This window comes from Podarcis gaigeae, assembly GCF_964106915.1.
Source record: "Podarcis gaigeae genome assembly, chromosome: 14".
NCBI lineage: Eukaryota > Metazoa > Chordata > Lepidosauria > Squamata > Lacertidae > Podarcis > Podarcis gaigeae.
In genome coordinates this window covers 15242111-15369315 of record NC_139690.1, presented here as the reverse complement: position 1 = coordinate 15369315, position 127205 = coordinate 15242111, and the positions used below count along the sequence as shown (strand labels likewise).

Below are 127205 nucleotides of genomic sequence, written 5' to 3'. Positions count from 1 at the left end.
TTTTCTTCCACTCCTTATAAAGAGCTTGCGATCTGCTTTTTTAACTCACTTGCAAATTCCCTACTGAGTTCATTCATTCTGGGAAGGAAGGAGGCAGCCGGCCAACCCGAAATTTCAAATTGCTTTGTGTTGTTGATAACCGGTTTATTTTGGTTCTTTGTCAAGGTCAGCGGCAGCTCTTGCGGCTCGCTTTATGTATCAATTTGCCATCTTTCCCCTCAGTGAAAGAAAATGAATCCAGCCGTGATGGGGCTGCAGGATTGGCGTGCGGAGCAAGACTCTCTCGCAAACATCCCTGACTGATTTCAGGCTGCAATCCTGCATATCTTTAAGGCCTATTTTTCATCTGCTTAAAATACTTGTCTCCATGTTCTCTTTCTCCTCATTTACTTCCAACTTTTCATATATATATTTTAGCCACCCCCTCCCCACTCAAAAATGCATTTGCTATATGGTAAAGAGTGTGGGTAATCATATGTATTAGTAAAAACAACATACCAAAAATGCATTGTGTTATGGGAAAATGTTTTGCAGAGAAATGCACGTTACGGGAAACTGAAATAAAAAATGGTATATTAGCAGGAATTTACACTGAAATTGTGGTGGATTTTCATTAGGACTTTTAAAGGAAAAAATTGCTTTATTTTCCAATGCTGATGATTTAATCTGAATTTGCACTTCACATAGTTACTGTTTTTCTTTTTCTGATCTGTACGTTCTCTAGACTTCTCTAGAATCGCAAGCCAATGCTGAATTCATGAGAACTGAATGGAAGACTGGAAAAATGAGACATTCTCCCATGTTTTCTGTTGTATGTTGGATAGTTATTTTGGCCCTGGGACCACGTGGTGAAGGGCTGGCTATCAATGTGAAATATAAAGTAAAACTGATTTTCATAAAGCCATTCTACTACTCTAACCACGGGACGCGGGTGGCGCTGTGGGTTAAACCACAGAGCCTAGGACTTGCCGATCAGAAGGTTGGCAGTTCGAATGCCCGCGACGGGGTGAGCTCCTGTTGCTCGGTCCCTGCACCTGACAACCTAGCAGTTCAAAAGCACGTCAAAGTGCAAGTAGATAAATAGGTACCACTCCAGCGGGAAGGCGTTTCCGTGCGCTTCTTTGGTTTGCCAGAAGCGGCTTAGTCATGCTGGCCACATGACCCGGAAACTATACGCCGGCTCCCTCGGCCAGTAAAGCGAGATGAGCGCTGCAACCCCAGAGTTGGCCACGACTGGACCTAATGGTCAGGGGTCCCTTTACCTTTACCTTACTCTAACCACAACGGCACACAGACTCTTCAGTGTAAAGAGCCATTGTGGCGAAGTGGTTCGACTAGAAGTGAAGAGATCTGGTTTCGAATCCCTTCTCAACCATGAAGCATACCCCTTTACTTTTATTGAGTGATTGCCACCAGGACTGTACAGTGACTTTGGCCTAAGCCTGAACTGAATCAGGCCAAAGGAGAGTGATCTGGGCCTTGGGCCAAGTTGGGTTGAGACAAAGCCCCAGATCAGCCTGGATTAGATCAGGTTGCCCAGAGTGGCCTGAGGCTGTCAGTCCCTTCCCAGCAAGGAACGCACTTGGGAAGCAGACGCCAGCAGGATTGAATCCTCCACTCTACTAGGATTAATTGACGAGGAAATCCACCCAAAAGATGTAAACTTATTTATGTACGCCACAACGGCAGCAAGAATCCTCCTGGCCCAAAGATGGAAACAGCAAGAGTTCCCCACCCTAGACAACTGGCAGATAAAGATGGTAGAGTACGTGGAACTGGCGAAGTTGACGGAGAAAATTAGGAATAATAATAATAATAATAATAAATTTTATTTATATCCCGCCCTCCCCAGCCGAAGCCGGGCTCAGGGCGGCTAACAACAATAAAACAGTACAAAAGTACAGCACAAACAACACTCTAAAATCATTCATTATAAAATTGATTCAAATCAAGCCACTGGCAACCATTGTGCCAGAGCTCCACGAAGATTGCCGAGGAAGGGAGTCAGGCTGTGCCCTGGCCAAAGGCCTGGTGGAACAGCTCTGTCTTGCATGCGAAAGATTTCAAAGGGACTGGAGCAAATTTATAAGTTATTTGAAAGAAACTTGTAAACACCTGGAAACGTTTCTAGCATTAACGTGAAATGTTTTGTAATGTGGGGAGAAGGAGCTAATTTACAAATGAGAGGGTGATTGTTAAATAATTATATATGGTAAAGAAGTGATTATAGAAATGTGATAAATATGTTAAAATAATAGGAAAGTCAGAAAGAGTGATGGAAGGAAGTTGATGAAATGAAACATGGAAAACTCAATAAAAATCATGATTTTAAAAAAAGGATTGAATTGTCCACTCACCAGCTGGAAGGTTCAGTGCTCATGCTTCAGTGTGCCTCTTTTCTTTGCAATCACCTTCGCTGCAGGGAAAACCCATGCAAAGCGGCATTCTCGGGATCGAGCCCTCAAGGAGGGGATGAAGACCCCTATAAAAGCCTTTATCCTGTCCCCACACTGGTTCGGGGTTGGATCTGGGGCAGGTACTTCCCACGCTGGCCATGATCAGGAAGGGGTTGCACTGTGCACAGCCCAGGTTGCCCCTTATTCTGGGGTGGCAAGTAGGAAGAAAAAAAAAGTAAAGGTGAAGGACCCCTGGACGGTTAAGTCCAGTCAAAGGCAACTATGGGGTTGAGGAACTCATCTCACTTTCAGGCTGAGGGAGCCGGTGTTTGTCCACAAACAGCTTTCTGGGACATGTGGCCAGCATGACTAAACTGCTTCTGGTGCAATGGGACACTGCGACGGAAACCACAGAGCACAGCAACAGCATTTACCTTCCCACATGCACTGGCGTGATTTCGAACTGCTAGGTTGGCAGGAGCTGGGACAGAGCAACGGGAGCTCACCCTGTCGCAGGGATTCGAACCGCCAACCTTCTGATCGGCAAGCCCAAGAGGCTCAGTGGTTTAGACTACAGTGCCACCCGTGTCCCTTTATGTGGGGGAAAAAATCACATAGGGAAACATTGGGACCCGGGTAGCACTGTGTGTTAAACCACAGAGCCTAGGACTTGCTGATTAGAAAGTCTGCGTTTCGAATCCCCACGTCGGGGTGAGCTCCCGTTGCTCGGTCCCTGCTCCTGCCAAGCCAGCAGTTCAAAAGCATGTCAAAGTGCAAGTAGATAAATAGGTACCACTCTGGCGGGAAGGTAAACGGCGTTTCCGTGCCCTGCTCTGGTTCGCCAGAAGTGGCTTAGTCATGCTGGCTACATGACCCAGAAGCTGTACGCCACCTCCCTCGGCCAGTAAAGCGAGATGAGCACTGCAACCCCAGAGTTGGTCACGACTGGACCTAATGGTCAGGGGTCCCTTTACCTTTTTAGAGGGACATTAATGTGAATGGGAGGAAACCCCTTCCACCACTATGCAGACTCTCCAAGTGTCCCTATTTCCCAGGAACTTTGAGTATATGCATATACAAAAGTTTGTATTCCCTCTGTCTCCCTGCAGGAAATTTATATAGGACCTTTACATAGGTGGTTTACTTTCTGTTATCAGTAAGGAGCTCAGCGTTCCCAGGAGCTGGTCAACAGACTTACAAGAACAGGTTAATCTACAATGCTAATGCCGTCAGCAAACAGAGAAGCAAGATCTGAATATTTTCCTCCAGATAAGCCTCAAGGTATGCATCAGGGGTAGTGTGGGAAAAGATGGTGTGTGTGTGTCTGTGGAACATAGGAAGCTGCCTGAGGCACATTCGCACCAGACCTCTGAAGCAGTAGGATACCACTTTAAACTGTCATGGCTTCCCCCAAAGAATTATGGGAGCTGTAGTTTGTTACAGGGGCAATGAATTGCCAGGAGACCTTCCTATTGGCTCCCACAGCTGAAGTTTGCAAAGTACATACCCTCCGAAATTTCTCTGATGAAAATAGAGGCATCCTATTCCATAATCGGGGACGCGGGTGGTGCTGTGGGTTAAACCACAGAGTCTAGGACTTGCCGATCAGAAGGTCGGCGGTTTGAATCCCCGCGACGGGGTGAGCTCCCGTTGCTCGGTCCCTGCTCCTGCCAACCTAGCAGTTCGAAAGCACATCAAAGTGCAAGTAGATAAATAGGTACTGCTCCAGCGGGAAGGTAAACGGTGTTTCCGTGCGCTGCTCTGGTTCGCCAGAAGCAGCTTAGTCATGCTGGGCACATGACACGGAAGCTGTGCCAATAAAGCGAGATGAGCACCGCAATCCCAGAGTCGGCCACGACTGGACCTAGTGGTCAGGGGTCCCTTTACCTTTACCTTATTCCATAATCATCATCATTATTTTATTATTTGTACCTCGCCCATCTGATTGGGTTGCCCCAGCCACTCTGGGCAGCTTCCAACATATAAAAAAACATAACTAAACATTAAACATTAAAAAAAAAACATTCCCTATACCAGGCTGCCTTCAAATGTCTTCTGAAGGTTGTCTAGGTTGCTCATCTCATTGGCTCAGGGGTCTCATAACTCCATACCCTCCAACATTTCTTTGATGAAAATAGGGACATCCTAAGGAAAAGCAAGATCAAATCAGAAACCAGGACGTCTTCTGTAAATTTGGGGCTGTCCCTGGAAAATAGGGAAACTTGGAGGGTCTGAAAGTGGTTTAATAGTCAATCTCTTTTCCTATGGAACTATTCCATTTTTTTAATTGGATGGTTTTTATTGCTTAGTTGATAGTGCTTTAAAATGAGCTCTAGAAGTCTGAATTTTATGCATGGTTACTTAAGTCCCAGCTTCCATGGTCCCTGGCCTTTAGGCACACTTGCTAGGGCTGAGGGGAGTTATAGTTTAGCAACATTAAACTACAGTGGTACCTCGGGTTAAGTACTTAATTTGTTCCGGAGGTCTGTTCTTAACCTGAAACTGTTCTTAACCTGAAGCACCACTTTAGCTGCTGCGTCGCCGGAGCACGATTTCTGTTCTCATCCTGAAGCAAAGTTCTTAACCTGAAGCACTATTTCTGGGTTAGCGGAGTCTATACTGAAGCGTATGTAACCTGAAGTACCACTGTAATGCCTAACTCCTGCTATAGTGAATTCAACAAACAACGGCATTTGGACTAGACCCAGCGGGAGTACCCACTTGGCCCTGCGACTGTGGGTGCCTGGGGCCGTGGGTGCCACACAGCATGCACGGCCGTGGCACCGAAATTTGTGGGTGCCTGGCCCTTTCATGGGGAATTTTGTGGGTGCTTGGGCAGCCAGGACCCTGGAGAGTTGGCACCTGTGGAACTCTGTGAAGGTTGAAATCCTACAAGACACTTACTTGGGAGTAAGGTTTACACTACTCTTTTGGACTTACATCTAAGTAAAGGTACGCAGGATTACTTCAGGCTGTTATGATTGCAAAAGTCAGCTAAGAAATAAAATCTAACCAATAAAACTACTTTCTCAAGCGGATTCCTAGACAATTAGCTGCTGTCACAGCACCCTCTAGCGTTGCAGTATCCCAATTTTTTTTGCTTTTTTATTTTTTACTGCCTCAAGAAAGAAGATTCCACCTAAACATTAGGAAGAACTTCCTGACAGTAAGAGCTGTTCGACAGTGGAATTTGCTGCCAAGGAGTGTGGTGGAGTCTCCTTCTTTGGATGTCTTTAAGCAGAGGCTTGACAACCATATGTCAGGAGTGCTCTGATGGTGTTTCCTGCTTGCAAGGGGGTTGGACTCGATGGCCCTTGTGGTCTCTTCCAACTCTATGATTCTATGATTCTATCAAGCCATTCGACAACAATGTGAAGCATTCTAGAGACAGATGCAGATAACGGCTAGACTTGAGAGCAAGAGTGTGCTCTGTGGTGGGAGCATCCCTCATGCCTGTTTTCCCACAGGCAGCTCTTCAAAAACAAGACAGGAAATGTTGCTTTCTTTCTTTTCTTTTTTTGCAAGCATTCGTTTCAAGCATTTGCAGAAGTCTCTGAGGTTTTGCACGTATTAAAAGGAAATGCTTGGAAAGTACAACTATCATTTGGCCTCAGATTAGAGTGTCTGTGCATCTCTGGACCTGAGGAATATAAACGAAATGAATGTGTACAAACCAGATTACTATTTTTAAGCAGATATCCCTCGGCAAGAATCCTAAGCTTTCAAGCAGGTAGTCCTCAGCAAGACAATTTATTGCCTTCTTCCTTACTTTCTTCTAATGGGGGGTGTGGCAACCACACAGAGCCCCCGGACGTTTCACCATCTATTGATCCCTGTGCCGCCGCTTTATTTCTCGCTGCCACCACCCAGGCCCTACCTGGGACGATACTCAGTCCAGTCAAGGTTAAACTGGAACATAAATTTCTGTTTGTTTATTGTAGTTTAACAAGCGTGTGGTTTCATAAACTGTGTGGGGCAATGACAACCATGGGGTACCTATTCCAGACCTATAACTTTCGCTACCTGCTCTCACTCACTAAACCACCTCTCAGATATTTACAGTGGTACCTTGGGTTAAGTACTTAATTCGTTCCGGAGGTCTGTTCTTAACCTGAAACTGTTCTTAACCTGAAGCACCACTTTAGTTAATGGGGCCTCCCGCTGCCGCTGCACCGCCGCCATGCGATTTCTGTTCTCATCCTGAAGCAAAGTTCTTAACCCGAGGTACTATTTCTGGGTTAGTGGAGTCTGTAACCTGAAGCGTAAGTAACCCAAGGCACCACTGTACTTGTCTTCCTAGCTCCTAACTGTTCCTGACTCAGCTTATTTCACTACACTAACTCAACCTACCCATAGACTCTATCCCAATTCACTCCCACCCTAACCAGCCACCCAACAAATTCTTCCCTTCACCCCTCCCAGAGCTGGTTTTATAGTCCCTCTGACTCCACCCCCCTGGGTTCTGATTGGGTAACCTGTTTAACTGTTCCACCTCCAGCACTCTCATATGTTAACATCACATGGTGAGGGTATTTTATTGAGTATTCATCCTGCTTTTTTGCAGAAAGGCTACATAATGTTGACTAACGAGTTAGCACTCCATCTCATTTGTTTGTGGGGAGCTTAGAAAACACTGGATTCAAGGAAACGCTTTCCCATCACTTTCTGTTATGTACTGAGATGAATAGGATCCAAAAGGCAGCAGTCTGATTGGTCCTAGAACAATAGGATTCAGAATGCAGCAGTCTGATTGGTCCTAGAACAATGCAGCAGTATGATTGGTCCACAGGAGCCACCCAATCCAGCTTCAGGTGGAAGTGAATCCACAACCTGATTGGCCTACAGGAGAATCCCGGAATTAGCCAATCACATGCAGCCCATTGTGTAAATAATGTATATAAAGCAGATATTGGGGAAACATTCATTCCTTCTCACCACTATGAGCTGAATAAAGAGCATAAAATCCACTCTTGACTCCGAGTATATTTCACTTTCCTTAACGCAAAAGGTTTGTTGTTTTGGAGAAGGGTTTGTGTGGTGCAATCAGCCTTGCAATCAACGGTAATTGTGCAACGGTAATTGTGCCGGTATGTGACTGAATCCAGCAAAAAATAATAAATAATTGGCAATCTGGAAATGCCCTTGTGTAAAAGAAGCTACTCTGAATGGTTTGATCGTTTCTTCTTCCTTGTAATTTGTTTTCCTTTGTTTTCTGAACAAAAAGCTTAACACAGTAATAAAAAAAGGTCACATCCAATCGTGGTTTAGTAGTTTCTTCCTCATTGCTAGTTCTGGTTGGAAATAAATTTCAGCGCAGGGACACCTGCCAAAGGCAGAAACCAGGTTACTCCTGCCCAAGGTTGTTGAACTACAATTCCCATCAGCCCCAGCCAGTGTGGCCAAGGTGGGAGGTGTAGTCCAATGTTATAAGAATTTTAAGGTCTCAAATATAGAATAAATATTCATAAATGCGAACCATTTGTCTGAAATAGTATGGGAGAGCAATCCTGAAGCCATTTTGACTCTCCCAGCGACCTCAAATATTCCTCTGCAGTAAGGGGGGCAAATGGGGAAAGCCTTCCCATAGTCTTTTTGCTTGCAAATCCTGTCTTAAGGGCATATTTTTGTATGAATAGGGTGAGCATGTGACCTGGATTTAGGAACTAAAGTATTAACCATCACAAAAGATTGGCCAGGTAAAGCAATCAGGTATCCTGGCAGGCAGGATTTCTGCTGTAGACCGCCTCCTTCTGTGATGTATGTATGGTTTTTTTGGAGGAGGGGGTCTTGGGCTACAGGGTGGGCAATTTCAAAAGTCTATATAAGGGCTTGTGCACCATTGTTCAGGGTCCTCCTCCCTCCACAGCTGTCAACGTTTCCCTTTTCTAAAGGGAAATTCCCTTATTCCGAATAGGATTCCTCGCAAGAAAAGGGAAAAGTTGACAGCTATGCCTCCCTCCTGTGTGTGGCGAGTGGGGACCCTGATGAAACAGTTAATAGAGATCAGGCTTACCAGCTGCTTTGCTTCTCAATATACTCTAAAGGTAAAGGGTAAAGGGACCCCTGACCGTTAGGTCCAGTCGTGGCTGACTCTGGGGTTGCGGCGCTCATCTCGCTTTATTGGCCGAGGGAGCCGGCGTACAGCTTCCAGGTCAAGTGGCCAGCATGACTAAGCTGCTTCTGGCGAACCAGAGCAGCGCACAGAAATGCCGTTTACCTTCCCGCCGGAGCGGTGCCTATTTATCTACTTGGAACTCCCTGCCTCTTGAGACCAAGCAGGTGCTTTCACTGTACTCTTGTCAGCACCTGCTAAAAAATCCCTGTTTAGAGAAGCCTGCCCACGTGCTTAGAAAGTTAAGGTAATTCTAATCTGTTTTAGTATTTTGACTTCTGTATGTTGTTAAGTATGGTTGAAAAAAAATTGTTTTATCTTTTACAGTAGTACCTCAGGTTACATACGCTTCAGGTTACATACGCTTCAGGTTACAGACTCCACTAACCCAGAAATAGTGCTTCAGGTTAAGAACTTTGCTTCAGGTTGAGAACAGAAATCGTGCTCTGGAGGCGCGGCAGCAGCAGGAGGCCCCATTAGCTAAAGTGGTGCTTCAGGTTAAGAACAGTTTCAGGTTAAGAACGGACCTCCGGAATGAATTAAGTACTTAACCCAAGGTACCACTGTATGCGTAAACTGCCTAGAGGTGTTTTTACCACCAAGCAATGTATAAATTTTATGAAATCAATAAATGTATCTGCAGGCTTAAAGCTGACTGAACAGTAAAGATAATAATAATAATACAGTGGTACTTCTGGTTACATACTTAATTCGTTCCAGAGGTCTGTTCTTAACCTGAAACTGTTCTTAACCTGAAGCACCACTTTAGCTAATGGGGCCTCCTGCTGCCGCCGTGCGATTTCTGTTCTCATCCTGAAACAAAGTTCTTAACCCGAGGTACTATTTCTGGGTTAGCGGAGTCTGTAACCTGAAGCGTATGTAACCTGAGGTACCACTGTAATAATAATAAATTATTATTTATACCCCGCCCGTCTGGCTGGGTTTCCCCAGCCACTCTGGGCGGCTTCCAACAGAACACTAAAATACAATAACCTATTGAAAATGGGTTTTGTGGGTTGTGGGAGGCAGACAGAGAGCAGATGTATTTAAAGCACATTCAATGCACATGACTCCCCACATCCAAGAACTCTGGAACTATCATTTCTCCGTCACAGAACTACGCTTCCCAACACCCTTATGCTATCATTCCCAATATTTTGGGGGTGAAGTAATGTGTTTTAAATGTGTGTTGAATGTGCTTTAAATGTTTAGTGTGAATGTCTGAAGACAAACACACACACACACACACACACACAGGATTTGGGTTTTCTGGGGTGAGTGGGGGTCAGGGTGTAGCCATTCTTGTCCAAGGCAGAAAATCAACCCTCAAAACGAGAAACACCAACAGTTCACAAATGCAAACATGTTTTATCGGCATAAAAATACATATTGAGGAAATCAGTATTGAAAACTTAATTTACAGCACTGGTGGGTATCCTTAAAATTCCCATGATCTGGCATTTCTGCTAAGGATTATTAACAATAATAACAACAATAAAAAGCTTTTCGTTTATCTAAACAAGCTCACGAAATCAAATGTGCTGGCACACATGGGAACTTTAAAAACAAACAAACCAGAAGTGATGTTCATCGAGAGAAGATACATTGAAATAAGAACTACTTCCTAAACCAGGGCACTAGATACAAAGTCCAGAGCTTTAGAAAGCACTATGCGGATGTGATTGTGTAGGAAGGTGACCATGCCCCATCTCCTGACTCATCTGCAAACCCATCCACTGGAGTAAGGAGCTATGTGCATGACTTCCCTGCCATTACCACCACCTCATGAAAACGGTGGCCAACTAGAGACCTAAGGGGAGCCTGCAAACAGGACCTCAACTCAAGAGCCCTCTCCCTTCCAGTGAAGAAGAAGAAGAAGAGTTTGGATTTGATATCCCGCTTTATCACTACCCTAAGGAGTCTCAAAGCGGCTAACATTCTCCTTTGCCTTCCTCCCATACAACTAACACTCTGTGAGGTGAGTGGGGCTGAGAGACTTCAGAGAAGTGTGACTGGCCCAAGGTCACCTAGCAGCTGCATGTGGAGGAGCGGAGACGCGAACCCGGTTCACCAGATTACGAGTCCACCACTCTTAACCACTGCACCACACTGGCTCTCAGTGGTTTCCAGCAGCTGGCATTCGGAAGCAGCAGAAGTAAAACATAGCCTTACTTGTTTATTCTTTTATGTTTATTTGTTTGTCTATTCTTTTAAAGCCATCCACATTGGTAGCCATCACTGCCCTGTGGAATGCCCCCCCCCATCAGATGTCAAAGAAATAAACAACTATTGGACTTTTAGAAGACATCTGAAGGCAGCCCTGTTTAGGGATTTTTTAAATATTTGATGAATCATTGTATTTTAATATTCTGCTGGAAGCCGCCCAGAGTGGCTGGGGAAACCCAGCCAGATGGGTGGGGTATAAATAAATTATTATTATTATTATTATTATTATTATTATTATTATTAATTATCATCATCATCATCATTCTTGAGGGCTTTTATTTTGTCTGCCTTGAATCTTCCAACATTCAGCTTCATTTAAAGCCCCCAAGTTCTAGCTGGGGAAAAAAATTATCTACCCATTTTCTCTGCATCGTGCAAAAGTCTGTATTATATTAAGTAGAATCATAGAAGTGTAGAGGTGGAAGGGACCCTGAGGATCATCTAGTCCAACCCCCTGCAATGCAGGAATATGCAGCTGGTCCATAAAGGGATCGAACCTGCAACCTTGGCGTTATCAGCACCATGCTCTAACAACCGAGTCATCTAGGGAGCATGCGTTCAGGAAAAGCATGAGGTTCAGTGTTATATATGAGGGCCTGACCTCCTAAGGTGGACTTTTAGGAATCTCCCATTTCAAAGGGCAGAGGTTGTGCCAACTTTAAGGATGGAGAGATCAATCTTTTTCTGGTCTGGCAAATTTTGCAAATACTGTATACATTCATAACTTTGTGTCACACAGTTTCCTGCATATTCTTTCGGTGTATATTTCTTGACAAGGTACGCACTTGGTTTTGCGTTCACCCATCAAAGAAACTCAAGCTATGGCGTGCTGCGAACACGTAACAATGCTGGTACATGCTGCTGGAAAAAAGCTCGCTCTCTTGTGGTTTGTTTGGAAAGAAGCAGACTTTGAGGATCAATTTTGCACCGAACTGTAAGCCATAGGCACAATGTTTTGCTTCCTGTATGCGCAGGAAAGGGAGAGTGAGTTAGGCACAGTTCTGACAGCGTGCTGGAGGAGACTCTTGAGAGTCCCATGGACTGCAAGAAGATCAAACCTCTCCATACTGAAGGAAATCAACCCTGAGTGCTCACTGGAAGGACAGATTGTGAAGCTGAGGCTACAGTACTTTGGCCACCTCATGAGAAGAGAAGACTCCCTGGAGAAGACCCTGATGTTGGGAAAGATGGAGGGCACAAGGAGAAGGGGACGGCAGAGGACGAGATGGTTGGATAGTGTTTTCGAGGTTACCAGCATGAGTTTGACCAAACTGCGGAAGGCAGTGGAGGACAGAGGTGCCTGGCGTTCTCTGGTCCATGGGGTCACGAAGAGTCGGACACGACTAAACGACTAAACAACAACAACAACAACTGACAGCGTACATCAGGAGACATGCATGTCATAGTTTGGCGTATGTGTGAAGCGGGCCGCTGCTTCCAGAAGTGTATCGCAAAGAACAGAGAAGGGAGGAAAATAGAAGGATAGCACTAGGCCAATCTGTGTAGCAAACCAGGAACCCCCAAATCAGGCTTGTTTGCTTAAAAATGCAGACCAAATTCAATTCACGAGGATCCCTAGCCTTTGTGTGATGGATTGCAAGCACATAGGTTCCCTGCTCCAATGAATGGGTGTCAAGCTGGTCCACAGAGGGCATCATATGATTCCTACATGATTAATAAATTCAGTTACAGCCGCATCAGCGTGGGGCTTAACCTTTTCAAAACAACAACAACACAAGTCAAACTAACCTAAATAGCTTATACAAAATCAGTAAAAACCAAGGTCCATATAAGATCTGTGTATTTAAATATTTTGCCTTAAATTTTATGAAGTGTGATGTGCATCCACAAACACACTCAAACTAGAAAAGATACTGGAAAGATTTCTGTTAAAACTCAGGTCTAACCTTTCTAGCTGCCTTTTTGAAAAGAGGTAGATGTAGAGCAGTTTCAACCAGTTGACCTCTATGAGGCTGAAAAGTACTGTTGAAGTTTGTGCATCCTGGAAGTGAATGTAAGAAGGGACTTCACGGGGAGGTGGAAGTCTTTCAAAAAGCCAGCCAGAAGACCTGTACTGCTGATGAGGAGTTGCAACTTTGGCCTAGATGAGCTAAGGGCCATTTCACACATTACAGCGTTTGAGGGCGCACCCAAGTTGTTTCAAAGGCTACAGAACCTATACAGGAAAGGTTAGATTCAGAGTAACGACACACACAATGTAACAGGCTGTATGTAACTGTGTAACTTCTATTTCAAAAAACAATTCAACGTATCATATCACAATATGTAATTCCATAGACCAACTTAACATATGAGCAGAACATGTTCTGAGAGATTAAAGTCCAGCGGATTAATCAGGATCTTATGTTGCTAACATAAGAACTGAATAGACTGTATCTCCTGATCAATCCACTGGACTTTAATCTCTCAGAATATGTTACACTCATATGATAAATTGGTCTATGGAATTACATATTGTGATACGATACGTTGAATTGTTGTTGTTTTTTTGAAATAGAATTTACACAGTTACATACAGCCTGTTACGTCGTGTGTGTCGTTACCAGTATTGTATTCACGTAACAAAAGTTTCAGCAGTGCTTTGTAGATTCAGAGTAAGTCAGATGCACTGAGGTCCTATGGAAATAAGGTCAGCAGCAGGTCACTTCCATAGAATTGTAGAAATGGAAGGGACTGAAACTGCAACCTTGGCAATATCAGCACCATGCTCTAACCAACAGAGTGTTCTACTGATTTCAGTTGGGACCCAACAGCAACCAACAGTCTGGATCTAAGCAAGAGTAGCAGGAGCCTTTTGAAAATGTAGGCATCTTCTAAAAAGGGAATTTTTAAAAAAAGATAGTGGATTTAGTGATTTAAGGCTGCAATCCTGTGCATCTAGAAATGAGCCACGTCCAGCACAGTGGAGCTTACTTCTGAACAAATATATGCATGAAGGGAAAAACAAAATAAACGGAACATACAGGCACATCTTGGGCTTGCCTCTGTGTAATGTGTGAATAGGCTCTTAGGGCACAATGTTCCTGTTACCTCCGTTGGGGTGGGTGGGGAGGTGGGCACCATCCCAAGTATTGCAGTCCATGCACTCGCACCCTTTTTAAGCAGAAAGATGAAACCGATCTCCTCTTCTTCATTTGCCTATGCCTAGCTCATGCAAACTTAACCGCGTGCAGCTTCACAAAGCTGCACCCTTCCTAATCAAAGTAAGACTTCAGGGTACCACGACGGCGGATGTCGCAGGTCCAGCAGTGGAAGCCTCCTCCCAAGGAATTGGCATGGCGGATGTTCACTTTGACTGTCGAAATGCCTGCAGGAGAAAAGAAAGCGAAGCAAGACCCTTTGGTGAAGGCTGACTCAGATTTACACACAGGGTTATGAGGAGCTGTGCAAGCATTTCTGGTACTATGGCCAGATCCTACTTCATTTACAACACAGTCAGGGACGCGGGAGGCTCTGTGGTCTAAACCACTGAGCCTCTTGGGCTTGCCAACCGGAAGGTTGGCAGTTCGAATCCCTGTGATGGGATGAGCTCCCGTTGCTCTGTCCCAGCTCCTGCCAACCTAGCAGTTCGAAAGCACACCAGTGCAAGTAGATAGATAGGTAGCGCTGCAGCGGGAAGGTAAACGGGATTTCTGTGCGCTCTGGCTTCTGTCACAGTGTCCTGTTGTGCCAGAAGTGGTTTAGTCCTGCTGGCCACATGACACGGAAAGCTGTCTGTGGACAAACGCCGGCTCCCTCAGCCTGAAAGCGAGATGAGCGCCGCATCCCCATAGTCGTCTTTGACTGGACGTAACCGTCCGGGGTCCTTTACCTTTTTCACCTAGACCCACTGAATTCAATAGTTTATGAACTAATTATTATGACCAGTGTCATAATCCCCCAGTGAATGCAGCAAAATGAGATTGGGAGGAAAGGTGGGGTAGAAATTTCATTAACAAAATAATGTGTGTCAGAGCTAGGATTGCCCAGAGCAAGGAATTAACTCATTATTGTCAAAAGTAGACATTACATTAGGGGAAGGCATGACCCGGAAAGCTGTCTGTGGACAAACGCCAGCTCCCTCGGCCTGAAAGCGAGATGAGTGCCACAACCCCATAGTCGCCTTTGACTGGACTTAACCGTCCAGGGGTCCTTTACCTTTTTTTTTATCTTTATAACACAGCACAGTGTCATAGAGTGTTTGGGGCATATTTCAAGGAGATTTGGGCTTGAACCCCCCTCTCCCAACAGTGGGGATCCCCCTGTGAGGCCATTTTGGCCAAGCTACCCCCAAATGGCTCAGTCAATTTCAGTTCTCTCATATTTCTTATTTTTCCAGGCTTAAATCTGGTTCTTCATATCTCTGCATCTTTCCCAGCTGGCATGGCCCAGGGGTGATGGGTTTTGAAGTTCAGCAACATCTGGAGGGTCAAAAGTCCCCCACACCTGCCTTAAGAGTTGCCAGAGAGTAGGGATGGGAAAATTTGTGACCTCACGGTTGGATCCCAACTCCCATAAGCTCCAAACAGCATGACCAAGGATGATAGGACCTGCATAGAGGAGCCACAGGTTTTCCTGTTTCTGGCCTAGAGAGGCCCTGGGGCAGAGCCATATTCATCACCTTCTCCGTCATGTGACTGCAGCCCTGACAATTAGCTGCTCCTTTAAGCTTCACTTACACACTACATTAGGGACGCGGGTGGCGCTGTGGGTTAAACCACAGAGCCTAGGACTTGGCCGAGTGGGCAAGTTCAAATCCCCATGACGGGGTGAGCTCCCGTTGCTTGGTCCCTGCTCCTGCCAAACTAGCAGTTCGAAAGCACGTCAAAGTGCAAAGTAGATAAATAGGTATCGCTCTGGCAGGAAGGTAAACGGCGTTTCCATGCACTGCTCTGGTTTGCCAGAAGCAGCTTAGTCATGCTGGCCACATGACTTCGAAGCTGTCCACTGGCTCCCTCAGCCAATAAAGCGAGATGAGTGCCGCAACCCCAGAGTTGACCACGACTGGACCTAATGGGCAGGGGTCCCTTTACCTTTACCTTTACACACTACATTGCATGGGATATTTAAGTTGCAATCAAACCAACAATGCATGCTTGCTAGACAGGCACATGATAGGAGCTGAAGCTCACAGAGTTTTCCTGTAAGTTTGCTAGACAGAACTCTTGAGAGCCACTTGCAATGTGCCCTGACAGAGGGAAGGCATAGCCACATATAATCTCCTCACCTGGCTGGGCACTTTCTCTTTGCTCTTTCGCCTCATTCCAGCAATGTATAACATATGCTAAGTCTGAGCCACACCGACTCCATTTTGAACTAGACTAAAGTGTGTATTTGTAACTGGATTACTATTTTAAGCCTGCCTGAACAAAGCTGCTGTTACTCTGCAATTCTTCAACAGGGAATACTGAATGAGTAAATGTCATTTTTTACTTTTTATAAGACTGTTTTACTTTTTTTTTTTGTACAATAGGTGATTATTGTTTTCAGGGGGGAGAATATGGGAAATACCAGGAGAATCCAGTCTTCCTTAAAGCATCCTGGATAACTTAAATTAAAAGGCTAAAACTAACCTATCCAAGCTTCCCTTTTAAGCTGCAAAGGGATGCATTCTGCTGAACTCACAAGCGTGAGGAAGGAAGGAAGGATAATATCTAATAAATATAACCTTTCCTGGTGTCTATACACATCCCTAAACATTTTGACCCACCGAGACTTTCAAACAGCTTGTGGATTGGAGTTTCGTTGGCATCGACCATCACACGTTTTTCATCCAGCATCAGGACATTCATAGAGAGCCACTTAGAGGACATCCACAGCGGGTGGTCTGGATGCAAATATAAACAGGAAATAATATTTAGCACTCCCATTGGGTGGATGAAGTCTGGGACTTCTGCTTTGCACAACTGGTCTTCAAAATTGGGAATAAGCTAAACATACCATCAGGGATCAGGGGCAATGGAGGGTGAACCACCGTCCAGCCTGCGTTCTTGAAGAGATCGATCTGAAAGAGATAGAGATTCAAATTGGGAGATTTTTTTTTAACCATTGTGGGATTTATTCCCAATGCAAACAAGCATCCACAGAAGAGGGTGTGTCTTGCGGGATCGCAGAAGGAGAGGAAAGGGTTAAGAATAATAGCAAAAAATAGCGGGAAAGTTGGATGATTATAAAAAATATGTTCAAAGATACAATAATAGTTTTGACTCTGTGCTAGCATTCGAGTGATAAAGGAACTAAAAGGAGGTGGGCTACAATTAAGGATTTATTATGTTTTCAGAATGTATTAGAAAAATTATATAGAAAGGTTTATTGTTTTGTGTACATTCAAATGTAAGATAAAACATATGCAAAGGGACTTGACAGGAAGTCAAAGCTGAAGAAAAGATTTTGGAAGATAAAAGGGGAAAAAATATTTACTTTTATTATTATCATTTTCTGTGCGGGTGTGGGTGTGTGGGTGTCTGCACATATGTGTGTTGTTGTATGCAGTGTTTGGGAGGAAATAAGACGGTAAAAAATAACAAACTAATTATCGATGTATGTAATTTTTATTTCTTAATTATATTTAGTGGTAGTATGGCTGTATTGTTTTTTGTAACATAAAACCATTCAATAAAAATTATTATTTAATTTTTTTGTAAAAAAAAATAGAGTTGGAAGGGACACCATTGATAATCTGGTAGTCCAGCCCGTTACAATTCAGGAATGTGCACCCATATAGGGATCAAACCCATGACCTTGCTTCCTACAATCCTTATTATGATCGCCATTGCTGCTCTTGGCATTTGCATGTTAAAATGCATGCACGCTAAAATGAAAATATGCACTCAGCATCAAATCTAGTTGGTCCCAAGGTCTTTATGGGAAAATGTAGTATTGTTTGCAGAAGTTGCATTGCTTAGTTTTCATCACAAGAGGGCTCTCTACTTGCACATCAAAGAAAGACACCGAGCATCCTTTTTTTTCATGGCAGTTCATTCCATTTTCAATCTTTCCCCAAACTGCTAAGTTCCACATTATATTTGAGCTTTCACACATCATAAAAGCCTCTTCTGTAACTATAGTGAAATAAAGTTCAAGTTTAGCAGTCAAGTCCATGTTATTTGCTTCCAGAAAAGAATCCATTTGCAAATAATATGGAAGCACGTGCTTCTATATAGCACAATAGCTCCAGAGGTGGCTTTTACATTGTGTGAAAGCTGAAAAATAACGTGGAAATTATCAGTTAGGGAAACATTTTGTGAAAATGGAATAAACTGCCGTGTGAATGCAATCTCAGTGTGGAGCTAAATGTATTGTGCTGACACTGGCGTCTAATATTTTCCAATTGCTCAAATATTCTTAAAATGTTTGATATTGTACTTTGTACTTCACAACTGACATGCAATCAGTGCAGGCTTACACATGCAGACCTCTAAAAATTTAGACAGGGAGAGTCTAAATTTTAAAACCACCCCCAAATCCGGTCATGTTACCTTACTCCCATCTTTACTAAGGAAGGTTGCCACAGAAGCCATGACTGTTTAAAGCGGTGTTGTACTGCTTTAAATTATAGTGCAGATAGCACCCTAGAAAACACTCCACATCCTCCTTTGGCCACCCACTGCAAATGAAGATCAAGAGCTATCCTGGATCAGACCCAATGTCCATCTTTTCCACTATTCTCCTTCCCACAGAGGCCCGTCAGATGATTCTAGCACCCCCACCAGACAAGATATTTTAAAAGAGAGCAACACACTAATTTCTTCTCCTCTAGCACTCATGCCAGCTTTTGTAGGCCATTCCTCTCATGTAGATAAACACATTCTCCATACGCTACATGCAGGGCCAGATTTAGGTTTGATGAGGCCCTAAGCTACTGAAAGTAATGGGGCCCTTTATATGTCTAGCTGTCCTTTGTCAACAACAAATTGCTGCTTTTTTTTCAGTTGAATATATGCTAGATGGTAAATTATGGACCTAATAGGTATCTAAAGCCATTTGTACATAACAAAATATGTGTTTTATCAAAGCAATTGTTGAATTGAAATACAATTAAGAAGTATATTGATAGTGAAATACAATTAAGAAGTATATTGAAAGTGAAATACAATTAAGAAGAAGTATATTAATAGTGGAATAATTATTAAGCTCTAAATTAAAACGATATTTTATTCATAACAAACTTAATAACGCAAACACATTGGCATTTGGCAATAACAAAAGTTCCTTTAGAAACACAGTTTACAAAGACTCATAATCTAGTCTCTAGAAACTTGCTATAACATGAAATAATAATAGCAAACCAGTGATATTTTAGGGAGCAGGCTAGCAGGCGGAACCCATTACTTACATCATAGGAGCCTACACAACACAAAACACGGTTGCTGTATGTAGGTTTTATATTATTTGTTTTTTATCTTTTATTTTGGAAATGTATATCCAGTTTTCTTTTCCTTTATTTTTTTTTGGGGGGGGGGCTCAAGAGAGTGGGGCCCTAAGCTATAGCTTGTTTAGGTTATACGTAAATCCGGCACTGGCTACATGCATCTTTCTGTCCAAGGAAGCTCCAGGGTAACAAACAGAGCAATAGTTCTGCTACCTTAAGCAATCTACTGCAGTGGTAAAGGTAAAGGTAAAGACCATTAGGTCCCAGTCGTGGCCGACTCTGGGGTAGCGGCGTTCATCTCGCTTTATTGGGTGAGGGAGCCGGAGTACAGCTTCCGGGTCATGTGGCCAGCATGACCAAGCCGCTTCTGGCGAACCAGAGCAGCGCACGGAAATGCCGTTTACCTTCCCGCTGGAGCGGTACCTATTTATCTACTTGCACTTTGACGTGCTTTCAAACTGCTAGGTTGGCAGGAGCAGGGACTGAGCAACAGGAGATCACACTGTCACGGGAATTCGAACCGCCAACCTTCTGATCGGCAAGTCCTAGGCTCTGTGGTTTAACCCACAGTGCCACCCGTGTCCCTCACTACAGTGGTACCTCGGGTTAAGAACTTAATTCGTTCCAGAGGTCCATTCTTAACCTGAAACTGTTCTTAACCTGAAGCACCACTTTAGCTAATGGGGCCTCCCGTTGCCGCCACGCCACCACTGTGCGATTTCTGTTCTCATCCTGAAGCAAAGTTCTTAACTCGAGGTACTGTTTCTGGGTTAGTGGAGTCTGTAACCTGAAGCGTCTGTAACCCGAGGTACCACTGTACAGTCCTTTTTTTAGATGGAGCACAAACTGATCAAGTGTCCAAGGAAGAGCCCACACAAATTTAAGAGCTGTAAAAAGGAATCACAACCTTTGCACGCAATTGCCCAAGGTCAGCTGCAAAAACAAGGGCTTAAATAATGTTTGGCTTAGTTAACAATTGCTGATGAGAAACCTAGCGACTTGTTCAAAGGGTTCAGAAAAGTCTGGGCTTGCGAGCTTCCCAAAAGCACCTGTGGGCCTACACTGGTCTAGACTGGCCGTTGGGTCTGTTTAAACAGGACTCTTCCGTTCTTCTGGCAGGACTCTACCACTTTAAGAAACATCCTCTGAACAGGATGTTTGAATATTCTCCTGCATCAAACTCCCTGCACATAATCAGCTAGCACCTCAGGGAGGGGGCCTAGAAGTACACCAGAAATTGCTCCCTCAGGAAACAGTGATGGCTACCAATTTGGATGGCTTCAAAAGAGGGTTAGACAAATTCATGGAGGAGAAAGCTATCAAGGGCTACGATCCACAAAGGCTATGTTCTGCCTCCATGGTCAGAGGATGTGATGCTTCTGAATACCAGTTGCTGGAAGCTGCCGAGGGGGAGGGTGCTCTTGTGCTTGGGGGTCCTGCTTTCCCATGGGTTGACCCCTGTGAGAAAAGGATACTGGACTAGATCACTGCCGTGCAATATACGTAGGGCTGCCTCTGAAGATTGTTCGGAAACCTCAGCTGGTGCAGAATTCAGCAGCCAGGTGGCTCACCGGACCAGCAAGACGGTTTGAGCATATTACACCAATCCTGGTCCGACTGCACTGGCTACCAATTAGTTTCCGGGCCCAATTCAAAGGGCTGTTTTTGAACTATAAAGCCTTAAACGGCTCAGGACCGCAATACCTCAAGGACCGCCTCTTTCCATATGAACCTACCTGGACTTTGAAATCATCTTATACCTCTTGAATCCACATTGTTAGAGGCTATTTTGTGTCTTTATAAAGGCATCTGAATTAGTCTTTTGTTTTAATTAAACAGATCCTTGTGGTGTATTTATCTTTCAGAAAAGCTTGTGCACAGCACAAAATTAGTGCAAAATTGTTTTGTCAATGCATACATTGGAACAATACTTACTTCAAGATCATGCTGTTCTGAACATATTTTTCTGCAGCCTATTTTTAATGCTAATTACAGATATTTAAGAAAGTAACTAATTTTGTAAAGTATCTAAAACTATTAGACATGAAATGAAATGGTCTATCAAAATACAGGAATGCCCCCCCCCCCCCCGGTATATTAGGCTACTAAATGGTCTTCTGAGGCCCTCCTTCGTGTGCCTCCTCCTTAAGAGGTCCAGAGGGTGGCAACACGAGAACAGGGCCTTCTCTGCAGTGGCTCCCCATCTGTGGAATGCTCTCCCAAGGAAATTCGCCTGGCGCCTTCATTGGACACCTTTAGGCACCAGGCAAAAACGTTCCTTTTTAACCAGGACTTGATTGACATCCTATGCCCTTTTAAAATGGGCAGGGGGGCGTTATTGGGTTGCTGTTTTTATTTTGATTACATATTTTGTGGTTTTATGTTTTGATTTCGTTCTGTGAACCGCCCTGAGACCCCCAGGTATAGGGAAGTATATAAATTCAATAAATAATAATAATAATAGCAATAATAGATGGGTCTTTGGCCAGATCTTACAGGGCTGCTCTTATATATTTGCCCCCAGTTTGTCTGAAGATCCCTTACCTCATTGCACGGACGGTCTGGGTTGGAAAGCACAAGACCCGGTCCGATGATGTTGAATGTGGCATCGATGTGCATGGGATTGGGGTCTTTGAAAGAGATGGTGTGCACTCTGTATTCCGGCGCAAGGTGTCTCCGCATCCACTCAATACCCATGTAGTTAGTAACCTTGAGAGCAAGATTTAGACTTTTAGTTGTTTCAGAAGAAATATCTGCAACAACAGTAAGCCATATATCAGGCCCGTCTAACACCCAAGAGACTTCGATCTACTCCCAGTATTTAAAAAAAATGGCAGTGATCTACCTTTTTTGGGGGGGAAGGATTGACAAGAGTTGTTGAGCTTTTTTAAAGGGGGAATGACATAAATCACTCATCTAAACTCTGCCGCTAATAAAGGCACGCTGCATTAACTCTGATCATCGTACTCCCAAAGTGCAAAACTCCGCCAACTTGGCACAATGGAGGGACAGAGAGAGGCAGATATTTAAATTGAACATCAATAGAGCATTGTGTGGGGGGGTGTATTCATAATTGTCTGCATAGGCGTAGTGGAATAGAAAAGTTTTCAGCAGGCATTTCAAAGTTGGCATAAAAGTTGGTACTAACCAACAAATAAATCTAACTAAAAAATGGATAATGGATGTGATTTTGTTGTTGGACTACACAGAAATGGCAAAGCAGACAGTGAAATTAAGAGATCAAAATGGTGAACTTTTCATAGAAGAATGGACTATTTTTTAAAATATTATTGTCAAATGAAATTGAAGGCAGGATTCTAGCTAAAAGCAGAGGAAGAAAAAGTGATAAAATAATTGCAACAGAGAAACTTGTATAATAGATAAAGATATAATGCAGTAGAGACGGTCTGAGTAAAAAGACTGCAGAAATGAGAGTGGGAAGTCAATTTATGAAACAGTGTAACTATTTGATAAGAAGATTATGGTGCAAATGTTTGAAAAAAATAATAAAAAATTATACTGCAAAAAAAAGGAACCGATCTGCTCACCTGACTTCTTTGCACAAAGATGTCTCTTCCGGCTCGTATGAAATCTGCAGCGTCAAAGCACGGCTCGAATTCAGTTGTGACAAATTTGCCCTGCGCAGCCAGCTTGTGCCTGTCTTCCACAGTGCGAATGGGGTAATCCTGGTTTCAGAAAGACAAAACACACACAGGCCTTCGCTAGGACTGTTCCCACTACTCAGGTCAATCACATGGCGCCATTTCTCAACCTCTGATCTGCCTAAGCCAGGCTTCCTCAAACTCGGCCCTCCAGATGTTTTGGGCCTACAACTCCCATGATCCCTAGCTAGCAGGACCAGTGGTCAGGGATGATGGGAATTGTAGTCTCAAAACATCTGGAAGGCTGAGGTTGAGGAAGCCTGGCCTAAGCTTTTCCAGGGCTGATAGTTCTAGCAGGGAGGGTTGCCAATGCAGACATGCTGTGGCCAAATGCTGAGTTCTGGGGTGAGGAACACGGATCGTCCTGCAGATATTATTGTTGGCATTGAGCTCCCATCAGCCCCTGCCAACTGTTAGGATTTTTATCTATCCAAGCGAGTGGTACTATGATTTGTATACATCATGTGAGTGTCTGAGTGAGCATGAGAAAGTAAGTCTGTGTTATCTCTTCCTTCTGAGTACAGTGGTACCTCGGGTTAAGTACATAATTCGTTCCGGAGGTCCGTACTTAACCTGAAACTGTTCTTAACCTGAAGCACCACTTTAGCCAATGGGGGACGCTGTTGCCGCCGTGCCACTGGAGCACGATTTCTGTTCTTATCCTGAAGCAAAATTCTTAACCTGAAGCACTATTTCTGGGTTAGCGGAGTCTGTAACCTGAAGCGTATGTAACCTGAAGCGTATGTAACCTAAGGTACCACTGTACTATTGGAAGTTGGTTTCACTTCTGTGTGTGTTGCAGCTCTGTATAGTGGTACCTTGGGTTACATATGCTTCAGGTTACAGACGCTTCAGGTGACAGACTCCGCTAACCCAGAAATAGTACCTCGGGTTAAGAACTTTGCTTCAGGATGAGAACAGAAATCGTGCTCCGGCAAAATGGCGGCAGCGGGAGGCCCCATTAGCTAAAGTGGTGCTTCAGGTTAAGAACAGTTTCAGGTTAAGAATGGAACTCCGGAACAAATTAAATACTTAACACGAGGTACCACTGTACTGGTGTTCAGAGAGCACAGATGTACTGATGGAGTCTCTGTATATAAAAGGTAAAGGGACCCCTGACCATTAGGTCCAGTCTCTGGGGTTGTGGCGCTCATCTCGCTTTACTGGCCAAGGGAGCCAGCGTACAGTTTCCAGGTCATGTGGCCAGCATGACTAAGCCGCTTCTGGCGAACCAGAGCAGTGCACGGAAATGCCGTTTTTACCTTCTACTTGCACTTTGACTTGCTTTTGAACTGCTAGGTTGGCAGGAGCAGGGACTGAGCAACGGGAGCTCACCCCGTCACGGGAATTTGAACCGCTGACCTTCTGATCAGCAAGTCCTAGGCTCTGTGGTTTAACCCACAGCGCCATGCACCTCCCTCTGTATATAAGACTGTAAATAAAGTAGTTTTGGAACTACGATTGAGTCTTTCTTCTGCTATGATATACCAGAAGACTGGTGTGCTCTTTTGAGGAGAGAAGAGTCGCTTGTTAGCAGCCACTCTGGACTGAGGAAAATTTATAGCCAGAGAGAGCCACCGGGGAATGCTCTGGAGACTTGGGGAAGTTTGCAGCCATCCCAGGGCGTTTTCCCAACACCAACATGGCCAATCAATGGTCAAGGATGATGGGAGTTGTACTCCAATAACACTAGGAAGGTACCCTTGCTCCTGCCACCATAGTTGCTTCCTTGAAAGCCAAAAGGATAATAATAGGTAAAGGTAAAGGGACCCCTGACCATTAGTTCCAGTTGTGACCGACTCTGGGGTTGCAGCGCTCACCTCGCTTTATTGGCCGAGGGAGCCGGCGTACAGCTTCCGGGTCATGTGGCCAGCATGATTGACGAACCAGAGCAGCACACGGAAACGCCGTTTACCTTCTCGCCGGAGCGGTACCTATTTATCTACTTGCACTTTGACATGCTTTTCAACTGCTAGGTTGGCAGGAGCAGGGACCGAACAACAGGAATTCACCCCGTTGCGGGGATTCGAACTGCCGACCTTCTGATCAGAAAGTCCTAGGCTCTGTGGTTTAACCCACAGCGCCACCCGTGTAATACCTGGTCATAAAGTTCATCCGCCATGGTGGGCTTTGGTGCTGTGGTCCATTTTGATCCGCGGCGGAAGTACTCTTTGATGATGGGCCGGTACGCTCTGTATTCAAAGAAACGGGCGCGCCAAGCCATCGGCGCTTCAATGATCTCGTTCCCAATGACCAGCAGAATGTCTCTTGGCATAGCTGCGTACATACCTACCAAAAGAACAAAGTGTTTGATCTGGGGATCCAATCAACAGTGGCACAAATCCTGCACACTGGATCCCATTCAAGGTTCGATTTTGCTAGGTAACAACCCAGTGGAAGAGGGAGTAACGCTTGCACACATCAAGCGAAAAAACAAACAAACCACAGGCTACTGAACGTAACCGAAACAAATCAACTTGATTCCCAGCGTCAGTTTTCCAAAATGTGTTATGACCCAACCTTCTTTTGGGGACATGGCTGCGTTTCTGCCACTCTAACCAGAGTGCCAAGCCTTTATCAAAAAGCAGCAAAACGGTGTGCTCAAGTTCAAGCAGTTTGTACGGGGCAGACAAACATTTCAGCGTGTCATCCATTTTAATCCATCATGGCTGCTCCTCTGTGTGCCTAAAGCGCATCACAACTGCATAACAGTGATGTCTATGTAGGCCTAGCAAGATCTAGATCAGGGGCCGACAACCTAAGACCCATGGGCCACAAGTAGCCTACAGGGGTCGTTTTACTGGCCCACGAGCCGCCCCCAAACTGAGCCACCCGCTCGGCGAGTCCCCGCATGCTGCATTAAACTGGCGCAGCGCGTTGTGGGGACACAGATGCTGAAAATCATGGACACACACCCTCACACCCGCCATCGGGCCCACGGAGGGGTCTCCATGGCAGTGAACTGACACAGGCAAGGTAAGCGTTATGTACTGAATTGAATAGGATCCAGAATGCAGCAGTCTGATTGGTCCTAGAACAATAGGATCCAGAATGCAGCAGTCTGATTGGTCCTAGAACAATAGGATCCAGAATGCAGCAGTCTGATTGGTCCTAGAACAATAGGATCCAGAATGCAGCAGTCTGATTGGTCTACAGGAGCCACCCAATCCAACTCCAGGTGGAAGTGAATCCGCAACCTGATTGGCCTACAGGAGAATCCCGGAATTAGCCAATCACGTGGGGCCCATTGTGTAAATAATGTATATAAAGCAGACATTCTGGGGGAACTTCCATTCCTCCTCACCACTATGAGCTGAATAAGGAGAATGAAATCCACTCTCCACTCCGAGTATATTTCAGTAAGCCTTGCCAACCCCTGATCTAGATTAACAGAAGGGACTGTACTGTTTTACTGTAAACAACATGCATCCCCTGTGAAACTATAGATAGCAATACACTAAGTTGCTTAACGGCAGGCTACTGTTGTCCTTTATGAATTGTCATGAGGACTTTAAAGTTTTTTTGTGTTTTTTTAAAGAGGAAACAAATCTCATCAATAACGAATAAACAATACTTTATAAACTAATGAGGAGACGGAGACATGGTTCACATCCAAAATGTACATTTTAAGCACATTTTTACCACTTTTCACAGTCATGGCTTCCTCCAGAGAATCCTGCAGCTTACCCATCACAGAGCTACAATTCCCGGCACCCTTAAACTACATTTCCCAGGATTCCCATGGGCTTTATATGTACGGCTTGGATGTGGGCATGCTCTAAATCGATTCTACACATTCCAAGTCACTGAGCAATTACCGGTGGACTCAAAGTCAGGCGTTTTATATTTGGTTGACCAGTCTAGTGGCTCTGGCCTTCTCACAATCACTCCTTCCATTTTCAGAATATTGCACATCTCTTCAATTTCAGCAATTGCTTTCTTCACATGATCCTGGGGGAAACTCTGGCCTCCATACTTCTGATAGAACCCCCAGTACTTCTCGTACGTATTTGCCTGGTAATCAATAAAGAAAAAGCAGACATGAACCAGCAGCATATTAACATTGCAAAAAATCACTGTGTATTCATCTGCTAACAGTTAAACAACAGTATGTCAGTCTCATAGGACATGTATTTTCAGGTGATTGCATTTTCTGTAATTCTAAGTTTTTAAAACTATTTTTGAATAGTATTACTGAGGCATCTGATGAAGGCCTGTGTTTTAAAGATATATTTGCATCTGATCAAGGCCTGTATTTTAAAATGAGCTTAAAGATTTGCAAATGTTTCATGCCAGGCAGAAAAGCAGCTGGCTAAGTACTTTGGCAGTTGTTTATCCTCCTGGACAAGGGCCCCCCTAATTTATAGCAGTAGCAGGAGACAGGTTTCTCAAGGTTGTAAAAGGGAAATACAGGCTGGGAGCAAAGGTTACACTGACCCTACATATTACAGAATGCAATCAAGATGCAAAAACACTAAGAGTTGGTAAATAGTAAGATTTATTGTTTAACAGAAAATAATACCATGAGCCATCTGTTTTAGCCATTTGTTTTGGAATGCAGGGGCAACAGGGGCAAAAGGTGATCTGGTAATTAAGGTGCCTTATCGAGGCAAATGTAAGATATATGGCTACTTGTCTGCCATTTATGGATAGAAGGAAATATAGCTCTTTGTCTCCCATAAAAGGTAATAGGAAATGGGTGTATCTTTTATGATTGGTTCTAGCAAACAGCCAATAGGAATTTCAACCAGGCTGATTGGACAGAGGCAGCCAAAGGAGGAGCAAGGGGGCTGGGCTGAGGAAATATAAGTGCTGGTCATCAGGGCTGGAGGGCAGGCAGAGCTTTGGTAACCATATACCACTGTGCCTATCATTTATTTGTCTGACAAATAAATTATTATTTTAATTTCTCTATTGCTGCGTTGAATATTTCATTCCAGCTAAGCGTTAACCACAAGCAGGGTGCTACATTACATCTGCTCAACAACCACAGCTAATTTTTTCCCTTCCCACTCTTATTTCAAAGCGATTTTTGTCTTTGTATCAGAAAGGCACCTGGCTAATTTGGTTGCCAATAAATATTGCTGCAAACATTTCTGAGATCATGGTCTTCCCAATGAGTGGCTCTTGTCTAGGCTTGTTAATTGTCTTACTTGAAATGTTGTGAGGATCCTATGCCCTTTTGAAATGTGCTTTTTGGGGGTGGGGGTTATTGGGTTGTTGTTTTTATTTTGATTATGTATTTTGTGGTTTTATATTTGGATTTTATTCTGTGAATTGCCCTGAGACCTCCGGGTATAGGGCGGTAAATAATTTCAAATACAGTGGTACCTCAAGTTAAGAACTTAATTTGTTCTGGAGGTCCATTCATAACCTGAAACTGTTCTTAACCTGAGGTACCACTTTAGCTAATGGGGCCTCCCGTTGCTGCTGCACCGCCACCACACAATTTCTGTTCTCATCCTGAAGCAAAGTTCTTAACCTGAGGTACTATTTCTGGGTTAGCGGAGTCTGTAACCTGAAGCATATGTAATCTGAGGCATCTGTAACCCGAGGTACCACTGTAATAATAATAATAATAATAATAATAATAATAATAATAATAATGTATTTTAAATTGTCATAACCAAGCCATGTGAGGTAATAAATTAAAATTATTGCTATTCACATGGCACCTGAATCACATGGCACCACTGCAACTGCAAGCAGGAGAAATTCCACTGAGATAAACAAGAGCGATTGCCGGACAGTTTTTCATAGTAGTTAGAGTCCTGGGCTTAGACTAGAAAGACCTGAGTTCAAATCCCCATTCAGCACAAAGTTAACTGGGCAACCTTGTGTCAGCCTTTCCCCCCTCTATTATTTATATGCCACCACTCTGGGCTTCTTCTAGCAAAATATAAAAACAAAAGGAACATTATTACACTGGCAATTTCTACACCTGTTTCCATCAAAATTGTTCAACACCCTAGTTAAGACTTGTAGGAATTGGGTGCAGTGACTGCCATTAAGTCAGCTGCCTGAGGGAAGGGGGTGCCTGACCCGAACGTTCTTTTTTGAGCCTGCTTTCTTCCTCCTCCCTCCAGTTCCTTTTTCTTCACGTGTCATGACTTTTTAGACAGTGAGCCTCAAGTCAGAATCCACCTTAGTACTTGATTTATGTAAGCTGCTCTGACGGTCATTTTTCCTTCAAAGGCAGGGTATAAAATGCCTGAAATAAACTTCCGGTTTCAGGGCTGTGGCCGCGAGAAGTACCCATACAGTGGTACTTCTGGTTACGTACTTAATTCGTTCCAGAGGTCCGTTCTTAACCTGAAACTGATTTTAACCTGAAGCACCACTTTAGCTAATGGGGCCTCCCACTGCCGCTGCGCCGCCGGAGCACGATTTCTGTTCACATCCTGAAGCAAAGTTCTCAACCCGAGATACTATTTCTGGGTTAGCGAAGTCTGTAACCTGAAGCGTATGTAACCTGAGGTACCACTGTACAATACATCTGTCACCTTCCTCTTATGTACATGCAGAAAAAAAAACCATAGTGGTACCTCGGGTTACATACGCTTCAGGTTACATACGCTTCAGGTTACAGACTCCGCTAACAGGTTAAGAACTCTGCTTCAGGTTACAGACTCTGCTTCAGGTTAAGAACTTTGCTTCAGGATGAGAACAGAAATTGTGCTCTGGCGGCGCAGCCGCAGCAGGAGGCCTCATTAGCTAAAGTGGTGCTTCAGATTAAGAACAGTTTCAGGTTAAGAACAGACCTCCAGAACAAATTAAGTACTTAACACGAGGTAACGCTGTAGTGGAATGAGTGTTGCAGCCAGCCGCCTTCTACAGAACGCAAGCAAAGCTTTGCACATATGCGATTCATTATATGTGAATGCCACGTATTAAGGCTTTGAAGAAGTCAATGAATAAGTGAATGTGGCTTTTAAAAAATAAATAAATACTGCCCCCTGCCCCTCCACCGGCTGCTAAAAAAAGAGGTCAGCAGAGCAGCGAGCTCAGCCAACAGTGAACATCTGTCACTGTATTTAAGTTTCAGTAGGGAAATGTTAAGAAGGCCTTTAGACAGCTAGAAGATGAATTGCTGCAGCGGCGGCCAAATGTACAGTACACAGCCCGAGTTTTTCTGCCAGCAGGACTCAGTCCTGGAGACTCAGAAATGGCCTGGAATGAAACCTGTAACATAAACACGACCTTCAGAGACTGCCAGCTCAGCAACTCGGAACCTACATGTCGAACCGCTCATTGCAGGCTGTGATAAATGCACTTTTAAAAAATAATAAAAAAGCACCCTTTTACAAATAAAATATATAAAAGTGGTTTGCTACTGTGGCGTTTGCCTATTAGGTGGATCATAAGGAAAGGGTTCAATGAGTGTGAAGTGATTGGTCAGTGGGAACCCAAGGGGAGGAGCTAGAGTTGGAGTTGTTGGAAAGTCAGTTGGGAGTTGGAGAAGGAAGAGGGAGGATAAGTCTGTGGGTTGGTCGAGTTGTGTTGTGAGAGAGTGAGAAGAACTGTTAGGTGGAGTCAGACAGATAGTTGGGATAATCAATTTGAAGTTGTTAGGAACATATAGGTCAGTAAAAAAAACTAAGATTAAGAAACTGCCAATAAAAATTAACTGAAACCATAAACTTGTTCATGCCTATAAAATAAACTTGGTTATTTGTTAATGTTAACAACTGTCTGGACTCAGTGTGTACCCGAGAGAAACGGGTTGGTGGCAGCGGGAAAGCAATCACAGTGGTGGCACAGGGATCAATAGACCGTCAAACATCCGGGGACCCTGTGTGATCGCCACAGCTACCCTCTCAACTCTGTTGGGAAACTGTGTCGCAAACTTCCCTTGGTATCATTCCAGGGGCCTGGAGACTCTTATCAGAAGCCACACAATTATGAGATTATAGGGGTCTGCTTGGAAACACCGTTTCCTGATACAGTGGTACCTCGGGTTACATTCACTTCAGGTTACAGGCTCCGCTAACCCAGAAATAGTACCTCGGGTTAAGAATTTTGCTTCAGGATGAGAACAGAAATCGTGCTCTGGCGGCGCGGTGACAGCAGGAGGCCCCATTAGCTAAAGTGGTGCTTCAGGTTAAGAACAGTTTCCCTAGGGTTGCCAGACATCTGGGGAAATCTGGATGTGTCCTCATTTCGGGTGCCAACATGCCCATCCGGGCAGATTTTTACATTTTAAAGGAAATGTCTGGGTTGGGGGGCATGTTTATGTTTGGGAGGGCCCTGTACCCCAGAAGCAGAAGCGTCGCAGTGGAGCGAGGCTGTCGCAGCAAAGATCAGGTCATGCCAAGTATTGGGCTCGGGCTGTTCTGCACGCCACAGGCACTGCCAACCCGAGCTGGGAAACAGGCACAGGGGCGTGGCAGCAAGGGCCCCACGCCCGTGCACCTCTTTCCCCATCTCAAGTTGGCAACATCTCAGGCTGCCCTCTTTTTGCTCTTCAATATATGGCAACCCTGGGTAGCGCTGTGGGTTAAACTACAGAGCCTAGGACTTGCCGATCAGAAGGTCAGCGGTTCGAATCCCCTCGAAGGGGTGAGCTCCCGTTGCTCGGTCCCTGCTCCTGCCAACCTAGCAGTTCCAAAGCACGTCAAAGTGCAAGTAGATAAATAAGTACCGCTCCGGCGGGAAGGTAAACGGTGTTTCCGTGCGCTGTTCTGGTTTCGCCAGAAGCGGCTTAGTCATGCTGACCACATGACCCAGAAGCTGTATGCCGGCTCCCTCGGCCAATAAAGCGAGATGAGCGCCGCAACCCCAGAGTCGGCCACGACTGGACCTAATGGTCAGGGGTCCCTTTACTTTTTATATGGCAACCCTATGCACCCCACCCCACCCCTGAAAATTGACCTGTGAAGCAGCTCCGTCTCTTAGAGGTTTCTTGCTTCACTTGCTAAACCGCATCGCTTCCATGTGCCTGTCAAGCCACTCAAATATTATCAGTGTATTTACTTCTATACCTGCAGGCGATAGTGTTCTTTGCAGCCAGATTAATCTGGCAGCATGCAAATGTCAAACAAGGTCTGGAAAACTAATGCTGGGCTGACAGCACAGCTGAATGAATGTTGACTCTAAAGTAATTCTCATTGTGCTCCGTAATCCTTCCTCCTCAGCAAGCGTGTTTAGGGTTTGCTCTCTAAATAAACTGTGAAAGTAAGTGCAGAAGCATGATATAATAAAATCAATATGGGCTTGTCAACCAGCAACCTAAGTGCCGGATCTGATGGCCCCATCACTGCACGTCCCTGCTTTGACTCTAAAGCAGTTTTCCATGTTTCCTCCGTGTGTCAGCCAAAGCTAATGGAAATTGCACTCCGAAATACAGTGGTACCTTGCCAGACGAAATTAATTCGTTCCGCGAGTTTTTTCTTCTTGCGAGTTTTTTGTCTTGCGAAGCACGGTTTCCCATAGGAATGCATTGAAAATCAATCAATGCGTTCCTATGGAAACCACCTTCAGACCAGGTCCGGGGACAGTCTGTCCCCCGACCTCTTCTGAAGGCTGGGGGGGGGGGACAAGGGCTTTTCTTCCCACCGCCAGCCTTCAGAAGGCTGTTCTGAAGGCTGGCGGTGGGAAGAAAAGCCCTTCTCCCCACCTCCCGCCCCGCAAGCTCCGGGGACAGGAGTGCTTTGCTGCCGCCCGCCAGCATTTTAAAAGCCCCCGGGACAACGGAGACTTCTCCGCTGTCCCGGGGCGATTTTAAAATGCTGCCGCCCGACAGCATTTTAAGATCGCCCCGGGACAGCGGAGAAGTCTCCGCTGTCCCGGGAAGGCAGGCGGGGGTGGAGCAAAGACTTTTGCCCCCTGCCGGCCTTCAGAAGAGGTCCAGGACCTTTCTGAAGGGCGGCGGTGGGCGAAAGTCTTTGCTCCTGACCGCCAGCATTTTAAAAGAGGTCCCCAGAGATTTCCCTATGGCCTTTCTTTTTGCAAAGCAAGCCCATAGGGAAATTCGTCTGGCGAAGCACCTCGAAAAACGGAAAACTCTTTCTTCTTGCGAGTTTTCCGTCTTGCGAAGCATTCGTCTGGCGAGGTACCACTGTATCTGAAGGAAACCAGCTTGATGAAGGCTGCTCTTACTACTGCAGGCTACTGACTACTACAGACACTGAGCACTTAGGAGAGATTTTGTGGGGTAAAATAAAGTTTCAGCCCCACACTTTTACAGCTGCTGCATAGAGTAGGTAGCCCACCCCACCCCCAGCTCCACTACAAGAATACAGTGGTACCTCGGGTTAATTCGTTCCGGAGTTCCGTTCTTAACCTGAAACTGTTCTTAACCTGAAGCACCACTTTAGCTAATGGGGCCTCCCGCTGCTGCCGTGCCGCCGGAGCACGATGTCTGTTCTCATCCTGAAAAGGATATACTAAGAGCTCTGGGCAAAAGTTTCAATACAAGGAATAATTCCTACTCAAGAGTTGAAAAGAAAAACGTGTATATTCTGCTAAGAATAACAGTTTTAAACTAATAGTAAATTTAAACACAACGTATAAGTGCGACAGTTTTAAAATAATAGTAAATTTAAACACAACGTTTAAGTGCAGGAATAATGTAGTTTCAAATATGCAGTGATATAGTATAAAGGTACATAAAATACCAGTACACAACAATTGTTTTATACAAGTCTCAATGGCAGTCAAAAAGAGTCCATATTATATAAAATCAGAATAAATATAATATGGACTCTTTTTGACTGCCATTTATACGTTGTGTTTAAATTTACTATTAGTTTAAAACTGTTATTCTTAGCAGAATATACACGTTTTTCTTTTCAACTCTCGAGTAGGAATTATTCCTTGTATTGAAACTTTTGGCCAGAGCTCTTGGTATATCCTTTTCAGTGTTCTCATCCTGAAGCAAAGTTCTTAACCCGAGGTACTATTTCTGGGTTAGCGGAGTCTGTAACCTGAAGTGTATGTAACCTGAGGTACCACTGTACAGAACTTGGCCACCCTTTACTTACAGGGTTATCCGGAGGTTTAGAGTATGTTGCCAACAATATGCTGATGACACAAATCTCTATTTCTCCTTTACATCTGCAGGCGTGGCAGTGGAGGTGCTGGACGGGTGTCTTGCCTCGGAAATGGAAACGAGAGCCAACAAACTGAAGCTCAATCCAGATAAGATGGAGACCCTGCGAGTGGCAGTTCCCCAGACTGGATGGCTGGGAGATTGCCAGCTCTTGATGGCATTACACTCCCTCTGAAGGAGCGGGTATGCAGCTTGGGGGTACTTCTGAATCCCTTACTGTCACTTGAGGCTCAGGTGGCCTCAGTGGCGCTGAGTACCTTCTATTAGCTTTGGCTGGTGGCCCAGCTGCACCCCTACTGTATCTGCAAAGGGATAGCCTAACTGCTGTTGTTTATGCTCTAGGTTAGATTACGGCAACGTGTTGTACATAGGGCTGCCTCTGAAGACTGTTCAGAAACTTCAGCTGGTGCAGACTTTGGCAGCCAAGCTGCTCACTGGGGCAAAACAGTTTTACAGTCAGTATTACACTGACTAAACCAGCTGCCAATTAGTTTCCAGGCCCAATTCAAAGTGCTGGTTTTGACCTATAAAGCCTTAAACACCTCAGGACTCTATGAATGATACACAGGCTTCAACTCTAGATGCAGACTGTCTGTCTGAGCTTGCAATTCCCTCCTTGTAAGAGCTACAAAACTGGAAGCAAGCCATTTTTTTTCTTGCAATAACTTTTATTTACAAGTTGATTGGGGATAGCAGGCAGGGACCCAGACAGAAAGAATCCCACAATTGCTATTAAAAGTCTTCGGTACTCATAACAAAACAGACATTGTAAAAGCCTGTTATTGCAAAACCTCTCCAGCGTTTGCAAAAGTGGGAAGCTGCAAAGAGCATACATAAAGTCCTGCGACGCAGACAGCAAATGGTTTACCTTGACCTCCACAGAGAAAGGAGGAACGCAGGCATTTTCGGCTCTCCCCACAATGACTTCCTCCAGCGGGTCCCATTCGTTGTATGAGCAAACAGGGCAATCTTCGGGGACAGGGACAGGGTCAGGGGCCTTGTTATTTTCATCAGCAACAGCACAGGTCGCCTGGGAGGCTGCAGCTGCGTGGGTGCTCTGGAAAGTTCGCTGCACCCATCCTGTGAATACGCGTCCAAGCTTTAATGAAAAAACAAAAAAGGGGGGGAGGTCACTTGATTAATTTAGATTGTTTAAATATCATTCTGCTAAGCGAGGAGCCAAGGGGCTAGTCAGTTCAGATCTCGACAGTTCAGTGGTACCTCAGGTTAATACTTAATTCATTCCGGAGGTCCGTTCTTAACCTGAAGCACCACTTTAGCGAATGGGGCCTCCCGCTGCTGCTGTGCTGCCAGAGCACGATTTCTGTTCTCATCCTAAAGCAAAGTTCTTAGCCCAAGGTACTATTTCTGGGTTAGCGGAGTCTGTAACCTGAAGCGTATGTAACCTGAGGTACCACTGTACACACACACACATCCAAGAAGCTCCATCCTCACAGTGGCCAAGACAACAATTCTCTTCTAGGGAAGAAAGGTTCCCCATTTCATTTGCCTCGAGTATTTGAATGGCAAGATTCTTTTGAATGGCAAGTAAATTTTAGCGCCTCACCCACTTGCAAGCAGATTCATGCATGACCTGTGCAAATGAACTCCTCGTGTGTGAGATTGTTTGCACCAGCAATGTGCAGAATCGTGATTTCTTAGCCCTTCGTGCTAATTGCACAAAAATTGGAAGACTAATGCTGAACAGCGCAATTTATTTTCCTGTGCTTGAAGAGAACTCTCAAGCCTCAAAAGCACAAAGACCCAGTTCAGGAAACCCAGCTCAGGAAAAAGAAATGAGCTCAAGCACTGCTGCCTTCTTGTGCTCATAAAAAGTTCCCAAGAAACTTTTTGTTTTTCTGAAAATGCAGTAAGTGAAATCAGGTGCAGGGACAAAAGTGTGCACAAGTCCTGTCCCCGACACCCCAGACCAGAAGCATGGGACCTGATTTGGGTTTGCTTTGGGGCCCCGCAAACCCTCTCAGCAGCTCCATAGGAGGGGCTGTGTTGCATGCAAGATCTGTGCAGCGTCTATTTGCAGAGGGAGAGTAAGCTCGAGGAAAGGGAGCAACTGTGCCGACTGCCCTATATCACCAGAAAACATTCGGTGGAGCGGGGCCAGCAGTTGGCGCTTCATGAACAGCAAGCAGTAAGAATTTCAGCACTGGGAGTGAGCAGTCAACAAAAGCTGCTACTATAAACGTATCCAAACCAGGACATGACACAACACACCTCACCGGCGAGAGGGATCTTTACAAAAGATGGTCTGCTACAGAGCCACGGCTCTCCCCATACTTCCAACATACGCTCCAACATTTCTCCGATGAAAATAGAGACGTCCTATTTTGTTATTATTATTATTATTATTATTTTACTCTTTTTACCCCACCCATTTGACTGGGCTGCCCCAGACACTCTGGGCAGCTTCCAATATATATAAAAACATAACTAAACATTTTAAAACTTCCCTATACAGGGCTGCCTTCAGATTCTGTGGAGTTGGATAACTCATTTCTCTGATGAAAATAGGGATGTCCTAAGGAAAAGTGGGACATTCCGGGATCAAATCAGAAACCTGTAAATCTGGGACTATCCCTGGATATTTGAGACTGTCCCTGGAAAAGAGGGACACCATGATAATAAATAATAATAATAATAATAATAATAATAATAATAATAATAATAATAATTTATTTATACCCCACCCATCTGGCTGGGTTTCCCCAGCCACTCTGGGCGGCTCCCAACAAAAGATTAAAAATGCATTAAAACATCAGTCATTAAAAACTTCCCTTGACTGTCTTCACACACATCAGCAACACATCTTGCAGAATTTTCCACCCCTTATATTTCATCTGCACAATCAGAATAAATTTCAGGAACCAAAAAGTCACATTGAAAAATATGACTTTTGAGCCGTCTGGCCCAGAAATGGCAACTAGGCGTTCCGTTTTGGCAACACTAACCCTGGTTTAAGGAGCCATTTGGTGCCTAGATTATACATCTGAGTTTCTAACACTGCCTGTGTAGAGTGGGGTGCAGCTGGGAAGGGCCAGATAGGAGGCTTGGAGGGCCACATTGCAGGGGCTTAGCTTCCTACCCAGAATGTAGAATATAAGGGAGAGATGATTGACTCCAGCACTCCAGTGCCGTGTGTACACAGTGGAAGGCACTTTTCTGAAGCATGGGGCATTGACCTCCATGCAAGGCACAACATATAGGGATATAGGCTTGGCTTGCTCCCCTCCCCCAAAAAACAAAAAACTGCTCTGGCATAACGGGATCAGGCTTGAGGGCAATTTCTCCCTGCTCTGCAAAGCTGAGCATTCCAAGCCACTAAAAAGAAGCTGGTTGCAGTTGTTCCACACCAGCTGTTGGGAAAGGCTAGACAGCAAAGCTGCGGATGAGCAAATATGCCCTATCCTGTTGCAGACTGTTAATGATCAACATTCCCCGACCCAATATGGGAGGGGTATGCATGCCTGCTGGCTCAGCAAAAGAGAGGGAACGGCGGGAGCAAAATACCGTATTTTTCGCTCTATAACACGCACCTGACCATAACACGCACATCGTTTTTAGAGGAGGAAAACAAGGGAAAAAACATTCTGAATGAAACAGTGGATGTATCATTTTTGTGCTTCATGCTGTGGCCACAGACATGTGATCTGATGGTGAATTTGGGCTGACCCAATGCAAAACTCCTGAGAATCCCTGTGCATCCATGGTTTGTAACCACGTTTTTGCACCATTGCAGCCCCAGGCAACAGTGGGTGCGTGATTTTTGGGGGGCAGGCTGTAGCCATGGACATGCTATGTGCTCTGATGGTGAATTTGGGCTGACCCAATGCAAAGACCCTGAGGATCCATGTGGATCCATGGTTTGTAACCACGTTTTTGCACCATTGCAGCCCCAGGCAACAGTGGGTATGTGATTTGGGGGGGGGGCAGGCTGTAGCCATGGACATGCTATGTGATCTGATGGTGAATTTGGGGTGACCCAATGCCAAAATCCTGAGAATTCCTGTGGATCCATGCTTTTTAACCACATTTTTGCACCATTGCAACCCCAGGCAACAGTGGGTGCGTGATTTTGGGGGGGCAGGCTGTAGCCATGGACATGCTATGTGATCTGATGGTGAATTTGGGGTGACCCAATGCCAAAATCCTGAGAATTCCTGTGGATCCATGCTTTTTAACCACATTTTTGCACCATTGCAGCCCCAGGCAACAGTGGGTGCGTGATTTTTTTGGTGCAGGCTGTAGCCATGGACATGCTATGTGATCTGATGGTGAATTTGGGGTGACCCAATGCAAAGATCCTGAGGATCCATGCTTTGTAACCACATTTTAAGTGGGGAGCGAAGGAAAAACAAAGAAGGGACATTAGAGGGGTGTGCAGAGAAGCAGCTGGCTAAGAATGCAGGAGAGGGATTTAACGGGAGGGAGGAAAGAAAGGCAAAAGTTTCCCCCCACCCAAGCCAGCCATCTCTCTCTCTCTCTCTCTCTCTCTCTCTCCCCCCTCTCTCTCCCTTCCCCCCTCTCTCTCCCTCTCCCCCAGCAGCACCGGAGCTTGCCTGGAGGGGGGGGCTTTCCCTGCTCTTTGTTCCGTTTCAGCAAACACAGCAACGAAACAGAGGAGGGTGGGCAGTAAGACCCTGAGGCAGAATGCAGGAAAGCAGCCGCTTCCTCCTTTCAGGTTTCGCTTCTCCGTGCAGCGTGCAGCGCCGCGATTTGATTTTTGCATGATTTTTCGGCTCCAGGGACCACACATTCGCTCTATAACACGCACAGACATTTCCCCTTCCTTTTTAGAAGAAAAAATCTGCGTGTTATAGAAGGAAAAATACGGTAACCCTTCCCTACGTGAGGCGTGGGATGCAGGTGGCGCTGTGGGTTAAACCACAGAGCCTAGGACTTGCCGATCAGGCTGTTCGAATCCCCACGACGGGGTGAGCTCCCGTTGCTCGGTCCCTGCTCCTGCCAACCTAGCAGTTCGAAAGAACGTCAAAGTGCAAGTACATAAATAGGTACCGCTCCGGCGGGAAGGTAAACGGCGGTTCTGTGCGCTGCTCTGGGTTGCCAAAAGCGGGTTAGTCATGCTGCACACATGTCCCGGAAGCTGTACGCCGGCTCCCTCGGCCAATAAAGCGAGACGAGCGCTGCAACCCCAGAGTCGGCCACAAGTGGACCTAATAGTCAGGGGTCCCTTTACCTTTATGTGAGGCATGCTGGCAGATGCAAAGGGGAGCCACACAATTGCCGTCGCCCCGCCCAAGACAGGTCAAATCTTGGCTCTAACACAAGGAGACATCAGTGGCATCTACAGTAAGTAAGGTAAAGGGTAAAGGGACCCCTGACCATTAGGTCCAGTTGTGGCCATTTACCTTTACCAGAGCAGTACCTATTTATCTACCATATTTTTCGTCCTATAAGGCGCACCGGCTCATAGGACGCACCTCGTTTTTTTTGGGGGGGGGAATGAATAAAAAAAAATTATTTCCCCCCCAGCCGCGGCTGCCACCCCAAGCCTTGCACACGCCTGCCCGAAGCACGGGGCACCCTCCGGAGAGCTCCGCGTGCTTCGGGCTGCAGCCCCAAGCCTCGCGCGCCGGACGGGACCTCCCGCCAGGCGCACAAGGCTTGCGGACACTCGCCAGGGCTGCAGGCTGCTGCCCGCAAGCCTTGTGAGCCCGCAGGAACTCCTGCTGGGCTTGCAAGGCTTGTGGATAGCTTCCTGAAGCCTGGAGAGTGAGAGGGGTCGGTGCGCACCGATGCCTCTCGTTCTCCAGGCTTCAGCGAAAGCCTGCATTCGCCCCATAGGACGCACACACATTTCCCCTTCATTTTTGGAGGGGGAAAAGTGCGTCCTATGGGGCAAAAAATACGGTACTTGCACTTTGACATGCTTTCTGCTAGGTTGGCAGGAGCAGGGACCGAGCAATGGGAGCTCACCCCATCGCAGGGATTCGAACCGCTACAGTAAGTAAAAAGGTAAAGGTAAAGGTACCCCTGCCCGTACGGGCCAGTCTTGACAGATTCTGGGGTTGTGCGCCCATCTCACTCAAGAGGCCAGGGGCCAGCGCTGTCCGAAGACACTTCCGGGTCACGTGGCCAGCGTGACATCGCTGCTCTGGCGAGCCAGAGCTGCACACGGAAACGCCGTTTACCTTCCCGCTGGTAAGCGGTCCCTATTTATCTACTTGCACCCGGAGGTGCTTTCGAACTGCTAGGTTGGCAGGCGCTGGGACCGAGCAGCGGGAGCGCACCCCGCCGCAGGGATTCGAACCGCCGACCTTTCGATCGGCAAGTCCTAGGCGCTGAGGCTTTAACCCACAGCGCCACCTGCGTCCCGTACAGTAAGTAGCCTGCTGCAAATCTGGGCTTTGGGTATAAGGGCTAAAGCAATCCTAAGAGTGTATCTGCTTGGAGATAAATGGGCAGAGTCCTCTCCCTGGGCCAGAGAAAGGATCCTATAAATAAATATTTTTTTAAAGAAGTGCACACACCAGATGTGGCCAATATGCTAGCTGTAATTGTACTTTAAGGAACATACGAACTCTGCTAGATCATACCAACATCCTCTCTGGTCTTGCATTCTGCAGCCAGCCAGGCGTTAGGAGGGATGTGGGTGGCGCTGTGGTCTAAACCACTGAGCCTCTTGGGCTTGCCGATCGGAAGGTCGGTGGTTTGAATCCCCGAGATGGGGTGAGCTCCTGTTGCTGTGTCCCAGCTCCTGCCAACCTAGCAGTTTGAAAGCATGCCAGTTCAAGTAGATAAATAGGTGCCACTGCAGTGGGAAGGTAAATGGCGTTTCCATGCAGTCTGGTTTCTGTCCAGGTGTTCCGTTGCGCCAGAAGCAGTTTGGTTCTGCTGGCCACATGACCCGGAAAGCTGTCTGTGGACAAATGCCGGCTCCCTCAGCCTGAAAGCAAGATGAGCGCCGCAACCCCATAGTTGCCTTTGACTGGGCTTTTTAGGAGGGGCTGCAGCCCAGTGTAAGTAGCATCTCCCTTGAATGCAGAACATTCCAGGTTCATTCCCGAACATCTCCATGTAGGGCTGGGAGAGAAGCCAATCTGGAATGCTGGAAGGCTGTTGCTAGTTAAGAACGGTCCTCCAGAACAAATTAAGTTCTTAACCCGAGGTACCACTGTATGAGGCAGCTCAGTACAGTGGTACCTCAGGTTACATACGCTTCAGGTTACAGACTCCACTAACCCAGAAATATTACCTCGGGTTAAGAACTTTGCTTCAGGATGAGAACAGAAATCGTGCTCTGGTGGCACGGCGGCAGCAGGAGGGCCCATTAGCTAAAGTGGTGCTTCAGGTTAAGAACAGTTTCAGGTTAAGAACGGACCTCTGGAATGAATTAAGTACTTAACCCAAGGTACCACTGTATAATAATAATAATAAATTTCATTTATATCCCGCTCTCCCCAGCCGAAGCCGGGCTCAGGGCGGCTAACAACACTAAAACAGTGCAACATTATATAAGGCAGCAGGACAGGAGCGCAACAGCGGCCTCCCTAAATATATGTTCCAGCAAGTGGTATTCAGATGCATATCGCCTCTGCTTTCCGCAGGAAATACATAGCCAGCTTCACAACTAGCAGACATGGACAGTTTGGGGCAGGAGAGAGAGGAATCTCTTACAGCTGTCAACACAACTGCTATGTGTCAATCTGAGAAGAATGGCGCACCTTGAACTTTGACACCTCCCTGGTAAGACAAGTCGTGTTGGAGGCTAACTTCTTACCTGGTTGAGAAGGAATGCTCTGAGAGAGTCCACCATGCTAAAGTGCACATTCCAGGACTTGAAGTTAAATCCTGTTGACAAGGCAGCACCTTCCTTCAGTTAACTCGCTCACAACAGATGACAGTGGTACCTTGGTTCTCGAACTTAATCCATTCTGGGAGTCCGTTCAACACCTGAAACCATTCGAAAACCAAGGCGCGGCTTCTGATTGGCTGCAGGAGCTTCCTGCACTCAAGTGGAAGCCGCATTGGCTGTTTGGCTTCCAAGAAACGTTCACAAACTGGAACACTTACTTCCGGGTTTGCAGTGTTCGGGAGCCAAGTTGTTCGACAACTAAGCCGTTCAGGAACCAAAGGTACCACTCTACACACAAAAGTGCAGAAAGAGACAGTTGAGCGTATTCACATCATGTACCTACTGGGCATTCTTAGTCAAATCGGATTTACAAAATAACACCCATCGTTGCTTTGCTTATTTGAAAAGATCCATACCTGCCTTTCCACTAACTGGGCCCAAAGCAGCTTTACCAAGACGGCCACCTGCCATGTATGTTCTAGTTGAGATTCCTGCTCTGCAAGGGGTTGGACTAGATGACATTTGGGGTCACTTCCAGCTCTAAGGGACGCGGGTGGTGCTGTGGGTTAAACCACAGAGCCTAGGACTTGCCAATCAGAATGTCGGCGGTTCGAATCCCCATGACGGGGTGAGCTCCCGTTGCTCGGTCCCTGCTCCTGCCAACCTAGCAGTTCGAAAGCACATCAAAATGCAAGTAGATAAATAGGTACCACTCCGGCGGGAAGGTAAATGGCGTTTCCATGTGCTACTCTGGTTCACCAGAAGCAGCTTAGTCATGCTGGCCACATGACCCGGAAGCTGTACGACGGCTCCCTCGGCCAATAAAGCGAGATGAGCGCCGCAACCCCAGAGTCGGTCATGACTGGACCTAATAGTCAGGGGCCCCTTTACCTTTACCAGCTCTACAATTCTATGATTCTACATGACAGGGGCCTAGGAAGCAACAGAGGAACACAGCAAGCTGTCAGGCCATTGGGTCTGCCTCGCTCAGCAATGTCTATGTTGATTGGCAGTAGCCAATTGAGGGTTTCAAACAAGATTCTCTCCCAGCTCTAGCTGGTGATGCAGGGGATTGAATCTGTGTGCAAAGCAGATTCTGTACCACTGAGTTGCAGCCAGGAAGAAAGGAACCTTTACTGTATATTATATATATTCAGGGTGGCTTCCCAATCTTTCCCTCTCCGTTTCAGCACCCTCTGTGTCACACCCACCATTTCACAGCTCCATTCGATATTTTAATCCTCCCTCCTCCATATTTCAATCAAGACAGACCACACCACCACTGAAATAAAGGTTTGCTTTCTAGGGTCCAACAACACACGCACTTCATTAGCAAATTACTGTTTAGCAATGCAGGTTTTGCCACAAGGAAGCGATATGGAAAGGGGTTGATCAAGCACAGATTTAGGGGGGTGCGAACAGTTCGATTGCACCAGGCATGGGGACCTGGGGGGGGTGCCGCAACTATGATGTAGAATGGGGGGGCACTGAATTTTGCCGCTGAAGTTTAAGACCCCAAGGTCCACTGCTGGGTTGATAATACCGGGATTATGTTGCTTTGGTTAAGGATATGCAAGATGCTTGTTTGCAGTAATTGCATGAGAGACCTAGCAATCTAGAGAAAGGTAAGTTTTCTCCCCAATTTATCAGTACAATTTATCAGTACGGGTTACATACGCTTCAGGTTACATACGCTTCAGGTTACATACGCTTCAGGTTACACACTCCACTAACCCAGAAATAGTGCTTCAGGTTAAGAACTTTGCTTCAGGATAAGAACAGAAATCGGGCTCCAGTGGCGTGGCGGCAGCAGGAGGCCCCATTAGCTAAAGTGGTGCTTCAGGTTAAGCACAGTTTCAGGTTAAGAACGGACCTCCGGAACGAATTAAGTACTTAACCTGAGGTACCACTGTACACATTTTCCCCTCTCACCTCCTGCATGCATGGTAATGGGAATGCTCTTGTCACAAATTTGTGTATTTGGATACAGCACATGGTCATACTTTCATACTGGAATCATTCATCCATCCAACCAACCAACCAACCAACCAACCAACCACAAAAAGTATTACTTCCTCAGATTCAGCCAGGAAGCATATAACTAAGCCTGTATGAGGACCACTCCCTTCCACCACTTTGACCATTTTTAAAGCTTACAGTCCCCGACACTGTGAAATGGTACAGTGGTGCCTCGCAAGACGAAATTAATTCGTTCCGCGAGTTGCTTCGTCTTGCGATTTTTTCGTTTTGCGGAGCGCGGATTCCCTCGGTATTAACGGCTTTAAGAAAAAGGAAGCAAACCCGCAAGACGTTTTTGTCTTGCAAAGCAAGCCCATAGGGAAAATCGTCTTGCGAAGCAACTCCAGAAACGAAAAACCCTTTCGTCTTGCGCGTTTTTCGTCTAGCGAGGCATTCGTCTTGCGAGGTACCACTGTACATATATGCACACAAAAAGTATGCATTATTTTGTAAAAGTAGCATACAGGATGTTGTTCAGCTAGTACCGAACCCCATGCCCAATCAGCCACTTTAAAACACACCTGCAGCCCCTCTGTGTCTCTCACCTGCCCTGCATATGCAATCCAGACATATCACAACTCCACAGAATCTGAAGCTCCGACTCTTGCACTTATGATTATTGCAAGGCTTGCAGTGTGGAGCAGAGACTAGCTTGGTTAAGGTTAGTGCAATGTGATCATTAGCTCAAGAGGAAGAAATTAGGCAATCTTCACAAGCTGTTTTTTCTTTTATGCACACATAAGCATCAGGTTAAAAAAAATATTTTATACCCTACAAAGGGCCAGAGATGAGTCAATTAATAGCTGGAAGCAATTTGGACAATGGGATGGGGGAGGGGAAGAGTTTCAAGTGAATTTGGATTTGGTTCCCAAACTTGTAAGCAACATTTTAATTTAAACCATTCACACCCACACCCCAAATTATGGAATGTTGGAGAAGTTGAGTTATGGAAATAGTTCTATAAAAATGGAAGCATTTCCCTTATTTTTTTAAGGCATTTTAACCTGCAAGTTAAATATATTGTCTTAAAAAATTCATATTCAGCAAGGGTAGCTCTCCAATGCAAATTTCAAAAACAAGAATGTGCTTGCGTTGGAAATTCCAAACATCCAATCCTGACTTTTTGCCAGATTCCACTTTTCTCTCAAGACACTCACACTCCTTCCAGTCCCTAGAAAGAAGAATTAAGAGAAGCTGTTAAATCATAGCCCGGCCCCATTCCGAATAGGAGAAGAAGATAAGAGCGTCTCCAAGCCTCAGCGAAGTCACGCTCTTACTCCGTAAGCCCTGCTCTGATGAGCAAGCAGCGTCCAGCGGCGAGAGGAATGCACTCTGCACATGCACAGATTCCCTTTCACCCAATCATGTCCTTCTTCCTCTCAAATTAAGTTCTGGTTTAAAATACTGTTTAGGAGGCTTGCCTTGCCTAGAAAGTAGTCGAATGTTAATTTTTTTAACACCGTCCCAAGGGAGAGAAACCTTTTCATTGCAAATTCTAGCACGTTTTCTTGACGCAAAGTGAGACGGGGTTGTTTTTTTAAAGTAAAAAATATTTAAAAATATACTTTTGTTAATGTTGCACCCATAAAAATAGAGCGCACGGCCTCGATCCTTGGCGGACTGTTCTTTCCATCCCTTGCCCAGAGCGAGCCATCCGAGCGCCCAGGATCGCGCGCACCGGGGTCTCCGCACCTACCCTGGACCCGATGTAATGCACGGCTTCGGCCCCCCGGCTCCCTCCTCGCAAGCACCGGACGCGCAGCATCCCTCTCTCTCCGCGGCTCTGGCGACAGGAATGATCCCTCTCTCGTCCCCTCCGGGGAACACACAGCACGCCTACCCTAAACTAGCAGCGAAAAGCGAGAGGCAGTGGGACGGCCGCGACCCTTTATAGCAGCTGCCGCCTCGCGATTGGCTGGCCCAAAGCGATGGGGCGGAGGGAGGCGGTGGGCGAGAGCCCCAAATTAGCAGGCGGCGTCCGGCCAAGGCGCCTCCGTTGCCTTTTATAGCCTCCAGGGGCGCCTCTCTGGCAGGGATGAATGGGGAAGGGGGCTGGTTAAAGACGACCATTCAGATCCGCCCCTCACCCTTCTCTAAGAAAGCCACGGGGGTGTGGGGTGTGGGGAGATCTCTTGTTTTCCGTGGCTGGATTTGTCCAGTGCCAGATTTACCTATAAATTAAACAGCTATAGCTTAGGGCCCCACTCTCTTAAAAGGTAAAGGGACCCCTGACCATTAGGTCCAGGGAGCCTGCGAACAGCTTCTGGGTCATGTGGCCAACATGACTAAGCCGCTTCTGGCGAACCAGAGCAGCGCACGGAAATGCTGTTTACCTTCTCACCAGAGTGGTACCTATTTGTCTACTTGCACTTTGACGTGCTTTCGAACTGCTAGGTTGGCAGGAGCAGGGACCGAGCAATGGGAGCTCACCCCGTCACGAGGATTCAAACTGCCGACCTTCTGATCGGCAAGCCCTAGGCTCTGTGGTTTAACCCACACCACCACCTGTGTCCCTTGGGGGCCCCCCAAAAAAATTAAGAATAAAACCCTGGATGTATATTTCCAAAATATAAGATAAAATAAAACCTACATACAGCAAGTGTATGGACCTATTAGGTCCATAAATTACCATATAGCATATATTTAACACAAAAAACAGCAACAATTTGTTGTTGACAAAGGACAGCTGGACATATAAAGGGCCCCATTACCTTCAGTAGCTTAGGGCCTCATCAAACCTAAATCTGGCCCTGGTTGCACCTTGCAGCAAAAGGAAGTGGTAGAGTCCCTGCTGTGGACTGCACCACTTCTGACTCAATGTGGAGGGTGCAATTCTCTGGAATGTTTCACCACTTAAAAATGGATGAGGGAGCCTGCTGTCCTGTGCCTGGGAATATAAGCCCCTTTAATAGGATGTGTAGCCAGTGCTAGGCCTGCAAAAACTAGACCCGTTGGAGTTAAGAGAAATGGCAGCCTTAGCTTCATTAATTTCTGTGGGTCTGCTGTAAATAGGGTTAGCATTGGATAAAACCTATCATGGCACTTCGTTCTGAGTAAACATTCATAGGTCACATTGACACAATAAAGTGCTGTGGTACAAATAACAGAAGCCAAGTCCGCAACTGGAGTGGTGCTTCTGCGCAAGCGCAGAGTTCGATAAAGTGCTTCTGCGCATGTGTGAAGCAAGCAGAATGCTTCTGCACATGCGCAAAGCGCCCGGTGAAACCGCGTTCACAAGCCGAAAAGACGCAACATGAACCTAACGCAACATGAGGTATGACTGTATATTTATCACGCCAGTTTAAACAGTCATGGCTTCCCCCAAAGAATTTTGGGAACTGTTGTTTGGTTAAGGGTGCTGAGAGTTCTTAGGGGACCACTATTCTCCTCCCAGAACTACAGTTCCCAAAGTTTCCTGTGAAGAAGGATTGGTTGCTAAGAGAGCTATTTTGTGCCCTAGGCAAGGCTGCTTGCACCCACCCCTCCTCAGCCCCTGAAAAATGCTAACTTCCCTTTTGAAAAGCAACATACTTGAAGAGAAAAAAAGAAAAGCAAAAAACTTGAAATTCCTACATTTATTTTAAATTGCAAGAATGTGAAACACAGCAATATTTGATGATCTTTCTCAAATACAAAAGAAAATGTTTTAGCACACAAATCACTTTGAATACTCTTCTCCATTGTGATGTTAAAATTCAAGTCTCTTAAAAGTTTCAATTTCAGGCACATCTAAACCTTACTTCTCCTTTTCAAATGTTCAAATTTTGCCAGCAGTTCCTTTTCAAATGTTCAGATTTTGTCAGCAATTTCTTGAGGTCTTCTTCTTCAAGTGCTGATACTTGAGTATGTTCAACTTATATACTTGCCATGCCAACTCTTTTGCAACATCGCTGATTGTATGTAAGTTTTTATAAGCTTGAGCTTTGAGAAACTGCATTCCCCCTTGCCACCGACACTGGAAGTGTGAGAAGAAACCTTAGAGCAACAAGAACATTAGGCACATTATACATGAGTTTTTGCTATAGTATGAAGAGAAGTATTCGTTGTGAAGCGTAGACTTGGGAAGTCTTTGAGCTATTGCTTTAAGTTTACAGCATAGACCTTCAGCATCAATAGCTTCGATTCTTCCAAATTCTTGCAGGCCTTATGTACCTCTTAAGTAGATTTTATGTTGATATAGTATTTATCACAAAGGAAGCCAGATACAGAATTACAGTGGTACCTTGGTTCTTAATCCATTCTGGAAGTCCCTTCCAAAACCAAGTGTTCCAAAACCAAGGTGCGCTTTCCCATAGAAAGTAATGCAAAATGGATTAATCCGTTCCAGACTTTTAAAAACAACCCCTAAAACAGCAATTTAACATGAATTTTACTATCTAATGAGACCATTGATCCATAAAATGAAAGCAATAAACAATGTACCGTACTGCAGTCACACAATCAAGCAATCAATAGCTGAACAGGGTTCCACACAGTCACAAAAACAAAAAAAGCCGCAAAAACAAAAATGCAAAATAAATAGCGAAAACATACAGACCTCAGCGTAACACTCTAAACAGAAGTGTGGCACTCAAAACAAAAGCGCAGCACTCAAATTGGAAGTGTAACATTCAAAACAGAGCATGTTCGGCTTCCAAAAAAAAAAATTCACAAACCGGAACACTTACTTCCAGGGTTGTAGTGTTTGGGTTCCAAGTTGTTTGACTACCAAGGCGTTTGAGAACAAAGGTACCACTGTATATTGTTGTACCTGTTGGAATCTCTCTTCAGCTAAGACCCAGTTCTTAGTGTCAGAAAGTCCTTCCTGATGCTTAGTTACATTTCCTGTAACTTGAATCCATTGGTCTGAGTCCTACCCTCTGGAGCAGGAGAAAACAAGCTTGCTCCATCTTCCATGTGACAACCTTTTAGATATTTAAAGATGACTGTCATATCTCCTCTCAGAGTGCTTTGGCTCCTAGGCCAAACCAGTGGAGCTTCCTGTGGGCGTGCTACAAGTGAGCCATAGCCCCTCGCCCCTTTTGCACCTTGCCCCGGGCCCTGGCGACCTATGCTATGCCACTGGCTCCCACAGTTCTTTGGGAGAAGCCATAACTGTTTCAAGTGGGATCATAGCACTTTAAATGCATGATGTGAATGTGGGCATAGATTGCTTGTTAGTAGGTTCCTTGCAGTTAGAAAACTCCATGGCTGGCGGAAGCAATGTTTCTGATTACCAGCTGTTGGGAACCACAGAATGGGGAGGTTCTCTTGGTAGCCTTCTGGCTAAGCACCCCTCTTCTAAGGAAATGAGTACTGCTCTGGCTGTCCCTGACTCTTGCATGTTTAGAGCATGGTTCCTATGAGAGAGAGAGAGTGGGGTTTTCCTTTCCAAATTGATGGCAGCATATTCCTGGATTGAGAACGGTTCTGTGGCTGTAGGCACACCCCTTACGTGTGCAAAAATGCATATATTGGGGGAAAGCGTGCATAAAAATGCATATATTCATGGAAACCCCCCCCCCCACAAAAGTGCATTATATTAGAGGACTTTGGTTTCCAAAAATGTATACATCAGGAGAAATTGCATACAAAAATGTGTCTATTGGGGGGAAATTCACACAATTATGTGGATGAATTTTAAGGCGGACTTTTTAAAAATCACAAACTGTTGTGCAAATGTGAGAAAACAGGACTTAAGATTGGAAAAAATGAGAAATGGGGAGAAACAAAAATTGACAAACTTGACCACCCCTAATCTAGGGCCATGCCTGAAATGATGATTCAGGAACGCATGATATCCTTTTCCAGATCAGATAGTTCCAAAAGTTTAAACATTGCCCCCACCCCCGGGAAATTGCTTTCCTCTTGATCTGCCATGAACCTTTGGAATGTTTACTGTGCATTTTTGCACAATGAGTGAACTTTAACATTTAATAAGGGTGGCATGCAGCAGGAATCTGTCACTGAACAGTACGTACAGTAGAAAGCAGTGCTCCTTTGTGAACTTATACAGTCGTACCTTGGCTGTCGAACTTCCAAAAATGTTCGAAAACCAAGGCGCTGCTTCTGATTGGCTGCAGGGGCTTCCTGCACTCAATCGGAAGCCGCGTTGGACATTTGGCTTCCAAAGAACATTTGCAAACTGGAACACCCACTTCTGGGTTTGCAACGGACAAGTGCCAAGGTGTTCAACAAACAAGGTACGACTGTAATCATTTTGCAAACACGTAAGCTTTCATATAATTATCCCTGTCTGGAATGCATGCATTTACTTTCCCTCTGACCTTATTATTATTATTATTATTATTATTATTATTATTATTATTATTAATTATTTATACCCCGCCCATCTGGCTGGGTTTCCCCAGCCACTCTGGGCGGCTTCCAATCGAGTGTTAAAAATAATACAGCATTAAATATTAAAAACTTCCTTAAACAGGGCTGCCTTCAGATGTCTTTTAAAGATGAGATAGCTGCTTATTTCCTTCACATCTGACAGGAGTGTGTTCCACAGGGCTGGTGCCACTACCAAGAAGGCCGTCTGTCTGGTTCCCTGTAACCTCACTTCTTGCAATGAGGGAACCACCAGAAGGCCCTCGGCGCTGGACCTCAGTGTTCGGGCTGAACGATGGGGGTGCTAATGTATATATTTTTCACAGTCCCAAACCCTGCATATACACATATGAGCATTACACCTGTCAGTTCAGGATAACGCTTCATGCATCTGATGTAGTGGACTCCAGTCCATTAGAGCTTATGCTAAGGATCCCCAAACTTTTAAGGCCTGGTGGCATATTTGGGATTGTAAGAAACCATTGCAGGCACAGGTACTGTCAGTGAGTTGATACCACATTTGAGAAATTGGTCAGTTGCCTGCCCTGGCTGGGGTTGAACTCCTCCTGAAAGAGCAAGTACAGTAGTACCTCGGGTTAAGAACTTAATTCGTTCTGGAGGTCCGTTCTTAACCTGAAACTGTTCTAACCTGAAACCTGAGAGCCAGTGTGGTGTAGTGGTTAAGAGCAGTTGTCTCGTAATCTGGTGAACCGGGTTCACTTCCCTGCTCCTCCACATGCAGCTGCTGGGTGACCTTGGGCTAGTCACACTTCTCTGAAGTCTCTCAGCCCCACTCACCTCCAGAGTGTTTGTTGTGGGGGAGGAAGGGAAAGGAGAATGTCCTTCGGGTAGTGATAAAGCGGGATATCAAATCCAAACACCTCTTCTTCTTCTTCTTCTTCTTCTTCTTCTTCTTCTTCTTCTTCTTCACAACCTGAGGTACCACTTTAGCTAATGGGGCCTCCTGTTGCTGCCGCACAGATGCGCAATTTCTGTTCTCATCCTGAAGCAAAGTTCTTGACCCAAGGTACTATTTCTGGGTTAGTAGAGTCTGTAACCTGAAGCGTCTGTAACCTGAAGCGTCTGTAACCCAAGGTAATGCTGTATATAGTCTCTGGGTGCTTCTGAACCCAGCTGGAGTTAAAAGTAGACTCAATGTCCAAAAGTGCTTCTTTACCAGCTGCGACTGGTATAACAGCTATGACTGTTCTCGGACCAGGAAAGTTTGCCCTCAGTAGCTCAGGCCTGAGTGACTTAAAGACTGGCTTACTGCAATGCACTCTATGTGGGACCTCCCTTGAGCACACTGGAGAGCCAGTGTGGTGTAGTGGTTAAGAGCGGTAGTCTCGTAATCTGGAGAACCGGGTTCGCATCTCTGCTCCTCCATATGCAGCTGCTGGGTGACCTTGGGCTAGTCACACTTCACACCTCTCAGCCTCACTCAGCTCAGAGTGTTTGTTGTGGGGGAGGAAGGGGAAAGGAGAATGTTAGCTGCTTTGAGACTCCTTCAGGTAGTGATAAAGCGGGGTATCAAATCCAAACTCTTCTTCTTCTTCTAAGAGAGGAAGAGTGACTGGCTGAAGTTCACCTCTCAATCTTCATGGCTCAGAAGGAATTTCAGCCAGATCTCCCAAGTTCTCGCCCACCCTATTCATTGGGTCCCACTGTCTCTCTGATTGCTCTGCCTCCAGGAAAGAAAGAAAAGGCATTAATAAAATAAATGAGCATTCTGTCCAGCACAGGGTTTATGTTTATTTTACATACCCAATTAAAGCAAGAGCCTCCATGGGTGAAAACACACTTGTGAGATTTATGTCTTGTACAGAAATGCACATTTATGTCAAGTCTAAATAAAATTCCCCCCCCCAGTGGAATATTATGGCCCCAATTCAATGGTGCACTCAGACATCTGCTAAGACTGGGTTAATAGAATTCAATTGAGAGAATCCTCTATTTTTTATTACTGAAACTGGCATCAGTTGAAAAGAAATTTTAAATAAAGGATTTGGACCATTAAGATTCCTAAAAATTCTAGGCCATTCAACTCAGATAGCCCCAGCTTAGGTAATTAATTATTGGCTCAAGGTTAACTCTAAAGGTCCCCCTCTATGCCATCAGCTGGTTTTGAAACTTTGGTTCACCTCTAAGCAACTTGACTGATTAGGAAAACTCTGACTCTGCATATGTCTGGGGGCTGTGTGCATTTGCACCAAGAAAAGCTGAACTCTACAAGTCATATGAAGCATGGACTTGCTTACTTGTCATCATATAATTTATATTTTACTGCATTACTTCATTTCAAAAAGATATGTATAATGTTCATCATTTATTCTGACTTTGCAAGTCATGGCAAGGGGCAAACAGGTTTTCAGGGCCAGCAGAATCACCGTGCTAAATAACACATTTAAATTCAAGCAATTCTGTACTCTAGTGCAACTGTCCTGAGCATACGGCTAGGGACAAGGGATAAACTCAGATTGGTTTGCATCTTATTGGGAACCACCTAATTCATATGTGTTTAACCAATACATGAAGGGATACACAATTATCTTTTGAAATTTGCACTTCTCTATTTCTCCAGCCAACAATGGGTACAAAAATGCATACATCGGATGAAAATGTGCAGAAAGATATAGACATTGCAGAAAAATATATACCCCGAAGTAACTTTCAAAGATAGTTATTAGGAGAAATTGCTTGCAGAAATGTGTTTATTATTCAAAACGAATTTAATAATATGCACGTTAGGAGAAATTTGCATAAAATGCTGGTGAATTTTCACAAGGAGCTTTTTAAAAAATCACATATTTCTACAGAAATGTGGAAAACTGAGTTTAAGAGTGGAAAAATGAGAAATGGAAATTGGTAGGTTCATCCATCCCTACCTGCAGACCCTGAAGAGTTGTAAGCATGATCTAATATCATTTCCCCTGTCAGAGCTGAGCTATAGACAAGCTGTCCCAGATGACCCTGGACATGGGGACCAGGTGTCAGGGACCGTGCTGAGGAGGGGTGCTCTGAGGAGGAATGGTGGGAGCCTCCCCCTCCCCCTGCTCTTGATCAGGATCCTGAAACTTCCCAGGAGCAGGAGGATAGTATAGATTTGGAACAGTGGTTTGCAGAGGGACATAGTTCAGAAGGCAGAAGCTGGGAAATACTGGATGGGGAACAGCTACCCTCTTTCCCCGAAAATAAGACAGTGTCTTATATTAATTTTTGCTCCCAAAGAAGCGCTAGGTCTTATTTTCGGGGGATGTCTTACTTTCGGGAAAACAGGGTATTCCGGGGAGGCCTTATGTTCGGGGGAGGCCTTATTATCGGGGAGGTCTTATTTTGGGGGGGATGCCTCATATTACAGCGAGAGGCAAAACTAGAAGTAGGTCTTATTTTCGGGGGATGTAGGAGAATAAGCACCAGGAGGGAGAGAGTTAACAGATTCACTGTCAAGATTCCCAAAAATCAAGAAGAGCTGGTGAGGTGGCAGCACAGAAAGCACAGTGGTTACAAGATGAGGTTACAAGATGCGGTAGTGATGGGGGTGACTAGGGAGGAAGTGGGTGGAACCGTTAATTGGGAGCACCGCCATTCCTAGAAAATGGATTCTTTGTTCTCTTGCTGTTATCATTAAAGTTTCTAACTGGTTAAGAAGACTCCTTTCCTTTTGTTCTGCTTATCTACTGCCACAGGCGGAGGAAGCCAATTTCCTGAAGCCTGACACCAGGAGATAAGAGTTCAAAGCCAAGGAACAAGCTAGGAGTGAGACCTGAGGAATCAGAGCCAAGGGTTAAGCAGGAATCAATGGCCAGCACCAAGGACCAATCCAGAATTCAGGACTAATGAGCAAACAAAAAAATGGGACCATGTGGTCAGACACAAACATAACGAGAGCATGCCCCAGAGCTCAATAAGATCCTGTTGTTCAGTCAAAGCTAGACACAGACAAGGAGTCCATTTAAAGTCCTTTTCTGTCCAGAAGGATCAGAACTGTCAGCCTGAGCAGATGAGCTGTTCTAGGACCTAAGGACGCTTAACTGCCTTGGCCAGTTCCCCCTAAGCTGGTGCCCTCCAAACCTTTGCTGGTTGGGTCTGATGGGAGATGTGGCCCAAACATTTAGAGAGCACCAGGTTTGGGGAAGACTAAGCAGATGCGTCAATTTGCAGATCATCAAGTGAGGTAGCAGCAATGCTGGCCCAAGGCCTTTGGCGCCTGAGGCAAGATCTGCCACTCATGCTTGCCACCCCCAATCCAGACCCACACCTCAGTGGGGTGGGAGGAGTGTGCCACCTGGGTTGTCTCCTTGATGCGCCAGTCATGCGAGGGCAGCTTCAGGGCTGCAGGGCAGACCACATGGAACACCTTTCTAGCCACTTTCGACCCCTCAGAATTTGCTGCCTGAGGCAGCCGCCTCACTCTGCTTCATGGTGGAACCAGCGCTGGGTAGCAGCACAGAAAATCTGTGTTAAGTTGTGGGTGAACATATCAGACGACACAGCAATTCTTCAAACAGCTCTTGTTTATTCACAGGCCAGAACAGAACTGAACTGAAGGGTTCAGCCAGTCTGCTTATATAGAGCTCCACTACAATGCAACTGTAACAAATTTCTGTAACTATCCAATCACTGAACGTCACTTTCAATCCCTTATTTGCATATGTGGACCTGAGTGAAAACTATCTACAGTATCTCCCTGCTGGCCCAGGGTGAGAACTTCAGTACATAACAATCTGAATGACCCCTCAGTTTGAGTCCTGATGAACCCACGCTTTCAGAACAGCAGCAATCTGGGTACAGAAAGTCACGCTTTGATTCAGAAATTGTATGAGAAGTTGAACACATGGCAACCAAAATGAAAGAAAATGTGGAAGTCTCCGAAGCATAAAAGCGACCCACACGTTAGCAAAATTTTAAGAGCTGGTGGTACAGAAAATTGTTATGGGCCACTTGGCTGCGGCTATAAAGGTCTGTATAGTTAAAGCTATGGTTTTCCCAGTAGTGATGTATGGAAGTGAGAGCTGGACCATAAAGAAGGCTGATCGATGAAGAATTGATGCTTTTGAATTATGGTGCTGGAGGAGACTCTTGAGAGTCCCATGGACTGCAAGAAGATCAAACCTATCCATCCTTAAGGAAATCAGTCCTGAGTGCCCACTGGAAGGACAGATCATGAAGCTCAGGCTCCAATACTTTGGCCACCTCATGAGAAGAGAAGACTCCCTGGAAAAGACCTTGATGTTGGGAAAGATAGAGGGCACAAGGAGAAGGGGACGACAGAGGATGAGATGGTTGGATACTGTTCTCGGAGCTGCCAGCATGGGTTTGACCAAACTGCGGGAGGCAGTGGAAGACAGGAGGGCCTGGTGTGCTCTGGTCCATGGGGTCACGAAGAATTGGACACGACTAAACAACAACAACAATAGAGTGGTACCTCGTTTTTTTAGCTTCTCAGAAACCGAACGTTTCGGAACCCGAACGCCGAAAACCCTGAAGTAAATTCTTCCGTTTTTGAACACACCTTGGAAGTCGAAAGTCTTCCACTCCATTTCTTTTTTTCAATCTTCTCCATTGACTTTGCTGACCACCCTTTGCACCTTGCTTGTCGAATGTTTTGGAAGTCAAACGGTCTTCCGAAACGGATTTTGTTTGACAACCAAGTTGCCACTGTATTTTCTTTTTTAGAATAAAACAGATAATCAGTATTTTATCTCTCACTATTTAAATTTAGACTTGACCGGCTGCAATTTACTCACACGTAAAAGAATCAATCTTTGTTGTTGTTTTTCCTTTTCCTTTTTTGCAGCTGCTGCAGGAACTGTAAAAATCCCCATGCCAAGTATTGAGTCCTCATTTCCAATAATACAAATCCTCTTTCCAAGACATAAGCTTGGCCATTAACTCTCTTGGTGGCCGTTGGCCAGCTGTTATCTCTCAGTCTCGGTTCATTTCAGGCCAACCTTAGATTTAAAAAAAAATAAAAAAATGGCCACCTGAATGAAAAACGCCTGTTTGCTTAGCTCCTGCAACTCACCAGTATAACAAGCCTTCTTGCCAGTAGACAAATTGAACATCAGTTTTCACAAATGGACCACCTGCCAGGCAGTCAGCAGTGGAATAAGAGGACCCTGCCCACCTGCAGCTAGATGACCCCCATAGCTACTGTTTTAGAAGGTTCCTAACACAGTGGTACCTTGGTTCTCAAACTTAATCCGTTTCGGAAGTCCGTTCCAAATCCAAAGCATTCCAAAACCAAGGTGGGCTTTCCCATAGGAAGTAATGCAAAATGGATTAATCCGTTCCAGACTTTTGAAAACAACTCCTAAAACAGCAGTTTAACATGAATTTTGCTATCTAACCAGACCATTGATCCATAAAATGAAAGCAATAAACAATGTACTGCAGTCACACAAACAATCGATCAGTAGATGAACCGGGTTCCACACAGTCACAAAAACAAAAGAGCTGCAAAAAACAGAAACACAAAATAAATAGCAAAAACAGACAGACCTCCGCATAACACTCAAAACGGAAGTGTGGCACTCAAATTGGAGGCGTAACTCTAAAAACGGAGCACGTTCGGCTTCCAAAAAAAGTTTACAAACCAGAACACTTACTTCCAGGTTTGCAGTGTTCGGGTTCCAAGTTGTTTGAGTACTAAGGCGTTTGAGAACCAAGGTACCAATGTACTCAGAGGGGAGCTAGGGTAGAGTTCATAGATAACATTAAGTGCCTGCCCCCAATAATTCCAGAGGGAAAAGATTAGCCTATAAAGCTAATGTCTGTTCTAAAGAATCATGTGAACCCCAAGTCACATCGACACCATGCATTTAAAGCTCATGGCTTCCTCCAAAGCATTCTGGGAACTGTAGTTTATGTCTCAAAGCTACAATTCCTAGCCCCCTTAATAAACTACAGTTCCCATTATTATTCGGTGGAAGTCATATGTGTTAAATGTACTTCAGATGTGTACATGTGACATTTATCCTAGAAATCAGAGTGGGACGGGGGATGCAATCAAGAGTGGACATATTAAAAGTTGATAAAATTATGGCATGGACTGGAGAAAGTAGATTGTAAAATTCTGGCACAACACTACAAGTTGAGGCCATCCAATGAAATCAAGGGAAAGTATATTCTGGAAAGGGAAAAAATCACATTTGTAACAACAACCAAAAGGTTGGCTCTTGAGGTTATCTGCCCAGCTAGATTCCCTTATGGCCCCGCAAGTGAGCCACAGATCACTGAGCACACAAAACACTTTACAGTGCTAGGATAAATGCTGTCAGCGCAACATACCTAACTTGTGTGATGATGAACCAGTCTAACTAATATCCTTCCCTGAAATTGTTGAGCAATAGAGCTCAAAATTCAATTTCTTCCACTCCACTGACCACCAGCTTTTGTTAGTTATTTAATGTTTTGAGAATGGGACACGGGTGGCACAGTGGGTTAAACCACAGAGCCTAGGACTTGCCAATCAGGAGGTCGGCGGTTCGAATCCCCACGACGGGGAGAGTTCCCGTTGTCCGGTCCCAGCTCCTGCCCACCTAGCAGTTCAAAAGCACGTCAAAGTGCAAGTAGATACCGGTAAATAGGTACTGCTCTGGTGGGAAGGTAAACAGCATTTCTGTGTGCTGCTCTGGTTCGCCAGAAGCGGCTTAGTCATGCTGGCCACATGACCCGAAAGCTGTATGCTGGCTCCCTCGGCCAATAAAGCAAGATGTGCGCCGCCACCCCAGATTCGGTCATGACTGGACCTAATGGTCAGGGGTCCCTTTACCTTTACCTTATGTTTTGAGAACACCCAGAAGAAGAATCCGCTTTGAAGAACTTAGAAGAGTATAATTTTTCATAGTGACGGATCTAAAGAAGGGGGAGCTTGGAGGACCTCAATGAAAGTCACAAGCCCCACCCCTGACTCTTCCCACCTTTAGCTAAATCTTGTTCTATATAAGGTAAAGGGACCCCTGACTGTTAAGTCCAGTCGCGGATGACTCTGGGGTTGCGGCGCTCATCTCGCTTTAGCTGCATTTAAACAGCTGCGCGGCAGTGCTCTGACCCCAGTAGGTTCCTGCTTGCATCAGATCTCCCCATAGCTGTCAATGCTTCCCTTTTATTAAGGGAAATTCCCTTATTCTGAATAGGATTCCTCACAGGAAAAGGGAAAAGTTGACAGCTATGGATCTCCCGCCCTCCCTCCCCTTTAGGTCAGCTGCCTCTGCATATTGACCTTGCTATGGACTTCGGTTGGTTGCCTTGTCACAACTTTTTTTGGTATTAGCGGTTAGGCATTGGAATATGTGTGTTGGAGGATTGGGTATGGCCATCATCTACCCCTCCTCTTTTGGGTATTCCGTTAAAGGAATCCGGCAGTCGTGGATCCTGTCCGATACCCTGCTGGTGGCTAGGGCCATGGCACAACCCCCGGTGACTTCATGGGGAAGCTTCTAGTTGTATTTGCATCAACAAACTCCTCCTACTGGTTGTTAACCCCTGAAATGACTCCCCGCTGAGCGGGGTAGAGTCATGTATTACTGTTTTATCCAATGCCTAAGCCAATACCACACACATGCTATAACCAATAAAGTTGTGGCTGCCTTGCCGTGGCGAAGGGGCTTGAATAACTCAGAGAAGCTATGAGCTATGCCATGCAGGGCCACCCAAAATGGACAGGTCAAAGTCGACAGTTTTGACCAAACGCGATCCACCTGGAGCAGGAACTGGGGTTCACATGATTCTTTAGAAAGACAATATGGAAGTGAGAGCTGGACCATAAAGAAGGCTGATCGCTGAAGAATTGATGCTTTTGAATTGTGCTGGAGGAGACTCTTGAGAGTCCCATGGCCTGCAAGAAGATCAAACGTATCCATTCTTAAGGAAATCAGCCCTGAGTGCTTACTGGAAGCTGAGGCTCCAATACTTTGGCCATCTCATGAGAAGAGAAGACTCCCTGGAAAAGACCCTGATGTTGGGAAAGATTGAGGGCATAAGGAGAAGGGGACAACAGAGGACGATATGGTTGGACAGTGTTCTCGAAGCTACCAGCATGAGTTTGACCAAACTGCGGGAAGCAGTGGAAGACAGGAGTGCCTGGTGTGCTCTTGTCCATGGGGTCACGAAGAATTGGACATGACTAAACAACAACAACAACAGTTTTTGCCCGTTAACCTAAAATAATGTGTCTTTGTGTCTTATTTTAATCCCATGCGGGTGGCGGGTCCTCGACTCACAATATCTGGAAGCTGCCACATTCACTACTCCTAGACTAGAGTGAGTGACAGCAGCTCTTTGCGCTTCCAGCTTTTCCGAGTCCTCCCAGGGACTGAACTTACATACAAATCTTGTGCTCTGTTACTGAGCTACATTCCTGTCTTCCAAATGGGGCACACTTACTTCTATGTCAATACACTCCAGTCCATGCCGTCAGTGGTTCTAATACGTGACATCTTACACTCTGCTATTTTGAAAGGGAGTACAGTGCTGAGTAGTAAAAGGCACGGATGTTTCGGGAAGCTGCTCTCTGGGATATATTTCATTCATACCAACATTCCTTCGAGAGCTTGCTGCTCACAGCATGGGTGGAGGAGAAGCCTGCCAGCTGCGGTTTCCAGTGGCCTAGATTGTAAGAAAAATATTCTCAAGTCACAAACGCTAAGCAGAACAGCTCTGGGGGAGACTCGCAATAGCACACTTTTTTTGCATGCTCTTTGCAGGAAAGACACTGCAGGCAGCTCAGCATTTCCAGTTTGCCACGTAGTTTTTAAAAAAGTATTTTTTTAAAAAAATAAAGATTTTTTTTTTTATATCTCATTCACGTTGAACCCAAAGTAGTCTTAGAGCTGAAAATTGCAGAGGGGTTGCTAACAGCATAGCATCATGTGTGCACTCGGGATTTAATGGGGAACGTGTAATATTCCCTGAAAAAATAAAAGGGTCTTTGGTGTTCTTGCATCTATGTGCATTGGGACTTGTGTACATGGTGCAAGATGCTATTGTTCTGTATCCAGCGCTCTCTGTCTGTTTGTCTGGGGCTGCTTGCACTAGCAGATGGGTGAGTTTTAACGTCACACAACAGCATAGCTGTCAACGTTTCCCTCCCCCCCCCAATTCTTTTTTTTATAAACTTTTTTTATTCAAAATTAAAACAAAACATATTATCCAGAAACATATCATCCTTATTCCCTCCTCACATTTTTCCTCCCCCCCACCCTCCCACACAAAACCCACCCAAGCCCACCCCCCAGCTTCCCTCAGTTCCAGTCTTTGATTTCTCTAAGAATGCTGTTTTCTACATGTTTCCCCTTTTTTTTGAGGGAAATTCCCTTATTCTGAATAGGATTCCTCGCAAGAAAAGTTGACAGCTATGCAACAGAGGGATCCAGCGCTACAGTTGTGCTAGTAGAAACTCATCAGGCAACAAATCGGCCCATCTCTTGTGCAGCAAAGCAACCAGCAACCTCCTTATGCATTCTCTTGCACAACAATTTGGGCAGAAAGATAAAGAAGCCTGTGAAAGGAAAGCAGGAGCGGCTTTGAAGTTGCCCATCAAAGGTCAACAGCAGCCGGGCAGCAGAATAAGCAGGGACCCAGGTCACCTAGTCATAATTTCCCCGGCTATGAGGTCAGGACGTACTTCACTCCTATCTAAATTATGCTAATTATTTCTAAATTTGAATATATACATATATGAATTGGTGCATGCATATTTTATGCAGATGTGAGTTCCCTTTTCGTTATCTTCTTTGGCAAAGTATTTCCTCTTTTTGGAAATAAACAAAATCAGGCTTAGTTACAGCATTCTGCTTCTAGGCAGCTTACTTCTCGCGGCTTCAGAACATGCTACGTTCGTTACTCAGAGTTACGGTATATGTATGACATTAATGACATATATGCAATATAGTGCAATAAAAAATATCCAGTTAGGCACCATGTACTTCTGGATGACCCAGACATGTATGTACGTATGTATGCATGTACATACATACATACATACATGTATGTATGTATAGCCAAAGCTAGCTCTTTAAATATTATGTCCCACCCGTGGAAGCCATGACTGTTTAAGGTGGCATTATACTGTTGCAGACATCACCTTGCTGACAAAGGTCCGTATAGTCAAAGCTATGGTTTTCCCAGTAGTGATGTATGGAAGTGAGAGCTGGACCATAAAGAAGGCTGTTCACTGATGAATTGATGCTTTTGAATTATGGTGATGGAGGATACTCTTGAGAGTCCCATGGACTGCAAGAAGATCCAACCTATCCATTCTGAAGGAAATCTGCTTTCGGCAACAGTGTTTTGCAGACTGCAATTGTTTCGCTGATGATTTGTTAATTATTCTATATGATTTACACTGTGTTTGTAATGTTCTGTTATTTTCTATCATGTTAGCCTTGTATTGGGAAGTTTTTAATGTTTGGTGTTTTAGTATGTTCTGATATATGCTGTGAGCTGCTCAGAGTGGCTGGGGAAACCCAGCCAGATGGGCGGGGTATAAATAACAAAATTGTTGTTGTTGTTTATTTGTAAACCGCTTTTGGATTCATTTGAATGAAAAGCAGCATAGAAATACAGTGGATGCTCAGGTTGCAAATGTGATCTGTGTAGGATGCACAGTCGCAACCCCCATGTCCGCAACCTGAAGTGGTGCGTCTGCGCACACGTGGGTTGTGATTCGGTGCTTCTGCACATGCGCAAAGCCGATTTAGCACTTCTGCGCATTTGTGACCGGCGAAGCCCGGAAGTAACCTGAAGCATCTGTAAGCCGAGGTATGGCTGTACAGTGGTGCCTCGCAAGACGAAATTAATCCGTTCCGTGAGTCTCTTCGTCTAGCGGTTTTTTCGTCTTGCGAAGCAAGCCCATTGACAGCTTAACGGATTAGCGCTATTAGCGGTTTAGCGGCTTTTAGCGGCTTTTAGCGGCTTTTAGCGGCTTATCAGCTTAGCGGATCAGCTGATAAGCGGCTTAGCTGCTTAGAAAAGGGGGGGAAGGGGGGGAAACCCGCAGGTACTCGCAAGACATTTTCGTCTTGCGAAGCAAGCCCATAGGGAAATTCGTTTTGCGAAGCGCCTCCAAAACAGAAAACCCTTTCGTCTAGCGGGTTTTCCATCTTGCGAGGCGTTCGTCTTGCGGGGCACTACTGTATAAAGAATCAAATCGAATTATGGTTATTCTTAATTTTCAATAATAAAAATGCAATGATTACTTGTTGTGTTTCATATATTTATAATAAAATCACAATTACTAATTGATAATAAATGTTAGTAATTTTTTTTAATAAGTTGATCAGGTCTGGCAGCTGAATCTTATTTCAACACTACTGTCAGGGCAATATTCTCCCGAAGGCAGAAGCCTAAAGGGCCACAGGACATCTCACTGCCATTCCTAGCACAGTCAAACCTCTGTTCCCAAACACCTCCGTTATTGTACGTTTCGGCTCCCCAATGCTGAAAACCCGGAAGTAAATGCTCCGGTTTTGGAACGTTTTTCGGAACCCGAACACCTGACATGGCTTCTGCTTGAGTGCAAGAAGCTCTTGCAACCAATCAGAAGCCGCACCTCGGTTGTCAAACGTTTCGGAAGTCGAACGGTCTTCCAGAATGGACTACGTGCAACAACTGAGGTTTGACTGTACCACTCAAGGCAGCTGCCTCACAACCTAATGGCAGGTCTTAGCCCCGTCTCTCTCTAACTCTCAGTCCTTTTGCAGCCTGTCCACACTGTGGGTACCATTAGCCAATGGGAATGACTGTTGGCCTGGTCTGAAGACTGCCACATCCCTGTAGCAATCTCCTCCGAAAAAGGGAGAATGTGGGCAGGAATCTAGCCCAAGTTCAAATCATGAGGCAGGCATGTATGTTTCACATGACAGCAGGGAAATACTATCGTGAGGTTGAGGAGGGGGAAAGAGATCGAAACGGCAGCAGCCTCTAGAGTTTCTGCAACAGATATGCTGCATTCGAAGCCACTTTCTTCTAGGAAGACCTCTGCGTGGCTATAAATCACCTGAAATCCAATGCATGTTAAAAATAACGTGAATGTCTTTAGCCTTCTGTGGTCTCCAAGACATACAATATGGCAAGGACCCCCACAACCGAGCCAATTATGGAGCAGGAAAAAGTAAGACATCGAGGTTAGAGAATACCTAGGCACAAACTTTAACAAGCGGTAGGAAAAATCACTACACACTCCTCATAACCCTGAGCGGTAAGAAGTCCAGCGGCAGCCTGGCAAGGTTTTATTCCCTTTTCCCTTAAACATACGGTGCCTTCTGAAGTACGGTACTTAATGGGTTGTCGTTTTATCAACGTAGACATTTGTAAAAAGTTTGTTTATGACATTGTGCTATTTTGCAAAGCATGTGCTTGTATTTTCATAAAAACAACTTTTTTAAAGCCCCACCTTCCCATTCTAAAACAGAAGCCTCAAAGCATTTTGCACGTTTAATCAAAGTAATAAAAATATATTATTACTTGTCAGCTTAATCATACTGTTATGAGTTTGGGTTGGGGGGGGGGTAATAGGCTGTATGCAGAGATTCTTCTAACCCCTAGATCAAGCAAGTGTTAAAAATAGCACAGTAATGTTATCAGCAACTGTCTTAGCCCTATGCCTTATGCTTGCTTTTCTGTTAATGTATTTACAAATTAGTTCTTTTGAAACCTTTAATAAAAAACAAAAAACAATCTCAAAACAGTGAGCAATTAATAAAACCTCTAACTGCTTCCTGATTTCTTTTTCCAAAGTTTTGCTCTGGGAGGCAATAATGAAGTGTGTGTTGAGTAAACAGAGGAAATAGATTTCTGTTTGGTGTGTTGTTGTTCTAATATTTACTATGAGGGTTTTCTGCTTGTAGAGTTGTTCGATTACAGTGTTGCCTAAAGAGGACTGATGCACTGTAGTCCACGTTCGCTCCCTAGTGGCAAACGAAGGGAGCAATCCAAACCCAATATCTACCAGATCTAGCGAGTTGGAATCCAGCAGGACTCCAGCATAGCCCGTCTATTTCTGGCACAGCCGGGCTACACCAGTGTAAGCTCTACATCCCAGCTCAGCAGGAGAATATGCCATAGCAACTGCCTCATCCCAGCTCAGCCAGGGCTGAGCCAAGACTAAGCTTTTGCCTCCACAAGCCCTGAAGGGGTGTTCCAGGTTGGGAGCACGATGAGGCAGGGGAAACTTACACTGGATTCTAACTCAGTTCTGCTCAGTCACATGAACTGACAACTCAGGGGAACATGTGCCAGCAAAAAGGGTGATGTCAATCCATTCTGTTTTAAAGGCTTGTTTTCTTTCTGCCTAAGTTTGGAATGGGATGCGGGTGGCGCTGTGAGTTAAACCACAGAGCCTAGGACTTGCTGATCAGAAGGTCGGCGGTTCGAATCCCCGCGACAGGGTGAGCTCCTGTTGCTCGGTCCCTGCTCCTGCCAACCTAGCAGTTCGAAAGCACATCAAACTGCAAGTAGATAAATAGGTACCGCTCTGGTGGGAAGGTAAACGGCGTTTCTGTGCGCTTCTTTGGTTTGCCAGAAGCGGCTTAGTCATGCTGGCCACATGACTGGAAGCTGTACGCCGGCTCCCTCGGCCAATAAAGCGAGATGAGCGCCGCAACCCCAAAGTCGGTCTTTACCTTTTAAGTTTGGAATAATATCAGTTTAACATGAACGAGCATAAATTGCACAGGCTTTCTATATTTAGGGTTGCTCTGCTGTCTCAAGTGTGTCCATTTTTTGTACATTTCCTACTGCAATTATGGTATGCTACCTTGTTGCAAGACTGTCCTTTGTTGCAAGGATTGGACACCCTATTGCACATCCCTGCGCTGAAAGTTTCAATTTTATAAACAACAGAGCATGTGCTTCCACGGTGCCTATATTACAGAGTCATTCGTACTACCTTCATCTTACCATTACTGCATACTCATACCCAGGGTGCACAGGACAATTCTATACCTTCTTGCTGCTTTCAGATACCAACCATGCTACAACATACCGTACATGGTTGCCAGATTCTGCACGGTAGCACTCAAAATTTGTCGGACGATGACCTGTGTCACAAACTAGATTTTATGACCACATATCAGAGTGCTCTGTAGACTGGAAGCTATATATACTAACCGCTTATGCTCTGCCACTCCCATCTAATGTTCCTGACTCTTCGCTTAGACTTTCCTTGCCTCCTTTTGATTTTTATAGACTTTAAATACTTTTTAGTTTTTCAAATCGTTTTTCAGATTTTAAATGACTGTACCCACCGCACCCCTTCCTTATGCTGGTCTATGACCATAACAAAGATTTGATTTGATGATTTTGATTTTATCAACTGAAGACCAGACATAAGAAGCATTAATCCCATTAACACTTCTGCAAATCCCTTTGTTCTGATTTTAGGTTGCAATCCTATGCATAGGTTCTTGGGTGCAATTCCCATTGAACTCAGTAGACTTTATGAGTAAAGCTCAACAACTTCACACACGCCCCCCAAGGTCAACAACAACTTTGGCTTGGTTTGGGGGCGGCTCGGGGGCCGGTTAAATGACCCCCGTGGGCCGCTTGTGGCCCATGGGCCTTTGGTTGCCAACTTCTGGTCCATTTCTGTACCAGGAGGAGTGAGGGTGCCAGCTTTTTGTTATCATGCCTTACTCGTCGTTTCAGTTTCAGTTTTGTAAAATCCAGTTAAAATAATTTTTTTAGAAAAAAATATATTTGTATCCTGCAATTTTTTTATTTTTTTTTAAAGGAATCAAGAGCAGAACAGGCAGGTGGTAACAAGCAGTATGTGATATACAAATGACATGAGAAAACTTAGTATACCGTACTTTTTTGTATAACATTATTCTTGTTTATAAAACCCAATAATAACTTAAAAACAAAAAACAAGCGGTATGTTAAAACCGCTTGTGAAGGCAGATGAAGGCTGCAGCACATAAGATATCTACCAGTCGTCATGATACTCTGTTGTTGTTTAGTCGTGCCCGACTCTTCGTGACCCCATGGACCAGAGCATGCCAGGCACTCCTGTCTTCCACTGCCTCCCGCAGTTTGGTCAAACTCATGTTCGTAGCTTCAAGAACACTGTCCAACCATCTCGTCCTCTGTCATCCCCTTCTCCTTGTGCCCTCCATCTTTCCCAACATCAGGGTCTTTTCCAGGGAGTCTTCTCTTCTCATGAGGTGGCCAAAGTATTGGAGCCTCAGTTTCAGGATCTGTCCTTCCAGTGAGCACTCAGGGCTGATTTCCTTCAGAATGGATAGGCTTGATCTTCTTGCAGTCCATGGGACTCTCAAGAGTCTCTCCTCCAGTACCATAATTCAAAAGCATCAATTCTTTGGCGATCAGCCTTCTTGATGGTCCAGCTCTCACTTCCATACATCACTACTGGGGAAAACGATACTCACGCCTTTGGAATAGAACCGTACTGCGAAGACTGTGTGTTGGTCAGCGCGCACACATAAAACAAAACAAACCCCAAACCGTGTTTATGGAAGGCAATCTTACTCGTGATCGCCAAAGAAAGAGAAGTTTGAGACTCCTGATCTCCGCTTCTGGAGGAGACAGGCGGGCTGGAAATCTGGAGAGAGAAAGGGAGCGTGAGCGCGCGCTCCCGTCTGGCTGGACCCGCCCCTCGTTTGGCAGGAGCCGGTCACTTTTTGCGCCGGTAACCAAGCGAGGCGCCTCAGTGCGCTCGGCGCGCCTGGGCAGAGAGGAGCGACGAGCTGGCGCCGGGGGTCCAGCCTCCCCAAGGCGCCGTCGAGACCATGTTCCCGGGCTTGTACACGGCGCTGGCGGGTCTGCTGCTGCTGCCTCTGTTGGTGAACCTGGCGTGCCCTTACCTCTTCCAGGATCTCGGCTTCTTCTTGCAGCTGGTGCGCGTGGCGCAAAGGTCTCGCCGCGCCGCCTCGCGCGTCCCGCCGCGGACGCTGGTGGAGGTGTTCAGGCAGCGGGCGCGCCAGGCTCCCCAAAAGCCCATGCTACTCTTCCGAGACGAGGTGTACACCTACGAGCAGGTGGAGCGGCGGAGCAACCAGGTGGCGAGGGCGCTGAGGGAGCACGCAGGGCTGCGGCAAGGCGATACCGTGGCTCTCTTCCTGGGCAACCAGCCCGCCTACGTGTGGCTGTGGCTGGGCTGCGCCAAGCTGGGCTGCGCCATGGCCTGCCTCAACTGCAACATCAGGGCCAGGTCCTTGGTGCATTGCTTCCAGTGCAGCGGCGCCAAAGTGCTGCTGGCCGACCCAGGTGAGGACATCCTCTTCTCTCCCCCCCCCCCCCGCAGCTCGTAGTGGCTTAGTTGTTCTGTCACCAGCTCCTGCCAACCTAGCAGTTCGAAAGCACTCCAGGTCATAGCTGTCAACCTTCCCTCTTTTTTTGCGGGAAATTCCCTTATTCCAGCGCCGTTTCCGCTGCTATCCCGGATTGTTAGGTATCCCCAGTGGCGTAGCGTGGGGGTGCAGGGGGGCCGGCCGCACCGGGCGCAACATCTGAGGGGGGGCGCGCTAATCTAGTGGAAGAGACTCGAGTGCTAAAATCCACGGGTTAGGGGGCGCAAATTACTTGCCTTGCCCCGGGTGCTGACAACCCAGGCTACGCCACTGGATATCCCATAGACAGTCCCCAGGACAGGTGAGGCTGCTGATAACCTTATTTTCAAATCTGAAAGTTGACAGCTATGACTCCAGTGCAAGTAGATGAAAAGGTACTGCTGGGGCAGGAAGGTAAATGGCGTTTCCATGCGCTCTGGTTTACGTCACAGTGTTCCATTGTGTCAGAAGTGGTTTAGTCCTGCTGGCCACATGACCTGGAAACCTGTCAGTGGACAAACACCGTCTCCCTTGGCCTGAAAGTGAGATGAGCGCTACAACCCCATAGTCGCCTTTGACTGGACTTAACCGTCCAGGGGTCCTTTACCTTTTTTTAAACCTTTTTTTAATGGCCGCCCGCCTAGCAGTACCCATGCCTTTTAGGGCCCCCGCAACCAAGGATCAAAAGAAAATTACAACCAACCTTTCGTAGTTCAGCATTACCCCACTAGAGCACTCCCACAAGACCTCTCCAGATACGAAACTTTCTGTGAGTTAGTGCGTTGTGTGTTCCCACCGAGCCCTGATCCTAGTAGAATATTCGCGAGTAGCTGATTGGAAGCTTTATTAAAATGGTTGGTTGGTAAAATCAAGAACGTATTAGGAGATAATTTGTGAGGGCCCCTCCGGAGATCTCGACTGCCTAGAGTGGAGGCCTCCACAGGATTTAATCTAACACTGGTGGCTAGAGTGATGGGCAGGGGTGCCAACTTGAACAAAATATGGGGGGGGCAGGTAAGTCCCACCCTGATATAATGGATTACATGATGTGTCACTGTGTACATGATGTTGCAATGCTCATCAACTCTGGGGGAGCCTTGACCCTCTCAAATACAGTGGTACCTCAAGTTAAGTACTTAATTTGTTCCGGAGGTCCGTACTTAACCTGAAACTGTTCTTAACCTGAAGCACCACTTTAGCTAATGGGGCCTCCTGATGCTGCCGCGCCGCCGGAGCACGATTTCTGTTCTCATCCTGAAGCAAAGTTCTTAACCTGAGGCACTATTTCTGGGTTAGTGGAGTCTGTAACTTGAAGCGTATGTAACCTGAAGCGTATGCAACCTGAGGTACCACTGTATTTTATGGGGGGGGGGGAGGTACCTCAGCTCCTAGGAATTGGCTCCTATGGTGGTTGGAAACCCACTCAGAATCCCACAGCGTGACCTTGGGTCATGCGCACAGTCTCAGCTTTAGCCCACTTCGCAGGGGTGTTGCGAGTATGAGCTCCCAGAAGGATGGTGGAGCTGTGTGTGCTGAGCTCTTTGAAGGAAGAATGAGTAACCTGGTGTTGCACACCACCAGTGGCGTAGCGTGGGTTGTCAGCACCCGGGGCAAGGCAAGTAATTTGCACCCCCTAACCCGTGGATTTGCGCCCCCTAACCCCCAGATGTTGCGCCCGGTGCGGCCGGCCCCCCCTGCACCCCCCACGCTACGCCACTGCACACCATCAAGTCAATAGAAAACAACCTTTTTCAAAACCAGGTTTGAGGGAGGGAGCCTTGAAGCACCTGTCTTTCACTTTTGTTGCCTCTGATCAATAGGTTTAATAATAATAATAATAATAATAATAATAATAATATGATGTATTGTTCATCTGAGGTAATAGAAGAACAAGAAGCAGTTGGGTGCACATTTAATGTATCACAGTATTTTAATATTCTTTTGGAAGCCGCCCAGAGTGGCTGGGGAAACCCAGCCAGATGGGCGGGGTATAAATAATAAATTATTATTATTATTATTATTATTATTATTATTATTATTATTATTTGAAGAAAAAAAATCCTCACGCTCACCATAAATGTGAGGTTCTACAAGATTATTCACGGTTTTGACAGCAATATTATGCCTTAATAAAATGCAGGTGACACGTTTAAACTGCTGCCTTATTATTAAGCTTCATGCTAGGCAGCAGTTCAGCAGGTGCAACTTTTTTTTTACTTTCGGCATGGAGCATGGTGTCCTCTGTTGCATTTCTCTCCCATGTAGCCGTGAAAGGGATAGGAGACTTTCTGGAGAAAACAGGTTATCCCACCGATAGGGTGACCTGAATACAGTGGTACCTCGGGTTACAGACGCTTCAGGTTACATACGCTTCAGGTTACAGATTCCGCTAACCCAGAAATAGTACCTCAGGTTAAGAACTTTGCTTCAGGATGAGAACAGAAATTGCGCTGTGGCAGCACAGCGGCAGCAGGAGGCCCCATTAGCTAAAGTGGTACCTCAGGTTAAGAACAGTTTCAGGTTAAGAACAGACCTCCGGAACGAATTAAGTTCTTAACCCGAGGTACCACTGTAGTTGCCGTTCCATATCTTTTATTAAGCTCTATCAGCAGTTTGACATTGGGTCAGTGTGAGTAGTGAGTGAGAGCAAAGGTACGTTTACAATCATGAGTCGTAGATACAGGCTCATTAAGAAGCAAGAATCAGTTATGACCAAGTATCAATATGACATTCAGTGGCAAACAGAGGACTGATAAGTGACAATCCAATAATATATATGAGAAGAACCTCACTGAAATTTCTAAGCAGCCATCCAAACTGAGTGAATGGACAGTGAAATGTGAGGTACAATTCAATGTAAAATAGTGTAAAGTGATGCATTTTGGGACATTTTTATTTTTGTTTTTATTTTCATGTGTATATGCCAGTGGGATCTCACCTGCAGGTGACTAATAAGTAATGGGATCTGGGACTCGTAGTCAATAATTTAATGAAGATGTTCACTCAGTGTGCAGCAGCTGTGAAAAAAGGCAAATTCCATGCTAGGGATCAAATTCCTTGCTAGGAATCATTAAATTAGTTACACAAGTCTGTGATGGTTGCCTTGCAATTATATTGTAGAGTTTTAAAAGGGTCGGAAAAGGGCAACCAAAATGACTGAGGAGACAAAGAAACCTTCCTGTGAGGAATGGTTGAAGAAAAGGCAACTACAGTGGTACCTCAGGTTAAGTACTTAATTCGTTCCAGAGGTCTGTTCTTAACCTGAAACGGTGCTTAACCTGAAGCACCACTTTAGCTAATGGGGCCTCCCACTGCTGCTGCACTGCCGGAGCACGGTTTCTGTTCTCATCCTGAAGCAAAGTTCTTAACCTGAAGCACTATTTCTGGGTTAGCTGAGTCTGTAACCTGAAGTGTATGTAACCTGAAGCATATGTAACCCAAGGTACCACTGTACTGCAAGGGGCGACAGGATAAAGGTGTATACAGTTATAAATGGCACAGAGAAAGTGGATAGAATCGTAGAATTAGAAGGGACCACAAGGATCATCTAATCCAGGGGTAGGCAACCTAAGGCCTAGGGGCCGGATGCGGCCCAATCGCCTTCTAAATCCAGCCCGCGGACGGTCAAGGAATCAGCGTGTTTTTACATGAGTAGAATGTGTCCTTTTATTTAAAATGCATCTCTGGGTTATTTGTGGGGCATAGGAATTCATTCATTATTATTTTTCAAAATATAGTCCGGCTCCCCAACAAGTTCTGAGGGACAGTGGACCAGCTGCCCGCTGAAAAAATTTGCTGACCCCTGATCTAGTCCAACCCCCTGCAATGCAGGAATATGCATCCGTCCCATGCAGGGATCGAACCCGCAACCTTGGCATTATCAGTACCACACTGTAACCAGCTGAGCAAAAACTTTCCTTCTGTCTCTCATAATGCTAGAACTCACAGAAATCCAAAGAAACTGAATATTGGGAGGATTCAGAACAGGCAAAAGAAATACTTATTGGCACAGCACACAGTTAATCTGTGGAATTCACTGCTGCAGGAGGCAGTGGTGTCCGCCGATTTGGATGGCTTTTAAGAAAGGATGAGGCAAATTCATGGAGGAGAAGACTACCCATGAAGGGTCTGCTCTACCTCCATGGTCAGAAGCCATATGCTTCTGAATACCAGCTACTGGAAATTGCAGGAGGGGAGAGTGGCCTTGCATTGCTTAAGGACTTCACATAGGTCTCCGGTTGGCCACTTTGAGAACAGTGCTGGACTAGATCAGCCATTGGCCTGAACCTGTGGGCTTGTCTTCTGTCCCACCACTTACCGTATTTTTCGCTCTATAAGATGCACCAGACCACAGGAAGCACCTAGTTTTTGGAGGAGGAAAACAACAACAAAAATATTCTGAATCTCAGAAGCCAGAACAGCAAGAGGGATCGCTGCGCAGTGAAAGCAGCAATCCCTCTTGCTGTTCTGGCTTCTGGGATAGCTGCGCAGCCTGCATTCGCTCCATAAGACGCACACACATTTCCCCTTACTTTTTAGGAGGGGAAAAGTGAGTCTTATAGAGCAAAAAAATACGGCCTAGGAAATGCTTCAGCCGCCCTATTTCTGTGTGTCAGGTGGCTATTGAAGGCTAAGGAGCAGAGTCAAATAAAAATATGGCAGTCTTAGTCATGTAATGTGAATAATATACAGTCATACCTTGGATCTCAAACACCTTGGCTCCCGAAGAAATCGGTTCCCGAACAATTGAAACCCGGAAGTGAGTGTTCCAGTTTTCAAACATTCTTTTTGGGCAAAAACACATTAGTAATTTCTGCCCGGACACTGCTTCCGACTGCAATATTCTGGGAAATTCCAGACATATTGCAACGCTACTTTAGCCAGACTAAAACTCAGGATCTCATTAAGTTGGCTCCTATAGCTGCAAATTTTTTGGTACGACTTGCCCTCACGTTATTAGGCAAACATTTTATGTATTTTGCATTATTCATTGTTGTGTTTCCTAGTTTTAAATTGCTTCCCTTTATTGCATTTTCTCCTGCTAAGTTACTTTGAGATTTTGAAGTTTCAAATAAGACTATGTGTTTTAGAGGGTGCATTTCTGTTTGCATGCAGTGCAGATGGGAACATCTGTCCCTAACACGTTTGGTCTTGGCTTTATCTGATTTAAGCTTTCAGCCGTTCCATTTATTGTGCTAGGACTTGCTTCTGTATACAGTGGTACCTTGGGTTACATGCACTTTAGGTTACATATGCTTCAGGTTACAGACTCCACTAACCCAGAAATATTACCTTGGGTTAAGAACTTTGCTTCAGAATGAGATCAGAAATCGGGCTCTGGCGGCGCAGCGCCAGCAGGAGGCCCCATTAGCTAAAGTGGTGCTTCAGGTTAAGAATAGTTTCAGGTTAAGAACGGACCTCTGGAACAAATTAAGTACTTAACCTGAGGTACCACTGTACTTTGATTAGGGTCAGAATGTTAAGCGACGTTTTGGTTCTGAGATAAGAGTTTGGCTGGATCTTTGTCACTGAGCTGGAAGTGTCAATTCAACAAATAAAAGTGGAAATGCGTGTAACTTTATATGCTGTGGCCTAGTGGTTAGAGTGATGGTCTAGAAGGATGGGGGTGGCGCAGTGGTCTAAACCACTGAGCCTCTTGGGCTTGCCAATCAGAAAGTTGGCGGTTCGAATCCCCGCAATGGAATGAGCTCCTGTTGCTCTGTCCCAGCTCCTGCCAACCTAGCAGTTCGAAAGCATGCCGGTGCAAGTAGATAAATAGGTACCGCTGTGACGGGAAGGTAAACAGCATTTCCGTGCACTCTGTTTCTGTCACGGTGTCCCATTGCGCCAGAAGTGCTTTAGTCCTGCTGGCCACATGACCCGGAAAGCTGTCTGTGGACAAACGCCGGCTCCCTCGGCCTGAAAGCGAGATGAGTGCCTTTGACTGGACTTAACCATCCAGGGGTCCTTTACCTTTACCTTTAGAGTGATGGTCTAGGGCAGCACTAGATTTAGGGCAGTGTGAGTGGTTCCCCCACACTGGGTGCTGAGCCGAGGAGATGCAAAATTGAGACGATCCACTTGGGGTCACCAATTTTTGGCCTTGCACAAGACGCCATATTATGAAAGATTACCAAAGTCCACCTCTGGGCTAGGGCCTGAGAGACCAGTGTTCAAATTCCCACTCGGCCACATGAAGCCTGCTTGCTCACCTTGGACCAGTCACTATCTCTCAGCCTAGCCTACCTCACAGGGCTGTTGTGAGGATAAAATGTAAAGCACAACACCTTGAGCTCCTTGGAGGAAAAGTGGAATATAAATAATAACTAAGATTTTTAAAAAAAAACAACAACAGACAGAATAGTGAGATTTGTAATAATACGATCATACAAGTTTAAACAAGTTTTGTTTGTTTTGAAAAGTGCTCTGAAAATGTTGGAAGTAACCTGTTATTGGGTTAAACAACTTGCAACCTTAGGTTTACACAGGTCACGGTAGTAACTTAAAATAGGAGGCAGAAGGTGCTATTTGTTCCCTGTTAAATAATTAGGAGAGATATCTTATTTGAATGTTAGTCTGCATTTTCTTGTAAACATGCCCACATTGCTGATATATCCATATCTACATGAGATAATGGATAATTATTGCTGTTTACTTGGCATAAAGTATGAGTTTTAAAGGGACGCGGGTGGCGCTGTGGGTTAAACCACAGAGCCTAGGACTTGCCAATCAGAAGGTTGACGGTTTGAATCCCCGTGACGGTGTAAGCTCCCGTTGCTCGGTCCCTGCTCCTGCCAACCTAGCAGTTCAAAAGCACGTCAGAGTGCAAGTAGATACTGTAAATAGTTACTGCTCTGGCGGGAAGGTAAATGGCGTTTCCGTGTGCTGCTCTGGTTCGCCAGAAGCGGCTTAGTCATGCTGCCCACATGACCCGGAAGCTGTACGCCGGCTCCCTCGGCCAATCAAGCGAGATGAGCACCGCAACCCCAGAGTCGTCCACAACTGGACCTAATGGTCAGGGGTCTCTTTACCTTTACCTTTTTATGAGTTTTAAAATCCTACCTGTGGAAAATGAAGGACTAGACAATGACCTGAATTAAGAAAACAGAACTACAAACAAGTTACCAAACAAGTTCATCTGATACACTGATGGTCTGATATCAGCCTCCCTCTGCAAATGATAGTTTCTGGAAGTGCAATGCAATTCCTCCCTCCTTTCTCTTATCTGTCCTTGTAATTGCTGTGACCCGAGAAAGAGAAATAATAGTGTGTGTAAATTATTTACTTCAGAGCATCTTCTGCCAAGTCAGAATCATAGGCTGTAAGCTGGTTGGTTTTTGCAAAACTCCTCTCTCATATTCAGAAAGGAGGTAAACCTAAGGTTGCTGGTGGGGGCTTTGATGGCTGAATGCTCTTTATTACAGTATTTTTATTTATTGTTTTCTTTATTAGACATATATCGTCCTTCTGCATGAGATTTCAGGGTGGTTCCAACCCCCAAATTCCTCTAACTTAGCTAGAACTCTCTCTTCGTACATGCTACAGAAATATTTTGGATGAGGAAATATTCAGTTAGATGGGCTTGCAGTGGTTATATCCAGACGGAGTTTTACCACCTCAGATTGCCAGCAATGAAATTTGAAGAACCAAGGATGCTGTGCAGGGCCAGAGTCAATGACAGTGGTACCTCAGTTTTCGAGCATCTCAGAAGCCAAACGTTTCGGTTTTCAAATGCCGAAAACCCAGAAGTAATTGCTTTCATTTTCAAACGCGCCTCGGAAGTCGACCGGCTTCCACAGCGTGTTTTTCCATTTTCTCCATTGACTTTGCAAACTGCCCTTTGTGTCTTGGTTGTCAAACGTTCTGGAAGTCAGACGATCTTCCGGGATGGATTACATTCAACAACCCAGGTGCCATTGTATATGCAGTGTCTGCCTTTTAAGGTTTGGGGTTTTTTGCCTTTTACAAAATTTGGAAATTCTGCTTCTGTTCTACTCTTCTGCTTCTCTTCTGTTGTTACATTAATACTTTACATAACAGCAAAATGTCCCAGTACCTTGTTCTGAATAATGGTACTTCTCTTGTTGATACTGTCTGGCATTTGGGTTTGGAGCTGGGACGCGGGTGGCGCCGTAGTCTAAACCACAGAGCCTAGAGTTTGCCGATCGGAAGGTCGGCAGTTCGAATTCCCGCGATGGGGTGAGCTCCCATTGTTCGCTCCCAGCTAAATAAACAGCAAAATAAACAGCAAAACCAAAGAGCCAAACTTAATCCATTCCGGAAGTCTGTTTGACTTCTGAAATGTTTGAAAACCAAGGTGCAGCTCCTGGTTGGTGCAGGCGCCCCGGAAACAATAGCCAACAACCGTATCGGACGTTCAGCTTCCGGAAAACGTTTGAAAACTGGAACAATTACTTCCGGATTTTCGGCGTTTGGGAACTAAGGCGTTTGAGAACCAAGGTACCACTGTACTAAATGCATGGACGAAAATGCTTAAGTGAACAATGCTATGTTTAAGTGATGATCATGTAGGAGACAAAAGGCAAGAGTTCCCTAATAAGGGTGCTGCCACAGAGAAGGCCCTGCTGGAGGTCACAACCGCACCCCTGAGCCATACTCATCTGTGTCACCACTTCCTGTTTGGGGGATGCCTTCCAAAAAGAGAACCATGCTCACAGTGGCTTTTGGGCATTGTCTCATGCAGGGTGGAACAGGAGCACATAGATAACCGCAGATACATTTTCCATGTCATTATGGGAGCCTTTCAGAAACGATGCATGAAAGAGGAAGGAAATTCCCTGGGATATTGCGTCACCCTCCCATTGGAAATAGCTGACATACGCAGCTGGGGGTGGAGAACCCTCACACTTGATAATGAACAATCTCATGAGGGTCCTTCTAGTGACACACAAATCCAGGCATCTTGCAATTTCAGTTTGTTAGGAAACACGCCGGCTAGCCTTTTTCCAGATGTATCGTGAAAATATGACACCTGTGTTTTTGATACCTTGCCGTATTTTGCTTTCCTTTATATGGCACCACTAAATATTTGTAGAAATAAATTTGGCAAGATGTTTGCTGTGGACCCTGTTACAGTGGTACCTCGGGTTACAGACGCTTCAGGTTACAGACTCTGCTAACCCAGAAATAGTACCTTGGGTTAAAAACTTTACCTCAGGATGAGAACAGAAATCGCACGGCGGCAGCAGGAGGCCTCATTAGCTAAAGTGGTACCTCAGGTTAAGAACAGTTTCAGGTTAAGAACGGACCTCCAGAATGAATTAAGTTCTTAACCGGAGGTACCAATGTGTATGTGAGTGGCATTTAACTGTAACTTGATGACCTGCATTCTCATTTTCACCAAAAGCTGATCTCCCACATAGCTTGCAGGTTTTGTTCCATGCTATTTGTTCCACCATTGTGGAAATGAGCAATGGCATATGACTTTTCTGAGGTTTCGAAGCTACAGCTCCTGAAATTCCCTCCTTCTATACAACTCTTTCTTTTTCCTTTCCTTCCCCCCCCCCCCTGCATCTGGCCATGCTATGAAGAGTACTACAAAAACATTTCAGAGTAAAATATCACAGCGCAAACCTTTATTGAATAATGGGCCTCCCCCCCTTCAAATAACCATTTCTTCTCTCCTCCTTAAAGAATTAGCATCAGCCATTGAAGAAGTGCTTCCAGTCCTGAAGGAAGAGAATGTGACTATCTATTACTTAAGCAGGACCTCCGAGACAGAAGGGATCAACAGTTTCCTTGACAAAATGGATGCTGCTTCAGATGAGCCTATTCCAGTGTCCTGGAGATCAAATGTCACTTTTAAAAGTCCTGCCCTGTACATATATACCTCTGGGACTACAGGTACAGTAATTTAAAACCCCCCCCACAAATTAGGGATTCCTTGGTCTACAGTCAACCCTATGCAGAAATAAGTCCTGTTTAGTTCAGTGGGACTGATTTCCAGGGAACTGGGTATACAGAATTGCAGCTGACTTATTTTATTCACTGGCTGGTTTTAAAATATCTTACGAGGAAATCCCTACGACGGGATGAGTTCCCGTTGCTCGGTCCCTGCTCCTGCCAACCTAGCAGTTCGAAAGCACATCAAAGTGCAAGTAGATAAATAGGTACCGCTGCGGCCGGAAGGTAAATGGCGTTTCCGTGTGCTGCTCTGGTTCGCCAGAAGTGGCTTAGTCATGCTGGCCACATGACCCAAAAGCTGTACCCCGGCTCCCTCGGCCAATAAAGTGAGATGAGCACCACAACCCCAGAGTCAGCCACGAGTGGACCTAATGGTCAGGGGTCCCTTTACCTTTACTATGGTGCTTTAAATACATGTTGCGAATGTGTCCCAACTTAGCCTTCTCCCTAACATGAGAGTTTTTTTGTTTGTTACACGAACGGAGATTTTAATAATGAGGATAAGGTGTAGGAGATGAATTGGCATATAAAGCCTTTTCTGGTTATTAGAGGTTTGGAAATTGTTATAGTAGGTTCATAGATGTCATTGCCCTGTACAATGGTACCTTGGAAGTCGAACAGAATCCGTTCCAGAAGTCCGTTCGACTTCCAAAACATTTGGAAACCAAGGTGCGGCTTCCAATTGGCTGCAGGAAGCTGCTGCAGCCAATCGGAAGCCGTGGAAGCCCTGTGGGACATTCGAGTTCAAAAGAACACTCATTTCCTGGTTAGCGGCGTTCAGGAGTCAAAATGTTTGACTTGCAAGCATAGCTGTCAACTTACAGATTTGAAAATAAGGGACCAGCAACCTCCAAAATAAGGGATCAACAGCCAAAATAAGGGATTTTCCAAGCACAGGTATGTTCAGCTTCTTAGCCCGTCTGAGTCAAAGGCAGAACGCCCAGCCAGCAGCCAAATGAAGCCTCAAGCGGTGGTTCCCACAGTGCAGCAACCCGGCAAAGGGGATGCAGCAAGGAAAACCACCGTCACCTCTCCACTGGGAAGCGCTGAGCAAAGGCGAGTCCCCAGGCAACACGGCCGATTTGATTGGCACATGGCATGCAAGCTCCACCCCCCAAGTCGTTCTTAGACTCCTTATTGGGTGAGCAACACAGCCAAGCAACACAGTTGGAGCCTCCTTCCTCCCTGGCTGGCAGGGAGGGAGGGAGAGGAGCTGCTTCCTTTGAAACCCGGGAAATTTAAGGGACATCATCAATAAGGGACAGCAGCGGGACACAGCGCTGGGATAAGGGACTTTCCCGCCAAATAAGGGACGATTGACAGCTATGCTTGCAAGATGTTCGATATACAAGGTACAACTGTACTTGTTTCCCGTCTAATGAAAAACAAAACTTTTCTCTTCACACAGGTCTCCCGAAAGCTGCGTTGATTACCCATGAACGCACATTATTGGCCTGTGGTCTGATCATTGCCAGCGGTGTTACTTCAGCAGATGTTATCTATACCGCTCTGCCACTCTATCATAGTGCTGCCCTTTTAATTGGGGTACACGGCTGCATCCTGCAAGGTAAGCGGGGCTTAGTTGGATTAATAACTTGACTTTGTTTTGGAAAGCGTGTTCTCCTTCATGGAGAGCATGTGTTGCGGTGGGGTCTTACAAGACATCCCACTGTTGCTGGGCGGGTAAAGGTAGTTAGCCACCATTGCAATTTGGCTCCTCTTGTCATTGGGGAGAATTTGATGTTGCCATTTAATGATTGACAGCCAAGAAGTTTTATATTCCCTGCACGCAACGTTGAGCTTCCTCTTTTCACTGCACACATCAGATTATCCGCCCACCCTCCCTATATTTAGGGTTGTTCGCACAGACCTTGCTATGCCTGGCGTGGGGCAGGGGCCTGGTAAGAATTTTGTCCATTTGGCTGATTGGCTGGTGCCATTTGGTTTTTGCCTACTGCGTAGCAAATCGTCACAACTTGTAAGGCTGCAGTTAGGCACTGGTTTTTATGAATTGGTCGGTGGAGGAGCATGGATTGGCTGTGCCTGCCCCTCCAATGCTGTTGCTGCAAGGGTATTCCGTTAAAGGAATCCAGGGGCTCGCCATGCTTTTGTCCGAACCCCTGTCAAGGGGCTAGGGCCACACAAGAGCCCCTGGGAGCATTTGGGGAGAGGTGAGGGCATGGTTCCCACTCCATCTTTCTCCCCAAAATGTTTTCCCTTTCTGACTTTCACGGGCGTGCAAATGTCAGTCTGTCCCCAGGCGGGGACAGATAGTCGCAACCAATGCCTAAGCAACCACTCACATTTTCTGTACAGTGGTACCTCAAGTTACATAGGCTTCAGGTTACATGCGCTTCAGGTTACAGACTCCGCTAACCCAGAAATATTACCTCAGGTTAAGAACTTTGCTTCAGGATAAGAACAGAAATCGTGCTCCGGTGGCGCGGCAACAGCGGGAGGCCCCGTTAGCTAAAGTGGTGCTTCAGGTTAAGAACAGTTTCAGGTTAAGAACATTCCTCCGGAACGAATTAAGTACTTAAACCGAGGTACCACTGTATTTTAATAAAGTTGTGGCCAAAATTATGCCAAAAACCTTAAACAAAAAAATTCTGTGTGAATTGTGTTTTATTGGGGCGGCTTGGCATGTTTACTCGGCTTGTAGCCACCGAACTGAGCCAGGAGTGTAGAATCAGCATTTGTTGGCCCTTGCCCCCATCGTTCCTTCATATACATTTCCCCGAAGGTACCTGGGATCTTGACGCAAGGAAACAGCTCCCACACCACATGCCCTTAGAGGCTCTTGGAGAAATAACAATGGGTGCAAACAGACAGAAATACGTTTTGATGCTCTCATTCAGGGACAATACTGTGTGGAAACAAATTAGGATTTTGCTGCAGGCGTGGGAACTTCTTGCCTTCCCGGATATTGTTGGGAGTTCAGTTCCCATCATTCCTGCCTATTGGTAGTGCTGGCTAGTACTAATAATAATATAATAATAATAATAATTTATTATTTACACCCCGCCCGTCTGGCTGAGTTTCCCCAGCCATTCTGGGCGGCTCCCAATCAAGTGTTAAAAACAATACAGCATTAAATATTTAAAACTTCCCTGAACAGGGCTGCCTTCAGATGTCTTTTAAAGATAGGATAGCTGCGTATTTCCTTCACATCTGAAGGGATGGCGTTCCACAGGGTGGGCGCCACTACCGAGAAGGCCCTCTGTCTGGTTCCCAGTAATCTCACTTCTCGCAATGAGGGAACTGCCAGAAGGCCCTTGGCGCTGGATCTCAGTGTCCGGGCTGAACGATGGGGGGTGGAGACACTCCTTCAGGTATACAGGACCGAGGCCATTTAGGGCTTTAAAGGTCAGCACCAACACTTTGAGTTGTGCTCGGAAACGTACTGGGAGCCAATGCAGATCTCTCAGAACCGGTGTTATGTGGTCCCGGCGGCCACTCCCAGTCACCAGTCTAGCTGCCGCATTCTGGATTAATTGCAGTTTCCGGGTCACCTTCAAAGATGGGAATCTTAACAACATCCAGAGGACCACAGGTTCCCCATCCCTGATTTAGTGAGTTGTCCTTTTAAAACCTTGATTGCGTTAGCTTTGACCACGCCGTAAGCCAGTTGTTTGTACCTTTTCCATGCACTGCCAATTCACAGGGTTCTGAGAATTTCAGGAGGGTGCAGTAGGCCTGAGGAGTTGATCTATAAGCACAATTTCCAGGGAGGGACTATGTGGGTGTGTCTACGATTACCCATCACACAGGCTCAAAGATGGCAGAATGAGTTTTTAGCAAAGTGTGTGCTCAGTGGTTCAGCGTTACTACCCACAACACATTTACACAGGGGAGCGTTCAGAAATGTGAGACTGTATTCTGAAGTGGCGCAGTCCAGAATTCTGCCACCCAATCCTGTACATGGGCTCTCAAACAGGAATGTGCAGTCCTTTAGGATTGGTTGCAATTTTCCCACAGCAGCATCAGAAGATGATACACACCGTACTTTTCTGTGTATAAGACTAGGGTTTTTTTACTCAAAAATAATGTTTAAAAACGGGGCTCGTCTTATACACAGGCAGTGCATTGTGGGGCCGGGTGATTGGTTGCAGCCCCCAAAATAGGGGGTGTCTTATACACGGGGGGGTGTTATACATGGAAAAATACGGTATATCCTTCAATAGGGGTATGTGTGTTAGTGTCTAATTCCACTGCCTCATTTGCTTGTAGGTGCTACTCTTGCATTACGTTCAAAATTTTCAGCTACCCAGTTTTGGGATGACTGCAGAAAATACAACGTAACTGTCATACAGTACATCGGAGAGGTGCTTCGCTATTTATGCAATGTGCCCAAGGTAAGTTATTCCTCTGACATCTGTGTGTGTGTGTGTGTGTGTGTGTGTGTGTGTGAGAGAGAGAGAGAGAGAGAGAGAGAGAGAGAGAGAGAGAGCTTCTACAGTTACTGTATTGTTAGAACTGGTCTTGATTCAATGCTTTATTTATTTATTTATTTATTTATTTATTTAAAGTATTATATATATGGTTTGTTGGCACTTGTGGCTTCTGTTAAGTTGTGGGTGAACATATCAGACGACACAGCGATTCTTCAAACACCTCTTGTTTATTCACAGGCCAGAACAGAACTGAACTGAAGGGTTCAGTCAGCCTGCTTATATAGAGCTCCAGTACAACGTTAGTGTAACAACTTTCTGTAACTATGCAATCACTAATGTCACTTTCGATCCCTTATTTGCATATGTGGACCTGAACTATCTATCCCCCTGCTGGCCCAGGGTGAGAACTTCAGTACATAACACTCATGTACCCAGCTCCTTCCATCCAGACCACAAGAGACATTATCAGAGGTCGTGGGCACATTCTAGCCAGACAAAAGCACTTGAGGAGGGAGTGAATCAGGCCCTATGTGGGTTGTGACCTGGGAAAAGTCCCAAAGGCCAGAGAGACAAGGAGGGGTGCATTCAAGTCCCCGGACCTGAGGTTTCCCCCTCGTGCTCCAACCTGAATCTAATTCCACCGGCTATACATGACAGCCCATCAGAAACTTCAGAAACCTTCTGTTCTACTGCTTTTCTGTAGCTACAAAAACAAAAGGTTTGTCAGGCTGCAGTCCATAGCTGGTAGTTGGCTTGGATCACAAGTTATGCAAGCTGGAGGTAAATTAAGGTACCGTGGACTTTGTACACCAGAAACTTAAACGATTCTAAGAAATGTAATTTTTAGTTTCTCAGCTGCCCTTTGCACTGTAGGAGGGACTGGAATCTACCAGGAATGTTCCGCCTAAGAATACTTGCTGGTGCAATGCCAATTGAAGTACCTCCAGCAACCCCACTCTGCATTGTCCATTGCAAGTGGTGGGAGGTGGAGTTTATCGATTATGGCGGACTAAATTGTCTTCTGTATCTGGGTTGTCTTTCAGGACCTTAAAGCTCTGCAGCTCTGAATACAGGCACAATTGCATTGCTGAGCTTGACTCTATAAACAGCACCCCTTAAAGCGCCTTTGTGAAACCATGGCCAAGCAGTGCTTAGGTGGACAGAATCAGTTTTTGAAAGAAAATAAACCGTTCTTCTAACGCAGCATACAAATTAATTAAATAAATAAATCAAATGGTGGAGAGGGATCTAGAATCTCTGTGAGGAAGGTGAACCCTCATAGGTATACCACAGTCAAGATCTTTCCCTCTGTTCACTTTGCACGCCAGTTGTAGAACAGTACAATGGTACCTTGATTTCTCAAACTTAATCCGTTCCGGAAGTCCCTTCCAAAACCAAAGCGTTCCAAAACCAAGGCGCGCTTTCCCATAGAAAGTAATGCAAAATGGATTAATCCGTTCCAGACTTTTAAAAACAACCCCTAAAACGGCAATTTAACATGAATTTTACTATCTAACGAGACCATCGATCCATAAAATGAAAGCAATAAACAATGTACTGCAGTCACACAATCATCAACCAGTAGCTAAAGTGGGTTCCACACAGTCACAAAAGCAAAACAAAAAGAACCGCAAAAATAAAAATGCAAAATAAATAGCAAAAACAGACGTCCGTGTAACACTCCAAATGGAAGTGTGGCACTCAAATTGGAAGTGTAACACTCAAAACGGAGCACGTTCAGCTTCCGAAAAAAGTTCGCAAACCAGAACACTTACTTCTGGGTTTGCAGTGTTTGGGTTCCATGTCGTTTCAGTACCAAAGCGTTTGAGAACTAAGGAACCACTGTACAGTGGTACCTCAGGTTAAGTACTTAATTCGTTCTGGAGGTCTGTCCTTAACCTGAAACTGTTCTTAGCCTGAAGCACCGCTTTAGCTAATGGGGCCTCCTGCTGCTGCAGCGCCGTTGGAGCCCGATTTCTGTTCTTATCCTGAAGCAAAGTTCTTAACCTGAAGCACTATTTCTGGGTTAGCGGAGTCTGTAACCTGAAGCGTATGTAACCTGAAGCATATGTATCCTGAGGTACCACTGTATTATATTTGAGCTTAGTACACACTATTTAAGCAAGAAAAATTGTGGCTTAAATGGATGCATTTGGTTGCAATCAACTTTCAGCTCAATAAGCAGAGATGTGCATGAGCCGAAAACATGAGCTGAACTCTTTATTTATTTAATCTTCCTTAGGGGCGTAGCTAATTGAACACCAGGTTTTCCAGTTAATATGCAATTAAACTGAATAGTGGGAAGTTTACACCTGCCTCAGTCTGTTTGGCTGCAAACCAAACAGAAATAAATGGCTCCAGCAATCCTTTGGGATATCAAAGGAGCAGTCTTTAGAGCCCGGTTCAGGAAGTAAGACCTAGTGTCATGTGACTCTAAGTATAGAGACACATGAATCTCACTAGAAGAAATGTTAAGGGATCTGTTCCAAAAGGAAAGAGAGCTAAAGTTGGGGGCTTAACTAACGGGTGCTAACTGAAAACTGAGTTCCTCTACCTATCTCTATCTTAAGACAGGTTCCTGTATTTGCTTACAGTTAGTATGTTTTGCGAAAGGGATGCGGGTGGTGCTGTGGGTTAAACCACAGAGCCTAGGACTTGCCAATCAGAAGGTCGGCCGTTCGAATCCCCGCGATGGGGTGAGCTCCCGTTGCTCGGTCCCAGCTCCTGCCAACCTAGCAGTTTGAAAGCACAAAAGTGCAAGTAGATAAATAGGCACCGCTCCGGTGGGAAGGTAAACGGCGTTTCCGTGCGCTGCTCTGGTTTGCCAGAAGCGGCTTAGTCATGCTGGCCACATGACCCAGAAGCTGTACGCCGGCTCCCTCGGCCAATAAAGCGAGATGAGCGCGCAACCCCAGAGTCAGCCACGACTGGACCTAATGGTCAGGGGTCCCTTTACCTTTAATATATTTTGCAGTGTGAATATAGTGGTTGAGCAAGGATTTTCAGTTGTGTCTGGAAGAACACTCTGCACATTTCCACCAACAGAAAACTCTCCAGTGAAGAGTTACAAAAACCAGCTGATTTTTATGCCAGCCATTTTAAGAATTTAATTAAGCTCTGAGCAGCAGCAGCAGCAGCAGCAGCAGTAGCAGCATCGACTGTTGTCAAAGTTGGCATGCTCAGTTACCTGATCCAAGGAAATCACTTCAAAGCTGGGAATAAAGCCCACAGATGTATATTTGTGATAATGAGGGTGTAATACAAAACAAGGTGGCTTTTAGCGATGCGATCTGCTTTTTCCTGCGGGTGTTATAAAACTCTTTAGCAGTACAGATCATTAAACCTTGTCAAGGGGAACCACGGAACTTAATTTCCATGACAGAAACAGGAGGAGCAAGAACTGGTTTGGCTTTTTTACATAAATATAAAGATTAGCACCTTAAAAAGTCTTCATGCGTGCACTTTCCCCATATGGAGCAGATCAATTTATCCTGGTACCACCATAGCTGGATCTATTAGGTGCAAATTTATCAGGGAAGAACTACATGTTAAGAAACAAACATTCTGATCCAAGCCCTGAATTGGTCTCGTGGTGGGATGACTGGGAAAGCATTTACAAAGGGCAGTTATGAGGAGGCCATATTTTACCCTTCCGCGCCCACATATACAGTACTTTCCTGAAGTGTTTCCGAATATCATTTTTAGCTCTGGTTCCCTTCCTGTTCTGCAGCTGGTTTCCAAGAGCAGAAGTAAGGACTTTGTTGTTGTTGTTGTTTAGTCATGTCCGACTCTTCGTGACCCCATGGACCAGAGCCAGAGGCTCTCCTGTCTTCCACTGCCTCCCGCAGTTTGGTCAAACTCATGTTCGTAGCTTCGAGAACACTGTCCAACCATCTCGTCCTCTGTCATCCCCTTCTCCTTGTGCCCTCCTTGTGCCCTCCATCTTTCCCAACATCAGGGTTTTTCCAGGGAGTCTTCTCTTCTCATGAGGTGGCCAAAGTATTGGAGCCTCAGCTTCAGGATCTGTCCTTCCAGTGAGCACTCAGGGCTGATTTCCTTCAGAATGGAGAGGTTTGATCTTCTTGCAGTCCATGGGACTCTCAAGAGTCTCCTCCAGCACCATAATTCAAAAGCATCAATTCTTCGGCGATCAGCCTTCTTGATGGTCCAGCTCTCACTTCCATACATCACTACTGGGGAAACCATAGCTTTGACTATACGGACCTTTGTTGGCAAGGTGATGTCTCTGCTTTTTAAGATGCTGTCTATCTAGAGAAGTAAGGACAGCTGGCATTTAAAAATGGTAAAAAGTGGGGAGGTGACATCACCATTATAAAGGCCAGGACTAGCCGCCTGAAAAACAGTTTCTACGCTAATGCAATTCTGGTTCTAAACGCAGCATAAGGGGTCTCTGTAGTATAGTGTATTTTAAAATGGGGTTTTAGAGTTTTTAGGGGTTTTTGAATGTTTTATGTAGTTTTTATGTAGTTTTAGGTAGTTTTTATGTAGTTTTATGTAGTTTCGTGGTAGTTTTATGTAGTTTTTATGTAGTTTTTCAATTTCATTGTTCTGCAAGGGACAATGACAATAAAAATATCGTATCGTATCGTATCGTACATATCTTTAGGAGCCAGGCAAAAATGTTATTTTCTCATCATGCCTTTGGCTTTTAACGATCTATGGCCTTTTTGTGTGGGTAGGGTGTTCTAACTTTTTTTTTAAATGTTGGTTTTAATGTGTATTTTGCTTAGAATATTATAAGCTGCTTTGAGTTGCCGTGGCCAAAAAAAAGCAACTAATAAATTGAATTAATAACAGTAATCAGCAGACGGGATTTGCTCTAATCCTGCAAATATATAGTCCCGTTGTCTGCAAACAAAGGTTTGGAACTGCAAAGTTTTAATGTATTTATCCCAGTCCTATACCTATAGATCTCAGGCTAGAGTACATAATTTATATAAACCAACAGTTCATTATATAAAATAGCAGACATAAAACAATAAATAACCAGCACTGAGCCTAAAACAATGAGCTGATCACGGGATTAGGCAACAACAACAAAAGTTATTATTTCGATTGTTATCTTGTGTTTCCATCCAAAGGAGCCCAGGTAGGCAAACTGTTAAAACAATACAATTTTAAAACATTTTTGTTTAAACAACAATGACAACCACGTACCCTCACAACTGATGATTTCAGAATTGCCAGAAATATTATCATTTAGCCACTGAATGCTAAGGTGAAATAGGAGTGTTGTAATGTTGAGCCTAAATGTTAAGAATAAGGGGATCAGATACACATCGCCAGGCAAGGCATTCCCTAAATTCGGGGCATCTACCAAGAAGGCTCCGTCATGGGTTCGGCTGTACTCAGTAACAGCGTTTTCTCATGTTCTACTCTCCCTGTTTACAGGCGCTTTTTTATCTTTAAAGGAATTTTATTAACTGAGACAAAATATATGTGGGACACCAAAAAAATCACAATCCTTTCAGAGTTACATATATTTGAAATGTTAACAGGAAAAAAATAAACAAATATCAGTACATCGTAAGTGGTTCATAACCAGGCTTTTAAAAAAGTGCATTATTTTTGTGGTAGGGTTCCTTTTTGGATTTGATCATAGCTCAGATCTAACCTTTACGGCCTTTACTCAGGGGAAAAGGGATGAATGGAAAACAAAGGGACAGACGGTAGGTTAATAATAGCTCGCCCCTAGAGAAGCTTTTGTAAGCGGAAAAATAAATCTCAGGACTCCCATGGTCAAAAAAAGCAAGAGTTGGGGGGAAATACATGGAAGGACCAAAGCTAGCCATTGTGGTGTCATATGGATAGAACATAAGAAGAACCCGCTGGATCAGGCCAAGGACCATCTGGTCCAGCATCCTGTTCTCATAGTATATTGAAATTGAAATAAATATGAAATACAGGGGTACCTTGGGTTACAGACGCTTCAGGTTACAGACTCCACCAACCCAGAAATAGTACCTCAGGTTAGGAACTTTGCTTCAGGATGAGAACAGAAATTGTGTGGTGGCGGCAGCAGGAGGCCCCATTAGCTAAAGTGGTACCTCAGGTTAAGAACAGTTTCAGGTTAAGACCTCCAGAACGAATTAAGTTCTTAACCCGAGGTACCACTGTACTTTATTGTCACTTGTACAACTTGTATACAGTGAGATTACACAAGCACCCCCACTCAGCTCTCTTAGTCCTAATTCCCCTCATTCACTGACGCACACCCACCAAACCGGAAAGTTAGTTGCCCTGTTATTATCTTTTCATTCAGCAGCGTAACAGCCCACAGATACAGATAGGTAGCCGTGTTGGTCTGCCATAGTCAAAACAAAAAAAATTCCTTCCAGTAGCACCTTAAAGACCAACTAAGTCAGTTCTTGGTATGAGCTTTCGTGTGCATGCACACTTCTTCAGATACACTGAAACAGAAGTTTCCAGACCCTTCTATATAGTGAGAAGGTGGGGAGGGGTATTACTCAGAAGGGTGGTGGGAATGGGTGATTGGCAGATAGCTGTGATGAGCCTGTTGACGACTCTTAACGACTGCAATAGGTCTTACAGGAAGAAGCGAGGGGTGAAAAGGTGAAAAATGGCTTTGTCATGTATAATGAGATAAGAATCCAAGGTCTTTGTTCAGACCAGGTTTCTCCATGGTTTTAAGTTTGGTGATAAGTTGTAATTCAGCAGCTTCTCTTTCCAGTCTATTTCTGAAATTCCTTTGTAGTAAAACAGCTACTTTGAGATCTTGTATAGAATGTCCTGGGAGATTGAAGTGTTCTCCTACTGGTTTCTCTGTCTTGTGATTCCTGATGTCCGATTTATGTCCGTTTATTCTTTGGCGTAAGGTCTGGCCTGTTTGTCCAATATAGAGAGCTGAAGGACACTGTTGGCATTTGATGGCATACACAATGTTAGACGATGAGCAATTAAATAGTCCCGAGATGGTATGTGTGATGTTGTTGGGGCCAGTAATGGTGTTGTCCGGGTGTATGTGGCAGCAAAGTTGGCATCTGGGTTTATTGCAGGCTCTGGTGCCAGTGTCCGTGTTAGGTCTGGTTGTAGTATTATTGTGGGTTAGGAGTTGTTTAAGACTGGGTGGCTGTCTGTAGGCAATGAAAGCCCACAGATAGAAACTGTTCTTTACCCTGTTGGTCCGACTAATCATGCGTCTATATCTTCTGCCCGAGGGCAGGAGATCAAGAGAGTGCTGGCCAGGGTGTGAATCATCCCTGAGAATTTTCCTCACTCTCCTGAGGCAACGTTTTTCCTCAATGTCATCCAACGGATTCACGGGACAGCCCATAATATCTAGTACTGTATCCACCACCCTTTGTAGGCACTTCCTCTCAGTTGATGTCAAACCAGCGTGCCACACCATGATGCACTATGAAAGGACACTTTCTATTGTTGACGGGTAGAAGGAGATCATCAAATGTTGATTGACATCGTTCTTTCGCAATACTCTGTGAGGAGATGGAGTCTCTGTTGGGCTTTCTTAACCACCTGGGTTGTATTGATTTTCCAAGTAAGGTCTTCACTGAGATAAACTCCTAGGAATTTAAAGGAAGAGATGCTCTCCACACAGCCCTCCCCAATGTACAGCGGGGCTAGTTCTCCTCTCTTCCTCCGAAAGTCCAACACCATCTCCTTTGTCTTGCTAATCTAGTAGCCAACTAGATTCGTGTGGGGAAAACTCTTGAGCAGGATTTGATCACAAGAGGCCTCTCCCCTCCTGTGTCTTCCAGTAGCTGTCATTCAGAAGCCTCACTGCCCCCAACCTTGTGTCCTAGAGTGTCCTTTTCATCTTTTCAATTTGTATACCGTCTTTCTATCTTACAATACTCAAGGCGGTTTACAAGCTGAAGAAAGAAAAAATGTACATCTTATAACAATCTAATGCAATACAGAAATGTGACAATAAAGCAAAATTTTAAAATAAGCAACCTACATCAAAAAAGTAACATTCAACAATCATTAGAACAGTATAAAATAATAATGTCAACATATAAAAGTTAAACAGAAATCCACTCAACAGTTCCAATAAATAATTTCTAAACTATAATCAATAAGACAATGGCAAGCCACAGTACAGTAGTACCTCGGGTTAAGTACTTAATTCGTTCTCGAGGTGCGTTCTTAACCTGAAACTGTTCTTAACCTGAAGCACCACTTTAGCTAATAGGGCCTCCTGCCGCTGCCGCCGCGCTGCGTGATTTCTGTTCTCATCCTGAAGCAAAGTTCTTAACTCAAGGTACTATTTCTGGGTTAGCGGAGTCTGTAACCTGAGGTAAAGGTAAAGGGTAAAGGGACCCCTGACCATTAGGTCCAGTCGTGACCGACTCTGGGGTTGCGGCTTTATTGCCTGAGGGAGCCGGCGTTTGTCCGCAGACAGCTTCTGGGTCACGTAGCCAGCATGAATAAGCTGCTTCTGACAAACCAGAGCAGCGCACGGAAACGCCGTTTACCTTCCCGCTGGAGCGGTACCTATTTATCTACTTGCACTTTGTGCTTTTGAATTCTTTGGTTGACAGGAGCAGGGACCGAGCAACGGGAGCTCACCCTACCGCGGGGATTCGAACCGCCGACCTTCTGATCGGCAAGTCCTAGGCTCTGTGGTTTAACCCACAGCGCCACCCGTGTCCCAACCCGAGGTACCACTGTACATAAAACAATACAGTACGGATTGAGAAGCAGAGACTAGAGGGTGGGGCAAGGCCTTGCCTGATGAAATCTCTCCCCTGACAGTCCTTGAACTCTGAATAATGACTCTTGTTTTTCTGGATGGAGGAAAGAGAAGGAAGTATGTAGAAACTTGCCTGTTGTACAACAGGATGCCGTAGCTTGGTGGTAGAGCAACTGCCTTGCATATAGAAGCTCCTTAGTTCTATCCCCAGCATCTCCAAGTTAGGGCTGGGAGAGACCCCACCCCCCTGAGTGCACTTGCCAGTCAGTATAGACAGCCCTGAGCTAGATGGACCTATGCTCAGACTCAGTATAAGGTACAGCAAAGATTTGCATTGGTTTCTCTGCCCACTTTTGCCCCTGGGAACGGGCACCATTGGTTTTGATAAGACAATTCTGACTTTGGATGTACGTTTCCGAGCACAATTCCAAGTGCTGGTGCTGACCTTGAAAGCCCTAAACGACCTCGGCCCAGTATACCTGAAGGAGCATCTCCACCCCATCACTCAGCCCGGACACTGAGGTCCAGCTCCGAGGGCCTTCTGGCGGTTCCCTCCCTGCGAGGAGTGGGGTTACAGGGAACCCCAGGTGGCACCCGCCCTGTGGAACGTCCTCCCATCAGATGTCAAGGAAATAAACAACTATTTGATTTTTAGAAGACATCTGAAGGCAGCCCTGTTTAGGGAAGTTTTTAATGTTTGGTGTTTTATTGTGTTTTTAATATTCTGTTTGGAGCCACCCAGAGTGGCTGGGGAAACCCAGCCAGATGGATGGGGTATAAACAATAAATAAATAATAATAATTATTATTGTTATTATTATTATTATTATTATTATTATTATTATTCCAATCCTTTATAAGGCAGCTCCCTGTGCTTCTCATAGAAGCCTCCACCTTCTGCTGGCGAGTGTGGATTACTTTTTGCATGTATAAAATACTGCAATATGGCTAGCTCATTCTCTACTGAACACTGTTAATGCCCTTCTGGTATCATGAGTTCTTCCTTTTATTTCCAGAAAGACAACGATCGCAACCATAGGGTAAGAATTGCCTTGGGTAATGGCTTAAGGGCTGACGTTTGGAGGGAATTCATCCGGAGGTTTGGAAACATACGCATTTTTGAGTTTTACGCAGCCACGGAAGGCAATGTAGGCTTTGTGAACTATACTGGGAAAATCGGAGCCGTGGGAAGATTAAATTATTTGCATAAGGTAAGTGAAAATATGTTTAAGTGGTCCCTGTTTACCAAGATTAGACATGATACTTCAGATTGAATATGTATATATAACAATATTTACAAAGCTTGTTTAATTTTGAAGATACAACAACGTCGTCAGAAGCTCACACTAACAGAATCCATGCATCATGATCTGAACCTCTGTATTAATACAGGTGGGGTTCCGTTCCAGGACCCTGTGTTTTTGCGAAATCACATAAAATGGGGAGCACCCTGGAGAGTCCTACTGACTCGCAAGGAGACCTACCTCAGATCCCAAAGATGACCTCTTCAGGCTCCAGGGAGGGTCTCCTCGCAAGCCGGAGGGGCAGTGGGGCTTTGTTGAACTGCTTAGCCTCACCGCCTAACAGCTGATGTTCAAGGTAGCGCAGCAGCCGTCGCTGCTTCCAAGTGCATCAGCTGAAGAAGTCCATGGCACTTCCATACATGTATATGATGCTTAAAGTGTTCTCTTTTTTTATATAAACAGTATTGGGGGTCTGTATGAAGAAAAATGCAATGTATATGTAAAATGTGATGTATATGAGACCTCCGGGTATAGGGCAGTATATAAATTCGATTAATAATAATAATCATTATCATCATCATCACCATTTTCATTAGAAAATAATGCGCTATGACCTGATTAAATATGATGTAGAGAAAGATGAACCTTTCCGAAATGAAGACGGCTACTGTATAAAAGTTCCTAAAGGTACATATGTTTTACTTCTTTATTTGCCGGTAAAATTCAGTGCTGCTGTTTCTTTGAGCTGCCATTTTAGTAGGCCTTTCTTGCACATCATTTTGAAGTGCGGAAAACAATAGGCCTTTTAAAGGTTGCTGGACTGCAGCTCCCATCATCCCTGAACCTGGCCATGCTCACTGTAGCTGACGGGAACTGCAGTCTAGCAACATCTGGAAGGCCACAAATTCCCTACTTGTGAATGAAACAATTCCATCTGTGAAACATTATCCCCAAGGAAACATGCCTGACACCGTCGCTAACAGGCTAAAACCTTTATATTCACTCAAATATTTTGTAACTAAGCTAGCCTTCCTCTACAGTGGTGTTTATCTGGGGTGGCTAGGACTTGTCAATATTACATTATTAGATGAGCACTTTGGGTATTTTGTGTGATACATTGTTTTAAATTTGAGGGTTTTGATTGGTTTTGTCTGTTTTATTTTAAATAATAATAATAATAATAATAATAATAATAATAATAATAATAATAATTTATTTATACCCCGCCCATCTGGCTGGGTTCCCCTAGCCACTCTGGGCGGCTTCCAACAAAACACTAAAATATAATAACCTATTAAACATTAAAAGCTTCCCTAAACAGGGCTGCCTTTAGATGTCTTCTAAAAGTTTGGTAGTTATTTTTCTCTTTGACATCTGGTGGGAGGGCATTCCACAGGGCAGGTGTCACTACCAAGAAGGCCCTTTGCCTGGTTCCCTGTAACCTCACTTCTTGCAGTGAGGGAACCGCCAGAAGGCCCTCGGGCAGAACGATGGAGGTGGAGACGCTCCTTCAGGTATACTGGACCGAGGCTGTTTAGGGCTTTGAAGGTCAGCACCAACACTTTGAATTGTGCTCCGAAACGTACTGGGAGCCAATGTAGGTCTTTCAAGACCGGTGTTATATGGTCTCGGCGGCTGCTCCCAGTCACCAGTCTAGCTGCCACATTCTGGATTAATTGTAGTTTCCGGGTCACCTTCAAAGGTAGCCCCACATAGAGCGCATTGCAGTAGTCCAAGCGAGAGATAATTTATTTTTTAAAGCAACTAACAAATGTAATAATAGATAGATTGATACATAGATTGTACCCAGCCCATCTGACTGGGTTGTCCCAACCATTCTGGGTGGCTTCCAACAGAATATAACAAATCAGAGTGAAACATCAGGCCTTAAAAACTTCCCAGTATGGGGCTGCCTTTTTATACTTGCTTGTTGTTGTTTTTTGTTCCCTACAGGTGAAGTGGGACTGTTAGTTTGTAAAATAACACGGTTTGCACCATTTAGTGGATATGTGGGAGCCAAGAGCCAGACTGAAAAGAAAAAGCTCAGAGATGTGTTCCAGAAAGGGGATTTATATTTCAACAGTGGTGATCTTTTAATGATTGACCATAACAACTTCATTTATTTCCATGACCGAGTTGGAGACACATTCCGGTTTGTTGGCTTTTTATGTATAATAATAATAATAATAATAATAATAATAATAATAATAAATTTTATTTATATCCCGCCCTCCCCAGCCGAAGCCGGGCTCAGGGCGGCTAACAACAATAAAACAGTACAAAAGTACAGCACAAACAACACTCTAAAATCATTCATTATAAAATTGATTCAAATCAAGCCACTGGCAACCATTGTGCCAGAGCTCCACGAAGATTGCCGAGGGAGGGAGTCAGGTTGTGCCCTGGCCAAAGGCCTGGTGGAACAGCTCTGTCTTGCAGGGCCCTAGTCTCTAGTGACAGAGCGTTCCACCAGATCGGAGCCACAGCCGAAAAAGCCCTGGCTCTAGTTGAGGCCAGCCTAACTTCTCTGTGGCCTGGGACCTTCAAGATGTTTTTATTTGAAGACCGTAAGTTTCTCTGTGGGGCATACCAGGAGAGGCGGTCCCGTAGGTACGAGGGTCCTAGGCCGTATAGGGCTTTAAAGGTTAAAACCAGCACCTTAAACCTGATCCTATACTCCACCGGGAGCCAGTGCAGCTGGTATAGCACCGGGTGAATGTGGTCTCGCAGCGAAGACCCCGTAAGGAGTCTCGCTGCAGCATTCTGCACCCGCTGGAGTTTCTGGGTCAGTCTCAAGGGCAGCCCCACGTAGAGCGAGTTACAATAATCCAGTCTGGAGGTGACCGTCGCATGGATCACAGTGGCTAGGTCAGGGCGAGAGAGATAAGGGGCCAACTGCTTAGCTTGGCGGAGATGAAAAAATGCTGTCTTTGTTATAGCTGCAATCTGCGCCTCCATGGAAAGGGAGGTATCGAAGATTACACCCAAACTCTTAACGGATGGTGCTGGCACTAATTGCACCCCCGCAAGAGATGGGAGTTGCCCCCCCAATCCCATATCGTCCCGTCCCAGCCACAGGACCTCTGTCTTCGAAGGATTTAGCTTCAACCGGCTCCCACGTAACCATCCAGCCACAGCTTCCAAACATCTGGTCAGTGTGTCTGGGGCCGAGTCAGGATGGCCGTCCATCAACAGATAGAGTTGGGTGTCATCAGCATACTGATGGCAGCCCAGCCCAAAACTCCGGACAAGCTGGGCGAGGGGGCGCATAAAGATGTTGAAAAGCATCGGGGAGAGTATCGCACCCTGAGGCACTACACACACCAAGGAGTGACGCGATGACAATTCCCCCCCAAGCGCCACCCTCTGTCCCCGACCAGATAGAAACGAGCGCAGCCATTGAAGGACTGTGCCCTGAATCCCCACGTCGGCAAGGCGGTGTACCAGGAGTTCGTGATCGACCATGTCAAAAGCTGCTGACAGATCTAGAAGAATCAGCAGCCCCGACCCGCCTCAATCCAGCTGTCTACGAAGATCATCTGTTAGGGCAACCAGAGCCATCTCGGTTCCATGACCCGCACGGAAGCCGGACTGGAATGGATCCAGAGCCGATGTTTCATCCAGAAACCTACCAAGCTGTTCGGCAACCGCTCTCTCAATCAGGAACGGAAGATTCGAAACCGGGCGGTAATTGGATAGATCTAAAGGATCTAATGATGTTTTCTTTAAGAGCGGGCGCACCACTGCCTCCTTCAGTTCCGCAGGGAATGTCCCCGTGCCAAGGGACAAATTGATGATATCCCCCAGGAGGGCCTGCACCTTGTCTGGACACGCTCTAATCAGCCAAGACGAGCACGGGTCGAGAGGACAGGTGGTGGGCTTTCCAGCTCGGAGGAGTCTGTCCACATCGGCTGGGGGTATCCGGTCGAAGTGGTCCAATACTGGACCCGAGGACAGTCGAGGGGCCTCCAGTTCCTTTATTGTATCCAAATTGGCAGGGAGGTCATGGCGGAGCAACAAGACCTTCTCTGCAAAAAAGCTCGCAATGACCTTTATGACCTTTAAAAGGTGAAAGCAAATAATTGTGGGTTCTTAATGTATGCAGCAAGGGACACGGGTGGCGCTGTGGGTTAAACCACAGAGCCTAGGACTTGCCGATCAGAAGGTCAGTGGTTCGAATCCCCGCGACGGGGTGAGCTCCTGTTGCTCAGTCCCTGCTCCTGCCAACCTAGCAGTTCGAAAGCATGTCAAAGTGCAAGTAGATAAATAGGTACCGCTCCGGCAGAAAGGTAAACAGTGTTTCCGTGTGCTGCTCTGGTTCGCCAGAAGCGGCTTAGTCATGCTGGGCACATGACCCGGAAGCTGTACGCCGGCTCCCTTGGCCAATAAAGCAAGATGAGCGCCACAACCCCAGAGTTGGCCACGACTGAACCTAATGGTCAGGAGTCCCTGTATGCAGCTCATCAGAAAGATGATGTGCAGCAGAGAATTTGGGTGATCATGTCATTGTGCAGGTTGGGGGACAAACACACCTCTCTCTCTCTCTCTCTCTCTCTCTCTCACACACACACACACACACACACACACACCCTCTTTTGTTGACCTCTTACTGAATATGTGAGCTTACAATGAAAAATATTCTGTCATCACTTAGTGATGCCAACAATCAGCAGATGAATGTGTGGACTTATTCCAAGTCAGTCCACATACTGACTTGCAGAAATGGCAACATGAAATGGCCTTGAAGAGGGGGTTCCGTATTATTGTGTCAGGGCTGGAGCCACGAAAGCTGAACCCGGAAAACATTTCCATGGATGCCCTATGTGGTAGATAGTCAGAAGTTCAGTATGGGGCATCTTCCAGAGGTTTATATGGTCTCAGGCTCTGAACTAGCCCCACCCACCCAGGGTGGCCATTAGGCCCTGTGGTCTAAACCACTGAGCCTCTTGGGTTTGCGGATCAGAAGGTCGGCGGTTCGAATCCCTGTGACGGGGTGAGCTCCCGTTGCTCGGTCCCAGCTCCTGCCAACCTAGCAGTTCAAAATCAAGTGCAAGTAAATAAATAGGTACCACTCCGGCGGGAAGGTAAACGCCGTTTCCGTGCGCTGCTCTGGTTCGCCAGAAGCGGCTTAGTCCTGCTGGGCACATGACCCGGAAGCTGTACACCGGCTCCCTTGGCCAATAAAGCGATATGAGCACTACAACCCCAGAGTCGTCTGCGACTGGACCTAATTGTCAGGGGTCCCTTTACCCTTTACCTATATTACTTGCAGGTTAGTTACTTAATTTGTATGGCTACATCTCTGCAAAGGAAAGTGGCGCAAGTGTCCATTATTTTGCAATGTTACTTGCTCTGACTTTGTTTGCTTTAATGGGATTTTCTCCCCTGCTGCCCCCCCCCCCCATCTCAGATGGAAAGGAGAAAATGTTGCTACAACTGAAGTTGCAGATATTCTGGGACTGATCAACTTTATTCAGGAGGCAAATGTATATGGCGTGCCCATTCCAGGTATAGTATGAATGCTCTGGTGTGAAAGGTGATAGCTTTGTGGCTTCTTGAAAAGAGAGAGAAAAATGGCCTTCTTTCCATCATTGTGGCTGCTACACTCCCTCAACACTCATCCTAAGTGATCAGAAGATCTCTGTCCCACTTTCTGTATTTTCCTCATAACACATTTGATTTTTTTGTAACCACGATTGCAGAGTAATGTATCAACATTTTAAAAAGATAGCAGCAGAGTCATTAACTTTCTAGACAAACCCAAATACTGTACTGTTTTTCTGCATTTGTAAACACATTTTGAGTTGCAGAGAAGGGAAGTTGAATTAGGATGAATGCAATCAATTTTTAAATATTGGGAAGTCCGTGACAGAAGTGGATATTTTGTATGAACCGAAATATTAACTTAGTGGTACCTTGGTTTAAGAACAGCTTAGTTTATGAACAACTTGGATTAAGAACGCTGCAAAACCCAGAAGGAGGTGTTTTGGTTTGTGAACTTTGCCTTGGAATAAGAACATGTTCCGCTTCCTGCTGAGTGTGTTCCATTTGTAAATTGAGTCCCCCACTGCTATGGGAAAGCACGCCTTGGTTTAAGAATGCTTTGGTTTAAGAATGGACTTCCAGAATGGATTAAGTTTGTAAACCAAGGTACCACTGCATACATGTCTACTCAAACATAAAGCCACACTAAGTTCTATAGGACTAAGTGCAAAGGATTGCAGCCTTATTTTACTATATACTTTTCCTTTCTCTAAAAGAATAAAAGACAGATCAGCGACAAGTTCTATTTATATATTTATGCACATTTTTTTAAAAAATATGTATTTATTTATGTACCCTTTATATGCTGAAATGGCATCTAACCAGTTTACCAGTTTAATAAAAGTGTAATTACAAATCATAAGATCAATACAAATTAAAATACACAACAACAATTCCATTGGGGCATTAAAATACCCCCAATTAAATATAGAAATGAATGCAATGAATACAAAATTTTAAAATACAATAATAATAATAATAATAATAATAATAATAATAATAATAATAATAATAATAATAATATCCTGCCCAACAGAATATTAAAAACATGGTAAAACATAAAACATTAAAAAAACATTAAAAACATCAAACATTAAAAACAATAAAACAAACCGTTATAAAGCACAACAATCAGAAGAATTAAATATGATTATGTGATTAAATGTGCTTTGTTTTCAGTAAACGTCTTTTTTTAAAAAAAAGTAAAAGTAGCAAACAATAGGAGTATTTTGCTGGGTGCTCCATTTCTGCCACCGACATTTAGAGCTTGATTACCAAGTGCGCTTCAAGCTGCTTTCCTTTGTTTTCACCTACCTCTGTTGAAGAGGTAAACACCTAATTGCCATGGGAAAGATTTCGCCAACAAGAGAACTGAATAATAGTCCAGAGTTCCTTATCCTCTTCTCAGATTATGTTACAGCAGATGGAGGAAATACAGCTCAGCTCCCCTTGGGCCTAAAAAACCAAATAGAAGACTGAAATGCCTAATTGCAAACTGGTCTTGCAGCAAGGGGGAGAGTAGCAAGTCGTGGTAACCCTTCACCTTTTTTTATTATGCCTATCTATCTAAAATCACCCCTTTTAGATAGATCCTATATATTTGCCACCTGACGTAAGTTCACAGGGACAGAATCTCTCCTAAACACTTGAGCTGATCTGGCCAAATATTCTATCCCAAACCACAAATCCTTTGAGTAAACAGTATTCAATGCCAGGTGTTCCTTTCCAAGTGACAAAAAGCACAGATTAGCTCATAAGAAAGTATGCAACCATGTTCTCACAGCCCTGGCTAGGGGCTCCTGTGTCAATAACATTCAAGGTCATAGACCTTAGAAGCCCTGGGAGGAGGCTGGTTCCATCAAGACTATTCCAGCCCCTTCCCTTACGTTTGGCTTAAAAAACCGTAGTCCTTTCACCTACGTGTACAAGGAAGCTCTCTCATCCCACACATAGCATGTCTACAGTGTCAAACAGCCATGGTTCAGCTGAAACCTCCAGGTGCCCAAAGCCACTGGAGAGATGGGCCTGATAATTTGGCTGTTTTTAGTTCACGTTCTTGATGTAGGGCAGCGGTAGACTTCAGGCAGCTATGGTCTTCTTCTCCATGGTCTTCTCTCAGAAAAGGTCTGAGGGTTAAGTTGTTGTTGTTGTCGTTGTTGTTATTACCCTGCCTATCTGGCTGGGTTTCCCCAGCCACTCTGGGCGGCTCCCAACAGAATATTAAAAGCACGATAAAACATCAAAAGGTTAAAAACTTCCCTAAACAAGGCTGCCTTCAGATGTCTTCTAAAAGTCAGATACAGTGGTGCCTCAGGTTACAGACGCTTCAGGTTACAGACTCCGCTAACCCAGAAATAGTACCTCGGGTTAAGAACTTTGCTTCAGGATGAGAACAGAAATCGTGCTCTGGCGGTGCGGTGGCAGCGGGAGGCCCCATTAGCTAAAGTGGTGCTTCAGGTTAAGAACAGTATCAGGTTAAGAATGGACCTCCGGAACAAATTAAGTACTTAACCCAAGGTACTACTGTAGTTGTTTATTTCCTTGGCATCTGATGGGAGGGCGTTCCACAGGGTGGGCGCCACTACCAAGAAGGCCCTCTGCCTGGTTGCCTGCAACCTCACTTCTCGCAGGGAGGGAACTGCCAGAAGGCCCTTGGAGCTGGCCCTCAGTATCCTGGCTGAACGATGGGGGTGGAGACGCTCCTTCAGATATACTGAGGTAGTCAAGTATACCTTGACTACTTGACAAGTTGTCAAGACAGCCTGTATTTTTTATGATTTATACTGTTTGAAAAAATTTCTAGTACGCTGTATCAGGAACTTCTTGAGATGCGGTTTAGAAACACAAGCAACAGATATAATGGGAAAAACTGATTTTAATAAATGATTACAGTATATTTGTTACTTAAGAGAAGTGTTGAAGCCTCAAAGAGATAGAGGGAAGTCAACTAATATAGCAGGGATTCAAACTAGTTTTTCCGGAACAGAAAGAAAGTGACTGTAAAGAAAGAAAGAAAGAAAGAAAGAAAGAAAATAAGGATTACAAATGTATTTCTTTCTGAGACCTAGTGTATAGAATATTCAAATTACTGCTTGTGCCCTTTGAACAATTTAGTGTACTTGACTAATTCTTTTTTTGTTTTATATTATCTACCTTTTAATTTCTTTTTCTTCTTCTTTTTCCATTTTTGTATTTTTCCTTTTGAATTTTGAATATTTGGATGTAATGTTTAATTTATGCTTTCTTTGTAATTTTTAAAATGCAATAAAGATTTAAAAAGAAAAAAGAAACCCAAGCACCAATGATTGCCTTGCAGGTCACGAGGGCAGGATAGGCATGGCATCCATACGCCTAACAGACGGCTGTGAATTTGATGGGGGACAACTCTACAAACACGTCGTCGACTACCTGCCTGCTTATGCAAGGCCTTGTTTTGTGAGGATCCAGGTAAGTCTGCCTTACTAAGGACCATTTTCAGCATGGAACAGGTTCTAGTATTCGTGGAAGTTACAGTATGGTAGGAATCTGCGCATCTATGATTCTACCGCTCCTGTAAGAAGACTGATTACAGCATTCAGGCTTTTTTTTTTTTTAGAGAAAAGGCAAGCAAGAGTCAACAGGATGTTGTTGTTGTTGTTTAGTCGTTTAGTTGTGTTCGACTCTTCGTGACCCCATGGACCAAAGCACGCCAGGCACTCCTGTCTTTCACGCCCTCCCACAGTTTGGTCAAACTCATGTTTGTAGCTTCGAGAACACTGTCCAAGCATCTCGTCCTCTGTCGTCCCCTTCTCCTTGTGCCCTCCATCTTTCCCAACATCAGGGTCTTTTCCAGGGAGTCTTCTCTTCTCATGAGGTGGCCAAAGTATTGGCGCCTCAGTTTCACAATCTGTCCTTCCAGTGAGCACTCAGGGCTGATTTCCTTCAGCATGGATAGGTTTGATCTTCTTGCAGTCCATGGGACTCTCAAGAGTCTCCTCCAGCACCATAATTCAAAAGCATCAATTCTTCGGCAATCAGCCTTCTTTATGGTCCAGCTCTCACTTCCATACATCACTACTGGGAAAACCATAGCTTTAACTATATGGACCTTTGTTGGCAAGATGATGTCTCTGCTTTTTAAGATGCTGTCTAGGTTTGTCATTGCTTTTCTCCCAAGAAGCAGGCATCTTAATTTCGTGACTGCTGTTAACAGGATAGAAGGGTATAAAATGATGCATGAAATGGAGAAAAAGGACAGAGAAATGTTTTTCTCCCTATGCATCATAGCACTAGAATTCTAAACGTTGGAAGAGGACAGACAAAAGAACATACTTTTTAACGCAGTGCATTTGAAATTGCTCCCCCAAGGGGCGGTGATGGCCAGCAGCTTCGATGGCTTTAAAAGAGGAGCTCAGTCAGTAGAGCCTGAGACTCTTGATCTCAGGGTTGTGGGTTCGAACCCAATTTTGGGCAAAAAGATTCCTGCCTGCCAGGGGGCTGGACTTGATGACCCTCATGGTCCCTTCAAATTCTACAATTCTATGGTTCTAAATTCATGAAGAATAATGTTATCAGTGGCAACTAGCCCTGATGGATGTGTTCTATGTCCATAGTCAGAGGCTGTATGACTCTGAATCCTGGAAGCCACAGGAGGAGACAGTCCTTTTTCTTTGGGCATAGTTGATTAAGGATACTTAATCCAGAGTGGTGCATGCTCTAGTTATCTCCTGCTTGGACTACTGCAATGCGCTCTACGTGGGGCTACCTTTGAAGGTGACCCAGAAACTGCAATTAACCCAGAATGCAGCAGCTAGACTGGTGACTGGGAGCGGCCGCCGAGACCACATAACACCGGTCCTGAGAGAACTGCATTGGCTCCCAGTATGTTTCCAGGCACAATTCAAAGTGTTGGTGCTGACCTTTAAGGCCCTCAACGGCCTCAGCCCAGTATACCTGAAGGAGCGTCTCCACCCCCATTGTTCTGCCCGGACACTGAGGTCCAGCGCCAAGGGCCTTCTGGTGGTTCCCTCATTGCAAGAAGTGAGGTTACAGGGAACCAGGCAGAGGGCCTTCTCGGTAGTGGCGCCCGCCCTGTGGAACGCCCTCCTTTCAGATGTGAAGGAAATAAGCAGCTATCTTCTTTTTAAAAGACATCTAAAGGCAGCCCTGTTTAGGGAAGTTTGTTTCTAACACTTGATTGGAAGCTGCCCAAAGTGGCTGGGGAAACTCAGCCAGATGGGGTATAAATAATAAATAATAAATTATCATCATCATCATCATTAGGAATTGTAGCTCTGTGAGGGGGAAACTAGAATTCCCAGGATTCTCTGTGGGAAGCAATGTGCTTTAAATATGTGTGGGGTGTGCTTTGAATGTATAGTGCGATTCCGTCCTTAGTCTCAGAATCCTAGGTGTGTAACTTGAAACCCAACAGAGATGGACTCAACTTTAACCTACACCTTGGAGATGAGCCTAAAAGCTGACTTCATAGCTACACCAGCCAGACTAATTTTTATACTTCCTTTTTATTTTTTGGCAAACTTTGTACTAATCCTTTCCCCCCACTTCCTCATATTTTGTGTAACGTCTTGCCTGATAAAGAGTTCTTGAGAGCTCAGACACGTGTCATTATTTTTGGCATTTTTGTTGATTCCAGTAAAGATATGGCCCAACAGATAATATTAAGGCTACAATCCTGTTTACCTGAGAGTAACCCCCTCTGAATACTGTTCCTTACACTTGCGTAAACATGCATAGGATTGCACTGTAATTTTGCCTTTTCCCTTGTCGTTGCAGGATGCCATTGAGGTCACCGGAACATTCAAACACCGGAAGGTGCAGTTAGCCCAAGAAGGATTTGACCCAGCAGCTATCAAAGACACCCTGTATTTCCTGAATGACAAAGAAAAGACATATGTACCCCTAACGGAGGACATTTATAATTCAATATGTAGCAACCAACTGAAACTATAATGCACCAAAGCTGCTAGCTGGTGGTGTTTGTAAGAGAAGCAAGAATCGGTTTTTATATAATGTTAGAAAGTTACCAAAATTGATTTGAAAGTGATTGCGTGTTTGTATCTAGAATCTAGTGGGTGGTTCCCTAGACCAGAAGGCTGGGAGGTCTCCGGCTCTTGATGGGGTTACACTTCCCCTGAAGGAGCTGGTTCGCCGCTTGGGGGTGTTCCTGGATCATTTGTTGTCGCTGGAGGCTCAGGTGGCCTCAGTTGCCCAGAGTGCCTTCTATCAGCTTCGGCCGGTGACCCAGCTACTCCCCTATCTAGACAGGGATAGCCTAACTACTGTTGTCTATGCTCTGGTAACTTCAAGGTTAGATTACTGCAATGCGTTATACGTAAGGCTGCCTCTGAAGAGGGTTCGGAAACTTCAGCTAGTGCAGAATTCAGCAGGCAGGTTGCTCACCGGAGCAAGACGGTTTGTGCATATTACACCGATCCTAGTCTGACTGCATTGGCTACCAATTAGTTTCCGGGCCCCATTCAAAGTGCTGGTTTTGAACTACAAACCCTTAAACGGCTCAGGACCACAATACCTCAAGGACTGCCTCTTTTCATATGAACCTACCCGGACCCTGAGATCATCTTCTGAGGCCCTTCTTCATGTGCCTCCTCCTTAAGAGGTGCAGAGGGTGGCAACGTAAGAACAGGGCCTTCTCTGCAGTGGCTCCCTATCTGTGGAATGCTCTCCCCAGGGAGGTTTGCCTGGTACTTCCATTTTATACCTTTAGGCACCAGGTAAAAACGTTCCTTTTAAACCAGGCCTTTGGTTGACCTGATTGACATCCTATGTAGTTGGTGTTATTGGGTTATTCTTATTTTGATTTTATATATTGTTATCTTTTCTGTGAACCACCCTGAGATCTGTGAGTATAGGGCGGTATATTAATTCAAATAAATAAATAGAATTTTAAATGCCATTATGTTCTTTGTTTAACAGATATTTTAGTGGTGATGGTGAAGTTGTTTTACAACTCTGCCTTCACAGTTCTGGGCAGTATGCTTCCGAATGCCAGTTAATGGGAATCACAAGGCACTCGGATCCCATTTGTGGGTATCTGTGAGAACTGTGAGAACAGGATCCTGGGCTAGAGAGGACCTGAGGTTCTCCTTCCCTGTCATAGGAGTTCCTGTATTCTTGTTTTACATACACATTCCTTTTAGCACTAAAATCTGCATGATCTGCATATGAGTTCCTGCCATGTGGCTTATTGAGTACTGAATGATCGTCTCCATTATCCCTGTGTAGACAGGCCTAGTGGTTGCTGGAAATCAAAATGGTCCTGGAGTAAGTGAATTAATCTTCAGACCACCTTGACCTATTCAACCCTTTTCTAGATTGCCAAATCATTGGGACAATGTCCCCACATTTCAGGATATCCTTGTTCTATAAAGTAGATGCGCCTAACTCAGCAGCAATGTACTAACATGTGTGTCAGAGAACTGCCATCAGTACTGGAGGGGGAGCGCAAAAGCCAGAGGGATTCCAGAGAGCGTCCGGGGATCAGGAGGAGCAGCCCATCTTCTGGGGAAGAGAATCAGTGTAGCACCAGTGGAGAAGGGGGGCAGATGGGGGAAGCGGCGAGGCGGTCCCATGACTCCTTGCCTGGGACCAGCGGGGAGAGTAGGGGTCCTCCGTTGCCCACACCCTCCCTGCGCAGAAGGCTTTCGTGCAGAGAGAGTAGGCGGAGACTAGGCATCAAAGAGCTTCTTTGCTGGAAGAAGTTTAAGAAACGCCCACTCACGGATTCTGCCAGCGACTGAGTCAGCCACGGGTGAGTGGCTGTCCGGACAGAAAAGGTTCACTTTGGCAGCCCAGCCAGGTGTTTGCACCCTGCCAGGGAGATAGGCATCTGCTTACGCACGAGCAACCCCTTAGAACCATTACAATGTGTGAAATATTTTTTTCGTAAATTACCGTTTTGCAAAACAGATCCCATGAGTTTCAAGTATAATTTATTTCTGGCTGTTGGTTCGTGGTGTTTTTCCAACAGAAAGAAGAACATGGTTTCCTTGACAGCATCTCTCGTTGCAACATTTGTTGGTGCTATTCCTTCTTCTGAAACTAAAAAAGGCTGAGGACAGTTGACAACTTTTCATCCTAGCCAAGGTTTTTGTGCATCAAAAAGACAGAAATCCTACATGTTCAGCATTTCCTGGTCTGAAAATACCATGAGGGAAATGAGATCTGTTGACACTGTAAACAACTAAAAACTTTGGCAGGTTTGAGTAACGTTTGTAATGTACTAAAAACTAAGGTAAAAATGGATTATTTAAGAAAAATAGAGAAAATATGTGAAGCAGTCGAAAAAGGTTGAATATGGAAACCATGGAAGGGTGGAGGGGAGTGTAAGGATTCAGGAAATTCTAAATGCTGATGCTGACGTCTAATGTTTGAATTTAAATGCGTAGTGTAAAACTGAATAAAAAAGATTGTACAAAAAAACCACACCAATTCTCAAGGGGCCAGTTTTGAACTAATGGCCTCTAGTTGCTGACCCCCTTTTGTATGACAGCTTACCAACCCACAATGCAAAAATTCCATCTGGAAGCAGAGAATCTGCAATGAAACATGAAACGCCAAGCCCAATGCTAAATAGTTTTATTTCTCTTTTAAACTTATTAAATATACAGGCTTTTAAAAAAAATAGCACAGAGTCTTCTGTAACTAATATAATTATTTTATATATTATTAGAGAGGGTCATAGATTATTGCGTTGCATGAGAATAAGCAGGCTTTGGTTCTCGCTGCCTCGAGGAGAGGAAGGGGACAGCCGTCGAGGGTGGAGGACTGACTACACGGTGGCCTGTAGAGGGCAGCACGGCAGCTGGAGCCCACACTGAATCGTGCATTCGGGAAAACTGGGCACGCTGTAAAATTTCAGGTGTTTCTTCAGGGCGCTTTTCTTGAGCATCAGTATCTCTCTGGGCAATTGGGAAAGGAGTTTCTCGCTGGTGCAAGGTCCACTCTTCCCAGGGGCCTCCAAGCCCATGGCCTTTGGGTGGCTCACTTCCCAAAAGCCAGCTGTTGGGACACTGAGGGAGCGAGCTGTCTTCTTCTTGCTTTGAACAGAGAACGAGGGCACTTTGTGGTTGGTGGGGCTCAGGCTGCCTTCTGCGAAGCAGTCGTCCAAATGAGGATCCTCAGGCACGCCAACGTTTTCACTGAACAACCATGGAGAAGGGCTCAGAGAGCCTCTTCGAGGCTGCACAGTTATTTTACATGGGAACTTTTTGCTTTCTTCTTCCTCTAAGTCGAAAAAGGGAGCAGCACCTATTGATTTTGAAATGGGGCTGGTTATCACGTTGGGAACTTTGCCCCCTTCCTCTGTGATGGCAACAGGTTTGGGCGTATGATGCATGTTTAAGACTTGCACCGCAGTCTGTTGGATGAGGGCCCAGTCGCGTTGGATGTCTTTTCGGGTTGTAAACTGAGACGTCACAGTGAACCGAATGATGAACTTGTCGTGAACCGTTGCCGGAATAACAAAGAGCTTCCCCGATTTGTTCAGATCTTTTAAGACCTTTTCTGTCATCCAGTTAGGGCCCTGTTTTCAAAAGATATTGTGATAAACCATGTACAAATTGTTTTCAAAGTAATAATAATAATAATATAATAATAATTTATTATTTATACCCCGCCCAATTGCCTGGGTTTCCCCAGCCACTCTGGGCAGCTCCTAACAGAATATTAAAAACACGATAAACCATCAAACATTAAAAACTTCCCTAAACGGGGCTGCCTTCAGATGTCATCTAAAAGCAAAATAGTTGTTTATTTCCTTGACATCTGATGGGAGGACATTCCACAGGGTGGGCGCCACCACTGAGAAGGCCCTCTGCCTGGTTCCCTGTGACCTCACTTCTCGCAAGAAGGGAACCGCCAGAAGGCCCTCGGCACTAGATCTCAGTGTCCGGGCTGAACGATGGGGGTGGAGATGCTCCTTCAGGTATACTGGGCCGAGGCCATTGAGGGCTTTAAAGGTCAGCACCAAAGAGAGAAGCCATGCTCCAATTCCCATCACAGCCTTTGATTAACCCAGGAATCTGGACCAACACCAGTGAGTCAGGTCTGTGAACTTAAATTATGCTTTTTCCTATTAAAAGATGACTTGGTGGAGGGTGTGTATGCATGACAGAAGTTTATAAAGTTATACTTGAAGTGGATAAATTAGGGGATTTTTCTCCCTCACCCATAGCAACTAGGATGTGGAAACAGCCGGTAACTTAGACTGTATCTACACTGAGGGATATGAAGCAGCCTTGTTAATGGTCTGGCTATATTCCATCCCCCTTCAGCCTTTCATTGGAGATCTGATGTATACTAGAGATGCTCTCAGTGATTCATTCTCTCCTACGCTCTTTCTTCATAGCTGTTTTTTGGGGGGGTGAAGTGGGTTGTTTTAAATTCTAGAGGGGGAACTTTTGCTCTTACCTTTAAACGAAACACAACCAGTCCAAGGTGTCTCTTAGCAGGGATTTCAAACAGGGGATCACTTCTAACCAGTGACTCAAAATATTTGGCCATCTCAGTGCCCTACAGTTTCCAAAAAAGCATAAGCAACTATTGTTTTACAATGATTTTTATTAAATCTTCCAAATTATTACATAGCTCCAATCTTAGGTATTGGCTTGTTTATTTTTTACACATTTTCTTCTTGACTTCCTGCCCCCTCCTTCCTTGATTTTTTAAATTCCCCCTTAATATCTGCATTAACACACATCTACATTTATTTTTTAGGCCTGTAAAATCCATTTTCTACATTCTTCCATTGCTCCTATCTCAAATCCTGCATGTGATTTCATATGAGAATTATAGTTTGATAGGTATAATCCACCAACGGCCTCCATTCTTCTATTAAAAAAAAATCACCATTTTGTCCTCTTATTTTAGCATAAGCAATTATCATTTCCAACAGAGCAGAGCAAAAGTCATAGGATGCAGAATTAAAATGAAAACATGATCTTGCCCAGAACCAACGAGACGTCCCTGACCACCCTCAAAGCTTTAAGTAGTTAACATTTTAACATACAGAAAGGCTGGAGAAACTTTGGGGTACCTACTCACCATTGTCACTTAAAAACTGTACCTGGCTGCTGGCTAGCAAGCTTGCTTTCCTATCTGACTCATTAGCCAAAGTTCTGCATATTACACAAAGTTGCCAACAAAGATGTATATAGAATCATAGAGTTGTAGAGCTGGAAGGGACCACAAGGGTCATCTAGTCCAACCCCCTGAAAGGCAGGGATCTTTTGCCCAACGTGGGGCTCAAACCTACAACCTTGAGATTAAGAGTCTCATGCTCTACCAAGTGAGCTATCCCAGCTGGATATATTGTTAGGAGAAATTCATACAAAACTGCCAAATCCGCTCCACTTCCCAGTGGGGAGGAGTTGCGGTGGACCGCATGGCCACCCACTCCCCACCGGGGGCGGGGGACTTTGTGCCCCGTTGCCTGGGGGACCCCGGCCACGTCAGAGCCCGGCCAGCCAATCGGCGGCGAGCCTTTGGGCTCTTGTGGCGGCTAGGCATTGTTTGACCTTGGGGGGGGGGGAGTGGAGGTGTGGCCATCACCTGGCCCTCCATGCTTAAGGGCATTCTGTTAAAGGAATCCGGGGGTGTTGATCTAGTCTGAAGCCCGGCTGGGGGGCTAGGGCCTTGACACGACCCCGACGGGAACACCAGGGGGAGCTTGAGTTGGTTCGCATCAACAGGGCTCCCCCTACCGGTGGCCTACCCTTACTGGACTTCCTGCACAATGGGCAGGAGTCAGATATAATCAGGTCCAATCAGTGCCTAAGCCAATACTGCTCACATTCTGTAATTCAATAAAGTTGTGGCCAAAATTTGCCCAATAACATAAACCTAATATTTGTGTGAGTTATTTCCAGTGGCGTAGCGTGGGGGGTGCAGGGGGGGCCGGCCGCACCGGGCGCAACATCTGGGGTTAGGGTTAGGGGGCGCAAATCCACAGGTTAGGGGGCGCAAATCCACGGGTTAGGGGGCGCAAATTACTTGCCTTGCCCCGGGTGCTGACAACCCACGCTACGCCACTGATTATTTCCAACGGGGGGTTGGCTGCGTGGTCTCGACACGCAATAGATTTTCATTAGAACTGCACTTAAAAGTGGGGGAAATTAGAAACCAAAATTGACAGATTCTCCCTTGCCCGGTCACACATGTACACCTCCAGTTCACCTACATGTCTGACGTGGTCTTGAAGCTTCTTGACACCAAACGAGCGGATCACAAACCAGAGCTTCAGAGAACGAAACCTTCGGCTCAGTGGGATTTGCCAGTGCTGCAAATCAAACAACAGTCAGAGGTCAGCTAGGAGGAAAAGGTGGAGAAGGGTTGGATGTCGAAACCTGCCAAGGGCACGAAAGCCACATATCTGGGATCTCATTCTACTTATTGATGGGGAGCAACTGTACCTTGGCAACAGAGAAAGCTCATGCACCTGTCTGCGTTTCCGATAATACACTCCTGCAGCCTTCCCAAACCTGTTGCTCTCCAGCTGTTTTGGACTATAGTTCCCATCAGCCACGGTCTGCATTTTGTGTGTGTCCAAACAGAGACCAGATGCCCACAAGGCCTCATTTGAGTTAGAATTAAACAGACACCGGGCACAGGAATCTCTCCTAGTACCCCCCCCCCCCCCCCGTAAACAAAGATCAAATAAAAAGTGGTGCCTCCTTCTGAGATCTACTGATGAAGGGTGGTGTACAAATTTTTATAAATCTATATAAATCAGGCAAATAAGTAAATATCCCCCTCATGACTGAATAACGGGAGAATTGTATTAGGGCAAAGGCCTTCCTAGCCACAGGGCATGCCCTCCAAACCCATTTGAGCCCAGTCCATCTGGTTTCAGAAACCAAGGTCCCATATGCGCTATACATTTCAAACACTAGGATACCATTTTAAACAGTTGTGGCTTCTCTATCCCCCCCAAAAAATCTAGGAACTGTGGTTTATTAAGGGTTTTTGTTAGGAGACCCCCTAATTCCCTCCCAGAGGTGCAGTGCTCAGAGCAGTTCAACAATCAATTACTCTTCCCAAGAGTGCAACTCTCTGAGGGGAATAAGGGTCTCCTAACAACTCTCAGCACCCTTAGGTAAAGGTAAAGGGACCCCTGACCATTAGGTCCAGTCATGGACGACTCTGGGGTTGTGGTGCTTATCTTGCTTTATTGGCTGAGGGAGCCAGCGCACAGCTTCCAGGTCATGTGGCCAACATGACTAAGCTGCTTCTGGCGAACCAGAGCAGCGCATGGAAACGCCGTTTACCTTCCCACCGGAGCAGTACCTATTTATCTACTTGCACTTTGACGTGCTTTCAAACTGCTAGGTTGGCAGGAGCTGGGACCGAGCAATGGGAGCTCACCCCATCACGGGGATTCGCACCGCGGACCTTCTGATCGGCAAGCCCTAGGCTCTGTGGTTTAACCCACAGTGCCACCCACTCTCAGCACCCTTAACAAATGACAATTCCCAGGATAATTTGATGGGAGTCATATGTCACATACTAATATGTGACATATATAAGACTAATGTGAGACTAATATGTCTTCCAAAGCATCTACTCTATTCCGAACTTAAAAATGGAATGTGTAATGCTGTTGGTCAACAAAAGAGGTTTAAAGACTCTCTCAAGGCAAAAAAAAAAAAAAAAGTAGTATAAACACTGATAACTGGGAAACACCGGCTCCAGTTGGAGAACAGCCTTTACCAAAGGTGTCATGGATTTTGAAGATGCTCAAACTCAGGACGAAAGGGAGAAATGAGCTAAGAGGAAGGCACATTTGGCAAACCCTCACTGTGATCAACACCCACATGGAACCCTATGTCCCCACTGTGGAAGGATGTGTGGATCCAGAATTGGCCTCCACAGCCACTTACGGACTTACTGTTCATGGAAGACAATCTTACTCAGCTACGAGGGATCACCGAAGAAGAAGAAGACTAATATGTAAGAACTACTACTACTACTACTACTGCTACTACTAAATTTTATTTATACCCTGCCCTCCCCAGCCAAGACCAGGCTCAGAGCGGCTAACAACCAATAATAAAAACAAGTTGATTAAAATACAATTTAAAAAACAAGATTAAAATACAACATTAAAACATTAGGATGCAGCCTCTTCACTGGAGGAGAAAGGAAAAAGAAAGAGGGGGAGGGAATCAAACTGATTCTAAGCCAAAGGCCAGTCGGAACAACTCTGTCTTACAGGCCCTGCGGAAAGAAATCAGATCCCGCAGAGCGTTCCACCAGGCTGGAGCCAATGTTGAGAAGGCCCTGGCTCTGGTTGAGGCTAATCTAACTCCCTTAGGGCCCGGGACCTCTAGGGTGTTGCTATTTATGGACCTTAAGGTTAATACTGATGGTGATGATGTATTTTTCGCCTAAGGAGGTAAATAATTTTGGGGGATTTCTCATGGGATAAAAGATAAAAGAGGAGAGAATCAGCCCCCCTACTGCTATTTTGCAAACAAACACAGAAATCTGGTATCTGGTCTACAACAGCCCCCTTTTGCATTCAGTTTACTCACCATGAAGTCCGTGGCTGACCCTGTGTTGGGATGTCTGAGGTAGATGGGATTAACACTGAAGGTTTGCTGCAGCTTGTTTTTATCCTTGATCCTATACAAATGGGGACCAGGGGGGAATAATTGGTCATTGGGGGGAATTGCAGAGACTTAGAATTTCATGTGTGTGCACGCTTTGAGCCTCACACTCACCAGAACGCTGTGCAGTCGAAGTGAACCATCATCCATTTGGAAGGGTTGAAGGTAAAAGAATCTGCGTGTTCTATTCCAGTCAAAAATGTTCTGAATTCTGGGCAGAGGAACGCTGTCCCAGCATAGGCAGCATCAACATGAAGCCAGAGTCCCTCTTTAGAGCCTAAAGAGTAATTGAAGGTGATGTTTGAGAAGGTATAGAGATGTATTGAATGTTCTCTGTCTGCCCTTGCACTAGCAGATGACCGAATTTAAAGGCTGCACAACAATGAGATCTAATGCAACAATTGCACTAGTGGAAGCTTGTTGCGCAACAGCTGATACTGTGCAATAGCTGATACTTGTGCAAGCTGTTGCGTTGCCATAAAATCGAGAATCAGAGATTTGCTTGGGTTAGGGTTGGTCACCATCTAAGACTTATTATAACAGTCCCTTTTGAGAAGTATTGAGACTACTTACATACGGGTCCCAGTTCCGAAAGGCTGTCAAAAGCACAGACTCCAGTTGTTCCAAGAGTTGCACAAACCTAGACAAAAACAGGGAGTTGTCAAGAAAGCACAGCAGAACATCCAAAAACACCAGAGACACGAATTTATTGGTCAACAAAATGTCCACTCGCAGGATGGAGACAAGTCAGCCATCAGTTTTCAGGGAGTTGAAGGCAATACGGGAGAGACGTCATTGCTGCTGAGAAAACAGGTTTTGCAAGTGTTAGAAAAACCTGCACAACTTGTTTTAACCAGAGATGGAAAGAATGGCTGGATATGTTCTAAACAACGTCAGGGCTTCCACAACATTCAGCTCTGAAAAGCAAGTGTCACCTGTCTTTCTTCAACCATAGTTTTATGCTCCTTGAAGAAGTTGCTGTTCTAGCTGTCTGTCTATCTATCATCTATCTCTATCTATCTATCTATCTATCTATCTATCTATCTATCTATATCTATCTATCTATCTATCTATCTATCTATCTATCTATCTATCTTCTATCTATCTATCTATCTATCTATCTATCTATCTATCTGGTCCAGTATCTTATTCTGGTCCAATATCTATCTGGTCCAATATCTTATTCCCAGATGCCTCTGGGAAAACCTCATGCAGAAACCAAGCACAAGAGCACTCTCCTTTTCAGAAACTGGCACTTAGAAGCAATACTTCAACCAAGGAAGTACTGGAGAACCATCAAGGCCAGTAGCCTTCCAAGTATATAGAGAACAAAACTTACAAAGATGGGCACCAGGCCACGGCTTCTGTCTTCTTCAATGGCTTTTTTCAAGGTTTCTCCTCTCAAGGAAAAATTTTCATCCACAGGAAGAAATCTCATCTTCACGAGGGAAATTAAACCCGCCTTTTCTACTGAGGAGTGAGCCTGAGAAGACAAGCAAGGAGATTCCAGGGACTCAAGCGCTGGTAATGTTGGTCAAGAGGAGCCCATACCACAAGAAGATTTAGTCAGTACAATTACAATTAAGTTTGGCTGAAGGCCTGAGCAGATTTGCCCTCGGTGCATATATTCAGCCCATATATCTTAAAGGATAGGTGTTGTTCAGTCCCAGCTCCTGCCAACCTAGCAGTTCGAAAGCACACCAAAAAGTGCAAGTAGATAAATAGGTACCACCCTGGCAGGAAGGTAAGTGGCGTTTCTATGCCCTGCTCTGGTTTCATCAGAAGCAGCTTAGTCATGCTGGCCACATGACCCGGAAAAACTGTCTGCGGACAAACGCCGGCACCCTCAGCCAGTAAAGTGAGATGAGCGCCGCAACCCCAGAGTCATTCACGACTGGACTTAACTGTCAGGGGTCCTTTACCTTTCCGCAGCCTTCTTTTTCCAAAACTGACACCCCTACACATGCAGGCCTTCATCAAAAACATGGGGCACTTCCAGAATGTTGATAATTTTGAGTGGCATCCAAACAGCTAAATTCATTTTGTACGATCAGAGTTGATCGGGAAGTCATGCACAATAAAACCCACTTCCCCTACAGATCAGACTTTTTAATGATGAGGAACATGTGGGTTAAGGCATGGATGCAAGGTGATTTAACCTCCTTGCAAACAAATCAGAATGAGTGCCCACTGCGTCGAGTCCTACCCTCTGGAGTAGCAGAAAACAATTTTGCTTCATCTTCTGTGTAGCAGCCCTGTAGATATTTGAAGGTGACTATCATAACATAAAAGTTTCCTTTTATCCAGGCTAATTATACCCAACTCCTTCAACCATTCCTCATAAGGCTCGGTTTCCAGACCATTTATCGTTTTGGTCATCTTCTGCACTTATTACCAATATTCTTCTTAAACTATGGTGCCCAGAACTGGGGTTAACAACTCTCAGCAAATAATAATAATAATAATAATAGTAATAATAATAATAATAATTTATTCATACCCCACCCATCTGGCTGAGTTTCCCCAGCCACAGTTCCCAGGATGTTTGGGAGGAAACCAAGACTGTTTAAAGCAGTACGATACTGCTTTATTGTGTAGTCCAGATGGGGCCTAACTCATATAAATGCAGACATACACTCTCATTTACCTGATCTGAGGCATAAGCAATGAGACGAGAGTTCAGAGCAGAATCATCTGCACCTGGCTCAGACTCCTTCATTTCCAGAATTTTATTCTTCCTTGCAGCCAACAGAGCAACCAAGGTTGATTCACTAACTGTGCTCTGCAGAAAAAAAACAAAGAAACAAACTCTCCTTCTTATTAACAGCAACCTATATCGCAAACAGGGAAGTGGGTGGCGCTGTGGGTTAAACCACAGAGCCTAGGACTTTCCGATCAGAAGGTCAGCGGTTCGAATCCCCGCGATGGGGTGAGCTCCCATTGTTTGGTCCCTGCTCCTGCCAACCTAGCAGTTCGAAAGCACGTCAAAGTGCAAGTAGATAAATAGGTACCGCTCCGGCGGGAAGGTAAACGGCATTTCCGTGCGCTGCTCTGGTTCGCCAGAAGCGGCTTAGTCATGCTGGCCACATGACCCAGAAGCTGTACACCGGCTCCCTCGGCCAATAAAGTGAGATGAGCGCCGCAACCTCAGAGTCGGCCACAACTGGACCTAATGGTCAGGGATCCCTTTACCTTTACCTACATACAGCAACAGTATTTTGTGTTGTGTAGGCTCCTATGATGTAAGTAATGGGCCCGGCCTGCTAGCCTGCTCCCTAAAATATCACTGGTTTGCTCATTTCTATATATAGGGTGCCTACATTCCGCATGGACTGGTTGCATGGCAACAAGTGCAAATGGCTTTAGATACCTATTAGGCCCATAAATTACCATACAGCATATATTCAACACAAGAAACAGCGACAATTTGTTGTTGACAAAGGACAGCTGGGGCCCCATTATCTTCAGTAGCTTAGGGTCTCATCCAACCTAAATCTAGCCCTGGGTGCAAGGTTCACCTCTGTCTGGAAGTGATACGGGTCAGGCTATTTAGCTCAGCTAAAGCTTTCTGAATAGCAGCTGGCTGAGGTTTTTCTTGCCATCTACATCCTAGCCATCTCCTTTTTTTAACTGGAAATTATCAGGGATTGAACCTGTGACTTTCCACATGCAGAGCCTGTGCTGTGTCTCTGAGTTAAGGGCTCCTTCCGCTAGAAAACTATATCTTGCTGTTTTAATCTACAAACTGCTAATTCATTTTGTCCCCACTGTAGGTTGCAATCTATGAATCATTTCATCATAGGCTAATGGTGACACCTACTGTTTGCTCTAAGAAATGATATTAATCTCTCTCATTTATAATAATGCTTCTTTTTAGAAAATACTATTTATGTATGTGACCACGGCTATGCGGATGTTGTTGGTCCAGAGATGGAAAGAAGATAAAGTCCCTACCAGAGAAGAATGGCAGATCAAGTTGATTGATTATGCTGAAATGGCTAAAATGACTGGAAGAATCAGAAATCAGGGAGACCAAAATTTTAATAAGGAATGGGGAAATTTATAATTTATCTTAAAAACCATTGTGGGATTGGAATAACAGTTGCAGTTTAATGGTGAATTTTGGACACAATGGAGAGGTAAAAGATTTGGATTATTATAAAAGATGCAGGAGGAAATGACTAACAATAGGACCCACAAAGAGGAGGAGGGAAGCCCAAGAGATTCTTTGGAATCCTTTTTCTATGTTGTGTGTTGGATATGTGACTGTAAAACTTTAATCTGAAAAACCAAATGAATATATAATAATGCTTCTTTTTTGTTTGAGGCGTGTCACAAACTATTCCCCAGTAGAAGGATGTAAATCAATTTTGACATGTCCAGAAAATACAGTAGAACAAGAATAGGGAAATGATGTCTATGGCCATACTGTTAAAATTCCTGCTCCATGACTGCAGTCATGGGATTGTTGTCTATCACATGACGGTATATGTTTTGACTCCACAGAGTGGGAAGTGACAAAGACATGTTTGTGTTACTGTGTTCTGTGAAGTGGGACTATTGTCCTTTGTTCTTTCTCTTTGCTGTCTGATGCTAGAGAGAGAAGGAGCCATGTTGCAGCGCTCCGTGTGTGTTTATATGTAAATAAAGTGGATTAGCCAAAATGCTGAGTTACTGAGGTCTGTTACGCAAGCTGCACAAACTCTGCGGATCCCTAAATGTGCAGGTGTCGGTTGGCATCAGTCGCTGTGGTGTTCGGGCTGAAGAAAGCTTTTGAAGCTCCCGAACGATCAGGAGGGAGAGAACATGCCAGTCGGGCATGTGTCTCTACCAGGGTCCTACTCAAGTGTAGGCCGAGCTCCTGACACATAGTACCCTTAACATGCTCAATCTTGTCTGATCTCAGAAGTTAAGCAGAGTCAGGCCTGGTTAGTAATTGGATAGGAGACCACTGTGGAATACTGGATGCCGTAAGCTTAAAAAAAAAGGGGAAATGGTGGCCCTCCAGATGTTGATGAACTCGCATCATCACTGACCATTGGTCATGCTAGCTGTGGCTGATGGGAGTTTTGGGGTTCCCCAGACTCCCCATCTCTTGCACTAGAAGTTGTGAGCATGTACAGACTAAAACCAAAGAAAACACAGCCCTCCTGAGCTACTTACCTGCAGGATACCTCCGCCCCTGCTGTCTGGATGATGATGCAAGAAGAAATTTGGGAGACCTAACATTTGAGCCAACCAGTCCATCACGTTCATTTCCAGTTCTGTGCAAGCTGGGCTGGATGCCTGCAAGTGTAAAAGAGATACAGGATGAGGAAAAGGATCTCTTTTTACTGGGTCAAAGCCGACCGATGAACGAATATGCATTGTGTAGGGAAAGGGAAACTTCTAGACCTGCAGCCTACTCATGAGTAGGGATGCTTGAATCTCTGTTTCAGTTTCTCATTTTTTCCACTCTTAAGTTCAGCCCTTAACATTCTCACAGCAGTTTGTGGCTTGTTTGAAATCCCTGTGAAAACTCATCATCATCATCATATTAGTGCAAATTCTCGTGGCATGCAAATCTTTGTATGCAAGTTTTCCTCACATGCATATTTCTGCAAAGCAATTTCCCTTAATATGATGGGTTGTGGGGTTGTTTGGTTTTTTTTTCATATTTGTGATTTTGTATGCGTTTTGTTTAGCTGGAAAATTGCATTGTCACATTTGGAGAAGTGCAAATTTTAAAACATCCATCTATGATTTTTTCTTATCTTCATTAAGATTTAATTGTATTAGTTTATGTACCGGTAATTTATTTAGATTTCTGCTTTTCTTCTTTCTTTTCTTTTTCTTTTCTTCTTTTGTTCTTTGTAACCCTTTTAAATCTTTTTTCTTCCTTTCACATTTAAAAGTTTTGATTTGCATCTATTTGCAATATAACTCAATAATAAAAAAAGCACCGGGGCCTTTCAGTATGCATATCAGAGCAAATTAGATAAGATTGCGTTAAAATGAAAACTACTGGATTTCTTCCCCAACACTATTTTACAGAAGTATTTTGTTAAAACACTTTGCATGGCTGCCCTCTAGTGTTAACATCATGTACAAGTATGGTAGAATAAATCTGTAAGAAGCTGTTTTGCCTAAGCAAATAAGTGCTTTAAAAATAATAATAATAATATGTTTTTTAATAAGATTTTCCATAAGTAACAAGTATCACTGAAGGCTGGCTTTAATTGGGGGGCGGGCTGCCAGTGAGTGGAAGAAATACTACTTGTGTTCAGTCCAGGTAGGAACTGACCCTGAATCTTTTTTCCCAAAGTGCTTCTGCATAGGTAATGAATTTGGGAGGATTTGTATTAGAGTGATGGCCTGGGTTGCGGAGGATAGTAATTTGGGGAAATAAATTAATTTAATATGACTTTACCTAGAGGTGATTTAGGGATAAGGAATGGGGGTAACAAAAATGGAACTGAAATGATTGATTTTGAGCAGGGTCATGTTGAGAAATAATTTTCTAACACCGTAGCACAAACTTTTCTTTCAATATCCAACTCCCACAATATTATTATTATTATTATTATTATTATTATTAGAGTTTGGATTTGATATCCCGCCTTTCACTCCCTTTAAGGAGTCTCAAAGCGGCTAACATTCTCCTTTCCCTTCCTCCCCCACAACAAACACTCTGTGAGGTGAGTGGGGCTGAGAGACTTCAGAGAAGTGTGACTAGCCCAAGGTGACCCAGCAGCTGCATGTGGAGGAGCAGAGACGCGAACACGGTTCCCCAGATTACGAGACTACCGCTCTCAACCACTACACCACACTGGTAATATTATTATTACTATTATTATTATTATTATCATCATTATCATCATTATTTAGATTTATATACCTCCCTTCATAATAAGATCTCAGGGCAGTTCACAGAATAAAATGCAGGATAAAAACGTAAAGGTAAAGGACCCCTGACAACTAAGTACAGTCGCAGATGACTATCGGGTAGCGGCGCTCATCTCGCTTTCAGGCTGAGGGAGCCGGCGTTTGTCCGCAGACAGCTTTCCGGGTCATGTGGCCAGCAAGACTAATGTAATCTGCTTCTGGCGCAACAAGACACCGTGACGGAAGCCAGAGAGCATAGAAACAGCATTTACCTTCCCGCCACAGTGGTACCTATTTATCTACTTGCACCGGAGTGCTTTTGAACTGCTAGGTTGGCAGGAGCTGGGACAGAGCAACAGGAGGTCACCCTGTTGCGGGTATTCGAACCGCCAACTTTCTGATCAGCAAGCCCAAGAGGGACAGTGCCACCCACGGCGCCACCCACATCCCTTTTGCCGATGTTGCACAATGCTCTCAGCCGATATCGCTGCTGATCTGAGCTGCCTTCCCTCGCACTGAGGGAGACCAGGACAGCTAATCGCTACATTGCCCTGGCCCCAAGGTGGAGCAACTTTTCTCAGTCAGCGGGAAAGAAGAAGAAGCCACAGTGGACATGCATTTTCGCTGGCTGCCCCCGCTGACAGAGGCTTGATGCAAACCCCCCCCCCCATCTCTATCCCTTCCCATTCAAACCATGTGGTGGAAGTGACTTCGCTTCCTCTCCTCCCTCCACCCATCCAATCTCTGCAGCTGCTCCTTCCCTCGTCCCTACGCCTGATCTCCAATTTGCGGTGTTTCACTGCTGATATATCACGATGTCGAAAACCAGATATCGCTCAGCCCTAGTGCCGTACCTTGGAAGTCAAACAGAATCCATTCCGGAAGTCTATTCGACTTTGGAAACCAAAGTGCGGCTTCTGATTGGCTGCAAGAAGCTTATGCAGCCAATCAGAAGCCGGGGAAGCGCTATTGGACATTCAGGTTCCAAAGAACGTTCGCAAACAGGAACACTCGCTTTTATGTTTGTGGTGTTCGGGAGCCAAAACGTCTGAGTACCAAGGCATTTGGGATCCAAGGTACGACTGTACACCTAAAATCCTTTGCTTATTAGGAGCTACTCTACATTTTGTTCAAAAAATTGCTTTGCAGAGGTAACTACCATAGAGTTATCAAAAAATTATACAGTAGGGGGTCCATGACTTGGCTTTTGAGAAATAGGGGATCCTCAGTAATTAGCTAATTGGGAACCACTGCTGTAGAATATCAATCAGCCAAAGGCATGGTTGAAGAGAAGACAATAACTCAGAGAGGCAATGATATTATAATGCCAGCCATGTACATAGGTAGTTAAACATAACAAATGTTGATATAATAAATGTATATTTAAAAGGTTAATCATGTACAAAGTCTTTCAGCAGTCAACAACCATGATTTTGTTGAGCAGCATCAATTCAACATGAAAATTCCCAAGAAAAGCGGTGTCATTTACCCAGGTAAATCCCAAGCAATTAATGGCGTCTGCCAGCATGTCTCCCAGGAGTGAAGGCCAGGAGGTGAGAGCCGGAAAGTAGGCATGCATGTGTGGACTCTGCCAATGGACAACCTGGGTTAAAAACAAGAGTTGGGAAGTTGATGAGAGGGTGAGAAAGGGTTGATTACTGCAGAAAACAAGTGAAAAGGAGCAAAAGGTTACCTTAACTTGCCCTCCAACATTTCTCAGATGAAAATTATTATTATTATTATTATTATTATTATTATTATTATTATTAATTTCTACCCCACCAATATGGGTTTCCCCAGCCAATCTGGGTGGCTCCCAACAGAAGAAGAAGAAGAAGAAGAAGAAGAAGAAGAAGAAGAAGAAGAAGAAGAAGAAGAAGAAGTAGTTGTTAAAACATCAAACATTAAAAACTTCCCTAAACATGGCTGCCTTCAGACATCTTCTAAGATTGTTGTTTATTTCAGGCTAAGAACGGACCTCTGGAAAGAATTAAATACTTAACCCGAGGTACCACTGTAGTTGTTAATTTTCTTGACATCTGCTGGGAGGGCGTTCCACAGGGCAGGTGCCACCACTGAGGAGGTCCTCTGCCTGGTTCCCTATAACCTCACTTCTCTCAGTGAGGGAACCACCAGAAGGCCCTCAGTGTCCAGGCTGAACAGTGGGGATGGAGACGTTCCTTCAGGTATATCCTGAAGGGACATCCTATTAATTTTACTATTTATACCCCGCCCATCTAACTAGGTAGCCCCAGATACTCTAGGCAGCTTCCAGGAAATATAAAGATACATGAGGACATTCCGGGATCAAATCAGAAACCAGGACGGCTTCTGTAAATCCAGGACTGTCCCTGGAAAATAGAGACACTTGGAGGGTCTAAAGCAGAGAGCCACACCTGCAAATGCCCTCTTTGTTGTTTCTAGAGATGTTCTATCTTCTGCACAATTAAAAGGATTTGTGTGAAACCTACAGCTTTGTTCCATGTCGCTCTTGGCTGCTTTTCAAAGCTCCCTGCCTACTTTGCAAACTCCACCCACTTTGGCTTTGGCCCTGCCCACTTTGGGCTGTGGCTCCACCCACCACTGTCATGTAGATTGCCCCCCCCCCCACCTCGGGAAATGAGGTGCTCGGCAGGAGATAGGGGAAGTTGTCTATCCCGGAATTAAAGGCACAAGATCTTCAACTACCCCAGGTTGTTAGACCGCAAAGTGGGGAGGACTGCAATCCTCGCTGAGCGCATCTCAGATCTGATGGAAGCATCTGTGCATTTTTTTATTAATGTCAAAGGAAATAGAAGAATGTGGGACTGGTAGATAAATGTCTCACTAAAGCAAAACCATTTATCTCAACGAAGCATGCCTCTTAAGAGGAAATGGAAACCCATCCATAAAGAGGAAGCGATACAGATTTTCAAAGAAGAAAGCCATCACAGTACAGTTTTCTTCTTGTTTATATTCATTATTTATCATGTGTCGGCAGGAATATGCAGCTGACCCATACGGGGATCGAATCTGCAACCTTGGCATTATACAGAACGCATTGTTAATTTTGCAGCTACTGCTATCATTCATCACAAAAATAATACCTACTGAGCATTGATACCACACTTTTCAAATGTTCAAAATGCTTCATGTACCTTATCAAAAAAAACCCCAACAAGGTAGGACAGCATTATCTCCATATTGCAAATGCCGGAGTCTGACAGATTAGTGAATAATAATAATAATAATAATAATAATAATAATAATAATAATAATAATAATTTAATTTAATTTGTATACCACTCTTCATCCACAGATCTCAGGGTGGTTCACTACATAAAAACCACAAAATACATAGTAAATATAAGAACCAATAATCTCTCCTCCCACAACTTATTTAAAAGGATGTCAACCTGTGAAAGGCCTTGTTGAAGAAGAATGTTTTTGCCTGGCACCTAAAGATGCATAATGAAAGCACCAGACAAATCTCCATGGGGAGAGCATTCCACAAATGGGGAGCCACTGCAGAGAAGGCCCAGTTTACTTAAGAACCTCCACTAAATTTGTAATCGAGGTGAGACTTCATTTAGAGAACTTCCAGCCCTGTCCCTCTGAAAACCGGGAGTTCAAAGCACCTATATTCACATTGTAATACATATTTAAAACCAAAGTATCTCATAAAAGTGGGAGCCCCCAAACCGACCATAATAGTAAACATGATCAGCATACAGTTCAGTGAGAACAGTAAGATATAATTATAATTATGGAGACTCCAGTAGCATCAGAAATGCAGCAGCCCATGAAGATCTTCATTCAAGAAAAAGCAGCTGGAAGCACATAGGCAGGGCAATCTCTAAGGCTGGGGTCAGCAAACTTTTTCAGCAGGGGGCCAGTCCACTGTCCCTCAGACCTTGTGGGGGGTCGGACTCTATGGGGGGGGGGGAATGAACGAATTCCTATGCCCCACAAATAACCCAGAGATGCCTTTTAAATAAAAGGACACATTCTACTCATGTAAAACACACTGATTCCTAGACCGTCTGCAGGGCTGGATTTAGAAGGCGATTGGGCCGGATCCAGCCCCCGGGCCTTAGTTTGCCTACCCATGCTCTAAGGGGTGTGTGTTTGGGGGGAATCATATTGTGAGTCTCTGTCTCCTCCTCTTTATGGCAATGGTGGTGGTATCCTCTCCTTTCCCCGATCCCCAATTACTTTTTGTTGGGGGTTTTGCTGCTGCTTTGGATCTGCTAGTTTAGATCTCCTCTGCTTTACAATTAATTTTTTTCTTTTGTCGCTGCTTCAGAGGTCCTCTGCATCCTCCCTCCCTGGCTGGCACTAGGAAGGGAGGAGATGGGGAGTCTTACTGGGTTGGCAGGAGTGTTGGCGAAGCAGCCGGGTTGCCAGCCACGTTGGCCGGCAGCAGATGCAGGCACCCTGCCCTGCAACCCTTGGCCCAGGGCAGATAATAATAATACAGTGGTGCCTCGCAAGACGAAATTAATCCGTTCCGCGATTCTCTTCGTCTAGCGGTTTTTTCGTCTTGCGAAGCAAGCCCATTGACGGCTTAGCGGATTAGCGCTATTAGCAGCTTTTAGCGGCTTTTAGCGGCTTTTAGCGGCTTAGCGGATAAGCGGATCAGCTGATAAGCGGCTTAGCTGCTTAGAAAAAGGGGGGAAGGGGGAAAAACCGCAGGAACTCGCAAGACATTTTCGTCTTGCGAAGCAAGCCCATAGGGAAATTCGTTTTGCGAAGCACCTCCAAAACGGAAAACTCTTTCGTCTAGCGGGTTTTCCGTCTTGCGAGGCACCACAATAATAATAATAATAATAATAATAATAATAATAATAATAATAATAATTTATACCCTGCCCTCCCCAGCCAAAACCAGGCTCAGAGAGGCTAACGTCAAATGTATGACACATTATCATGAAATCACGCAATCAATTAAAAGACTGTCTCGCCAGAGTGGTGCATGCTCTAGTTATCTCCCGCTTGGTCTACTGCAATGCGCTCTACGTGGGGCTACCTTTGAAGGTGACCCGGAAACTGCAATTAATCCAGAATGCGGCAGCTAGACTGATGACTGGGAGTGGCCGCTGGGACCACATAACACCGGTCCTGAGAGATCTGCATTGGCTCCCAGTACGTTTCCGAGCACAATTCAAAGTGTTGGTGCTGACCTTTAAAGCCCTCAACGGCCTTAGCCCAGTATACCTGAAGGAGCATCTCCACCCCCATCGTTCAGCCCGGACACTGAGATCCAGCACCGAGGGTCTTCTGGCGGTTCCCTCATTGTGAGGTTACAGGGAACCAGGCAGAGGGCCTTCTCGGTTGTGGCACCCGCCCTGTGGAACGCCCCACCCCCCATCCGATATCAAGGAAATAAGCAGCTATCCTATTTTTAAAAGACATATGAAGGCAGCAGTGTGTAGGGAAGTTTTTCATATTTAATGCTGTATTGTTTTTAACACTCGATTGGGAGCTGCCCAGAATGGCTGGGGAAACTCAGCCAGATGGGCGGGGTGTAAATAATAAATTATTATAATATTATTGTTGTTAAATGCTCACCAGGCTCAACTGTTTCTGCTGAACCTATAAGAGCCTGTGAGAAAAAATGGGAGGCTGCTTTCATGCAAGTTCTTATGAAAGGGGAGAGATGACCCTGTTTGCCCTTCCTTTAGGGACAGTCTTCCAAACAGGTCCTTAGAATTGGGTCTCAAGGAAGGACTTGTGCAGGGGATGAAAGCAGACCACACCTGCTGTTGCATCTCACTAGAAGTCCTTACCCCAGGCATGATGATCTTCTCAATGTCTTTAAAGATGTTGTCCCAGCTTTCTGGCTCGAAAGGTGCGCTGTCTGGCAGCTGGTCTCTCATGTAACCGGGCTGCACATCAGGAGACACGCGTCTCTCCCTAAGGCTGGTCAAGTACTGGCAAATGTAGTCCACCATCTCTTTTCCTGGAAGAAGAAGGAGTTGTGAACTCTTGAGACAGCTTTTCCTATCGATTTCGGGGTCAGTTCACCCCTGCATGCTCATCACCACAGTATCAAAACAGCGACTTGCATGGGTGAATCAGCCACTACCAATTAATCGATGTCGCCTGATGTCAACTTCACAGTTTTTTTGATGGGGCCAGAGCTCTCACAATGCTGTTCTAGAAGCCATGAAACCAAGGAGATTTTAAGCCTGCAATCCTTACAGCTTGCTTACTCCTGAGATTGCAATCTTACGTGTCCTTATCTATCAATAAAATTGATTGAACGAAAGGATTGCCAATTAAGGAGGAATGGCTTGTCAAACTAATGGAATATGCTGAAACGGCAAAATTGACTGCCAAATTAATAAGAGGACATAACAATAAAGTGTTTAAGTAGGATTGGAAATCGCTGATGGAATATCTGTCAAATTATCACCAATATATGAAGTCACAAGCAGGATTTGAAAAATGAGCAGTGGATTACTGAAAGATTTGATGCTAGTGGGGTTTAGATAATAAAAATATGTGTGTTATAAAACAGCTGATAAAAAAAGTGTAAAGAACAAACATCAGGAAAGGAGGGGTGAGGGAAGTCAAGAAGAAACGTTACATGTAAAAAAAGGGGGGTATGACAAGTGCTCTGAAATATAGTTGGAGACTTAATAAAAATGATATGGGGGGGAATTAAATTGGTTTAACACAGTGGTGCTTCCGAAGAAACATACATGTGATAAGCTTGTAAAGGAGGGATGAGGAACTGGTGGTCTTCCAGATGTTACTGAACTTCAGGTCCCATTGTCCCTGACCATTGCCAATGTTGGCTGGGGCTGATGGGAGTTGGAGTCCAAGGCTGCAGTCCTCTGCACATTTATCCGTAAGCCCTGTGGAACTCACTGGGACTTGCTTCTGAGTGGACCCGTCCCACAGCACTTCACCACATTTCGCGTACTGGTAGTCCGACTGAATGGAGCACTTTTTCTTATTAGGAATAGCAGATTTTGTTTCACCTTTGTTTATTTTATTGTATGTATGTATGTATGTATGTATGTATGTATAATTAGACAGATAGATGCAGATGGATGAATGGATAGATAATGTTTTCATAGCATTTTTGTCAAAATCACAAAATGATGCACAATGTAAAAACAAAATTACAATAAAAATCTGAGCTTGTTCTAGAAATCATAATAATGGATTGCATCCAATGTTCTGCTAAGAGGAGACCACTGAAATTAATGGACGCAACCAACTTAAGTCACATGAACATAATAATAATAATAATAATAATAATAATAATAATAATGTGACAAAACAACAACAACAACAGTAAACATAATCAACAACAGCAACGTAAGCACCATTTGAGTTTACAAAGTACTATTACAACCCAGTGGGAATTCCAGCAAGACTTCATCCATTTACTCACCTCTATGTCTGTATTCCTCTTGGTCCATGATTCTGCTTTCTTAAGGAATCTCTTCTTCCAAACTGAGTTGTGGTGTGAGTGGATAAGTGGGCTGCAGACACCTCTGCCTTTTCTCAACTGATGCCCATCCGCTCTCCATCCCTTTTTATACCCTCCTTTATCTGCCAGCCATGGTAGATTGCACGTCAGCAAGTTATTAGGAAATGATGACTCCCTGCCTAACTGCTGCTCCCCTGCTTCACTCCAAGAATACCTTTGATGTCTAGCATCCTTCTCTTGAGTAAATTAGGGACTCTATTAATATTTTCAATGCAACAGGAAACAAAGATGACTACGATAGGTTGCCCAACAAGGGTAGTACCAGCAACAGTGACGGAAGGAAGAGGTACACACACACACACACAGAGAGAGAGAGAGAGAGAGAGAGAGAGAGATTTAAGCTGCACCAAGCTAAATATTTGGAACTGAGTGAGTTCTTCACTGGGGAAATTCCTCAGATGCAATACAGTACTCTGTTGTTTTGATTTCAACCAAAGCTCATTGCAGAGGTCAAGCCAAAATAACATACAATAGATCAGGACGCGGGCGGCACTGTGGTCTAAACCACTGAGCCTCTTGGGCTTGCCGATCAGAAGGTCAGCGGTTCGAATCCCCGCAATGGAGTGAGCTCCTGTTGCTCTGTCCCAGCTCCTGCCAACCTAGCAGTTTGAAAGCGTGCCAGTGCAAGTAGATAAATAGGTATCGCTGCGGCGGGAAAGTAAATGGCGTTTCCGTGCACTCTGGTTTCCGTCACAGTGTTTTGTTGCACCAGAAGTGTTTTAGACCCAGAAAGCTGTCTGTGGACAAACGCCAGCTCCCTCGGCCTGAAAGCTAGATGAGCACCACACCCGATAGTCGCCTTTGACTGGACTTAACTGTCCAGGGGTCCTTTACCTTTACCTTTTTAACCATAGATCAGTAATAATAATAATAATAATAATAATAATAATAATAATAATAATAAATTATATCCCGCCCTCCCCAGCCGAAGCCGGGCTCAGAGCGACTAACAACAGTAAAATAATACAGCATTCTAAAATCATTTCATTATAAAATCAGTTCAAATCAAATTGATGGCAACCTGTCAGGGAACTGACATCGGAGCCAGAAGTGGAGGCAGGGCTCCCAAGCGATGCCGGAGAAGGGCCAAGCAGGGAGAGAGGAAGCTCATTGGCTGGGGAAGGAAATCAGCGTAACACCAGGGATAAAGGGGGA

The 127205-nt window shown here is 45.0% G+C and overlaps 3 protein-coding genes and 1 long non-coding RNA gene across 5 annotated transcripts; 1 reads left to right on the top strand and 3 right to left on the bottom strand.

Moving 5' to 3' along the window:
* Positions 1–9856: 9856 nt before the first annotated feature.
* On the bottom strand, positions 9857–11751 carry LOC310831825. Its single transcript, XR_014557996.1, has 2 exons — positions 11472–11751; positions 9857–11418 (listed from the first exon to the last, which is right to left on the bottom strand). It is a non-coding gene; the product is annotated as an uncharacterized lncRNA (long non-coding RNA).
* A 1335-nt stretch (positions 11752–13086) lies between these two features.
* On the bottom strand, positions 13087–45531 carry GATM (glycine amidinotransferase). The gene is made up of 9 exons (XM_083712819.1): positions 45364–45531; positions 34686–34916; positions 26586–26781; positions 24866–25056; positions 22654–22791; positions 21650–21814; positions 16675–16738; positions 16445–16561; positions 13087–14062 (listed from the first exon to the last, which is right to left on the bottom strand). Exons 1-9 carry the CDS (start codon positions 45430–45432, stop codon positions 13950–13952), a joined length of 1284 nt encoding a protein of 427 aa, XP_083568945.1. The 5' UTR covers positions 45433–45531; the 3' UTR covers positions 13087–13949.
* A 21071-nt stretch (positions 45532–66602) lies between these two features.
* Positions 66603–109131, top strand: SLC27A2 (solute carrier family 27 member 2). Of its 2 annotated transcripts, XM_083712674.1 has the most exons (11): positions 66659–67211; positions 76928–77137; positions 78606–78764; positions 81428–81552; positions 91302–91496; positions 92126–92216; positions 93483–93681; positions 96940–97037; positions 100390–100520; positions 102849–103175; positions 108962–109131. In XM_083712674.1, the coding sequence occupies exons 1-10, from the start codon at positions 66734–66736 to the stop codon at positions 103023–103025; spliced, it is 1863 nt and encodes a 620-aa protein (XP_083568800.1). In that variant the 5' UTR covers positions 66659–66733; the 3' UTR covers positions 103026–103175; positions 108962–109131. The 2 variants fall into 2 exon arrangements, with proteins under 2 accessions (XP_083568799.1, XP_083568800.1); XM_083712673.1 differs by lacking the exon at positions 108962–109131 and having other exon boundaries at positions 66603–67211; positions 102849–103989.
* HDC (histidine decarboxylase) lies at positions 105657–126195 on the bottom strand. The gene is made up of 12 exons (XM_083712640.1): positions 125952–126195; positions 124333–124505; positions 120054–120167; positions 116864–116986; positions 114348–114482; positions 113040–113183; positions 112274–112340; positions 111815–111977; positions 111626–111716; positions 109273–109371; positions 107505–107606; positions 105657–106617 (listed from the first exon to the last, which is right to left on the bottom strand). Exons 1-12 carry the CDS (start codon positions 125977–125979, stop codon positions 105865–105867), a joined length of 1992 nt encoding a protein of 663 aa, XP_083568766.1. The 5' UTR covers positions 125980–126195; the 3' UTR covers positions 105657–105864.
* Between the last annotated feature and the right edge of the window lie 1010 nt (positions 126196–127205).

What these genes read in the sequence shown, in the direction of transcription:
- GATM (XM_083712819.1), bottom strand. Translation starts at nt 45,432, where the DNA reads ATGCTGCGCGTCCGGTGCTTGCGAGGAGGGAGCCGGGGGGCCGAAGCC. An exon ending in ATTGCCCCTGATCCCTGATG is followed by an intron (nt 16,562 to 16,674) that starts GTATGTTTAGCT and finishes ATTTGCATCCAG; the next exon opens with ACCACCCGCTGTGGATGTCC. An exon ending in CAAGCTGTTTGAAAGTCTCG is followed by an intron (nt 14,063 to 16,444) that starts GTGGGTCAAAAT and finishes TTTCTCCTGCAG; the next exon opens with GCATTTCGACAGTCAAAGTG.
- SLC27A2 (XM_083712674.1), top strand. Translation starts at nt 66,734, where the DNA reads ATGTTCCCGGGCTTGTACACGGCGCTGGCGGGTCTGCTGCTGCTGCCT. An exon ending in ATTTATGCAATGTGCCCAAG is followed by an intron (nt 81,553 to 91,301) that starts GTAAGTTATTCC and finishes TTTTATTTCCAG; the next exon opens with AAAGACAACGATCGCAACCA. An exon ending in ATATGGCGTGCCCATTCCAG is followed by an intron (nt 97,038 to 100,389) that starts GTATAGTATGAA and finishes ATTGCCTTGCAG; the next exon opens with GTCACGAGGGCAGGATAGGC.
- HDC (XM_083712640.1), bottom strand. Translation starts at nt 125,979, where the DNA reads ATGGACCAAGAGGAATACAGACATAGAG. An exon ending in GTGGCCTGGTGCCCATCTTT is followed by an intron (nt 112,341 to 113,039) that starts GTAAGTTTTGTT and finishes GTTTTTGTCTAG; the next exon opens with GTTTGTGCAACTCTTGGAAC. An exon ending in TTCAAGACCACGTCAGACAT is followed by an intron (nt 107,607 to 109,272) that starts GTAGGTGAACTG and finishes TGGAAACTGTAG; the next exon opens with GGCACTGAGATGGCCAAATA.